The sequence below is a fragment of the Takifugu flavidus genome, chromosome 11 (genome assembly GCF_003711565.1).
Source record: "Takifugu flavidus isolate HTHZ2018 chromosome 11, ASM371156v2, whole genome shotgun sequence".
Lineage (NCBI taxonomy): Eukaryota > Metazoa > Chordata > Actinopteri > Tetraodontiformes > Tetraodontidae > Takifugu > Takifugu flavidus.
This window is the reverse complement of record NC_079530.1, coordinates 7238430-7382608: the sequence shown is the minus strand read 5'-3', so window position 1 is coordinate 7382608 and position 144179 is coordinate 7238430. Positions and strand designations below refer to the sequence as shown.

The 144179-nt window shown below is 43.3% G+C and overlaps 1 protein-coding gene and 2 long non-coding RNA genes across 4 annotated transcripts; 1 reads left to right on the top strand and 2 right to left on the bottom strand.

Annotated features, from left to right (window-relative positions):
- Positions 1–48660: 48660 nt before the first annotated feature.
- On the bottom strand, positions 48661–50600 carry LOC130533831 (uncharacterized). Of its 2 annotated transcripts, none has more exons than XR_008952677.1 (2): positions 49675–50600; positions 48661–49600 (listed from the first exon to the last, which is right to left on the bottom strand). It is a non-coding gene; the product is annotated as an uncharacterized LOC130533831 (long non-coding RNA). The 2 variants fall into 2 exon arrangements; XR_008952676.1 differs by having other exon boundaries at positions 48661–49537.
- A 32560-nt stretch (positions 50601–83160) lies between these two features.
- On the top strand, positions 83161–143828 carry cdh11 (cadherin 11, type 2, OB-cadherin (osteoblast)). The gene is made up of 16 exons (XM_057048383.1): positions 83161–83593; positions 112035–112097; positions 124508–124899; positions 125263–125402; positions 125496–125790; positions 127373–127492; positions 128566–128733; positions 132461–132648; positions 136752–136865; positions 137041–137180; positions 137304–137440; positions 138844–138968; positions 139055–139172; positions 140611–140862; positions 141214–141365; positions 141440–143828. Exons 3-16 carry the CDS (start codon positions 124755–124757, stop codon positions 141803–141805), a joined length of 2460 nt encoding a protein of 819 aa, XP_056904363.1. The 5' UTR covers positions 83161–83593; positions 112035–112097; positions 124508–124754; the 3' UTR covers positions 141806–143828.
- Positions 86037–87161, bottom strand: LOC130534338 (uncharacterized). Its single transcript, XR_008952872.1, has 3 exons — positions 86751–87161; positions 86527–86628; positions 86037–86440 (listed from the first exon to the last, which is right to left on the bottom strand). It is a non-coding gene; the product is annotated as an uncharacterized LOC130534338 (long non-coding RNA).
- Positions 143829–144179: the final 351 nt, after the last annotated feature.

Below are 144179 nucleotides of genomic sequence, written 5' to 3'. Positions count from 1 at the left end.
CTCTTTCTCTCTCTTGCCAACTGACAGATTTATTATCATTGATTTTCTTTGTCTTTGATAACCAACGTTACTCTGGGTATATCCTTCTCTCAACGCTCTTGTTGTGGCTCCTTTTGTTTGACTCTTTTTGTAGACATTACTGCAACATTTACTTTCTGACTGCTGATGGAGAGATGTTGGAAAAGAGCAAAAACAGACAAATAAGAAGAAAGATTGTCTGCGAGGTGAGGATGATAACAATTCAACTACAAAATGAAATAGCTGGAACCCTTTTTCCTACACATGTCCTTTACAAAGTCCTTTTGTGGGTATTCTCCATAGGTAATGCCGTCTGCCCATCTTATTTATTAAACTAGACTAGAAATTTCTGCAGTAATAATATATTACGCATGCATGCAACTGTTAAGATGTATTTTGTGTCTCTGTCACATAGGAGGTAAGAGGCCCGAGAAGATAACGACTAAAACTACCACAAATATTATTGATTTATATGTATGTGGAATAAAAAGCTTGACAAGCAGCACTGAATCAGTCACCTTCACTGGTTCTGATGACTGAGGTTTATTGATTTTGGTTGCTGAGAGGTTTTAACCTCACTCTGGTCTTTATATTGTTCTTGTACATGTAATAAATAAAGAAAAAAAAGAAAAAAAAACAGCACACACTTGTTTCACATTTCTGTGTGTTGGGTCAATAATGGACAGGCAGTTAAATGTGTCTGTGCAAATGAAATTTGCAAAATAAACCAAAAAAAAATAAAAAAAAAACAGACTAAAACTAGATCTGGGCCCCACACAGTAGTCTTTCGGTTCACATTGATAAATTCAATTTAATTATGTTGCAATTAAGTAGACCATTAAAAGTCTATCCGACAAAATGGTGGAGAACGTGTATTGTATTTTCTCTTCTAATAGGAAATGAGCGAAGGGAGCACACTGTGTGTGTGTGTGTGTGTGTGTGTGTGTCTGTGTATTAGGGGATTTAACAAAGTCTGGGTGGCGCCTTTTATAAAGTACGCAGAAACAATGAGGGCAGAAGGCTGAATTTGTTCAAATCTGTCTACACGAGTGTGTGTGTGAGTATCTGAGTCTTTGTAAGTGTGTGTGAGTGTGTGTATGTCAGCTCAGAGCTGTGATAATACAGAGAGGATGAACAGGGGCATGTCATTATTAAAAGCCAAATTCTCATCATTTTTTCATTTCCACTCATTAAGTATGAATTGTGTTAATATTTCCTTTTGCCTTTGTTAATGTCATCTTCATCTTTTATAGCCTTCATTCTCTCTCCTCAAGAGACATTAGAATGACTACAAAAGCACTTTGCACTCTTTAGTCACTGCACTGCCCTCTTATTTCTATCCAAACCAGTGGGATGAATTAGCTCTGGGGCTGTTGTCAGCGTCTGACATGCACATCCTCTACATCTGAGTTGTCAATCCCTCCAGATCCATCATATTTGCGTGATTCTATTTGAGATGAGACCTTAATGTGACCTTCGTGTCTTCTCCAGACTTCCAAGGGGGCCTCTGGCATCACCAGCTGATGCACTCTGGTGTCAGCTGCACAGAACAAAGATGCCGCTTTAGTGTCTGTCACTCGTGCAGAAGGTCCACCAATCAGCTCGCTCAGTCAGGTGGTCCAACCATTGTTAATGTTGCTGCCCGGCTCGTGCATTAATGTGTAAGTTCTTGAACAAAACAAAGGGAAAACTCTGGTTTACCCTCATAACAGCAGCTGCTGGGTTTGAGGAAAACATCCACACTATTTAAAAGTTTCATTTAAAATATCTTAGTTTAAAATGGGCCGAAGTGAGGAGTCACCCCAGAATATGGCCGTATGGGAAGCTTGAACATAACTAATCATAACTATTATATAACTAATCACAACTATAACTATAACCTTATTGCATAAACATACATGGAGAATTTAGTGCTTTCACAAAGGATTTAACGTGTATCTTGAACAACAAACAATAATTTTATAATTGTGGTTGGTAACAGAAAACTGCAATCAATTGCTTTAAGTATTGTTCATCAATCAACAAACAGTATCAATGGGATCAGGTGGCGTCATGTTAAAACTGATTAAATAAATGAAAATGCACATATAGGAAGGCGTTGATTATATCCTCATCCGGACCAGTTGTCCTCAATCCACCTCTAATAAGAATGACATCATTCGAAAAACATTCCAGCATTTGCCTCAAAAGCAGGCAGAAACTGTGGAAAAGATGCTAAATAAACCCGGCTGAGTGCTTGACCTGTTTCCCTGAGATGCATGCAGGCTGTCACCGACACTTGGCGAAGCCTTTTGCTTTTGTCAGATGCAGGCAGACCAAACTGGAGGCAGTTAAACAGAGCCGACCTCTCTGCCACTCTCAACCGGAGCAGGAGGATCAGTCTCATGTTAACAGCTCTGCTGATTCAAGCTCACGCAGACGCGCACGCAAACACACACACACTCACACACACACACACACACACACACATACACACAATGTGGTGCAAGGGTGAAGTCGAATTCTAACATCTCTTTTTTTCCATTCAGAACTCGGAGGAAAAAAAGAAATTCAAAAAGACTGCAGGCTGGAAAAAAGAGACTTTCACAGAGGAGAGGGAAGGACAAGGAAGACAAATGGACGGAATCAAGCAGAGGCGAGGCGAGAAATTGGAAAGATTCGAAACTTTATACATCTTTATCTGGCAATTACACGCACACTCCACGAACACGACAAACCGCTTCCTCATTTCACGTCTGTATCGAACGCTCGCCATAAAAAATACATCCGGCCCTAAATGTGCATTCTTGCATATTGCAACAAGAAGCTATCTCACTTCAGTGCTCCCCAGCCTCAGCAAGAAGGTGTCAGAACCTCAGAGATGTTGTCACCCTCTGTAGAATGTGTAACATAAGACAGGTGATTGCAGCTCAGGTGCCAAAGCTGCTGGACGACATCATACCTGAACAGTTGAACTTAAGATTGGAATATACTTTGGAAGACATTCTTTGGTCCAATCAGGAACACAGGAGTCATCTGTGGACAGCCTGGTCAATAATAACAGAATACGTAGAATATCACGTAATAGTAAAGTCGTCGTAATTCTGCCGGAGATTGAAATCCTGTCACATTAAGGCTAAAACCTCTCAGCGAAACAATGCAACACTTTGTCCCATAGCAATAATCTTGTCAAAGCAGCGGAGCCGAGACAGGCAGATCACACCGGGACCACCTGAGGTCGGAACACGGTGTTACTGCCACACGAGGCCGCATCACAGCTGGTATTACGCTAAACCGCCTGACCTAACTCTGCCATGTTTACGGCGACCAGTCGAAGTCAATTTCAGAGTCCTTCAGCTTTTATTTTAAAGAAGACTTAATCAGTATTTTAACATCCGACTATCACCTGAAAAATGAAAAACGGGAATAAAAGATTCGCAAAAAATGGACCCCAAGTCTGGAGACAGTGAGCGTTGATCTCACCTGACAGCCTTTCCTTCAATGGCATTGCCAGTATCTTATTTCTTTCTTTAGAATGTGATTATCTCTGCCCTTCTCTGGGGCTGTGCACATGGTCAGTCCTATCCAAACCCACATTACAGGCGAGCCAGTTCAGATTCAACCTGCCATCTATTCATTAGACTCTCTTTTCATTGCATGAACACAAACATCTGACATTTTTCATAGTTCCTAAAATCTGCAACACCATCCTGGAAGGACAATGCAAGTAAGATCCTCTAAAATCTAGCAAAAAAAACCAGAATGAAACTAGTGTGGAATGACTGAAGCTACAACAGGACACAACGGTTCAGTTGTAGGGAATTCCAGAGGAACGTCAGAGGATGAACGAGTGAGGAAGAGACAGCGCTTTAATGTGGAGAACAATTTTAATGCAGAGCAGCTCTTTATGTTCAGGCTGCAGAAGGAAATGTCAGCGTGCCTCTGTGTGCACGTTGTCAGTGAGAGACAGCAGGTGTGTTCCAGAGATGAAATTGTTATATTACTGTATGATAGACTGTGGAGGAAGAGATTGAAAAAGGAGGCAAAAAGGAAGGAAGAAATCCTACTGGAGGGACAAAAGGACGGGAAAAAGCCAAAAGGTGGCAGCAGGTGTAATTTTAGCTGCAGAGTGATGTATCTTGAATCAGAACACCTGATTTTAAAGGTAAAAACCCCAAATGTGTGTAAATGTGAAGCTTTAATACGTATATGCCTTAAATCCCTGATCCAGTTGAGGAGGAGGAGAAAATAGATTAAATCAGCTGAGTTCCTCTGTTGTCTCCCTCTCTCTCTCGCCGCCACTCTACCTGGAGTGGCTCCATCTAATCTTTGCCAGGTCAGACAGATGTACGCGGAGCTACAAGAGGCAGGGGAGCTCCATGTGGGAGCGCCACTCTGGATCTGTGTAAGTGTCTTGTAGGTGGGGATTCCTTCTGCGTTAACCACCGCCGGATGACGGATGGCGGGGCACAGACACGGTCATATACACCCATTTCATAAAACCAATAACCCGCTCTGGGCTGTGCTGCATTGCAAATCTACCAGGACTGAGGCGAAGGAGTTATAATCGCCGCGTCGAGCACACGGCAGAGGGATACTATGTGTTTGGGAGATATGATCGGAATAAATGATAATATGCTAAAACTTCCTCTCTCTCTGTCCCTCAGTAGGGTTTTACCAAAACATACAGAAGTCTTTTGAGTGTTATTATTTCGGCTATTATCGAGGTAATAATACCTGAGAGGGCATTTTTGACTCGGATTAGTGGCGTGGCAGTGATTTAGAGATGTATGCGCGGTAGCAGAGCATCAGCTTTGCCCTCCTGGGTATCGGAGCTTTTATGCAACAGTTACTGGCACATCTGCTTTAGTGAAAAGCTTCCTCGGGAGGAAGATTATGAGTACATGACTATAAAAAGCAGGATAAAGCGAAGAACCTCATAAACCGACTCCCTGGTTGCCTGAAACCAATAAAACGCGAGCGGCTCTATTTCACGAGACTAATTGTGGTTTTGAATACCTACTTGACCAGCCAGGGGAGCAGGTGTGTGTGTTTTAATCACCGCTGTCAGTGGCGCTTTAAAGACTAAAGATGCCGAGGCTTTGATGTGGGAGTTCAGGGATTTACATTCGCAGAACTGTCCACTTAAAAGACGGGCATCTTAGCATGTTGTGATCATTGGAAAGGGACTCTAGAGGGTGTCATGTTCTGAAAAAGCATCCTGCTGATCATGTTTACTCCATTACACATGCATGCTTTGGGGCACTTTGTCACCCTTTGTCCAATGGAAGGGCGCCTGAGAGTGACCTTTAGCACACATGGTCTGCCTTTCTCCCAATTTTTTCTCCAGAAAGTCATCCTGGAGGACATTTTGTCACACATGAAAAGGGCCCTTTGAGCAAACGCACAATTTAAGGGCACTGCAGTGAAACTATGGAAGATGCTTTTGGTTACAACCACAGTCCAGGGAGTCTTAATACCTAACCCGACCCAAAATAAAAAGATCTTCGTGCTCTCATTTTGAACCAATATGTAACAACATCAACATTAACGAGGACACCTGATGGAAACCAGTATGTCAGGAAAACCAGCACAAGCGTTCTTTTGTCCGGAGGCCTGAGTCAGTAACTGGACCCTGAAACAGGGTCTCTTGTTTGGGAAACCGGGGGAAACATCTTCTGACTGGAGTTGAACCTGAGGTCATGAGCAACGTTAACCGCGGACATACCTGTCATACCAGTGAGCCCAGAAGGACGCGCTGCACTCTTAAACAAATGTAACCTTTAGCACTCGTTGCCAACAGAAGATCAGATTACCGACGGACGCAGTCAAAAGCTTTGGTAGTCTTAAATTCTTAAACTCTGCGCTCTCGCATCACATTTCCAATCGTAGAAATGAGCCTGTTTGCCTGTCTGATGATGTCAACATGCTAGTAGCAGCTTCGGGAAATCTGTTTGTCCACCTGCCGATCAGTCCGTCTGTTTAGTCACAAGCATGCGCTGAGCTGGAGACGCTGTGTAATGCTGCACTGCATTATACAAACTATGGGTCTGTGCGAAGGAGACAGATTTGTCATGGTTGCATTAACAAGATTCAGTTTTTACTCTGCAATCATTTCATACCTTAATTCATGAAGCACAGCATCATAATCAGTTAAGTTTCTGACAACTGTCTTTGTACAGTATGTGCCTTCCCTTCTATTGGACCAATATATGCAAAAGAACATGACTTGTCTGCACTGTGCTTTATTAGCTTGACATTATTTATTTATAGAATTTTAAAAAATGAAAAATATTGGGAACCTAAGAAGCACTTTTGTACGTCTTCCTATTCAGATACTTTTATTCATCAAGATGTATTAGCTTCCGGAGATTTAGGGGTGATTCCATTTAAATGATTAAAAGCATCCCAGGGCAATATGTTAGCGCAGCAGCTCAAATATTTCATTGTATGAAAGCCAAATAAAGCCCCAAACCCTTTTAAATAATTTAAATAAATCACTGGAAATGGACCTTGATGTGTAAGAAGTATCAAAACCTGGAAGTTCGGTCTCTGTTAACACTGACTGACCCCCCATCCTACTCCCTGCTGAGAATTTGTTAGAATCTATATTTTACTGAAGCAGCTACAAGTGTGCACACATTAAACATAGAGAAGAAATCTCCAACACTCTTTTATGTTTTACTTTAGTCATTTGTTTACTAAATGTTAATCAGCTTATTTAAAACCCAAATGATGGGGCTGCATACATGCATACGCATTAGCTTAATCTCCGCATTCTAGGATTTCTGAATCGGCACCCACACACTTCCAGACTTTCCGCTAAAGGTCACATCACACACACTGGAGCACATGTTCTGACCTGGAATTCAACACAGTCTTTATATTAATTCCACACGTATTACCAGAGGGCTTCATTAAACATCATGACATGCCTCCGTGCCTTCCAACTTGAGGCAGAAGGAGCTGTGCAGATGGAGGGAGGCTCTTCAAATGGGATTCATTTCACTATTATAATATCTTTAAAAAAAATAAAAAACTCTGGGGAAAACAGAGGTTCTTCTTTGCAGATTTCTGTTTTCTGAGGACACCTACGAGAAGCATCAAAGATGTATCTGCATATGCTTCTGAGCTCCGATAGCACGGACGGCCACTCGAGCACAAACGTAGATGAAAGGAGAGAGAGGCTTACACGGAGAATCAAACAGCTTCATTTGGCCTTAGTGAGAAACAGTCTTCTTATCTTAAAACAGCCATTTAGTGGTAATTAATCCTTTCTACTGAAACCTCCTCCTACAACATATTCTCTTTGGTTGTTAGACTCCCGTGCTCAAGGCACTCACGCTACCTCAGATGGTGGAGTTAATGAAAAATCCCAGAATCTGATTAGACCAGCTCCGTGTTTCTCTGTAGCTATCTGGCGAGTACGCGGCTGGTTAATATGCTATCTTACATAAATGCTTAAACGGCTCCTTCTACCACTGATGTAGGGATTTCGATCTGTTAACAAGTGGACTAAATGCCCTTTTTTGAAATTCCTGCACCAGTTCTAATCTGTGTGAGGCTTATTGCTATGCATTAGAAAAAAGAAAAAAAAAAAGACTTCATTTTGGCTCCCGCATGGTTTGAAAACACTTTTTTGAGCAGTTTGGGTTCAATGGCATGAAAGAGACGACTCGAAGTGGAAGACCAGAGTCGCGCACGTGTATGTTGTTCCGGATTTCATCATCAACTGAGGCAAAAAGGAAAGTTTCCAGACCGGCTTTGCCTGTCCCAAGCTCATTTTGATGGTTGTGCTGTTTCATACATCAGTCCATCTCCTCTGAACAGAAAAACGTGTTGCTCCCAGAGCTCTGTTTCCCTAACACCCCTCTGCTTTTATGTGTGGCTTTGTGTGATGCGATAGCCAACTGTTCAGCCGTTAGCGGCCTGTTGAACTCACGATAAAGCTCGATGGCGTTGAAAGAAAACAAAACAGAACTATTTTGTTTAGCATTCAGCCTTTGGCGTGGCACAGCTTGCGCTCACCAATCCTCAAAAACAAAGACTATTGCTCTGCTTTGAGCAACAAGGGCAGGCTGTTTGTGGCACGTTAAAAGGCTTTTGGAGGTTAAAGCGAAAATCAGGAGGCACGTCGTTTTAATAACTGCCTTGTAGTAGCATCCCAGTGTCTCATAGAAGCATTTTTTTTTTCTAAAATGGTGTGAGATTATGTCAGGAAACTATGTCCATCTGGGTGATAAAAGCTCCTCCTCACAGTCTTCCTGCCACACAGAAATAGAACCACTCACATTGGTTCAGGCTGCAGTTAATGTGAAGTGACAACGTAATGATTTCTGAGTGTTTCCACTCTTCAGCAGACTTGTACAAGTTCAGGGAGTCAGGCAGAACACAAACACGGACATTATTGGCCCTTTTGTCCCTCCTGTGTGACTCTGGCCAGCTGATGCTTCTGTTGATTAAAATTTAATGGACGATAAGCAGCCGGAAGAAAATCACTGACATTAAAACCAAGAACCTTGGAGGAATTCATCACTTCCAGTCAGATGCAATAACACATGTGAATAATCCAGCATAACTTCATATGGAATGTATATGAATATAGATTTACTTTAAGAAGAGGAAAGTTAGAGTGAGTGGCAGGAATTGTCTTTTTATATTGGAATGAAGCTGGAAACAACAATCCCTCATTTCGTGCTCAGAATTTGTCATCATATCTGTATATATTCTTCTCAGACCATGGATGGCCTTTGTTTCGTGGTAATAACGCACACTGGAACCCTAACCTTAACCCTAACTGGTACCAATTAATACCATCTGTTACGCGTTTACCTTTGACTTCACGGCTGAAACTCAAGTGGGAACCTTCGTGAAGGTGCCACAGTTCAAGTTTGAGTCTGGTTTATGTTTCCACGCTTGAGTTAGCCACCCAGAAACTAAATTAAGTTTGATTTTTAACTTGTTTGCCTGCAGATGCACGTGAGCTACATGGATGTATCAATTATCAATGAGTAGATGTGCACATCCAGTAAAAATGGCAATTTTTTCTTGGTCGGAACTCAAGTCAGAGAGTTTGATGTGCAGATGGAGCAGCAGCAGCAGCACCGTCAGACAGCAACAGGGGATCATACAACTGGGAACGGCCATGATTTATGACGGTCATTTCACCTCAGCGCTCACACCGGCCAACATGTGCAACAGGGAGGAGCACGGCACCGACCGTTTCCCTCTGCCTCCAACTCCAGACTATCACTGTTTTATCTTGAAAAATCACACTCAAACATTTTGAATCAGAGCTCAAAATAAATCTAAGCAAGAAAAGGCAGCTTAAAACCGACAGGGAGCCAATAACAGTTGATGCTACAGACTCTATATGCCCGCTCCATCATGGGGAAGCAGTGAGCTTCAAGCTGACAGATGATGCTGACAGCTTCAGAATGCTAAGAGCTAAGAGCGGTGCGCTCACCAGAACTGTACACAGACACTGTCTTTAGTCAGGTTTCTTAGATTGTTGTATCCGCGTTTGTCTCCTTTTATTGAGGAAATGCCGCTCTTGGCAACTGGGTCGTCGTACATATCAGTCCTGAGCTTCATCGGTGGCAAAGACGTTCAATTTTGTGTCAGTAAAAACAAGCTCGATTACATGGAACCCTCACATGTGCAAAAGCTGGAGGACATTTTTAAAGAATGGGGATCTGGGATCAGTGGAGATTCAGGTATCAGCAAAATGTTTGGACTCTGCAGACGTGCACAGGATCTGAGTTAGCATGTTGGACTCCGCCGGGGCTAATTTGCTTCTCAGATTAAGGCCGACACACATCTGTCTCCACTCCCTCCTGCATTTCTGTCTGTCTTCTGTTTCCCTGCCTCCCCATGGGACAGTCAAGTGTCACGCTAACTAGTGATGTCACAAGGTGAGTTTTATTCTGCTGCTTTTTGAACCTTTTTCAGGCACAACACAAACTGTGGACAATTATTGTGACACGGTGGGAGCCAGTGTAATTGGCCCATGAAGGTCCGTGACCCGTTTCGAGGTCTTGATCTTTAGTTTCACAAATGCTGACACGCATGCTTTCTGCGTCAGACTTTAAATATAGGCTCCTCTCTGGGAGAAACACTAATGAAAACATTCCCTGCCCATGTTGTGACCCCAGAGAAACGGTCACATCTTAAATAAATGTGTGCGCAGTGTTTTCTTTCAGACTAAAAGTGGGTCATGGGAACTTTGATACCGCTCCTAAATTTGAAAACGATGATGACTTATCAGCTCTGCGATGTTGCAACACCCCTGGGTTTGCGCTTTGAATGCACGCTAAACACTTCCATATGAGTCCAGTCTTCCCCGTCAGTATATCACAGTGGCCCCGAGGAGGGAAGAGTTCATCCAAACAGAAGCCAAGAATAAAACCAAGACTACAGACTTCATGAACCTATTTCATTTTCATCTCGATCTTATCTGTTCTATTTTGCGCCGCACAGTCAGACTGTTTGTGTCGCCGCTGGAGAACTTGCAGATGAAATGAGAATTTCAAGCCTCTTAAGGAATCGAGCGGAACCGGTTACACTCCAGATCTGAGCGAGCTCGGTGGCACCATCGCCAGCTACGCCCTCATGAATTCAATGCGTAACAGAAAGGGCAGTAATACATGAAGGCTTGAAGAACGCGGAACAGAAGGCTAATAAGCTGGTCAGTCCCGTCACAGTGAGGAGACGAGATGTGAAAGGCTGAGGTTCAACGCAGCCTCGGAGGAGGAAAAGAAACTGGATATTTATTGCCGTTTTTCACCATTCTTTGAATCGATGCGACAAATGTGTCATAAAAGCAAAGATCTATTTAATCCAGTGAAACACCAAATCCAATCTCATTTGTTCAAAATTCCTTGTTTGTGTTATGCATGGAAGATAACATTCTTCCTGCTTTTTTCTATGTTAGTGTTGCTCTTAGACCTCCAGACCTACCAATACTTGTTAGTAACTGTGATTTTATCACTCATTCTCTAATTCTTTGATGCTGGAGAGAAAAGATAACATTTATCATTTAAATTGCAATGGGAAATGAAGCATCATCAAAGGAAGTTAGCATCAAAGCCATGTGATAAAGGGGCCGTGTGTGTTTATGTGTGTGAAAGGGCCACATAAATAACAGTAATGCATCAGGCTATGAATGAGGAATAACAATGGCGCATTCTTGACTTTAAAGGAGATCAGCCTTCCATCATGGTTGGTCAGTTTCACACAGCTTGATATCAGCGTGTCCGTGTCTGTGTGTCCTCGGTGGAGGGGTGTCGTGAAAAAGGTGCAGAGGAGAGATAGTGGGGTCTAAATGTGGCACCAAAGCAAACATGGAGCCTTTTTAGACCCCCTCTTTCTTTAGCTTCTTTCACTTAGTGCTTGTCTGCATGTGTGTTGCCAGCTTAGGCCTTGATAAACGGGACGGTCCTGACGTTGAAACGCGTGGCCGGACCACCGGGAGCGCAGGTCAGGACTGATAAAAACATATGGCAAAACAACAAAGCCTGAAATAACCTAATCCCTTTAATCATGTCAGTGAGGATTTTCCACCACACCTTTTCTAATGGGCATCTTTTTCCTTTTGGATTATCTGATTTTGAGTATTGTCCTTGACCCCCCTACCCCCCATTTTAGATCATTTTGTTTTTCCCCACCTTTTGCTTCCTGTATCTCTTCCCTCTCTATGACCGACATAAAGCAACAACTCAAAGACCTTCCCTTCCAGCATCCATCCATTTCATCTGTTCCAGGGCCCTCCTTTGCTGCCATTCAGAGGTATTTTTCTTCTCTTTAGAACTTTCCTATCCTTCCCCCCCCCCCCCCCCCCCCCCCCCCCCCCCTTCCGTTCCTTCCCTCCCGAGACCTTGGACAGTACCAAGTGTATTTAAGAGGGAAGCCAAGGATTTTCCACAAAGCTTCAATCTCGGTCTTTCACAAAGCGGCATCACATGAACACACAGCAGGCTGCCAAAGCAGGCCTCATAATAGCTCAAAACGTCCAGAGGAGGCGGGAACAGAGGGGTCTGTATGATGAGGGGGTAAAATAAGTGGGTGCGAGTGAGCAAAGAAAGGACAGAAGAGAGAGAAAATGACATCTTTGCCCTTTTCTGAAGTCAAAGCGGGGACAAATTACCGCGAAATTATCAAGCAATTTAATACTCATGGAGCAATTTCATGCATGCTTGTTGCATTGGTAAGTTTAATATTCCTGTCTTTACACGTAAAATTCATTTCCCTTTCAATTCAAAGGAAAAAGTGAGGGGAAAAAACTCCTCACAATGGAGCAGCTCAGCTTAAAAGCACGCCGCCTTGTGGAAAAATCCTTCCCCTGCGTGGACTAAGATATTAATGGGGTGTGTGGACCATTTTGCCTTTTGTGTGTGTGTTTGTGTGTGTTGGTTTTACATCCCTGTGTGAGTCCGTATGTGTTGCTGCACAGCTTTAATGCTGTCAGGGGTGTGTTGCTGTGTATGTGAGGAGATTCGTTGATCTTTTTATGCTGCCTGATGACCTCTGTGCCTGGTTTTAGGTGTATTCCGCTGCAGCAACTCCCCTCACTTTAGTTTCTGCCGTAATTCCTCACATCAACACTTGTGTGACCTTTCCTCTGCTCCGCGCCTCCTACCAGTGTGATTTTGTTCCATTCTGAACAAGGTGGACAGCCAGTCAGTCACCTTGCCATTTGAATGTTTACAGGGTAAAAGGTCAGGGCAAAGTGAACGAGAGCCAAGGCCATGAAGAACGAGGGGTTGCCGGCAAGACTGTTAAAAAGTGTAGGGAAAATAAAGTCAATCTCAAAGAAAAATGTGAGCAGAGCAGATTTCTCTTTCGATTTTGGCCTCATTACGCAACGATATAACTGTATTCAGGTAACTTAATACAGGTGAAAGCAGCCTTTTATGCTACTTTTCCCCAAATATAATAAAGATGCCAATGGATGCTGAAAATGTTGTTGTTGAGTCAAAGTCAGTTTCCATCCATCCATCCATTCATCTGTCTGTCCATCCATCCATCCACCCCCACCTATCCATCCATTCATCCACCCTCTCCCATCCATCCATCCACCCATCCATCCATCCATCCATCCATCCATCCATCCATCCATCCATCCACCCCCCTCCCATCCATCTATCTACCCTCAGACCCCCCCTAGGAAAGACAACAGTGCTAACCATTGTGCTGTCCTTTCTGACACTTCTGGGATAGGAATGATGCAAAACAAGCAGCACAGATTATATAGTTGCACAAAATGGGAGAGAAAAACATCAGAATCTGTGTTCAGGAAATACGTGTCTCAATAACAACAGCAGCAGCAGCTCTGAGAGCGTCTGATATTCTAACCTGGAAAGACTGCTGTTTTGTCACATGTTTACACGACGGTTTCAGAAATATGGTGAGTGCACATACATTTGTGTGTGTGTGTGTGAGTGTGTGTACATGCACTCTTCTTGCAGCAGAAGGCTGAGGAAGAAAGAAAAATGTTTTTTTTCCATCAGCCTCTGCAAGCAGTAGTAAAGAGCCCTGATGTGTTCAAGGTCCGCATGTTTATTTGGGTGTGCGTCAGTACCAGTGTGTGATATGGAACCATTAGTCTGACACGCTGGACTGCAGGCTGAGAAAGAATAGATGTTCAAGTCCTGCCTGAGAGTGGAATGCCCACAGTGGTGACAAATAAAGACGCTTCGTTGAACCTAAGTTTTAAGTGAATTTGTCAGTGCCATTAAAGTTTAAAAATAAGAAAAAAAACACCTAGATTCTTCACAATGCTGAAAGTGTCAATGTTGTTACCTTTTGTGTAAATGTATTCCCCTTTATATCACCTGATCCCAGCTCACAGGTTTCCTTTAAGCATTTCCTTTTTATCACAGTTTCTGTGTTACTGTGGAGGAAAACGCATGAAGATGGCCGACAGGCAGAGAGAGAAACCAGATCCAGACACACATTTTAGGATTCGAGAGCATCTAATTGGCATTTTTGCCAATAAAGGTTTACATTTACTGTTATCTGCTGGCAGGTCAGACATTCTGATCGATAGCTGGAAAATCTAGTTTCTGAAACCTGAATGGTTCTGCTGAGCTGCCAGTCAGCAACACTGAGAACAAAATGAAACAACAGTGAAAATAAATAAAAAAACTGTCTTCTATACACACTCCATAACATGGATGGATGGATGGATGGATGGATGGATGGATGGATGGATGGATGGATACATGGATGGATGGATGGATGGATGGATGGATGGATGGATGGAAAGACAAATAGATATTCATCAGATATCTATTTATTCACATTTCCTAAACTGGTGAGTCTGAAATATGATCAAGTCATTAAACATTTGGCAGCAGCTTCAAGTTGTGCAGATATTTTTACTAATTATGAAGACAAAAGCTTTTAATATCCTTTTTTTACTCCGCTTATTGGTCCAAAAAAATAATGTTGTTATGACCCACCCTTTTCAAGTCCTTGTTTATTACATGGCCCAAAGCTCGTGTTTTATCTCCGGTTAATGCTAACGATGATCGCTGCTGCCATTTTATCATAAACACACATATGGTGATTTTATTATAGACTCAGCTATAGTCAAGCTGCTCTGTCAGTATTTCAAAATTAATAGAGGTGGAGTATTTTTATTTTTACATTTATTGGCTCCGGAAATAAAAATGTAATTCAATCTTTTGTTTGGTGCTGCCTGGTCCAGAAATGAAAACCCGGCAGTTTTCTTATCCGGGAAGTCCTTTATTCCACATTTGCTTTGTCACCTTTTGGAGGCTCTGCAGTAAATAACAAAGATGTCTGACAGCTGTTGTCAGAGTAAGCTGACAGGGACGCCACGACTTAACCAACAGGCCATGAAATAACCTACTTTATCATTTCCTGCGGGATAATTGTTTTTTGCAGTGGGATTCTGTGCGTTAGCGGAGAAGGTCACAGTGTTGGGAACCTGATGTGTGCAGCAGAAACAGCCCGGCGCTCTGCTTTTTTAAAAATGTATTTACAGCTGGTTTATCCTCCCCGCCATGTTATCTTAATCTGAGGCTCAAAACACTGCTTAGGTTTGTGATTAGTTGTCCGCTGAACGTGTGCGCGCGCGTGTGTGTAACTGAGAAATGTGCAGGAGTGTGTATGAGGTGTGAGGTGTGTCGGGCATTTGTGTGTGCCAGTTGTTATGCGGGTTTCACACATAGCAGAAGTTATTGTTTAAACGGCACTCGAGGTAGCGACACCTATGCAGGACGGATCCCAAGGACACACGCGGGACCAGAAACTCCGTCCGAGCCTGTTCCTGCGGCAGGATTTGCACCAGATGTGGCACCTCCTGTCACACGTTAGCCTGTTTAGCGTTAGCCTCGGAGTAAAGCTGTAAACAATACTGGTTCTTCTCACGCTCGCGGGCGTCAATCCTCAATAGTTTTATTTTACAAAGGTTATATTCGTATTTGTTGCCGGGCTTAGAGTGAATTCAACTGAGGACTTTTGAGAATGCCAATTAATCAGTTGTGAGGGGTTCGTTTGGATGAGGGTTGTTTTTACATTGTTAAAATAAGAGAAAAGAACAGACACATTTTACAAAGATAACAGCTTGTAAAAGGAAAAACGCCTTCTGCCAATTAAGATTCTGAATTAATCCTAATCTTGTTTTCTGTGTCTGTGGGGGTTGTGGGAGGTTGATGGGTGCACCACTCTGTGCAGATACAAGCACGGGATTTATTATAATAATTCTTTTTCCATTATTCTGTATTCCATCATATCAAACAACGTTCTAAAACAACGAGCGGTTGCTGTGATAAAAGAACGGGGGATTTAACCAGAACCGGCACCAATGTGCTGCTTTTTTTTGTGACACACATTTTATCACACTTTCCTCTTCAAATGCCAGATTAGAGCCACTCATTTGTCCCTGCCGGCAACGACAGCTGTTATTTCCACGAGCCTTTTTATGATAATAGGCTTCAGAAGACAGAAAAGACAAAGGTCATTTTAGGAGGCGACCTTATCAACCTCATCCAAATTCAGCAATTAGGGGTAATTGAGGCAGCCAGCATTCATCATGTCAGTCAATAGTGGAATCGATAGCGCGGTAGTTCAGAAGCATGTATTGTGTTGATTCAGATTAGGAGTCATCAAGGATGACAGAAAGTGGCTGTCAGGGAGAATATCCCTGCAGACGGCTGGTAAAGAGCAAAACATGGGTTCACGACCTCAGTGAAACTACACCAGGAGATGACGCAGGAGCTGTTAGTGTCACCACCGCCCCGATTCTTCATCCTTACCAGCTGCGCCCACACAGGAAAGCGGGGAAAACTGTGGCTGAAAATGCTGCAACCTGCACAGGCGCGTTGCATAAATCACCTAAATTGTTCTTTAATTGGAGCTGCGCGCGGTTGGACCTGGGCGTGTTGCAAGTTATCTGGAAATGCTGCAGAACGTACTTTAACCTGCTCTCTGCCAGCAGCAGAGCAGAAGACTGGAGAGTTTACTCGCTGTGGTGTAGCAGATATAAAATAAAAACGCAATAATACAATGCAGCAGAGCACTGCGGTATAATAAAAGGCGGATCTGATGGTGTTATCACTCAGTCAGATACGCTGGAGTCCATCTTTTTCTCTTGTTTTGTCCGTTCCCCTACAGCAAACACTATATTGCAGCTTTGTGGATCTGCAATAAATATAAAAAATGAAGACTGTGTAACGTGCCGATACGCTCTCACACAGACCTGTTAATAAATATAACCTGTCTTTTGATTTTTGCCCACAGCTTGATTTTTGTATGAAGTTACAAGAAGCTGGTAATAAAAAGACTTTGGAGATAAAGTAACTCTGAATTCTTCTCATCTTTCCCTCGTCTGATGGAGATGGAGCGAGAAGCAGAGTAAAGCGATTAGGTTTTATTATTTTCTCAAGGCTCCGGGCTTCGGGATGATTGAATTAAAGCATGTAGCAGCTCGTGTGAACACACGAGGGTCAAACCGAAGAGAGGAGCTCCGGGGGAAAGGTTGCGTGTTCGACGCACGAGGCTAGATAACATCGTAAATATGATTACCCTAATAAGATTTTCTGATGAGTGAGTGAGTGAAGCTAGTAACAAGTGTTTGTCTCTCGGAATTCGGGACAAAAACTTGGAATTTTGCCACGTAAACATTTGACTGAAACAAAGTTTCACGATTAAGAGAGGCCGCTCTGACATTGTGGAGCTGAGGTGATGTTGTTTTTTACACCAACAATTTCTGGGTCCATTTAATAGCATTATATGCTGCAAAACAGCAATTTGAGTAAATGGGCCCGTTTATGTGACCATAAAAACCCAACTTAGACTTATCAGACTATTTCAATGACCAAGAACCCAACGTTAAGCATTCAGCTTTATCAGAGAATGGAGGTTATTCGATTAACACCCTTAACATTACCCTCAGTGCTCTAATGTTTTTACAAATAATCTTATTTATCTTGTTATTTTCCATCTGTGCAAGCCTGCAAGGAACCTCCAATCAAATGGAGATCCTCAACATCACCACACTAACACCACGTTCAACAAAACAAGCTGACAGGCCCAGCAAGTTTGAGTCATCATATCCACGTACTCCGAAAGAAATCCAGTAAATGGACTGAAGCATGTAAACCAGGACTTGTAGGTTAGCGAGCTCCTGAAGTCCAGCTTTTACAATTATCTAAAGAAACTGAATATTAAAATCGAACATTTGTGGTCATGGGAACAGACTCACTGTCACCCCTCATCCTCAAAAGCTAACAACTCAAACGTCTGTGCCAGCAACATGCCTGTGGCAGATTTAATTTCTCCGATTAAAACGTCAATAGAAGCGATTTCACATGAGCTGAGGTTTTTATTTTACAGGCTTTAGCCTTTATTCTGGAATGGAAAAAGAACAAAAGTACCTCAGTGAGCTCAGACACATCACAGTATGGTTGATGTTTTATAACAACAACATCATAGTACCACAGTGAACCAGAACAGCGTTAATAACACGTTAACTTGGTGTTTTTCAATACAAACATGGGACATTTTTCCATATGTGTGGGTCGTGTTAGACAGTCTGACAGTGAGTGTGAGGTGACTAAACGCCTGCTCCTATAATGGAAGCAGCAGCCTCGGGCCACCTCAACAAACACTTGTTGGGCACGATTCTTTTGTTCTGGAAGTTCATCTCGGGTGCAGGAGCGAAACATTTGAAATGTGTTGATCACGATGAAAACTGCTAAACGAAGCCCAACATAATTATTATACATTAACCCTTTCCTGCTGTTTCTAAAACGGAAGATTGTCGTGTGTCACGGGGTTTTAATTACATCGGGAAATTAGCCGTTAAGCTAATTATAAACCCTGTTGGCAAGACCTGTTTTTGAAACGTGTGTGACTCTGCTGCTGTTTTAGCTGCAGAATAATAAAAGATGTGTGACAGGACACAAGCCGAGGCCTGCGAAGCCTTTGTGGACAGGTCTAAAGCGGGACATCACATGTGCAACGTGACAGTCACATGCAACAGACCCGAAGATGGTGCGCTTCCAGCAGATGATCCAATATCGGCGCTCCAGAAATAAAAATGGCTCGTCTGCGCCTCTCCCTTCAGTGTGGAGGGAGGAACGTGGCCTCGCTGCTTCCATCCAGCTCGGCTTCACCCTCTGACTCATGGCGATAGCCAGAGGTTCCTTCTTGCATAAAGACGAGATACTGTCGACAGCAAACAGGCGATCAGAGATGGAAATGGTGGCGGCGTCTCAATCAGTGTGTAAACACCAGCATTTCACGTCACACTTGAATTAAAATGCAATCGAAAGGAGATATGAGGGAAAAGGCTCGACAAATGAGAAACAGAGAATAACACAACATGGGGAAAGCAAGCTAGCGTGGTTTAATAAAGGGCAATTCCCATGTTTTCTGTTTTTCAGAGCAGATATGAGTCATTCTCTGCGGAAGCGTCTTGCTGTCTTATCTGCTGTTGGTTTATTTTCAGCGACCTCAGCCAAAAGTCGCTCACACACCATTCACACGACAATTTACACTCCACGTGCACATGCATTTGCACACATGTGCACATTTTCAGTAATGTTGGGAGGTTTGGCCCGGACCTAATAATAATTAAAAAGTCTATTCATCTTATTTATTATTCATTGCTTTTCACTCCTTTTACTCTATCGCCGCAGGACAGAGATACATGCATCTGTTTGTGTGTGTGTGTGTCTGTGCTTGCGACCAAAAGTAGTACTAAGATTGGTCCGCAAAGCATCTAAATAAGAGAACTTGTTTGTTTTTTTTAAAAAAAAAAGAAGCCGGTTTTTAATTAAATTCTCCTCTGTCTGCCAAACACAACAAAACTTTATTAAAAGTCCAAATAAATAAAAGCATTTTTTCCTGATGTTATTTCCTGAAATGGGACAAATATTAAATGTAATTACGACACCCCTCATGGTCCTCCACGTTAAATCAAAATGTAAACCATAATCTGGTCTAGTTTTTCACGGATCTTTTGGATCTCCAGTAAACCACTCTGTCACAGTCGCTCTTGGTCTCACTTCCTCTGCCTCTTTTCATTCTTTTCCTCTGCTCTTTCATCCTAAGCTTGTTTTATTTCTCCCTTTCATCGTTTGCCTGTTCCAAGAGGCTTTTACCAGTCTAATTAATTCCACATGCTATTGCTGGTTTGGCTTACAGTCTCTCCTCCACACAGATATGTGCTAAGATGCAGGCTAAGCACCACAGAGAGAGAGAGAGAGACCCTTCTGACCCGTTCTTTGACAAACAGGACATTATATATCAATCAACTGTTGCACATGCACGTCGTATTTGAAACAATGATTTGAAGGACAAAAGAGAATGTTCATGATGTATTTACATCTCCCAGGGATGAAAGCCTGTGGCTAAAACCAGGGTAAATACTTGTGTTTATGGGCATTTTTGGCTGCTATTTTGTGTGTTTAATCTGGGTTTGTGTGCGCACTCGGATTATATAACAGCTCTGCAGCTACGGCGCCGAAGGAGCCTCCATCCATCCAGCTTCCTGTGACAATGGCACGAGTGGGTGGAAGACTCTGGTTCTGTAGCTGTTGGCAACCCCCCCAGCACCTGTTCCCCAGCTGTGTTTGTTCTCCTTGCCACCCAGTTTCCTCTGGAGGTGCTTCTACTCTTGCCTTTTCTTCTCATTTATCAACTTAGTTAGTTGAGCCAGAGACTCTGGAAAGGCCCTAGGAAAGATTTTTGCTGCCGTTGCCTCTGAAATCCCTGTTTTAAAATCATATTATCTTTACAAGTTCTTCGGCAGATGAGCTCAAGTTTTTCCAACAATGTGTACGTGATCAGAGAAGTGATGATAAGAAAATGATCTCATTTGCACCACAGGAATCTTCCAGTACCTGAGACATTATTAAATCTGCCTTCCTTTTAAACAGTTTTTACGTACTTGGTCGACTGCACTTCACCTTATATTACGATCTTAATGAGTTAAGTTAGCTCAACTTGGACATAAAAAGAAATGTGACATCTCTGCTTTCACACCAAAACACACTTTTCTTGCAGTTTGAAGCACTTTGCCTGTAATGACACTGGAGGAAAAGCTATAAAGAAAAAGAAATAGATATATATATTTAGGAGTTAAACCCTGTGAGAACAATCCTGTAAAATGACCCTGCCCTCCCTTTTGATAGCTCCACAAATAGATTTACAGGCTTTCATTAAGTTAGGCAGGGCAGAGGCCTTTGGGTGGCCGGTGGTGCATATATGTGAGCGTGGCTGTTTAAACTGTGCATGTGTGTCTGAGGCAAGGCCCTCGATGGCTTCCAGAAGTCGAGTTCCACAGTATGCTGTTTCATTACAGCTACAAAGCAACCGCACGGCTACAAAGTGCAGCGTTGCAAAAACGGATTTTCCCCTCAAACTTTCCTTCCTTCAGCCTCACTCCCTCTTCTTTCTCCCCTTCCTCTGTATTCAACGCAGACACTTGTAGTCGGAATAAAAGCAGAATAAACTTTATTTCTCTCCCACTATACCAATTGGACTGTGTTTGCGCAGCCCCACAACATTACACAAAGTTCATACATTTTGGCTTTTTAAATCATTCCTATGCAATAATCAAAAGCTTTGTACTCAAGGAAACACAAAAGGAGACACCTAATTTTGCACGTTTTGCCATTATTGGCATTGGTGGAAAAAGCCCTCAGAGTGCTCAGACTAAGCGGCTCATTTCCCCACATTAGCCATCATCAACATTTCATTAAAATCCGTTCACAACGTTTTGAGTTATTTTGCTCAAAGAAAGACAGACACAAGCCGGCTGTCACTGAACCTCCTCGGTGGAGGTAATTTGGCAAAAGAGGTGGTTTTGTATGAAAGCATTAACTGATGAGATGAAGGCTGAAACTGAAAGAGCAGAAAAGAAAATGTTGAGATGTTGTGGGATGACACAAACTGGGTGAGGGGGACACCTTGAAATGTCAACTTTTGGTCTGTTGAGGATCCGGTAATGGACAACCCTGGAAATACATGACTGAGCATGCTTGTTTTTAAAAGGACCAGACCTTTTTTTTTATCAAATAAATTACAACCTTGTGGTAATTACACGAGAAAGTAACGTGCAAGTAATTAATCTTAATTACACTACCTTTTACAAGCAGAAAATGGCCTTCACATCACACATAATTGAATAATTCTAAGTGTGTGTGTGTGTGTGTGTTCGTGTGTGTTTGTGAGAGTGAGCCAGGACAAGAGAACGAGACATTCTGAAGCCTGACATTAATTCTCCACACTTCAAACTTCCAGATGTTGCTGATTCAAACCAGCACCTGCCAGGTTTTTTCAATAAACACACACACACACACACACACACACACACACACTAGGAGGAGTGCAGCTGGAATTTATTACATCCTTTTTGAGTGCTGTTTATTAAAGCTGTGTGTGTCTGGGTGAATTAATCTACTGCTTGACTCTCTTCACTTGATCCCACTCATGCGTCGCTAAAAGGAGGTATTAGGCGTTCAGGTAATTTGAATTGCCGATTAGATGAGAAAAGAGGGAAACGTGGAAATCGACAGGAGGGGAAAAGCGGAGAGAGACTTGTAATGACATGCAGGTAGTGAGGGAATGAGACAGGAAGCCGAACCTGGAAATGAAAACCTGGACAAATCACAGAGGTCCAACATTTACATTTTCAGAATTAAGCTGGATAAATGTTCCTACATTACCTTATTCAAACAACATAACATAATGTAGAACTCTTGTATCCATGAATAAGTTCTGCTAACAGCAACAGCGCTAACGCCTGCCTAGATAATGCACCAGGAAAAAGGTGAACATGCTAATATTAGATCCATAATTTCATTTAGACTGAACCAGACACACAAGTGCTGGTTAGAAATTCCGGTAAAACTTGCTGCACAGCTCTCAGCAACACACACCACAGACACACACTTGGACGAACAATCCATCAATGTGATCAAGCAGGGAGCAAATGGGAGCCGGCCGACCATACATCAACCTCTCTGAGCTGGTTAAAGACCAAAACATACACATGCACAGATTCACATATAGGTGTGGACATTTTGAAATGGCAAGCAGGGCACCAGAAGCATCTGTTTAGTTTGGGTTGGAAATCAAATCAGAGATTTAGTAGATACAAAGACAGATGATCCATCTTTCAGGACATCTGGACCTGTGGGTTAAGTGAATAATGCTTCTTAGAACCCATTTAAAAGCTCATTTCTTTTTATAATCTATCCCAGTCCTGCAGTCCCACCCCAACTTCCATTCATTTGTTCCTCTAGCTTAGCACAAATGTCCAAAATTGGAGTTGAGTAGCCACCCATGTTAGAAGACCTCCCAGAAGCTGACCTGCATGTTTCCAGTGGTAACTTTTATGCATGTCCACCATTACTCCTCACTCCTGTGAGCTGCCTGTAGGAATATACCCTACTTGTGAGGCTGGACATCGGGGGTCTTGTAAAGTCTTGGGGGCAGGACAAAGGTGAAGCTTAAAGAGGATGGCCTGAGGTAAGAAAGAACACTGATGGAGAAGACTGCCCTCGGTTAGCCTGAATGACAACCAGGAGGCTCAAAGAGAGGAGCTTTCTGACGGGTGGAGGCAGACCAGTTCTGAATGTAGTTCATCAAAAACTAAAGGCAGGAATCACTGACAGCAAGTGCAGAGCAAGGAGCTCAGGAATGCAAGAAAACAAGCACAAACTTCAAGTCTGAAGGCTGCAACAAACTGTATATAAATGTAGACAGAAGTCAGTCAAAATGGATGACTCTACCTTGGACACAGTCTATAAAGCGGAAGGTGACCCTGTGAGCTCCATGGTAATGCTCTGTGGCGTTGAGAGAAGTAATCAAGGAAAGATTACTTATATCTTTGCTGCTTCCACAAATGGGCATACTCCTTCTAGCTGTCATCTCAAGGCTCGGCTCATCTCTGCAGCTGTGGATGCAGGCTCACACCCATGCTCACGCCTTCTGCAGTAAGATCTGGAAGGCTTCTCTCTGTGTATACGTCACATCCTCCCCTTTTATCCTGAGACTGGAGATATTGGGAGTGCAACCCTTGTGTAAATATGTTAATGATCTACTGGTTCCCTGGTTAAATGATAAATGTATCTACTGATTACATTTAGAAGGTTGAACTGAGCCATTGATCACTTTCTAGATCCCTCAGAAAGACCTTACGGTGAAGCACAAACAGCATTTTCTAATTTTATGTTGCTGTGGGGTTTTGTTGTTGTTGTTTTTTTTATCTTTTCCCCAAACAGATTATTGACTCATTTTCATCTGCACTTGGGCTGAATCCTGCACGGTCGGCTGGAAGCACTGTGACAAAATTCCCTTAAATCGCACTGAAAACAAGAGCAGCTACCGACCCATCAATGGCACTACAAGCCAAATCATTCAGCTCCATAATTACAGCTGAGCCGCTGCCGCTCCACCGTGGCCCAACAGAGGAGGATAAGCAAGGAAAAAGGGTGAAGCAGGGGAGAGAGAGGCAAAAACGAGAGATGGATTTCCAGAGCGAGAGGCTTCCACGGTGCTCGGGGGGATTGTGGTTACAGTGCTGTACTCTTCATCTGTTTACAGCAGAGAGACAGACGAGCATGTGAGGCAAGAGGAGGGTTGGTGTCTGATGCGCGTCATCGTTTCTAGAAATACGACTGCGCCTCATTATTTTCTATTTCAGTCACCATCCGCGTACTGAAACACACTATCTGCGTGCCTGCAAACCTGTTTATTTTATTTCTACATGCTTCATTTCATTTGGGTATTGATTATTTGGATAATAGAACAAAAGAAGAGAAGCTACAAAAAGTCGGCGCGCGATGAGATCAAGACTCATTTGAGCGTGTTTGCCGAAGACGAACTTTCCTCAGCCGCCACTCGAAACAACTGAGCTGATGGCAGAACGGCCGACAAGCTGGCAGAGCCAAACGCATCTGTGGAAATGAAATTCGGTTCAAGTTCCAGAAGTTTGACCTGCAGTGGAAATGGAAATCCCTGGTATTAAAAGTTGGTGGATAAAAGGAGGGCGTCCCAAAGGTTGACAGCAGGAAAAGAAGCCTCGGCTGGATTAGGAGGGACCTGGAAGTTTTAAGTTCCGATTTCTTAAAGTTTAATAAGCGCAATTTGTTTCTGCTCCCACTAAATGCTAGATTCTGACGATAGGGTCGGAGATAAAGGATTTAAGAGTTATCAGCAAAACTACATAAGCCTCGGAATGATGTCATCCACATTAAATCTCCAGCTCTGACTTGCCGGATCTCGGGGGAATTCAGAGAAAAATTTGAATTTGTGATATTAAAAACCGATTTGCCTGAGGAGTTGAGGGCGGCTGAGTCAATTATCGCCTTTAAATAGACTTTTACCAAGACTTTGTTTTCAAACGGCCTCCACATCAAAACAGCAGGATGGTGGTCGCAGCACCGCGGTACAGCGGAGAAACAATGGTGCGTTCAGTGACGGTGCTGCTTTGTTGAGAAAAGGTCTTCATCATACAATTGGTGGGAAATCAGCCCCCTTCCTGATTTATTTTCTTTTATTATTTGGATTCAACCCAAAAAAATATGCCGCTGTGTTCTTAAAGCTTCAAATAACCTCAGAGCAACACCTGCTTAATAACAACTCTGGCTGGCTCATTATCATTCATATCATGGCATAAACAACCCGCTCATTGCTATTTCCTGTCGTTCTCTCAAAATCTCTGCAATTTTCCTGATTTTTTTATAATCCAACACCTTTATTCTCATCTCTGCTCTGACCTACCTTGTTCTCCTTGCTGTCAGTCACCTGGCTGATCCATGTAATTATTCAGTTTCTGAATTTGTTTAACACTGAAGCCCAACAGTTAGCAGTTCCGTTTAGCAGCTAATTTTTGTGAAAATGCAGCGAGTACTAGCGTGGGTGAAGCAGGATCACATCCTGAAACACATAAAGTACCCATGCATGTGTGTGCACACAAAGGAGAAGAGAGAGAGTGTTCTTGTACTTGCTCTATGGCACTTACAAGCAAAGTCAGGACATTCTGGTCCTTGCAACTCCAAAAACAGCATGTCAGTAGAAAACTACATTTTATTTCCCTTCTTGTTGTCTATGTTCAATTTTTTCACCGTAATTCTTAATCTTGAGTGGTTAACTTTGCCACAGAAGGGTCATTTACAAACATCAACAAAGCCCACGGACAATATTTCAGGATGCAAAGGGAACAGAGATGTTCAGTCTCCATTTGAAACGATGTGGCCATCGCGCTGTGATTTATATTCATGTAGATACAGAGACAGCTGAGCGAGACTGAGCAGAATGAACAAGGAGCCTGTGCTTACAGAGAATCTCGGAGAAAGACAGCGCAATCTAAAAATGGCTCAACCTGCTGACACTTGGCGGTTCCTAGTGTTTGTATGGTCTCCATTACTTTTGATTATAGCTTCTGATAAATGTGATTTTCCTCCGCGGTGCCTATCCAGGCGCTGTCACTGTTGGTGACTGAGTGCCAGGACTTTGAATTTAAACTAGCCCATTAAATCAACCTGTGCTCCCTTACACGCTGACTTATGGCGCTATAGCGACATACCCATAACAGCACTGCTATGATGGGGTTGTTACGCACCACTCTGCATGAATTTGTGGCTTAAATTTGCTAATCTCCTAAATAATGGCAGCTCATTAAAATATTCAGTAGTCCTGTCCATATTCACGAGGAAAAAACAAGGAAAAATCTCCTGGATTTATAGGAGGATTCATGCAGAAAGACAATACAAAACAAGAAAAGGAATAAACAATCAGCTCAAATGACTTGAGGGGGATTAAAATGTCATGAACGACATGGTGAAGGAGGCCTTGAGACCAGTGGAATGATAAATATATTATAGCTTTCAGACACCGACCCTGTTAAATTCCAACATTGTGGGAGATAAAATGTGTCCATTTGCACAGGCCTATAAATTCCATTAAGATAACAGAGTAATTTATACTAAACAGGATAGTTCAGAGCAAGAGAGGGTAAAGAAAGTGACGTTGTTAAATAGGAGAAGAAAAAAATGGCTGCAGAGACGTCAAAAACAAGGAAAATTAATGTGGAAAAACAGATGGAGGAGGAAGAAGAACTAGAACAGTCATATTAAACAGAAGGAAATCCGTTTCGTACAGGCACAAGTTTTATATGTGCAGTGCAATCTCTGAATAATAGGAGGGGGAAAAAAGGTTTGGACATCGTGGATGAGCATCAGTGCGTCATATTTGTTAATTAGATGGCATCGCTATGGTATGAAGACTAATTGTTCTCATCAGATTAAGGGACTAATTGTGTGTTGATACATCATCAAAACATGGCAGAGGCAAATGTGATCAGCGCAGATGTTGAATTAATTGGTTTCGAGGCTGACTGCATTAATGCTCCGAGTCTATTAGTACGACGGCCTCCTAATTAACACTGCCTGTAACTCTCATCAGCGCAAAACAAGTTTTGATATGCAGCAACAGATGCGTGAGCCCGACATTAACGCCTGCCCACACACAAAGGCTTCATGTAGTGGATTGGTTGTGTGTTTGTGTGTATTTCAGCAGGATTTCCTCACAGCAGAACACCACACACCATCTCATCCCGCTAACTTCAGGGTGCAGACACCAAACCTTAAAGTTTGGGAAGAAGCTGATCCCAGCACACAGCAGCAGACCCCACTCACATCACTGCTGTGGTCCCCACTGACCGGTGTCAATGACTATTATGTGACGTGGACTTGTAAGCACATGTAAGCACACGAGCTTGAGTGAAAGCAAAGTTTAAAAAGCTGAGCTAACACACCCTGATCCTGCATGCATACGGGCCTGTCGGACTGGAGCGGGTCAACGTGAGCTGGAGCTTTGCCCCAGTTGACCAGTGTTGTGGTCTGTGACATCACAGGCCGTCCACAAATGGCGCAACGTGCTGAAAGAGGGACAGGATTTTTTTAAAAATGCGATTGGAAGCCTGAGCAAGAGTACCAGGGCAAAGACAATTGTCCAATTATACCACTGTGCATTTCACGCACTGGTAAACGAGAAGACACTCTTGAAGAAAGCGGTTGGGAGTGATGGCATCACACCAGTAAACACAGATGATGTTGACTGAATGGAAGATGCACTTGAGAAAATGGCCATGCAGATGATTCCGACGGCTGATTTAACGCACATTTCATGCCGTGGAACGGTCCAGCTATGTCATAAACCAATGGCAATAACTATACTCGAATTATATCAGGACACCTTAACGAGGATTAAGTGGTCTCCCCGTCAAAGCGATTACAGACTCCAGTTTAACGTTCAGGCCAAACAACTGTTCTCACTAAGACTATTACACATTCTATGAAGCAACTCAAGCCTCTAATAAATACCTTGTTCACAATACATTTGCAATTAATGTTTAATTGGTTTTAAGAATCTCTTTTTTTTTCCCTTGGTTACACAAATTGGTGCAATTACATCAATATTGTGTCTTTGAAGTTACACATTGAAAGTGCTGCAACCATATTTCTCTATAATTGTCCTGGAGCCCCAGAGAGACAGAGTGTGTAGTGAATCTACACTAATTTAATGCTGAAAATAACCGCCCTACTTTGCAACTCTGATACTCATATTAATGTCTAGATCCAGAAGAACACTTTGTAAATGATACTCAGTTGTACATTATTAACATTATGCGAGAATGTTCAAAGCCCTACTTCATAAAGCAATTAGTTCTAGCTTTAGGTTGATATGCTTCACTGTTAAAGTTGCTAGTAATTCATGCTATTTTAGAGTTTAGAGATGCGTACATTTTTATATATTGATTCAAAATTGACCGGTAAACAGCTGCTCAACATTTCTTCTCACACGGGAAAATAACATGGAAGTTATTGTGTTCAAAAAAGTGGTTTTACAGCTTTAGCCACAGGATTGTCCATTTTTCTGGTAACTAAGAACAAAAGTTCAAATGAACCTTTGAGCAGCTTTGCGTTTCGGCGTAATTCTACGGCTTTGATGTTGACTTTCAATGGACATTTTATATATTAACCATAAACACACTGAGCAAAACAGCAAAAAATAAAAATCTTTAGATTACTTTATGTCAAATTTGGGTGGATGGATGGATGGATGGATGGATGGATGGATGGATGGATGGATGGATGGATGGATGGATGGATGGATGGATGGATGAGACAGACAGACAGACAGACAGACAGACAGACAGACAGACAGACAGACAGACAGACAGACAGACAGGGAGGCAGGCAGGCAGGCAGGCAGGCAGACAGACAGACATGTTCCCATCAGTCCTTGTTGTCGTTTTCTTGTTTACTTTAAAAATATTATATATTACATCCTACCGCTGCAGTTAAAGACACACATACACACTCCTGCACACAGAAGAACACAGAAATACACATCAATCACACATCTAGATGATCACCCTGTAATAGCATGGCCATTACCTGCAAACACATACATGCATGAATAATGGATAAGTGTGTGTGTGTGTGAGTGGGTGTGCCTGTGTGTGTGTTTGCATATGAACCAGTGTCCTTGTACATAAAACAAATCATGTAGATGGAAAAGATGTCTGAACGGGAAGAAAATAAATGATATTGTCATGCAAGATACTTCCACACATGCACACACACACACACACACACACCGAGACAAACACACATGCTGCATTTCTGTAGAAACTCCTGTGACACTATCACAGTTTATCACATGTGAGAAGCATGTCAACCTCCCTGTAGCGCCTGTATGTAGGGGATTAGGCTGGGAGATGGAGTGGCCCCGGACAGTTTTGGAGCACTGCTGAGGTATCCTGGAGCAATGTACCGGACCCCCAAACAATCAGAAAGCCTGTCGAGGGCACCTTACTCACTCCCACATGCCTCCTTGATTGCATGTGCGTGTGTTCATTGTGTGTTCATGCAGCATGTATCTTGTGTAACACAGTGTATTACACACAAGAGAGCTACTACACACCTTGACTGCTCAATACAAGATGTGGTTCTGTAAAGCTTAGAAGGCTAAATAGGAACATTTCTGTGTGTTTTTGGTTGACGAGCATGAGATTAAACACGGAACATTAACATGATGTCGCAGAATACCAATAAAGTTAAAAACATCTTTCTAACATGGACGACTCTCCTCTTGCCTCTTCCGCTCTGAACTTCAGCACCTGGCTCGCTGTGTAAAGCTGTTTGAAAAATGTTAGAATCCCGTTTAAATTAAATTCCAAAAGCATCAAGGCCCATATATAGCCGCCATGGTCATAGCAACACAAGCAAAAACCCAACCACATTCAGTCGTTTCCTTAGTTACTCACGCAGGCTGTGTCTTTAAACAGATTTTAAAATGAAGAAAACCAAACTTATCATCTGGAACAAACTATATATTTAGGTAAAAGTTCATATATGTCAATGCTTCCACTCTTCCCGGGGCACGCTCCGAGGAGCTCTGCTGCCATTTGCCTGAACTTCCATTTTTGCAGCTCAAAATGTCAGCTTTGACGTCTTCTCCGTGTATTTGTTTCAGAAGGTGACTCAAAGTTTGTTTTCCGTGTGCGCTCCAGCGGCGAAACTTGACTTTTTGGGGGATTCTGACACAGCGGTGATGTATTGGGCCGCACCCCCGCAGACCGCCAAAGTAAAACAGCCGTGTTTTTGTAAACACGACGTTAAAAGTGATGCAACTGTTACAGAAGCAGGTTGCCGCTGTTTGCCACTTCAAAGTAAATGCAAAACAGCCGAGCGCAGATCGAATCCATCTGAAATCGGGAAGAACAGAATTATAGATTCCTATTTTTTTTCCACTATGTTGCATTCAGGTTGCACTCCCAGGTGACAAGTATCCTATAAATATTTTTATTTTTTTTTTTTAACATTCGTTTATCATTTTCAGCACGCAGATCTCATTTGTCTAAAATGTGTTTGATATTTTAATATGATGAGACTTTTCTAAAATATCCTGGGAGATTAGGCTTATAGCTCGGAGATTTAGGGCACAGACTAAAGAAAGTGCAGCAGCTGCCATTTTCTGCAGGGATTCTGTTGTATTTGGAGATAAACTAGCAAGAAAACATGAAACGGACATCTTTAAATGTTTTTGCTCATCTTCTTGAATAAACAGCATTTTTAAGTTTATTTGACATGTTCCGGGCCTCACATTACAAACTCCCCAAAAAAGCAAGGAAAACGAAAAAGATTAATCTTTTTTTTCCTTCACTGGTTATGAAAGCAAAGTATTACTGGTGTCCAATCTTTACAGCAGCATCTTTTGGCTTTTTTCTGGGGATGAGGGCAGATAGTGCGTAATCCCTTTAACAATATGTAATCCCTCCAGCAACTTCTGGATCTACTGTTCCAGGGTGCCAGTTGGTGGCCCTCAAAAGGGGGATGACCAGGAATCCCTCTAATCTGATCAGTAAGCAGATGATTTTTTTTACAAGATTGTAACATCAAATGATTCCCATGGACACTATCCTCTGCCGGATGATCATATTGTGTCTGACTAACGTCGAGCTCTGTGTGTTCACCCTCTAAACTTGCTTTTTAGAAACATAACTGTGCATCTGCGCATTAGTTTTAACTGAAAATCTGTCAATAAGAGGCCCAGCAGTGCAAAAAGCCTCGTGGACGCTCACCAGTAGCTCAGAATTGACTACCAATGTTGAGTGAGGTCCTCAGGCTTGTGATTATAGAGGAGGGCTGGAACATGGATCGCCACTAAATCAAAAGCTCTGCCTTCTGCCTCGACTGCCGTTTCTCCGCAGCACTCCAGGACTGGTTTCCTGCTGACACTGCACCAAGACGCCTCCCCATCTCACGCTCCATTTCCACTCATGGACTGGGACTCACTCAACCTCTTTGGGTTGGAAGCGGTAAATATAAACTCAGAAAGAACAAAGTGAAGTGAAGGATTGGTTTTTGTTTCGGTAACACAGTCAGGTAACACTAAGCCAGTTTAAGCAAACTAGCCAAACTCAGAGGTCTCAGAGGACATTTACAAATTTCATATCACAGGACACTGGAAAGACTGGAACAGACCGTCGAGACTGTCAGGGGAAGCTTTTAGCATAAATAGGAGCAATCATGGCCATGCTTCTTGTCTCACTCCTGTGGAAAATTGTTAAAATAACACCCTCCAAAATACAGTAGTTTGTATCCATTATCACATCAAAAGGTGAATTTTAGAATTTAAAAAAATATATATAAAAAAAACACTTCAAGTTTGGCAGAAAAAGACACCAAGAATTCAAAAACATCCACCCAAACGCATGAATTTGTGTACATCCAAAAGAAAATCACTGGCTCCTTCAAATTGTGACGTGTGTCAGTCACAAATACACAGGACGAAGAAAAGTCGGTCCATCTCTGCAAAGTATCGGTCAGATGATATGTTTGACTGCAACATGAATTGGAAACATGATCAATGCAACTTAATAGTTTGAGCCAGACTAGTTTCACCTGTTGCAGCATGATCCAGAAAGGTTATAGGTGTCGCACGAGAGCATCCATGAAGCTATCCCTGGATAATCAAATGTTTATTGCGCTTGTAAAGATCTATTTTTATTCTTTCGAGGCTTTTTCAGCTTTTTTTCCCCCAATGTTTCAAATCTCAAATCCTTCTTTTTATATGTTTATCATGACCTAAATGTGATTCATTATAGATTAAGTAGATTAGGTCTGGTGTAACTATCTACAATGGATTTTGTCAGGGTTATAATTCGAGGATCTGATTGAGAATCTGGTTTTTGCCAAGGGTTGCTTAGATTTGAATGGTCAGGTGCAGTTGCAGGTTACCAGTGTGTGTAACTCATACACTTGTGTGGTGCAGCTAGTTGGTCAAACCCTCACAGCTCGCAGTAATAAATGCAACATAATCCATCTATGAAATAAGTCATAAGTCAGTCCGGGCTTGCGAGGTGATGGTATCAGCATCAATTTGCAATTCAGTTGTAATGATTTGCCCAGTGGTTGAATTACTCTTAAATTAGAGTGGAAATAAAGTTTTTGGATGTGAGGCCAGGGGTATTTCATCACTGAAGATCTTTTTACTGCCTGTGTACACTGACTGGATCACTGAAAGCCTGCCAGGATGAATCGTTGCCTCATTGGAATTAAGAGGATATTAGTGTGGAAATGGGACTTTAAGTCAAACATAATTCATGATTTCTACTTGGCTGGTGTGTCGTGATTTCCCATAATTGGGTAAAGGGTAAGATATATAGATGAGATATATACTGGACGAGGCTATAAAAACATCCAGGGGGAGTTCATGGTGGAACTTCTTAGTCTTATCAGGAATCAAGTGTTGGTTTTGTAATGTGAACTTCTGAGTCTGTGGAGCCAGTCTGGAGATGCTGCAAGAGAAGCTGGGAAGTTGCCTCAGACATTTGCTAAAATGTCTGGTAAAAAGGCCTCGAGTGGGCCCACCAAGTGCTGGGGAATCATGCGGATCTGGTACTTGTACTGGGCAGCAGAAGAGACTAACAGTCCAACTCTCAATTGCAAACACTGGCAGACATGAAACCTTTATCTGATATCAAATATGATACACAAGTAGGGTGAACTTCCTTTTTGGGCACATCGAGGGTCAGCTAATTGGGTGATGCGAATGACTTATTATTCGCTTTCTGCCGTCTTAAAAGTCTAATTGGTCTCCTGTGGTACCACGGGCTCTTCACTCATGCTGATTGCTTGTTATAGAGTAAATTGACTGAACATTTGTATGGATTAAAAAGGAAAACTGTTGAGGGAAGATAAAAAGTAATGTGAGTGAGTGTAGAGTGTAACATTGAGTGTAACTATCAATTATTATCATTGTAGGACTCTACTCAAATTGAAACCTGTAACAACAGCACAAATTATAGTGTAACAGAAATCCTTTGTCAAACTTGATATGGATTATTATCTCTCCAACAAGCCTTACATACAAAAAAATATGAAGAGTATGAACTCTGTTTTTAAATAGACCAGAGGACAGACATAAAGATGGAGCCTCTTTCCATCTGTCTAGAAGGAAAAAATCACCTCATCAAATAGAATAAGCGATGAAGTGTTGAATATTAAATGTTTTTCTTCATTTAGCCTATCTAAAGTCTTTTTCTGTACCCATCTCTATACCGCTGTTTTTTTTGTTTTGCAAAGCTTATCTTCTCTAATCATCCCTCCATCCTCCACCTCCACGAGATGAAGGCAGGAGGTAAATGTCCATCTGGAGTGCCTTGTTTGGCTGATACACCCAGATAATAAATGAAAAGAGCAGCGACATTGGGTTCCTGATGGACCAAGATGGCATCTGAGGAGAGAGTCGGGGAGGGTGGAAAAGAGGACTGTAACAACCAGGTCAGAAGGAACAAAAGCAGGTAAAGTGGAGGTGTAGGTGAAAGTTTGCATATGCACTGATGACTCAGAACATAACCTTAGCAAAATGCATCTGACATTTACCGAGAGCTCCGATGACACCGAAGGGTGCCTGTGAGATGCCCAAGGTGGCACCCAAGTGATGGGTTTTCTAATTCCAGTTATATTTGTACATTCTTTACACTTCTCAGAAATGTGCACATCTCCACCCCTCGTGTGTTTCAGTGTTTAGGTTTCTGTTGTGTTTTTTAATAGGGTAATCGCGCTGCCACAGCCCGATACAGCCTTGAGCGGAATCGGAGCCACTGTTTGAAATGCTGTGACCATATAGGCTGAGGGATGTTAGTAGAACGAGGATGTCTGTATCTCCGCAGGCAGTTTGCCTCTTTGAGTTCGTGACCTCGCTCTGTAATCAGCGGTGGACAGCTTTGGAATCAGCTTTTCTTGTCACACTTTGCTGTGCTGCACGACCATGTGCACATTTTGAGAGACAGCATATTAAACACCCTCATGCAATCACAGCCTCTTGACATTTATCATAGATGATTCGACAGATAGGAAGCATATTCTTGTTGGCCCAATTCTGCAATAATAAATCCAATATGTCCAAAACCTTATCACACGAGTGCAACACCTTGGGGTGCAACAGGCGGCCGTATTAATGTTTTAAAGCCATGCACGTGGTTTAGCTTAGCATTAAGACCTTAATGTTGCATACAAATCTTAAAGATATCCTATAGTCGTAACATTCCGCCTAAACGCTCCACCAGCACTTCCTCAAATATATTCTGCAGTGTTGCAGAGACGGCGACACCAGAAATCCATCTACAGCGAAATGGCCGAGACTCGAACTCGAAGAATTTAATCATGCATAGCTAAGGCCTCATCAGCAGCTGGTGATATTTAGCGAAAGTTTTACTGATCCATGTGTCAGTGTTTCATTAACTGAACTGATGGGATGGAGTTTCCCATCACCTATAAGCAGAATACTCATCTTAACATTTAATTACTGTGAATTAATGCCACAAACTGACGTCGCACATTATCCTGACACTTTGCGCTCATCAGCATTGACGTTGAAATTGCTGCCTGGTGAAGTAAGGAGCAATAATGTTTTTCCCTATAAACAAGTGTGTATTTGCACTCTCTTGTCCAGTATATGTGTGCACAGTAGCCACATGCATCGCGCAGTTCAGAGTTACAGAGTGTGAAATCAACTTTGACATTCATGGCTCTAACCTCCCAAGGCCATCTTCGAGCGGAACACTTAGAGTGGAGTGTCACTCTTCAGACAGAGAGTAATAACCGAGTCTTCTCTGGGCTTTGAAGATGACTTTTCATTCTTTCACTGACGCTTATGCCTTTTGACCAAGCCCATGAAAGTAATGGGCTAAATAGTCTTATCAGCTCTTTCTTTCTTTCCCGTCTTCACACTGTGTCTTGGCACCAGTTGTCATTTTCATTCTCTCTCCCGCTATTCATGTCACTTTTCTTCAAGAATGTTCAGGTCTGTACAATGACAGGGAGTTTATACAAGGAAACAATGCAACGAGAGGGAAAGAAATGCATGTACAGTAGAACTCGCATGGCTAACCTTCTTCCTTATTTCTTAAAAACAGCACCTCTGGTAATTTCTTTGTTGTGCTGTTTGGAGGATTTTGGAGTTACAAAGAAAACCCCCCAAAAGAACACCTGCCTTTCTGTCCTAACCAGCTTTGGCACTTGAATTTCCCCAGACTCACTGAACTTGACGGGACAGATGTCTGGCTACGCAAGATTAGGTTTCTCGCTCATTCAAGCATTTGATTGTGTGCAAGACTGTCATAGGCAGTGTTGAGAAGCACCGCATGCACTGTTTAAGCAACAAACAGCCCCAAAAGTCTTGCCAAAGAACAATAGCTTGCATAAGAAAACTGCAGCCTTTGCACAATTGATCAATGGTAACAACGCCAAATTCCACGTCAACATCTGCCATATTTAACTGAATTAATGACCCTTTCCAATGTGACCAGATTTCCCATGGTGACAGAGGATTAAAAAAAAGATTGAGCTCCCACAATTGGGATGTTTTTCCTTTGGATGGTAGCTAGTGGGAGTGGGAACGAATAAAAAGGTAACTTTAATCATGCAGTAATTTTTATCAACTGTGACTGTCAAGCTCAGGGGGGGAAAAGCCAAGGAAGATGATGTGTGTTCGCGTTAGGTCACTCAATAATAAAAAAATTTGATGCTTCGATTCCACAGTTTCATATTTTTCTTAGATGTGGTTGTTTAGAAGCAGCAGAGAAGATTCAGCTCAGCCATTTGAGATTTGAATAAATTAAGTTGTTCTGACATTCTCATCCCCCTTTAACAACCATTCTTCTGCCTAATATGATTTTGGTACTAGTGATATTCCCTTTCCCGTATTCCTTTGTGGTTGACATTTTAATGAAGCATTCTATTGTGGGAGCACTCTCCCACTCCTCCCTCTACTCTCCCCTCTTTTCAGGTGCTCTCTTTCATATCCTTTTTTTTTCATGTTCTTTTGACGTGTATCCTGCTACATTGGCTCTTACCGGCATGTAAAATAGCAGAGAGGAAATCATGCAGGCAACTCACTCTAGACAGAAATGGAAGTTTGCATCTGGTCTCCCTGTTGTTCACAGCATGGTGGATGTTCAGAAGTCAGATTTACTGTAACACGTGAAGAATAATAGATTTATTTATTTATTTTTACATTTATAAGTACAATTGGGTTCTAAAACTGAACCTTGTGGAACACCACAGAAGAGAAACACTTTGTAGATTAGACTTCTGGTAAGCTAAAGTGGATGAAATGAAAAATATAATGCTTTAATATTAAATGAAAGAGATAAACATATAAATTGACTGTTTTAAGTGAGTCTTTTTGACCAATAGCTGTCAAATTCTTTTGGTTATTTCATGGATTTTACTTAAACTCCACTCACAACTCTGATTGTAATCTTGGATTTGTCATGTTTGCTTCTGAACATTGGACTTATAATGTCATTTGTAGAAGTTCAAGGTTATAGAGGCCAACTGAGATAATACGGCTCAATCTTGTGAATTCAATATCTTGAGCGCTTTGGGGGATTTAACAATGGCCGGAATAGATTTGGAGATCAAAGACCACCGCAACCTTTTCCAGCATCAGGTCAGACTCCACTTTCTTTCTTTGACAGTCTCGTGCTGCACAAAAAAGTTCAACCACTAATTCTTGTTTTCATCTTTCTCTTTTCCCTCTTTTCAATTTCAGGCTCATTTTGTGTTTCACCATGTTAAAGAGAGACTGCAGGCAGTCAAATGGAAACGAGAGTTTCTGCCGTTGAAGGAGTAAAATGAAAGTAATTAACCCAGATACAGTTCATTTTCTAGGTACCCCACCAGTCTGCTTCTCTCACCATTATGGTAACTGAGGAAGTAATTAACAGACATACAGGGAAAACAGCTATATTAGATTCTGGATGAGTGCTTCTTTGGGACAGTTTGTTCTCATTCTTTCACACTCTCCATTCGCCTCCTTTTACTCCTTCATTCTGTTTCTCTTCTTCAGTCTCTCTCATCCTCAGCCTCAGGCCATGTTCTACTGTGATGACTTCATTTCCTTTGCCGAGGGAAGGTTTCTTTATTAGCCAGTCTAAATGGTTTTTATGATGGCCTAGATATGATAGTCAGCCTCTACATCTCACTGTCTGTGAAGGTGTATTTAACACGATTATTAGTCTGACAAGCTCTTTGTTTCTGGATGTCTTCAGCAGCAGCCTGGTACCTTGAAGAGTCTGGAAAGTGCTTCTTCTTGCTCTGTTGTTTGTGGGATGTATTGAAATTATTCACTGTTAAAGCACAATAGGAGAGTGACAGAATCAACCACAGCATGTCAAAGATGGGGCTGACTTCTTTAAACTGAACTTTGCTGTCTTGGCACATTGAACTGCCCAAAGTTTTCAGGGTTTTCCTTCCGTGACAGGTTGGTGAAATAGCAAGCATGCTCAATGGGAAATTTGCTTTTGATACTGGATTCCTCTTATGCAGCAAAAAAGTCTCACAAAGACCCACACAATGCCTTTGAAATTACTCTCATGGCAGCATTTTTCAGATGTCCATCTTTTGTTGGAACATGACATTCAGAGCAAGATTTCCTCTTTGCTCTGTCCCTCTCCGTTCGATACAGTGAACAAGCAAGTCCTGCTTTTAGCCACCTGCTTTTAGCCACCTCCTGATAAGGATGCTAATACTAAATACTGATAAACAGTGTTCATTTCTTTACAAAAAAAGGCACTGTTTCATTGTGGTATGCATTAGGCGTATCCTCCGTATGCAACCTTCTGGCTACCTCGACCCATCTCTCAATATTTCCCGATGTATCCCTGTATCACTATATCCCACACAAGCCAAAAACACATTTCTGCTCTTGTGTATAAACCGAGCGCACTTATCAGTTTTTTTACAAATCAGACAATCATTCTCCGCCACCTGGAAAAGCCTGGAAACATTCTTCACTTATCATTTTTCATTCTTCACCTCAGATCAACGGTTAAAAACAATACAATAATATCGAAAACAGACCAGCAACAAGCAGTAAATGCCTACCAGCCCTGAGCTGGGTGAGACTCTAACTGGACACTTAATCACGCTTCGATGACCTACTGAAACTTCGCTAAATAAATCACTCATCAGTGATTATTTTCTTCACTGGCTTCATAATTTTGCCTGTATGCCGTAAAGTCTGATAAAATAACCTTCAGTATTATATAATTACATATATTAATGTGAAAAAGGCTCTGGCGATGGGATAAAACGCAGCAGTCACCCGTGTGTGTCTCCGCGGGACCAAGCTCAGAGCTAATGAGCTATGAGTTCAGCAAAGTCCCCGGGAAATGGACAATTAGGCAAGAGAGTCATCTCACACTCTTTTTTTTCCATTTTGAAATTCCCTGTCCCTCCCGCTGTTCTGGGAGAATGGTCAGAAGTGGGGTGTGTGCTGTGAGAAGTCATGTGTTGAGATGAGCTGTGGTAAAACTCATTAGACTGAAGACCTCTGTCTCTCAGGGGAGACGGAACAGAAGCGCATTCATGTCGGGTGGTCAAACCCTATGAGAGAGATAAAGTGGAGATGTAGTAGAGGGCAGTAATACACCCAGAATGAAAATTTAAGCTTTGTGTCTTTCATCAGTGATGTTTAAACTTCATAACCAGGGAATATTTTCGAGGTCTGGACTGCATTTGTGTAACAAAGTGTCTCCATAGGGTCGATAAGGTTTTATCCATATAGTTCTGATACATTTTCTTTTCACCCACACCCTATTTCTGGTCTGAAAATGCTCCCGCTCAAGGTTTCTTCCTGATCAGAAGAGACTTTTTCTGCCACTGTTGATTGTTTGATGAGGGCCAGCTCAGACATTTAAGGAAAAAAATGTGTGTATTGCACCTTTGGCCACTCCACTGACCTCTCTTACATCCACACTGCTCAGTGAATGTTATATGTGCATTAAATATTGTAACGTGACATTTGCTCCGACATTTTCTGTTGAATAATTAAGTGCCACGAGTCCATAAATCTTAACCGTGCTTGCCCCACATTGCAGTATTAGTCCCTGGCAACTTTACGGCCCCACTGTCCAAAGGTTCCTCCAGCAGGATAATTCATCAAAAATTCTTAGGAAAAATGAAAGCAAATATTGTAGCACAAAGTGGGAGCGACATAATCTAGCAGAGGGTGAGGTTTTTCCCGCCCACCTTTTTGTTTTTGGAGTCATTGAAAATATGAAAATACAAAAAAGGGATTTGCATGGAAAGTAAATGAGTTTGACAGGTTAAACAGTGGAGATAAAAGGGGGAAAAGGCAACAAAAAAGGAATAATAGATTTTTGAAATAAGTAATTTTTTGAAGAAAAGCTGACCGGATTGACATGGAAGGAAAAAATGTGTGCTTGTCATGAGGTAGCCTGAAGTTTGGAGAGGAGAGCACCTGTGGCAAAAGATGAATGAACAAATGTCTGTTCTTGCAGAGAATCTAACAACCTTGAACTCAACAGCTGGAGAGACAGCAACAGTCATTAAAAATAGGGGCATCAGTAATTTAAAATACATTTGCTTTTTCCTCATAAGTGTCAAATAACAAATAATGAATGTGATCCACCATGAACAACACAACCACCAAAAGGCCAAATGTCTGCAAACACACACAAAGAATAGGGGCAGGCCATTGTTTTGTGCTTTTCTCTCTGATAACCCCACAAAAATGTGTGTATATATACATAGATAGATAGATCTGTTTTAGCAAAAGGACCTCACAGCAGTGGCTTAACTGTCATTGTCAAAGTAGAAAATACCAAAAAAAATTATAAAATCAGAAATTCAACAGGAAACAAACTCAGCACTTAACAGCAAATCTAGAATCTTAGAGTTCAACAAAGAAAAAATAATTACATTACTTTTTTTTTCTGTTTTACTCCATTTCCAACACATGACAGATATTTATTGGATCATTGATAGAATTCCTTTTCCATTCCTTCTACAATCTCAGTGCTATATTACCAAAAACATTATCATTTTAAGGAGGGACCATCAGTTTTCCAGTATTTTATTAATGATAAATTACCTTGTTGGGGGGGGATCTAATGATCCCTTTAAAAACAATTACAACATTTAAAGAACTGTAGTTCCTTACAGCTATAGAGAGCTAAAAGCTGGCCTGTCACTGTGGCCCATGATACAACCCAACTAATGCTGTTTCCCCACTTCTTTGTCCGGCCTTACTGGTAGCAGAATGCTAATCACCAACTCTGTTTTCGGCACGTACCTCATACATCATGTTAAGAGGCCATTTCTATAGATCCGGGCTTGCTGCGGCACCATGTCTAACCCTAATCACCCTCTCTCTGGCTGGCTGTCTCTGGATGTCCCTCTCTCTGTCTCTTCCTCACAAGTAATGGCCCCAGTGTGGAGCATGTGAGTATGGTGAAATTGCCTCACCACCCATTACCTTTCAGAGCCCTCCTAACCACCTTATTTGAGAGAGACTAAACCAAACAGTGCTGTTATGAAAAGCAAGGACCAAAGTCATTGCTGTTATTTTAGTCCACACCCTCATTAGGCCAGAGCAACTTGTCATTAAGCACGCTGCTCAATTACACGAATCTCAGAAGGGCTCTTTAAAAGGCTTTTACCTCCAACAAAAGCCTGTTAGCTGCACAGTCTGAATGGCCATGACCAGTAAGGTAGCAAATTAAACCAGATGACAAATGTGAACGATGTCGGCCTGCAAACAGAAAAAAAACTCCCCTCTCCAAGTCTCACAGAAAAACACCAACGCAGGATGATTCTTGCAGTGGTTTAGGAGAGAGCCAGAACCTAACGGATGGTGCAACACTTAATCCAACTACAAATTACAACACCATATATTGTAATGCCGCTATAACCATTACAAAACATTCACATCTGGCACACAAATCAATTGGCCCTGTTTACAGTGTAACCTGTCTGTAGTAGATGTGGAGCCTGATGTGTCCTCCTCCTTTAATCCCAGCTCTGCCCACCTTGCCATCACTCTTCAGATGTGGTCGTGGGTCACGCTCAAGGTTCCCGACCTCCAAGTGTGCATGTGATGAGGTGGATGTGACAGCCGTTTCGGTGGGTCAAGGCCCGGCTGGTTGCGTCTGCTGATGACAACGGCCTGTGTTCAACATTTACCTCAACAGGAACGCTATCAGCTCGCTAATGTGATTAGATCCAATTTGACAATGGTCCTTGTCCCCTGTTTTTCTCCCATCTGTCACATTGATCCCCCCCCCCCCCCCCCCCCCCAGAGACTTGAAAGGTCTTAAAATAACAGCTCCGAGATTTATCTATATAATGTTTTATATTAAAAAACTGGTTCAGGTTGACCTCGAATTTGAGATATGAGATATTAATGAAGCAAATGTAAAAGAAGTAAAAGTGCACTTTGATGTGTTACACAGGCTTTGATCTATGACCACATTGTATCAGAGCAGGACTGCTAGTTTCAGGAGAACCTGGGAAAATCCTGGGAAAAGATGGTTGTGTGTTTCTGCTAGCTAGAACTTATGGAGAATTTTCTTGCTGCACTGATGACATTAAGATGTTTAGATGTTGCAGAACAGAGGCTCCGGTCAGGTTTTTTAATCACTCTCCCACTTCACCACAAGGACGTCCAGATGGGCTGTGAAACTCAAAGGCTCACTGGGAAAAGGAACTATTGTCCTGCTTTCTTTTCTTCTTTTTCCACTCCTCTCACGTTTGCGTTTGTATTGGTCGTGTTTTCTGTGATTCACACAAACATCAGCTAGAGATGGACTGAAGAGATGAAACATCCAACCACACCAGCAGTCTGCTCTCACCACCTTTTACTTGAAGGAAGACATATTTTTTATAAAGTTAAAGGGCATAATCTGCAGTTTCCATAAGGGAACGTTGCAAAATTAAGGGACCAAACTATATAATTAAAGAGCTTTATCACCTGTATAAAAAAGATTTTAAAGAAAATACAGTTATAGAAGAGAAACAGAAAGACATTGGTCAATTATTAATCCGACTGTTTTTCTTCTGTGTTCCTTTACACCCCTTCAGCTCGTGTCTTTCTTTGATCATTTATGCAGCTCTTCATTCTCCCCATCCTCATTTAGGCTCCATCTTCTGACTTCAAACCTCTTTTTCTCAAAGTTGGTATCGGTGCCACTTTTAGTGAAGCATGAATTTCCATTGATAAGATCAAATGTGCAACAGAACAAGGAAGGTGAATCTCAGAACACGCAACCAGATACACAGTGAGATCATACGTAAAAGCTGGCACATGACTAGCCATGCTACGTATGTTTAGCACTTAAACCCCTGGTTAATTTGGTTTTGGTGCGTGCGAGCCCATAGTCAAAAAGTGGGCTGTGGTAAAGAAACGTTTGGGTTGAAATCCGTTTCATTTTGTTTTTCCCACCCTCTTTGACACACAAAGATCTTATTGAATAACCCGTTTGGAGCCGCATCAGAGCAGCAATTTGTAAGCAAATAAACATCAAAATTAACATTAGCAATTCAGATTAGAAAATCGCTGCTGAATGGGTTCTACTTCTTCCTCCCCAACAGTTTGGAATCACAATAATCATTAATTTAAAGGATAAGCACTGTTATTTTATCTGCCTTTTGTCCTTCCACATCTCGCGAGGTGTCATAAAAAGCATGGAAAGGCTGTAAAATGTTGTACGCACATAAATACCATCTTCTCTCTGTGCGTCCCATGAAAGTGTGGAAGTCATACACTTCACAGCAAAAGCAAACATCTTATTTACCCAAACACTCGCGGACTCAAAAGCATTTTGAAACAAGTTTATGCTCATTTTATTCTGTACCAGGGATGCTGATATTTGCTCTTTTTGGAACATTTCCTGCAATAACAGTTTCTTTTATAAGCTGCTTCCCGTCTCAGAAAATATAGCCTTTGTTTTCATCTCAGCAAAATGAGCAAAGAAGGAGCCTGCAGTGTGTGTTACTGTGTCATAAAAGAAACGACACAGTCCCATTAAACTTGATAGAGCCATTTGGTGGCTGAACCTGCATTCTGGGAGAAGTCTCCCAGTAGCTGCTACTTTCAGAGAAATTTAACTTTAAAACAGATTTCACACATAAAGCTGGCGCAGCACACCCGCCATGCCTGCACCTGCACTTACCCTCCATTACTGCTGCCACTGCTATCGGGCTGTAGTATTTCTTGAGCCTTAAACTCGGGGATAAAATGGCTCCAGATTCCTGTTAACACCCTCTAAAAGCTTCATGGGAAACAAAGAACTCTAAACGTACGCGTTTTCGAACATACCAGGATACATTTATATCGCAGTTCACATCATAGCAGGTGAATTCTCTGTGGTTTATGAGGGCCGTCGGTCAAGGAAGACACTTTTCATGACTTTTACTCACCCAATGAAGCAGTCCTGGAAACATATGGGACCTTGTAGGACTTGGTTTAGTGCTCTTAAAGGAAGGTGTGAATTCCTCTCTATGCGACCGTCGACTTGCTGTTTGTGCTCTTTGTCTGTTTCGTGCATCGGTTGAATTGATACGTGACTTGAAAGGTGGGACGCCCCATTCACGCCCAAACTATGACAGAACACCATACGGCTGCAAAAACTCAACAACAACTCTGAACTCAGTCTGCATATTTTAGGATTGGGGGAAAATCAAAAAAACAAAAAACAAAGATGCAACAAAGATGCAACTTATGCTCTCCGAATTTTGGAGAAGTGATTTCATTGTTTACATCGTGGTATTTGTGGGTATGCAGCTAAGGATATTAAAAAAGGTGAGGCTGATGGCAGGAACAGAATGGTAGCTGGGAGATTTTGTTTGAAAAAATAAATAAAAAAGACAGGCGTCTATCGCCCTCTCTGCAGAGACATTGAAATTCTGAACAGACCCCTAAACACAAACCTAAAGGGAAGGCAGGAGACACTCTTGTGTCTATTTATTTGTTGTGTTTTTGCATCTTATGGAATTTATTAAGTTACCCTATACATACAGTATATAAACAATGAGGATCTCAGCATTTGATTGAAACAAGACTGTGTTCTTTAGGAGCATTTGTGTTACTCTCATATCTCAGTGTGTGTTGGCTGCTGCATTGGTGTGTGTATCCACACGCAGGGGCTCCAGCGCATACATAGATTCAGCAACACAGTCGTCCCCAGTCGGATCCAAATGTCAATATTCACTATTCACACAAACAGAATACCTCAGTGGGGACTAGAGGTCGGGCTCACTTTTAAAAAGGTTATTTTATATGGCATTTCCTTTATAAGAGACCAGGTCAGGTGGGAAGAGGGAGAAAAGCATGGCAGACTGTGGAATCAGATGGAGAGTGTTTGTCAAGCTCATCTTAAAATGTCTTGAATATGTTTTTTTTTTCCTGGTCACTATTCAAAAGCATAGTTGATTCAAACTGTTATATCAACATATTTGTTGTAACCCACTCGGGTTTTGGATTTGACTTGTTGCCTCGCTTGCACAGTTTCTTTGTCTGGCGTGTTTAAATATTCTGCCCAGCTTTTCCTCTCCCTTTTCCTCTGCATCCTCCCGGCATATAAAGCTCGGTGGTTTCAATTGGAGCATAATGCACGACTGCTGAGTGGAAAATGATGGTTCATTTTCCAAAGTCTATCACAGCGGCAGCAACAGTGGTTTCAGTCAGCGGGTCTCTGAAACACGGGGGTGGGGTGGGGGGGGTGGGGGGGTTCGGGAGAATTAGCTGGGCTTTTCTATTCTTGTTTTTTTTCCCAACACTGCTCATGTCCGTTTGGTTCTCCCTCACGTCTCCATGTATTTCCTCCATTATAGTTAAGTTAGCATACCACAGCAGCAGCCCATCAAAATGAGCCCTCGCTTTGCTGGCCTACTATTCCAAATCATCTTAAGGAGATAAGGAGGAGATAAATGAAAGGAGATAAATGCTCATCAATTAGCAGGGTGGGCTGTCTTTCACCTTTAACCTGCATTGAACTCGTTGCTTGTTTGCCCATCATCCAGATTCTAGAGCTCGGATTGGCTCTGGTTTTCATTTTGCCTGGTGAGATCGAGCTGCAAGCAATGTCATGCAAACTCCTTTAAAAAGGTGATACTGCTCACATTTGGTGCTTGTATCTTAATGAGCCGAGGACTCAGAGGATTGGGTTTGACAACACGGTCTGGGAAAGCAAGGAATACTCCATCTCACATGCATTTATTCCACTAGCCTGCAGGTGCCAACGAAACCAGGACCCAAGCGTGCAGACCAAACATCTGCCTAGAATCACGGCCAAGCTCAGCCTTCAATTACAGTCCCAAATAAATTGATTTTTTTCGGCAAAGACAATGGAGATTTGTTTTTCTGAGGTACAAGGCCATACCTGCCAAAAAAAAAATAAAACTCTGAGGAAAATATGCTCTCTGCCAGGTTAATTATGCACCATGATGGTGTGAATTTCAATTCAACCTTTCCAATTTTCCAGAATAAATCTAATAGTTTTACATTGCTTATAGACACGGGTGTCTCAGGTCAATGCCAGACCATCGTGTCTGATTTAGGTAAGAGTTATTTTATTCCTATAAATAATATGGCTGTGCACGTATGAGCAAGAGACAGAGACTGAATGAGAAAAAGAGAGAGAGAGGATGCACATTCATGTTTCTGTCACGGGACAATAATTTGGTTGCTTGCTGCTTAATGATCTGCCAGTTACCATGATATCGATGCACACTACAGCAGACATGAAAAAAGAGTTATTCTGGTCTACGGGTGCATGTGTGTGGCTGTGTGTTTATGAAGGGGGGGGGGGGGTGCATGACGGTGCCACAGTCTGACCGTTATTGGAACACAGGTGCATGTAAACACATTGGTCTGACTGATATCGGTGCTCTCCATGACACGCGGACAATGTATTCACCTTAATCAGAGTTCACTGGACACGTGCGCATGCTCCACAACCCTCATGCTGGGGTATGACCCTGGAACACATCCAAGAAAGCTGCTGCGACCTTTCGCCATTCTTGTCTGCCTCTCATCAACACGACCACAAGAGATAGAATGCGTCTTATCTGTACAATATGTAAAGCATACTTTCTGTAGGAGATGAACAAAGCTTAGGATTATCGCCACCTAGTGTTGAGGAGGACATCTTCCCGTCAGTTATCCGACTTACCTGTTTGATGTAAACAGGGAAAAGGCCTGAATTCCAACGAGATGCCAGTTTTGAACAAAGCTCCTTGAAGCTGGGTCTGTCAACATGCTGTGTGTCTCTCTTCTTCATTGGTAATGATGTCACAGCAACCTTAAGCTTCTTGTTTACATGTGTTTTCCTTTCTTCAGAAGTAAATGGTGGTGCAGTAATTTGCTGGTGCAAATGACCCATGTGTTTGTTGTCATGGAGGTCTCGTAGAGAATTATTGATTAACTGGATGAGCTTAACCCTAGTCAGATTTTAGTTTGACGCATTTGCACACACACACACGCACAGACAAATCACAGTGTAATTGGAATGGGCAACCTGTTAACCTCTGTACATTCTCGCAATCATCTATACCAAGGAAACATATGGAGAAACGAGCCAGTCATGAGCAGACATATGTGTTCTGGTGACCATGTTCTCCATCTAAATGCTGATCCTTTTTAGCAGTGAAAATTAGTCTTTTTATCACCGTTGAAGACCTCAGCCTTGACAACTCTGCATCTAAAGTCGAGTGAATTTCAGTGGTCTCATTATGGTTTATATCCATCGACTTCCTGAGATACATCACCAAACTGCTCGGACCATCAAATAGAGATATTTTTTATATTTCTGATCGCTGAGTAAATCCCCCAATAAATGTAAATGTAAAGCATGCATGAAAACAGCTACAATATCTGAAACCGCTTTTCCATTTTATCAGCTATGAAAAGTCACTGTAGGTGGTGTCACTCTGTTGCACATCTTAGTTTTGGTTGTAGCGAGGCAAATATTCTAGATGCACCTCTCCACCTCTGGAGACTCCACATGTGTCCCTGACCAGAAGAACTATTTGTCTCACCTTCTCTTTGGGCTTTGACTAGGAGAAGGACCATGTCACGGCTCCAAACGTACTTAATTTAGTATGCCTAAACCATCAGGAGACACAAGGCAAATTCAGGGAGCTCCACAAACTACAACAAAGCACTACGGTTCTCCACTGGGATTGTCAGTAGGTTTGTTTTTTTTAACGTCTGTGGATGTGTTCCAGCTTTAGGTGGACCTTTCTTTACCAAGACGTATCAAAGCCGCTTTGATTGATAATGACCAGCAAGTTCAGCTCGACTTTGGGTTCAAGCTTTTTGACCTTGATGAAGATGTGGTTTCTGGATCATGCATGGCTGATCTTTCCCCACATGCCTATAAAAACCACAGTTGACAGCAGGATGATGTTTGTTTTAATCACTCTAAACAATGCTGGCGAGGAAAGAGACAAACCTGCTGTTTTTACCAGCCTCACAGAGGAAACGGCTGAAGGGGGACGTACAGTGGCTGGTTTAACAACTTAAAAATACAATCACCAAAAAGCCAATAAAGCAGGGTCAACTGTGGACCGGACAAGTTAAAGAGCCTCTGCTTGATTTTTTATGGGCAATAAGATAAGGTCAGTCAGCAATAAATAGGTCATATAAAAGCATGAGGGATTGTTAAGGTAAGAAGAGCTGAAGAACCTTCCCCCTCATCTGATGATGTCATAGTAATGTTTTAGAAGGATGAGGCAGAATGGTTATAATGTGTGTTTAAAATGAACCCTTTACCTTATTTAAATCAAAGAACAGAATGGTTTAATGGCAATGGCATTCATGAATAATTAAGACCATCATCACAAACTAGCAGAGCATGGAGGTAAGATTAGAAGAAAAGAAGAGCTAAGCAAAGTTTGATCAGACCAGAATGAAAACGCTCCAAACTCAAGTGATGTTTTTCTGGCCAAAACACATTCTGCTGATATAGAGTTGAAAAAATAATAGTGCCTTTTTAGGGCTTGTGTTTTTTATTTATTTCATTTTCTATCAAACTTTTAGTCTAATCTAAGGGAGCAGTTTTATATCCAGCTATTTCTGTCCTAAAAGAGGTCAAAGGCCATTTGAAAAAGGGGGAGACAGGCATAAACATTGTTTCCCTGATTTATTGATAGTGCTAATGTAGCTTCCAGGTCCCGTGTTTAAAGCGCAGCTTCTGTTCCTCCACTCTCGCCTCTCTCAAGACTACCACCTCCTCTTTCCACCACCCATTTCTTCTCTTCTCCAAATGAATAATTAATACAGAGAATAGAGGCCCCGTTCATGATGTGTCAGCTTTTAATAATGGAGAGTTTCACAATATACATTTAATTGCAGCACACTCACATTTTATAGTCCCCTAGACGGTGTCGACATGATAAATAAATATAAATGGCCACTGAACACACAGGTGTGAAGTTTCACTCTTTACAGGGTGATTTCGTGAATGCTTTGGTCCAGGACTGTGGAGAATGTGGAGGAAACAGTGATGGAGCACAGTGAAAAGTGTCAGCAAATATGAAGGAAAAGGTGGCGAAGATGGTCAGCGGCACTGTGGAAGAGCTGGAGGTGGCAGAGATGACGGTGCTGAGGTTCTCTTTGTGAGGAACGAAGATCAACGGGATCAGGAATGAGTCGGTCAGAGGGCGAGCACGTGTGTGACGCTTGGAGGAGAAGTCAGACTGAGATGTTATGCGTGATTTACATCTAATGGGCAATTTATCTGCCATTTTTGTCAAATGTTGAAATAAAAGATATCCCTTGGGCTGATTTGCTCTGCTGTGACTGATGCAAAAAGTCCTTCACACCTTTAGAAGTAGGTTCTCTAAGGCCTGACATGAACATTTGTCCTTTGGCCTTCAAATGAAGGCCCCAATGGAGAGCTGGAGCTGTCTTTCAGAGAGAGTTAGGATGTTTTGTAGACCTGTGGCACGGCTTTTGGAACTCCATCTTTATGAGAGAGAATGAAAACAAGCAGAGAGATCCTTCGTATCTCCATGGAGAAGACCTGCAGACCGACGACTGACCTTCCTGGATTTCCCCTCCAACAACCGCCTCCTCGGCCTTCATGAAGCAGAGCACAGGGCCACCGGGACGATGACTCGCACTCTGTTTCATATTCCGTCTCATCTCATTCCATAGAAAACAAACTGCTTTGCTGAAATGTTTCAGCAGTCGATGAATTCAGGCTACAGCACTTTCTGTTTCAGGTTAAATCATCCTTTCCTCCCCCCCAAAACACACATTTTTTTATGTTTTGAAATAACCAGCACAGAAATCTGAGCTGCTTCTTACCTTCCTCTAAGAGTCAGATGATTCACGCGGTGGATGCGTTTTATGAGGAAGCATTGTTCCCAACGCTTGGTGACTGGAAAAGCTGCTGTGGGGTCCGCTCCAGTACTGGTTTGACTTTAATGGCCACCGAACAGGCAGGTGTGAAGTTTCACTCCTCTCCCTCTCTCCCTCCGACTCCTCCAGTAGAGGAGCAACATGAGTGATGCCCCCTCCCAAACCCCCTCCCCCCCGCTTCACTCCTCTGTTCCACCCTCTGCGTTTGCTGCTCCTGTGACTCTGCAGAATCTCCCCGCTGCAACTTTCTCTTTGCTCTCAGCTGGACGGAGACACATCAACGCTCTGCTGAGCATGGAGAAAGTGCCCTCCTGACCGGCTCCCTCCCCCACCTCTCTCAGTTCCCCCTTCACCTCCGCGTTCTTCTTTTATTGGTCGTCTTGGCGAGAAGTGGCAGAGAAGTGGTCCTGCTGTGGCTCTAGTTTGGTCACACAATTTTAACAAGGTGGACTCCAAGTTTGACGCAGGGGGGTTGTTTTTTTATACTGAGATGTGTTGAAGGTTAAAATAAAGCGAATAACATTGAGGAAGCGGATAAAAATGACACATTTTAAAGGTATGTGTGAGGAAACTAATTTAATAACTAAATTAACTAAAAAATCCAAGATGGCACATCTGGAAATGCCACTCGTGTCGTCACATCCTGCAACCATGTCAGCCTGGGCCCCAAGAAAAGGCAAGAAAGTAGATGAAAGAGTGAAAGTGGATGCCCCTCTGTGGCAGTTAATATATGCGGCAGTATTCATTACAATGCCCCCCTCCCTTGTTAAATTCAACTGGAGTTTAAATTAAATGGCGTGAGAGATGAAGACAGAAACTGAGAGATGTGGGGGAATGAGTGGGGGGGGACAGGAGAGGAATAGAATCAAATCTCCACCTTGTAAAGCCCTTAATAAAGTTTCTGCTTCGTTACACTGGGGCATTTTCATCTGCAGAGGAACACTGAGAGATGGAGCGCACCTTCACACATGCACACACAGCAGCCTTCTGTCCTTATTTCTATATGTATGTATATATATATTTAAATTACAGACATGGTTGAATCACACTGGACTGAGGTCACAGATAATGTCTGCAATTATTACCAATGACTGCAGCTCCATGTAAGACTATCTCACATGATTATGTCACTGCAAAGTTTTAAACACATAAATCAGTTATAGTCTGATTGCTGCATTTAAATTTATGCAGGTATATATGTGTAATTATAGCAAGCAATTATAGTTTTAAATAACTCACTTATCTAGTATGACAGGCAGTGATTCACTGGCCTGATATATCATGTTTCCTGAGGCTGATCATGTAGATTTTAACTATACATTTGCCTTAGTGAATGCAGATTGAGCAAATTTAACCACGCAGTTTGCCAATTGTATCGTACATTTGGCCACTTCAAGGGCAACAGTTCTCATTTTTGCTGATTTCCTTCATTGTGCAGAGCTGCAATTCACCTTCGGAACCAATCATGTTCTGTTTGTTCATCACACACAGATATTTTGGTGCATAATCCCATCAGACCAAAGTACGAAAACAGGTGAAAACATAAATGAGTGGTTTCCATTCCCCGCAGTATCTGTAAATCTTTCCTTTCTCTTCTCTGCCACCTCGTCCATGTTGTTAAATCATTCAGTTGCTGATTTACCGCCTTTAACATCAGATTTAAGAGTTGTATTTTGTTTGGGGGACCAAGACACAGCTCCGACACCCCCTCTGTCAGTGTCAAAGTTCAACTTCAACAAAGTATCACCGAAATATGACAGACAACATGCATCTCTCATTTGGGTTTCAGACTTAGTGAACGAGCGCTCGTCTGCACCAGCTAAATTTGTGCCCTTATTTAAGCAGAAAGTGAACACACGGTGTCATGTTTCCTGGCATGGCTGCAGCTCAGGGATGGAAAAGGCTTTTGATTAGTGGTTTGTGCTGCAAGCTTTTAAAAGAGTCCTGCTATTTAAAATCACTGTGTTGCCCTGATAGCCAAACATGAGAACATAATGGCCCAAATAACAAAGATAAAATGTCAGCATGTAACACAACACGTGAGCAAAATGGCTTATCAGTGGATTATACTATCAGGAAGTTAAACAGAAAGGTACTTTGGATTGAAACCATTGGATATCTGTTCCACTGGATCGATTGCTTAACAGACATATCCTTATCACTAATATATTTAAACAAGTAATGGCTTTATCCGTGTTTTACCTTTAACTCAAATGTGAAGTGATTTTGATCCCTCCTGTAATTATAGGAGCTTTAAATCCAAAATGTTTGCAGAGCTTCCTGCACTTGGTTCAGACTGAGGGTGAATAAAGCAAACGTGCTGACTGACAGCTGATTATTGACATTCATGATTTAAACGATGACAGTCTGCACGTTTTTTTTTTACATGAATGCTGGGAACATTCTGTCTTTTTGATCCTATGCTAGCTTGCTTGTGCAACATCGTGATTTACTTTTACTTCCACATTTATATGTCAACTCAGGCATAAAATTGTTCCCTCTCTGAGGTTTTTTTTATATCTTGGAAATCATATGGTGATAAAAGTGTTGCACAAGGTTGCGTTGCCTTCACACAGATGAACCACAGACTAACAACTCTTGAACATGTTTTTGCAAATCTTTCTACGGTACACTCTAAAAGTAGATTTCAGGAACTGTTCTCTCTATGTGACACATTTGTTCACCCTTTATATAAAACTCTACTTTATAGTGACTGTTCTTTCTAGATTTGCAGACCTTTATTCTGACCACAGCCTCTAAGGAGGTCGCATCTAGTGTTAACTTTAAATACCGAATGTGACAATCGAATAAATGTAGAGCTGCAGGGCTGAAGGAGTCAGGACTTCTTGCTATCTCAAACCATTCTGCTCCCACAGTATCCTGTTTGATGGTTGGGACATATTTTGGTCAAGTGGGTGGACAGTAACACCAGTGGGGGGGGCAGCCATTTTAACAAGAGGATTAGCCGTGAACTGGAGCCAACTTTTAAGCCTCTTTCCTTTCCCTATCTGTGTTGTGTTGGAAAAAGATAATCACTTAATTAAATATTGATGATATTTCAAACCAGAAGCTAGCTGGCAATCGGACTTCTGGAAGGGCACAATGATTAGACCAGTGTTTACTGAGTCAAAGCTATCTCGACTGGAGAAAGTAAGCTAGGCTGGAAGGGCAAACATGATGAGAAATGGGTGTGAAATTGGGAAAATTAGAAAAGAAAGGACAAACAAAGAGAGAAAAAGAGGGATAAAGGAAGCTTTTTTATTAGAGTTTTGTGAAAGGTGCTGACAAATAAATATATTGCTATTATTATTCCATCATAGTCAAGGGAGAGAGATGAAGATTTTAAAATTGTAAAGACAAATTATTAATTCACAACTGTGTTGAAATGAGTTTTGCTTTGTATCATATCTTTTCATACATTTTTCATAAAGCAGCAATGCCTCCATTGGCTTTTCCCCGTGGGCACATGGGAGCCCTTTGGTGCATTAAAGTACTGTGAGCATGTGTGCGTGCACGTGTGTGTGTGTGTGTGTGTGTGTGTGTGTGTGTGTGTGTGTGTGTGTGTGTGTGTGTGTGTGCTTTTAAAGAAGAGTTCCAAGAAGTGACCGAGGTTCATAGTGGAGTGTTCTGAAAAAATGAAAAGAAAGAACCCCACACATACACACACACACACACACACACACACACACACACACACACACACACACACAAAAGCACACACAGGAAGTCCATTTCCAGAGAGTAATGTTTTCCTTGGAAGGTGAAAGCAGCGTCTGTTCCTGCAGGAGCGGAAGACAAAAGGAGGAATGAATAAACAGTGGAGGGATTATAGTAATGAGAGTGAGGTGGATATTCTGCCGTATGGATTTGCCACATGCCCCTTCGTTATCAGCATCATATTCAGTGTCATCGTATGCAGATTGTTGTCATCTTGCCTGTTCTTGACACATTTTTGTGGGATTTGAATATTTAGCACAAACAAAACCAATTGCAGGAAGTGATTTAGACTTCTTCAAGTGTTTCAAGTGTGTGTGGCTTTGCAGCAGGAAGCTTTACTTTGCACCCCTTCAAACACCCGACTACACCCGCAAACAGGCACCACCTGGTTTGAAAAGCACCTAAAATGGAACGCATAACTCATAAATACAGCTCAGGCACAAATGTATATAACAGCTGACTGTAACCGTCTGTATTAAACTGACAAAGTCCGATTAATTATTCATGGTTTTTATTTTTTATTTTTTAAATTAAGTTATTCGGGTTTGGAGGTCATGTATTATACTACGCGTTACTCAGTTATACAGTATTTTTGGTTGATTTATTGAATACTTTTATTTGGTGGTAAAGAGTCACGTATCATATTTGAACACAACAATAACTGCAGTTTGAGCTGTAAAATTTGTATGTGACCTAAATCTCTGGTAAAACATCCAGAGTGAAATCAGGTTCCATTTACAAACAAACTGAAATCAACAAGATGACGTGTAGACTTTATTGTTACTTGATTTTCAATAAAAAATAGATAGAAAGCATTCTAAAAGATCAAAAGTTCTAAAAACAGAAATGTGATCATAAAGCAAGACTTCTCCTACGTATGCTGATATCTACACATAATAAAATACATAAAAATCACTTTGTACTTAGACAAAAGTGTTATTACAAAGTGTATAATGTAAATTTCTCGACAGTGGAGTTGAAAATGGAAACACAAACTAAGCTTAATAGCCTGAGACAGGCACGATTAAAAGCATTAGCAGCAGACTAAAAGCATTTTATGAGGATCTGCATGCACTCTCACACAGTGGCAGAGCAATAAAAATAAACTTTAAAAGGTGTTGACAGCCTCTGTGATAGTGCTAGTTATCATGCAAGTGGTCCACGACGAGAATCATCCTGCCGGGCGCATTTATCTGCCTCCAAACAAATCGAAAGACAAACCAATAACACGAGTGCGGCAGCAGGCAGCAAACATGCCTCAAAAATAATGAGCAGATGAGGGGGAGCGAAGGGGGGAGAAAAAGAGGGAATGATAATATTGGTGCTGCAGTATTGGACTTCATTTAATCCCCATCATGTGTTAATGTCACTCCGATGGCGCCGCGCGCCGCAATTACCACCCACTCATACATTGTGGAGACAGACGGGGACGAGAGCAGATGCTGCTCCGATGAAGACGGATCTCTGTGGGCTCGACGCGCCCTGCCAGGGCCGCGGACGCTGGTTTGCAGCCTACGGTCTGGCCATTACCGAGGGTCGACACGTCTTTCCACACCTGCGTTATTTTCAAGTGTTTCCGTTCCCTCTGCTGGATTCTGCGAGCCAACAAATGTGACCTTGCATTAATAATTTGTGTCTGAATTGACTGCGATTTTTGCGCACGCCTTATCGATCAAGCGCCCAAGCAGCTGCACAGATCGCCCTCTATTAGGCTGGCGCTCTCCCAGGAACACCACTGCCTGAGGTGGATATGATGCTCTGCCTCTGAGGTGCTGGAAGGCCTGGAGGTCAGCGTTTTCCCCCAGTGCTCTAATCCCAGTCTCCATATTCCAGCAGCATTATTAAATTATACCTGGAGTGGCTCGGAAAAGCCCTGAAAATCGAAATAACTCAGAAATATTGATGGGGGGTAAAAAAAGACACAACCCATCTGGCTGGAACTTTTCATTCCGGCCCATTAATTATTGCATTTTTCACAACTGCCAAGTAAACAACAAACCCAAACTTTACTTCTCTAGTCGCAGTCCTGTGATGCCGTTCACTCCAGGAAATCCCTGTGAGATTTACTCAGCGCTTTAATCTGACGCTGCTACACTGAATGCAAAAAGAATGTAAATCTTCTGTGTAATTGACTCTCCGGGCCGGGATACAACATCAGTATATTACCGAGAGACCAAGTGCATGCGGTTGTACGCAGGCAGTGTTTGTCAACTACACACCTAAGGTCAACTTAGAATACACACACACACACAGACACACACAAACATACACCCCAGGTGCACATCGACGAAGGCCTTCATGTCATGCACCGGCCACCCGCCCAGTCTCATATGTATCTCATCACCATTGATGATCATTTTAAAAAAAAACTCTGCTGATGTCGGCACAATCCCCCGCCATGTCGGTACTTCCCGCTCTGACACATCTGTTTAGTATCGGTCTCTTCATTAACAACTCGCGGCTTATTATTTTTGAAATATTTAAGTCAATATTTCTCTCTTTTCAGACAATAAATACAGCAGTGCTGAGTCGATTAATTGACACACACGGCATAAACAAAGCTGTCAGAGGATGTCTTACGTGACTGACCTTTCTCATTAAAATGGCTTTCTCATTTGGCTGCTTTATTGTTAGTGTTGGCATAGCAAAGGAGACGTCTCACACATTTTAATCAGCTCTAAAAGAAGGTTAAATTGCCAAAGGCAGTGGAGTGTTTGTTCTTTGATATGCAACATTATTTCTGGCAGTTGAGCTACGGGAGTATTGGCAGCCGTTTTGAAGCTCTCTCCTTTCACAGCGGCAGAAAAGGCTGAACTTGGAAGCTGTAAAGACAGTTAATTATAGGGCGACTCAAGTAAGCCTGCATGAAACGACCTGGACGTCCGAACGGCATGCTGTAGGCTGAGCGCACAGCCAAAAATAACCAGCTGTATAGCTTAGCGGCGAAGCTTAGCACAAGTAACAAAAGCGCACAGAAAATCAATAGGGTGATCTTTTGTAAACCTGATACAGTCACAGCCAAATGAAAAAGGTCCTGAATGAAGTGAGCGATATTGTCTGGACTGCGCTGACCCCCCACGTTAGATCAAATCAGCACTGGCGTGATGTTAATAAGCACACGCCGAGAGAAATATTATTTCTCACTCTAATGGAAGTCAACGGGGCTCATTGGCGTCATGCTGCCACTCTCCTTTCGCTCCGCTGCCATTATTTATACCTCACTGCAAGAGCGGAGTTAGCGGAAGAGGAAGAGGAGAGAGCTGTTTTCAGCCCCGCGTGCTTCTCAAGACACAAACGACTCATGAATCATACATACGGCACATTACAGGTCAAGTGTGTGTCAGAGTGTACTATAAGCAGAGCCCGAACGGCGAGTGAAGACAAACACGTGGAGGTAACGACAAGGAGTGAACCTTGATAAAAGTCAGGAAAATGACGGGAGGATGAATGGCAAAAGGTGTGCAGGAGGGAGGCCTTCGGGAAGCGGGGGGTGGTGGGGTGGGGGTGTAAGAAATCAAGCAACGCTTCACTTGACCCTCGGTGTTTCTGCATTCGTGGCGCTGCAGATTGTCAGCCTGATCTCTTCGCCCCCTCTCTCTGCAAAACGCTGGATTCACGCAGCCGTTCCAGGTGTGACGGGAAAGAAAGCAGCGCGTTGTGAATCACAGCAAACTAAGAAATCCTCTTTTTTCCACCCCGGAAACCTTGGCTGCTGGTAGCATCTCTTTAATTTCCTCTTTCTTGCTGATACCTGGGGAAATGTCAGAACCTTGACACAAATTAGGTTTCAGCGGTGGCTAAAGCAGAGCGCGTTCGCTCCATACTTGTTTTGATCATCTCAGAAGTTGGTAGACGATATAACCCAGAAGGTGTTGGAGAAAAGCAAAGGCGCTGAAGTCCTCCCTCAATTAATTTCTTCCCTTTTCACTGTATCCCAGGAATACCAGGCCTGCTAGGAACCTTGTTTTTGTCTCTTACAGCACATCTCATCCTCTTCTTTTTAACCATCGGAACAGAAGTGTCACTCCCTGTTCTGATAGTCCATAATAGCAATGTCACGCTAGCTTTTTCCTTGTTTATTTTTTGTTGCTGTTTAAAAATAAACCTTTTTTTTCCCCTGTTATTTTATTTATGCTGAGTTTTCCCCTCTTTATTGCATGTTTGGGAATCCATTATTAACAGTAAAGGAATTCTTTGAGCATTCACAGCCTGTCAGAGATACACAAGCATAAAAGGTGGAGAAATGGACCTGATGGCAGTGGTACACAACAGACAGGGTGGTATTTTAGGAGAAGACAGAATCACAAGACTGAAGTCTCCCCTCCACTCACTGAATCGGGCCCCAAGAGGAGGAACACGTCAAGGTTTTGTTGGGTCTGGACACACAAACACATGAAGCTAAAGAGCGAAACCTGTCGGAGCTGAAAAACTGTGATGTCTCTGGCGACAAGTTGCAAAAAGCTTTCTCCTCGCCTTTGTCTCACCCTCTCCTCACTTCCCTCGTGCGCCACGCGCTCCGATGGCTCCGTGCACACGTTCATCTTTCGCCTCTAATTCGCTCAAATTCGTTTAGACTCCTTCGGCAGCGACGTCCTGGCGCTGATGGGGAGGATTAAATCCAATATTGAAATTCAGAGAGTGTTCTGAAAGCTGGGTGGGGGGTGGGAGTAGAGAGATGATGAGAAGGCGAAAGAAGTGAAGACTGATGTGGGAAAATATCTTAACAATTTACCGCTGCTTCCATACAAACAGGAAGTCCCACTCATGCTTCACCTCCAGGCACCAATTCTCCTCCAGAAATTAAGAGGATTCCGTTTTGGTGTTATTGCTCTTTAAATAGGTCCTAATTCTCTGATTGTTGGGAATTATTATTTCCCAAATTTACACTGTTAAACTCATCCTTCCTCCTGCCTCGACCTCGCCGCCTCCCTACCTTGTCGCCTCCCTCCATCCTGAGTAAACAAGTCTGAACAAACACGTGGCAAAAATGACAAATCTCCAAACAGCAGGAGCCCAAACTGCCAGAACTTGCAGCAACGTAAGACTCATCTGCTCAGAATGCCAGTCCAGTCTCGGCTTTATCTGTGTTTAGTTGCCATGCCTCCATCTTTGGGAGGGTTGAAAAGTGACTAAATGACCACAAATATTGGGTTTTAAACCCTTGTTTAGTGTGTAGAGTGGGGTGCATTTGCTTTTAGGGGATGCGTGCTGTGAAAAGGTAGATTTCTAAATTTCTCTTATAAGAGCATTTCAAGGTTTGCGTGCCTCAATCCTGCCTGCAGAGCCTTTAAATGCATCAGCTTGGTCAACTGCAGTGCTCTTGTTTATCTAAAGCAATGGCAAAGGCCTTTTTGAACTCACAGCATGATTAAAACACCAGAAATATCCTATAAAAACGGCACAACACACTCCAGGCATTGAGACTGTTGGTTTGGTCTTTCAGTACCAGGTTCTGAAGACCAGGGACGCATTTCAGCTGATTAGTTGGTGCGCATCTAAAGCAGAGCCGGAGAGTTCAGAGCTCGGTAGAGATTTTAAGGTTTTTAGCAAAAATATTCAAAACATGCACAGGTGTCCTTTTCATTCCAAGCAGCATCTGTTTAAGCTTAAAGACTTTGAATTTATGCTAATTAGAAGACATGTTCAGAGTCATAACAAACAGGGAAGCTTCTTCTCAAGCGTGATTGAGTCCACCTTCATCCTTGGCTGGATGCCTTGTTTCCATGGTTAATATACTCACCAGAGCACATAGAGGATAATCTCTGGAGACATTAGAGAAAAACAAGGACTTTGCACCGGAGAAGTCATTAAAACACCAACTTAAAAGTCCTTAATGCTAAAGTTTTCGCTTCTGTGTGGATAACGTAATGGTTTTATGTTCTTTTCCAACATCACTCGTGCACCTGAACCTGGCCAACGATGTATTTCTTGTCTTGTTTCCTTCTCACCACTGGCTACACACACACACACACAAACCCCTACTCAATTAATCATGGTGTCCTTTGGCCTTTTCTACTCAACGCTAACATAATGGACCAGAGTAATAAACCACTTCCATTTTCATTCTAAGCCTGTTTAGAAAACTCTGGGACAAAAGAGAGAATGACAGAACTGAGAGGGTGTGAAAGAACCAGACTGAGGGCAGAAGGGGGGGGGGGGGGACAAAGTCAGAGGGGATCCGGAGAGGTGAGACACTGAGGGAAAGCGTGTTTATATTGCTGAAAGGCGAAAAGATATTAGATACAAATTATTCATGTGCTTACGCCACTCATGAGAGGGCTCCATTTGTACCTGAAAGACTGAAATAGAGAAGATGAACACTGAGCCAGAATGAAGTGAACAGGAAGTTTACGAACATGAGAGAACGTGTGTGATGGCTTGATTTTTTTAATGGGGTCCTGAATCCACCCAAAAAAAATCTAAATTTGAAGTTGGAAAAAGTGGCTCCGTTAAGTTTCCCTCGTGCAAACAGTGCTGGATGCTAACACTGGGGTCGGCACAGTAAAAAGGTTTTCTGACTTTCACGCCAGCAAATCTGATATTAAATCTCTTATCTCCCCTTTTTTCATCGTGCAGAACATTACAATCCATCCACCTAGCACCTTCTTATTATTAGCCAGAGCTGACCATTGCTTTCTCCAACAAACACTGACCCGCTGTGGCTGATCAACCACTCAGTTCCCCGGTTAATGCCTCAGGGAACAAAATTACACTGGCTTATCTGCTGTTATTGTCAAAGAAGTGATCTAAGGTCATCAGCTCCAGAGTCCAATAAATGATTTAGCATTTAATGCAACAAATTACAGGTGATGGAGTCTCTCACACCAACTGGAGTGGAAATACTTCACTAGAATCAACAGCCCCCACACTTAACACAGGCACGGACCATCATCCTGGAAGTCACACTCTCATCACGGGCATTCAGTCTGGGATTGACACTTGCCAACTCATCCCAGTCACAGTATTTTGGGAGAACATCACAGAATTTTGAGGTTTTGGGAAGCTAATGGTGGAGTTTTGTGAAGATTGGTCTTGGGAGCTTGATCATTCTCCACTAAATTTAAACAAGAGCTCTTTAAAGTCTGTGCGATCTGACAAACCACAATTTTCCAAACAGGGAGGAGAAGCACATGCCTTGTTAACATCCAGGGAGCAGAGACGGACAGACAGAGACGGATGGGAAATTTAAGTAAAGTCGGCACTGAAGGGCAAATGCAGGAGGAAGCCAATCAATGGGAAAAGACTAATAAAGACTCGTGCGCGTGCGTGATTTGGCCCGTTTATGTTTCGGAGCACAGCGCTCAGCAGACAGCCGATGAGAGCACAGCCCCGCGCTTGAGCTCCAGCGCTGTGAGCAAGCATGTGAGCATGCATGTGAGCAAGCATGTGAGCATGCATGTGAGCAAGCATGTGAGCATGCATGTGAGCAAGCATGTGAGCAAGCATGTGAGCATGCATGTGAGCATGCATGTTTATAATATTACCTGACACATCAGCTGCATCTCGCATTAATGAAGAGTGAGCGGCTGCTCCTGGAGGACTCTGGCCACAAAGCAGCGACACACATACACACACGCACACGCCAGTTCTCTGCTCTCATGCACATCCATGAAATATGCACGTACTAGCAGCGCACAAGCTGCACCCACAAAGAATAAAGAAGCGCTCCAGCGGTCTTTACAGCTTTTGAGTAAGTTGAATTATTCAACACAATTAATGCTGGCTAAGCCCCCCTCTTTCATTTTTGCATGTATCCTCCCCTCTCTCTCTCTCTCTCTCTCTCTCTCTCTCTCATTTTCAATCATTATTATTTTCTCCTTGAATCCTCCTCCTAACTATCTCCATCAAGGGTAATGATCTCCTGTCAGTAAGAATCAAGCAGCTATCTAGAAGCTAGTTAGCTAGCTTCTAGACAGACAGACAGACAGACAGACAGACAGACAGACAGACAGACAGACAGATAGACTTTCTTCATCTCTGAGTCCTGTGATTGATACCAGGGTCATTCTTCAACAGGCTAACCTGGTTCAGGGGTCATGAATTCCATTTTGTACAGGTGAGAGTAAAGGTCAGCTGTCAGGGTAAAATTCCAAATTGGAGCTACGAGCAAACTGCGGAATACTGACATGGGATCTGTGTTTTTTGTTTTTTTTTTCCTCTTTTCGCTCAGCTTTTCTCTTCCTCTTCTTCCCTCTTTCACTGTATCTGTGGCAGTGGGAAAGGTCAAACTGGCTGAAATGTAATCAGGCATTCCAACCTATTTCTCACACACAGACACACACACACACACACACACAAATGATGAATCAACTTTTTTCCAAGGGAAATTTTAGTGACGTGAATGTTAAAAACATTGACATTGGTTCTGGTCAGGCTCTGGGATTAGAAGGGGACACATTTTAAGCCATTGCAGTTTTTTAATAAATAAGGTAAATTATTTGATTGAATCAGGACAAAACGATATCCAATACATCAAATATAAAGGCCAGTGTTTCCTGTGAAGCACCATGAAAATGGTGTTCTTTGGCTTATGAGTGTCAATGGTGACCAAATTATACGATTTTGTCATCGTCAGCATATGTAAATATACCCTGATGCTGGGTCGAAGGTGCATTTTTTGAGGTAATTAAAATTCTGGAGCAGCACACGGTGCAGCGATAGCACAGACGCCAAGGTAGCGCGAAGGTTCTGAGGTGTTTCAATGCGGAGCTGAAGTGTTCTTCCTATTGTCTGTATGGGTTTTCCCCAGTGTCTTCCCACAGTCCAAGAGCATGCATGTGAGGCGTGCATGTTTGGAACTGGTGACTCCTGAGGTTGGCTGAAGAGATCCCCAATTGACTAAGCATCCGATGGATGGATGGATGGATGGATGGATGGATGGATGGATGGATGGATGGATGGATGGATGGATGGATGGATGGATGGATGCATGGATGGATGGATGGATGGATGCATGGATGCATGGATGGATGGATGGATGGATGGATGGATGGACCATTTCCCGTGACTTGTAGATGACATAATGAGACTTTGTGAGGCCTTGACTGTTGTGAAAACACGGTGAATAACCCTGTTTGATTGATAACAGAATAACTTGACATGCTGCGCCTTGATTACCACCACGATTGTTATTTGGAGGAGAGAAAAACTAAAGTGAGGCGAGACAGCGGGATTTGAGAGAGAAAAGCAAAGAACGAGAGATGAGTGGGAAAGTAATGCATGGATGGAGGGGGGAAAGGCAAGGGTGAGGGTGAGAAAAAGAGGGATGGATGACATGAGGGCCAGATGAAGTAAGTGAGGGACAGATAGGATGGAGCTCTGTAGAGCAGGGAAACATAGTCCATCATGCACCCGGCCTCTCTGTGAAAAGAGGAAGGACAAAGTTTAACCAGGATTTATCACCTGTGTCTCGCCACTGGAATAAGGCTGTGGAGATAGATCATTATGGAGGACACAAATAGTGCCTCATGCACCGCATCTGGGGTCGCTTCAGTTTCTTTTCAGAATATCCGACTGCTGGAGACGATCTTCATAACAGCTGAGGGAGACGTTTCACTTCGAGAGGCAAAAACGCGCCTAAAGGATGAACACTGGGACGATTTCCTCCAGTTTACGGACAAAACAATCCCGATAATCTGGGTGAGAATAAGCGAAACTCCATCTGATGCCATTTGGAGGTGGACTCATTTACAATGAGCTGCCCGATCAAAGGATTTCCCACAAATCTTAGGGGTTCAAAGTTTGAGAGTGACAAGAAGCTCCATTCAAAGTTGTCATGCAGCAATAAATTTGACATCCTGTTCAAAGATCCTTAAGAATTTGTGGCCTGATTGTTAACATTTGTGATGCAAAAGAATAAAGGGAAGTCACAGCGCTCCCTGTCTGACTCTTGGAACGGGACGTGAAGCCTGTCCACATTTTTGTTGCACATCTGCATGACTGTAAATCTGATGGAGCAGAGGAAAGTAAAGCCTACAAGTATTTGCATGGAAAGTTTTGTCAGTGGTGGAGACAATGGAAACGCCGGCTGTTGCCAGAGCAGAAGGTGGACCCCATTCTGAGGCCAAATTACCACACATTAAGGAGCAAAATCCTAAAAATACGCAGGATTTCATCTTGATGTCAACTCAAAGCAGAGTGAGAGGGAGAAAAGAGGTGAAGAGATACACAATAAACATGGAGGAATGGAATTTAAACAGATTCAAGCAGATGGAGTATGTTTGAGGGGATGTCTAGACTACAGTGTGTGTGTATGTGTGTGTGTGTGGTGGGGGGGCTCTGTGGGAGGGCTCCTGATTGTGATGGCTGCAGTGAGGTTGCAGGTCTAATTAGACGAAGTGCTGAACAATCAGACACTGTCACAGTGTGAACGGAATAAGTCAGCAAGGTCAGGAAGTTTCCTGTCCGTCTCGTCAGCGAGGTGAGATTTGAATTTCCTCATCATTTTATTCTACGTGTGCAGGTGAAGCGGGGAGCTTTTTCCCAGCTGCAGTTCCGCCTGACAATGGTCAGACTTCAGCTGCTTCACAGGGCGCCTCTGCGGGGAAAATGTTTCCGGTAAATCTGTGAAATTTAGGAACATTTACAGCCACTTGAATAGATTTGTGCTTTTTTTTCAGCCTTGTAGAGGCAACGATAAAAGATTTGGCTCTGAAATTTAACATAACAGAAACCAGAAAATTGAATAATATGAAAAGAAACGGCTCTGGGGACTCTTGTTTCCAGGACTTGGAAAAGAAGAAGGAAAGTCTTTCTGCGGCTGCAGGGCCAGCTGGGTAAAATCTCATTAGATGCCCTGAGGACTGTCACTTGAGATCTGGACCCAATTTCTTAGCTGCCGACTCGGCCGCACCGCAAAGATAATATTCCTGGATGTCCACCTGAGCTGCCGGCAGCTGGGATGCATTCTGGGAAACACACTCGCACCTTTAAAAACTGTGTCAGGCTGCCATGACATCCGGTGTAGCTGCACCGCCTGCAGCAGAAATCTAAGTCGGATCGCGGCACGCTCCTCCGAATCAGAGCACAGGAAAGTGGAAACGTGACTGAAAAACCCCAAAAATCTGCATTCGGTGAAGCGTCTGTGTATTCAAGGAAAAAAAGGAAAGCAGAGGAAAGTTTTGAGACTGTTAAGAGTCGACAGAATCAGTCACCCTCTCTGCTTTCGGGGGCCGCATCATATGCTGGTGTTTGGTTCCAGGGTTTGAAACCATGGTTGAAAAATAAATTCAATTTGTAGGTGGATAAAAATAAGAAATAGCTTCAGAAAAGAAATTATTACGAGCATGCAGTGAGATGCTTTGTTAATAATCATTTGCGGAGCAGAGGGGCTACAAAGAAAATTAAGCTATTTGTGGAAAAATGCCTGTTTAATTCTCTGACTCCACAAAGGATTTAAAAAAAAAAAACACACAACACATTTTTATAAATTGCATTTGTGTTTAGACATTGAATCTAAATAGGAAACTGAAATTATGGCTTTTCTGGTCTGACATGCGAAATGAAACGACAACAGGCAATTAGCGGCGCGTTCCGAATCCACCACATCTCCCTTTTGTGATATGAATTTATGATGTTTGAAAGTGTTTGACCCCGAGGCAACTTGATCCAGCACGGGCAGTTGCAGCTGATGCAATTGGACGTCTGTTGGGTGAAACGTTGCTCCGGCTAGCTCAGCATATTTCATTACTCACTTCTGATTTCATCAATTGGCTTCTGCAGACTTCAGCAGCAGAAGAACCAGCGCATCAACATGGAAATCTAAACTGGTTCCTTTGTTTCTCCTTTTTGGAGTCTGACTAAAGGGCCTTAAAAGTCTGAATGCGATGGGAATGAAAAACACAGTTTTTCACTACTAAAAAAAACACCATCAGCAGCCATAAAAACCTGTTTTTGTCATGATTTTTACAATTCTAAAGTTGCATATCAGGCAACAGGCTGAAACATTTGAGGTTTTGTGTTTGTAAGGTCGACTGAAGACGAGACGTTTGGCCCAAGGTTTCAGGAAAACCACATTTTCATCAGCTGCAGTTGGTGTGCAGCGTTAAAAAGCCCTCAGGGTAAATCAGGTAACGCGGAGAAGAGTTCGAACGGCGTGAACAGGTGTTGGCGGGAACAGCGCAGATGTAAGCAGTTAATGTATTCAGAGAAGTGATGCGACCCTACGGTGGCGTTCCCTCTGCTCCTCTTTCATGTATCTGCGTAACTTTGTGTGAACAAGAACAAGTGTGACTAGACATGGAGCAAGGAGGTGGCGGGGGTGGGGGCGCTATGGTGCTGGTGCTGCTTAAAAAAAAGCTGTTAGCTATGCGAATAATATTAGCATTATTGATTCTATTCCGTTGTTAAATGTTTCTGATGATGACGAACAGCTTGGCCGTCAGTTGAGATGTATAGAAGGTAACGTGCACTTGAGCTGGGGGCCACAGTTTAAATGGAGCCAACTCTTCTGTACTTAATAAAATAATATTGAGAGAATGCACGGAGTGCTGCAGATATCGGGAATGCGAGCTGAACGTGGATGGTCCTCGTGCACACGCCCTCTTTGCTGTGTTTGTCGTGGGTTTTTAGTCGCTCTGACTTTTGCCAGGAAACATTTTGCACATCCCAAATGATTGCAAGGTGTGAAAAATCTGGATCTAATGAGACCAAAGTAGAGCTTCTCTGATGGAAACTACAGTCAAATATGAACAATGATCTAGCCTGAAGTGAATTAACGTCTAAAAGGTACCTGTTATATCAGGCTCAGCCGTTTTTTTACTTAACTTTTATAAATTTAGCTCAGATCGTGACAGTTGCTAAAGTGTCTCTCCATTTTTATTTAATGGCTTTGACCTGGCGAACAGCTGAAAACTGTGGAAAGTGGGTGGGTTGATGGTTCATGGAAATCGAAGTAATTTGTTAAAAGCATTTTTCAGGAACAGAAATGAGCATTTATTCCTGCAATCACTCCTGAAGTATCATAGGCTCGCGGCCGCTGTCTGCCATCTGTACGTATCTCTGCTCTGGTTTGCCACTTGATTAGTCAGCAAAAACACAACTCACACACACAGGATGCACAACAGCACACACGGAGCCACAACTATGACACAGAGAGTCAGGGCGGCAGTGTGGGGGGACTGAAACAGTCAGCCATGATGGCTGACAGTCCCCCCACACTGCCGCCCTGACTCTCTGTGTCATAGTTGTGGCTCCTTACAAACAGAGATGAAGCAAACAGGAGGTTTATCCAAAGGTGACAGTGGGCTGCAGGAATGAGAAGCTTCTGTGTGTGTGCGCGCGTGTGTGTGTTGAAGAGGTCTTCTAAGCAGCTTGATTCCCCAGTTAATGCCTGTGCAGTTCTCCCACACAGACATTCACGTCCCATCTGTGTCACATTTTGTGTGCTCCTAAAATCTACCATCACTGGTGATGTCTCCAAGTGTGTCTACCCATGTGTGTGTGTGTGAGTGTGTGTGTGTGTGTGTGTGTGTGTGTGTGAGAGAGAGACATAACTCTGAGTGTGTTCAACGCGAGCAGCTGCAGATGGTGCAGGACTGCTGAATCCACAACAAGTGCAATAATTACTCATTTGAAGAAACAAAACAGATGCATATATGGCTTGTGTGCATCTGGTGTTTGTGTTTGGGAAATTCCTGTAACCCTCTGTCTAAACCCTGGACTTGTAAGGAAATTCTGCAAAATATCGGGTAATGATTTAGTCCGGCCGGCGGTAATGTGACACTTGATTTTAGCTGACTGTGAGTTATAGCGACTCCGTCCATGTGTTAGAAATGTGCGGCGGAAGTAGATCTGACACAGTTACTGACCGCAAAAAACATCAGGTTACATTTAGTTTCCCAGATTCTATAAGTAGACGTCTTCGTCTGCGAGGCTGTATGTGCATCCTCAGATCGTGGTCACATGAGGAGCCCGTGCACGGACATTAGCTGGAGCTAACGTAGCATGTCTGCTGAGCTGTGGTTGGTCTGTTGGATCTGTTTAGGTTTTCAGTTCACTTTTCCAGAGCATCACTCTGGATCAGATTCAGCTTGGCTCTGCTGGAATCTCCTCAATGTTGATATTCAATGCCCGCAATTTCAATGCAATGCATCCCTTTGATGGAGCCATTATTTATACATGATGATAAAAAAATAACTATTATTCATTGTATTCAAAGAGAACAAAACATTTCTCCTGACCAGTGAATACAGGAAGATACTGTAAAGAAACAAATGCATCCAAGTAAAAAGTAATGTTATGGTATCTCTCAACATCCAATGCACATGGTTATAATCACTACATCACCATGGTTACGTAGCAAAAGCATCCGTCGCTTATTCTCAAAGCAGCAGTGAAGTAAAATTACTTTAGTGTTGATGGTCACATGTCTGTGTTCTCTGGAATGGAGTGAAGGCTAAAGAACTTAGCCTAATGCTAAAGAACTTAGCTTAATGCTAAAGAACTTAGTTTACTTCTCAAGATCTTGCTTGCTGCCTTCGACATATTACAGGGTAATATGACTCACTTTATATTTATATTACTTAGTAGCTGGTTCTTGCCTTCAATGTAGTATTTATAACCATAAATGGAGGCTCATCATGCATAAAAAAGTTGACCATGTGGCTTTCTGTGTCCTGAAGACAAAGGGAAGTGCCTAAACCCCGAATATCCCACAATCCTCCAGGTATGAAAACCTGTTGATACAGTGGCTAATGGTTGCCAGTGGCATGTGACTCTGAGGTCATCGGGTCATAGAAACGCTCTGCTGGGCCTTCTTTTGCATTCTGAGAAGGTGATCTAATTTAGTTACATATAATTATTCAATCATCAATAATTATCTTTGATATTATTAATTATATATGATAGTCAAATCCAAGTTGAATAGCCTTAGCAAGCAAACACCAAAAGGAACAAGCCAGGAACAAATGCATTCATTTAATTAAACCAATTATCCTTATAACTGTTATTGGTATTGTGTTGGGCTTATTGTCTGAATAACTGGGGTGCTTCAAAGCATTCTCTTAATATGTGGCGAGTTTAGGGCCTTTGTTGCTTCCAGATGTGGTTTTAAAAAAAAAAAAACGACGCTGAAGAAAGAAGAAAATCAAGATAAGTCATTGTGAACAGCCATGTTCTCATGGTGGAGGAATTTATGTGTTCCGGTGAACTCAAAGCCATGATGTCAGTGACCACTTTGCCCCTCCCCCTGAGGTGAGCTGGTCCCGTGGGCCAGGTAAAGTGAGATTCAACAAGACCCTCGTCAGAAGATCAATGTACGCTGCCTTTGGCGCTGTCAAGCCTTTGGAACCGGCCCGCTGTTGAGATCACAACATCTGAGGAAAACGGGGACATGTGTGTGTTCTCCAGCGGGCCCACCACTAGGAGGCGGAGTCAAAAGGGCCATTGCTTTCTCAAGAGCCGTCCTTCTCAACCAGAGCAGAATAATCCAATAGGGACTAAAGAAATGATCAAATTCTGTCCCCCCGTGACCTTCGACTGAAACTCTTCCACTAGCATCGTCTGTATAGCAAGTTTCCTAATATTTCCGACAGGATTATCATTAGAAATAATCTGTAATTACTTCTCTGACCCGATGGAATATTAGTTAAGTGCAATGGAAACTTCTGCCCGCTCTATTAAAATGCCTGATTGTTTATTTAAGCACCAACCGCGGCGCTAACATGCTGCATCATAAACAGCTTTTAAATCAAATCATGAACGTGCAGCATTTTCTTTCACCCCCGCAAGGACGTTCCTTCTCCCACGTTTTTCTTGTTGTTTTCTATTCTAAGTGCATCTCTTGGATTCGTCTGGACAACGTCTGTCCAGTCCTTGTCTCCCGTAGCTGCAGGGTCCACGTCAGCATTAGTTCAACAAGGTGTGCCCTCTGCGAGCAGACCCGCGGAGAAAAGACCATTTAAATTCCATCCCTCCGTCCAACGTCTGTGTGAGTCTTAACTCCTGTTAAGTTCCTGGCAAGCACAGAGGACAAATACATGAAGATGGATGAGGAGGAAGACGGTGTCCTCTTCATCCTAAATAATCATCTTTGGCTGCTAGTTTTAGGTTTCAAGCGTCTGTTTTTACCTCTTCCTGGCTTCCTGGATTTTCCAGTGGCAGAAAGAACTTTAAGTAAACAGTCTGCCAAAGGGCCCCGATGCTGTCAGGCTTTAAATCTGACACGCTCTGGCCAGACTGGAGGCTTTTGTGGCTGAGCTTTGCATGTGTTTCTCCTTTGCTAGCCTTATAGCCGGCCTACGTCATGCTTCCTGGCTCCCGTTCTATCTGTAAAACCAATTTAATGCTAAATGTTTTGGATTGCAGCCTCAAGCTGGAGGAAACCCTGAGACTACTGAAACCATCCGTAAGGCTTAAACACATTTTCCACATGCGCAGAGTTTAGGTCAAAATTACAAGCCCCAGAAAGGTTATGAAACATTCCACACATCTGTCCAATGATGACATCATTCTTGAAAGGCTCACGCAGCAATGCATACTTGAGTTCGATTGAAAATCATCTCCTCGAAAAGACCAGATGACCAGCATTCATCTCAAATTCTCAATGGCAGGCAGCGATATCAAGAAAATAACTCAGAAATAAGATGGTGGACTCGCATGACGTTGCCTGGAGCAGCCATACGCTGCCTCACCGCAAAGTAGGAGATATATTGTGTCATAAATAAAGCAGCAAGCGGGAACACGTGCATAACATCAAAAACCTCAGAGGGGAAAACCATCAGGATAAAAAAAAGGCTAAACCTTGGCCAAAGCCACTGCTGCTGAACTGGCCTCATCAGCGCTATTATGTTTCAAGGAAGACTTTCTGAGGGCTCTTCATCACTGCGAGATTCGAGGGCATCACCCGAGGAAATCGCCATTACTCACGCGGCGACGCGTCAATGCCAGTCTTGAGTTTGCCCGCGGCTATGGGGAGCGGAAGGATGCGCATTCATGAGGTAAAAAGGTGGCGTGGCCCCGGTTTTCAATCACCGTGCCAGCATGAAAATCAAGTAAAAGAAAAACGTAATCGATAAAACATGAAGTGAAATCTGCGCAGCCTAAAATTTGCAGGCTCCAGTGCGGCAGCAGGCCTGGCGGGGAGGCTACGATGGCCGGCCGCTCTCTTTTCAAGTTTTCAAGTCGTTCTCGGACTCACGGGACAAGACGTTAACGCCAGCGGACGAGGGTGAGAAGATGCTGTATGAAGTAAATCCAAGTCCTGATGAGTTGCTTCCTCTGTTACTTCAGGTCTTCAAACCTGCTCTTTTCTCCACGAATCTCTGCATCAGGAGCGCGTTCTGGGTTGTGATGACCCAGCTTTGAGTTGCTCTGTCTTGTCAGAGCGAAAGATTCTGGTGAGACGAAGATTTGGAGCAGGAACAGGAAGCCCCCACCTGTCTGCTGAGCTGTCTGCTGGAGGACAGAGCATGTCGTACTCATGGATGCAGAGGAACCAGGATGCAGTCTTCCCAGCTCCGTCCTCCACTGCTAACAGTAAATCTCACTGGAGTTGACATTTGAAAACCTGCTCTCCTCCCCCTCCGCGCCCACCCCTGCCCCCCCACCCCCTCGCTCCCAGCGCAGCGGTGTGTGAAACCCGGGTCTACCTCTGAACACACTCAAACTCCTCCTCGCCTCCAAATCCCTTTTGAAACCTAGTAGGACAATTATTCCTCGGCATTAAAATTCACCTTGAACAAACGACTCGGGCTTCACATTAAAACCATATTATTTTCAGCTAATTCCTGCATGAGCCCTTAGGTCCAACGTCCCCAGAAATTAGATTCTCGTTGCACATTCTGCAGTTGCATCCAATTTATAAAGACTGGAGTGTTTTCCAGGGGACAAAGAAAAAAAAATGATGGTCCAAATGAAGATAGAGAAGAACAACAACCTTGAATAACCCAAACATAGAAAGATCAAAGATTAAGGCTAAAAAGAGGTTTCACTTAATTATATTTAGACAAATGTGGGCAGTGACATTCAAAGATGTTGAGAGGAACACCACCTCTGGGTGCATAAATGTCAAAACTGATGTTGTATTAAAGCCTTCAGATTTTAAATTTTGACATCAGTTAAAAACAGAAATGTGACTTCAAGGCTTGGATTTAGAATTAGGATCCAGGGAAATGCTAAAAAAAATAAAAGCTCCTTTTTATTGATATATGTCACATTGAGCCAAAGAGGAAAATGACAGTTAGCAGCAGGAGGAAAAGGAATGTTTATGGTTCTATATAGGAAATCTTTAAAGAAGGAGTTCAGTGGTGTTTGTTTAATGACACCTCATTGCCAGTGGATCTGGTGTCGCCTTCATATAAATGACATAAATATAGACTGTGTGAACTCAAATCTCGACAGTATCTCCCAGACACGATGCAATCCGTGTTATCCACACAGGGAAAAGCATGAAGGCTGCGTGTGTGAATGGAATTTTAAAGATGGCTGCTCACAATTCTGCTGCTCCAATCAGGTCAAACTGTGATGTGCTAATAAGAAGTGGCAAAGTAATCTGATCTGTGTGTGTGTGTGTGTGTGTGTGTGTGTGTGTGTGTGTGTGTGTGTGTGTGTGTGTGTGTGTGTGTGTGTTTGTGTTTGTGTGTTCAAATTTAACTTTTGGTACAGAAAAAAAGAAACAAGATCAAACATGTAGTCATGTGACCTGCAGGGAAGGATGGGGGGTGCATGCTAATGACCAGATCTACCTGACAGAAACCACTAACCCTCAAATAAACAGCAGTTTAATACAATAAACACGAAGGACAATAATTCCAGCCACATTCACGGGCTGCGTGTATTCCTTCTGTACTTTGTTAGCGCAATTGTTCAGATTAGTGCTATTAAATTTGATTGTAAATAAATGAAAACTCTGTTTTTATTGAATTCATTTAATTCAGCTAAAATAACAAAAATGTTCCCATTAACGGCCTGAATTTATCAGACAGACAAAGATCGTGCATCCCTTTAACAAACAGGGGACTGATTGAATCTAATATCAAATGCAATGGAACCATGCGCCTTGACTGCAGTTGTGCACACACACACACACACAAACACACACCTGCATCACATCACTGTCAGAAACAAGGCCAGGCAGATCAGGTGAAGGACTGTAGATTTAAAACCTATTGATATACGTGTTTTTTCACTTCCAGGCAGGATCAAAATGACAGCGACCACCTGCTCACATCGATCCTCAGGTCTTTAACGTTTTAAAAGCTGCCAGTTTCATATCAATCACTGAAAAGTGATTCACAAATATGTTAATTTGCATCCTGTGCGTGCTGTTGCTTCAGTCTGGGTTTGGTTTAAATCACAGGCAGCTGGGTGCCAGCTGTCAATCACACAGATAAGTGATGACTGAAACACACAGACATGACCACCTAGGGACTGTCTGTGTGTTTATGTGCCTGTCTGTCTGTCTGTCTGTCTGTCTGTATGTGAGTGTGTGTGTGTGAGAGAGAAGGGGGTGGAGAGAGGGCCAGTTGTTCTCTGTCGAGATGAAGTCAGTGGCCCTCACCCTGAGCCATCCATCACAGGACGGAGAAGGATGAAGATAAACCCAAACATAGAAACAGAGTCAAGGGCCACTAAATGGTTGGACAGAGACAGACAGGAAAAGGGGAGGGGAGAGGGGGTGCTCAGAAAGTTTATATATCTGTGTGTGTGTGTGTGTGTGTGTGTGTGTGTGTGTGTGTGTGTGTATTAAGGAAGGAAGGAAGGAAGGAAGGAAGCGAGGAAGGAAGGAAGGAGGTGGTTGGCATCTGTATACTGAGGTTTTTCTTTCCTTTTGTTCTAGGTTTATACTCCGATAATGAAGGTTGTGTGGCCAGAGGTACATTTTTTACCTGGAAAATCTTGTAAAAGTAAAAATTTGCATAAGCTGCCGCGGAATTTCTTTCACATTTATCTTTGTTCCACCTTTAATTCCAGCTGAGGTATTTTAATGTGTGGTGCTGGAATTCTTCTCTGTGATTAATTAAACAAATTGCTTCCTTTCGGCAACGACAGCCAACGTGTCAGAATGAGCGGAAATGCCGCTCCAGACTCGACCGCGTGTCACGATGTTTCATTCTAAACACACTTTTCCCTGAAAACGTCCTCCTGGTGCATCAATCACAGGCACTGCTGCTGTTAGGAACCGGCTGATTTGATTAACATGTGTAAAAGAGAGTCAGGTAGCTTATCAGACCAACATGCATTATGTCCTCGCCATCAGATCTCTGAGAGATGAAAATGACATTAAATGGAGGCATTTTCCACCGTTTTCGATGCTATTGGGTTTGCAACCAGATGAATGAACCTTGAAAACTCATCAAGAAAAAAAAGAACCATCAGGATTTTAAAGTTTTTAGACTCCGAGGTCTTTTGTCGAGCCTCTTCAGATCGGGGCTCCACAGCAGATCCACCTGACCAACGTCCCCGTCATTATTTACGTGCTCATCACACAGCTGTGTGTCAGAGCCAGCGTGAGGGCTTGTTTGTGTGCCTGCTTATGAGGATCTAGATGGCAGCCCCATAACTCAAGTAATTCCACAGCGGATGGTGGCGTTCTGCTACTGTGTTACAAACATGACAAATCGCTAAATCACGTCTCCCTAATTGTCCCCTGGGCCCCGAACACAAGTGCTTGTTGTGAGCTAATTGTCACCCAAAGGGAACGCACAAATTCACCAAGAGTGAGCCGTAACCACATGCACTCGATGGCGCTCATTTATTAAATTCCTACCCATTATAGATTACTGATCACCTCTCGACAAGGTCCGGCCATTAAGGTGCGAAGAACCTCAGACATTACTGAAGAGTTTGAGAGTATTGGCCCTTCAAAATGAATTGTAGTTCAGGTCAGTCAGACAGTTTCATCTCATTTGCGCTCCCATTTGAGTTGTCTAAAGTGGAAATTAACAGCTGCCCAATGGGAGATGTCCTGTTGGAAATGGAAACAGTGAGTTAAATACTCCTGCACGCAATCTGCAGTCAGTCCATTTACAGCTTCATCGAGATTAACGCCACACATCTCCAGCTTCTGGAAAATTACAGTTAGGGTCGTCAAAAATGGCTCTTCCTTTTGTCTCATCTGTTTCCTTCTTTTTTTCCCCGTTCCCCTTCGTTGTCGCATACAAGCAACATTCAACTTCAACAGAAGTACAGGTATTGTGGGAATATCTAAGTGTGTCAGGCAAACACGTGGGCTCAGGTGAGGTATCTTCATATGTGTAATCAGTTTTAGTTTTCTTGCCTACATTCCTCTGTTCTGAATAGCGGGTAAGTTTTCTTTTTTTGTAGCCTCTTGCTGGTTTTTGTTCTAGTTGTGAATCACTGGAGGATTCACCACATTCAGCCCTTCATGTATTATTTCTTACCAGGGCAGAAATGCCTGTTGATAAAGATGCAGTTCTACTATCCAAAAGCTTTAGATCAGGCCCCCAGATCTGTTGTCTAGGTTTCATTCATTTCAGCTCTACATTTTTCAGCCATCCTTCAGAAAGATGCTGTCAAAAAACCAATCCAGCTTCTTGGAAACAGAAAAGAGAATGATCCGGCAGCAGACTGTCTTTTCCATTATTGCTTTTTGAAGGGCAGTTACTGATGACTGCGCTGATTTAACAATAAAGAGAGGAGTCGTGGAGCCTAACCCAGAGGTCACAGAGGTCATCAGATCTTAGGCTAAAATTCACTCTGGACAGGTCAGCAGTCCAGGAGTGACACCTTTCACTCACAAACCCAGAGTCAACCTAATGTGCAGGTTGTGCATTTAGGTAAAATATGGAAATGCTACTTAAGTGGGAATCAAACCCTGAACCTTCGGGCTCTGAGGGGGACCCCTCGATGGTGTTTCACAAAATCCCACTTTCATCGCCCATGTCACATCAGGTGGTGGTGATGGAGGACTTAAAAGGAAAATAAACCAGCATAAAGGAGATTTAAACATGTGTTTCTGCCGTTACCTGCAGGACACTACTTGGTTAGCCAAGACAGAAATCAGTTACGGGGGAGGTGATGATCCCCCGCCACACAGCTCAGCATGACTCTGAGGCTTAAAGTGGCTGAGAACTCGTTTTCTCCGCCGCCTTTTTAAGTGATGAGATCTTACACGAAGAGTGTTTTCCACAAATGTTCTATAGCATTCACACACTTAAAGATCTGCCGTCCCTTTTCTGTTCAATTTGAACCCAGGTTCATCCCATTTGGAGCTGAATCCATTTAACCGCACAGAATAAGGCTAACTAGACTAAATCAGACTAAGGTGATTAGGAAATGCTGGGCAAGGCTGCCCGCGATGGCTTTATTCCTGAGAGAAGTATTGATTTTGAACCAGACTTAAGCAATTTATACAGAAAAGTAAAAGTCTTTGAGTTTGCATATTAATGACTACACCGGGAAAAAGTAGGTGGAAATGAAATGATTGTTTACCTGTATGTACAGAACACCATTATAGTGTTGCAGCGCAATGTACCGCTGGAGACGGCGATGTTTGTACTGAACAACGAGAGAGAGAGAAGAACCGTTGAGAAACAGCATCAATGAGCCAGAAACTGAGTGTGACAACAGCAGATGGAGAAAAGCAGGTAAGAAACAGAGCAATGGGGGTGCATTAATATGGAGAAGGCTCCCAGTGACTGTGTTTACTCATTTAAAGTCTTTATCACTCACACACACACACACACACACACACACACACACACACACACACACACACACACACACACACACACACACAGAGCAAGAGAGAGAGCACTCAGTCATCAGTCATGGGATAAGATAATGACAGGCGATGGACGAAGAGAGGAGCCCTGCTGAGAGAAAAGATGCAGGAAAAAAAACAGGATTTGTGTGTGTGTGTGTGTGTGTGTGTGTGTGTGTAGCCACAGGGGTCACAGCTAAAGAAAACATTGCTGGTTTTCACACATTTGCCAGCTCTATACAACACAAACACATCAAGAAAACACCAGACTTTCACACACCAGCGTCCTGGTGGCAAAAATTCGACCCAAAACCCATTTAAAGGCACATTTTAGGACAGGAAAGCTAGCATTTATTTGTCTGACTTTAATCCCACCTTAACACAAGCATTTGAACATTTCAAAACAGTATGGTTTCTGTCTGGGTTCAAAGCTGTAACTAATCTCAATGACAACAACAGCTCAACCCCTGCAACACAAAACACATCTTTCTTCCCTAAACGCTTTAAACAGACTTGATGGAAGTCATCTGTGAGTGTGTGACAGCTGAGAGGCAGCTCGGTTGGATTCCGACCTTGGTTTTGGTGTTAGCCGCCTGTTAGTTATTGATGTCGGCAAACTATCTTCCTCAGGGAAGAAAAAGCACTTTGTTTCCACTCTGTGACGGTTGGATTCATAAATACTGACTCGCACTTACGCAGCATTATTCAGTATCGGCTGAACGCCTGAAAAGCAAATTTGCTGAGGAGCAGCTGAAGAGGAGCATGCTCTCAGGAAGCGTAGCATTGTTTTGGTTTGGGTGTTGCGCCGCACCGGTGCTGTAAAAATCAGTTTAAAACCGCCGGATTGTGACAGCGGGAGAAAATGGGATTCCGAATAAATGCTGCACATTCAAGGTGTGAGTTCAGAAGCTGCAGTGAAATAGAAATCAGACACTTCCGTGTGGTGACATTTGAATGTTGGTCCAGTGAAAAGTGGAATTTAATATGAATGAACCAGTGGAACCACGTTGGTGATCCTTTCGGACATGGAGGATTAAATCTTAAACAGCTCGCTCCGCCATCGCCCATGTTGATAATCCACAATTAAATGTAGGTTCCTGTATAAATCAAACTGAATGAACAATGCATTTACGATACATTTAAGAAAATAATCTGTAAATTTAAGTACTCTTCTTCATTCTAGGCAAGCGACAACGACAGGGAGGCATCTGCAGGAGGTAGGAGTCTATAATCCGCATTATCATTGCATTAAATTCTTCTTTTTTTGCATTTCTCTTGCATCGTGCTTGGAAAATACCAGTATAACTAAAAAAATAGGAAAGCATCATTTGCATTTTCAACATTTTTGAAAGAGCAACAGAACCCTTTGAAGCAGGAGAGGGCAAATCCAGCCCTCGAGGATCCGATTCAAGTCAGGTTTTATGTCCTACCAGGTAGACAAGCCTCACCTTCCCTTGGTGAAAGTGTTTCTGCCTGGTCAGACACAAAACCCGGCATGAATCTGAGCCTCGAGGACTGGATTTGCCCACCCCCGCTTTGAAGTTTGGAGGCTTGGGAAACCGAAAATATCTTTTTTTGGGTCAAAAAGAATCCAAGTGTATTGCAACCAGCTCCTGTCAATAATTTACCGAAATGAACTGGACTATGAAATGGTTCGGAGCATGAGGTCTGTATTTGTCAGCCAGATTTAAAGATGGAGGATCACATGACAAGCAAGTTGATGTGCACATAATGATCAGTGTGTGCACTGTGAAACTCGGCTGTCAATATGTCGTCCATAGCCTAATCTCGGTGGGGATGGCGATTTCTCTGCCTGTCACATTTTCTCTGTGTGGTGGGAGGATGTCAATTTTGTGTATTTCTTATCTCAAACAACAGCACACACGGGTCAGGACATATTTACACCCCTACCTACCTTTGATAGTGGACACGGCAGCTGTTTGGAGCACGTGTGGGCTTTTTCACATTTTGCTATTGGACTGAAACCAGACCGAACATCACCATATACATCTGTTAACATCTGTTTAATGACACTGATAGCTGAGACAGCTCTTGAACCTGATGTTGCTGGTCTGTAGTTAGCATCAGACAGTTAGTGCTCTTGCCCAGTTATTGGAATCTTGTTTTATATTCCCTCCCTAGCCACCTTCAGAAGGTTTGACAGATTAAATCTGTGATCTCCACCTTCTTTTTTTTTCATGTGTTGTGTTACCTTGGATGACAATCAAAAGCGTAAAAAAGATGAAGAAACAAACATTTTGCTTCTACTTGGAGCAGATGTGCCACAAGGACAGACTTCCTTTGTTAAAGTGAGATGTGGTAAGATGAAAATCAATATGTGTTGGCTGCATATTGAGCTCAAAAGCACTTCTGGTGGTAGAAAAGTCTGGTGGTTTCGAACCCTTTTCAAACCCTGGAGGTACAAACTCAGGGTTCAGTCATGGTTTAAATGGACGGGGGGCAACAGAGCGGCTCACTCGGGAGTTTAACAGTAAAGAGTGCTCCGCTTTCTGTCTCTTTCAAACCATGATTATTTACATGTTGTCCGTGTTGAGAAACGTACAGGAAGAATTCCACCAGCCCGGCTTCTCAGTCAGAGCCAGCACCACCTGCATGACAACTATCGGACATTTGAATCAGGGAAAAGAGATGGAATATGTTCGCAACTACAACAGCATCTAGCACCATTTTGCTACATAGATGTGAGAGTCACATGAAAATTCATCCCAATAAACTTCAACCTCATTCCCACTGTGCCAGCAGAGGACCATTTAGCAGCTGGATGATAATTACGTCAATGAATATTGCATCCACATTGCTATGAATAATAAAAATAACACCTTTGTGGACTCCTTGAATCACTGTTAAAAGTACACGCGCGTAAGTTATGAGGTGGCTTCTCGATGTTTAAAAGTATTTGTCTGGTTCCCATCACGTCTAACCTGACCTGACAAGTTTATCAGAGATGGTACGAGGAGGAGGGCGGATCCAAACGTGAGGGCTACAGTGAGGAGGATCCGGAGTAGCCCAGCATTCGTTGTGTTTCCCCGTCACATTCCCGTGAGGTCAAAAATCATCTGATGCAAAGGCACACTGCTCTTCAGCGTCTGCTCACTGAGGCGTACGTCTGTGACGCTTATATCCTCGTCAAGTCCAAGAGGCTGTAAGACGAGCGAGGCTGAAGGAATTCTGATGAGCTCAGCTGCTGACAGCTCCACGTGTTTGTATATGAAGATGTAGCTGAAAGTTCACTCCTGTGATCTGCATCTGATCCGAGGGTTTAAACTGACCCGCCAGTCGCTGGTTTTAGGTTCGAGATACCCACCATTGTTGCATTGAGCCTCTAATAACAGATGTTTTATCAGTTCCTTTTGCCATTTTTCTTTGATCCAGCGTCAATGGCTTCCACAGCCATGCAAATTCTACTAAATCAAGGCGCATGATTTATATAATTTGGGACTGCAGAGGAACGCATCTGAGATCAGTTTAGAGAATTGGGATTTATTCATTTTTACATGCCTAAAGTTAGATCTGCATTGCTCTAATCTGGCTGACCTGCTGTTTAGGTATCCTCATCATGTCCAATGCAAAAAAACAGCTCTTTCCTCCCATCTGTATGTCGATAGGGAGAATGCCAAAAGTCTATTTTTTGGTCTCTCTCTGTCTGCGAGGCCCATGCTGAGGCATGAAGACGCTAACACATAGAGTCCAGACTCTGATTAAATGAGTCTGGAGTGTAGGCCGAGCTAATGTTTAGCATTTTCTGTCTGATTAAAGCGTGGCAATGGAGTGATTGCTATGCAGCGCCGCTCCCCACTGCTAATTCATACACAAGGCTGCTCTCTGTTCTCCTTCTTCATCCCGAGGTCTCTCTCTTGGTTCCCTCATTGATTCCCTTAAATCACTCTGTCTGCCTCTGTCACTCTGATTTGTTTTCCGTCTGACTGTAGATGTATTCGTCTTCATCCCGCCGTCTTTGATTGTGTTTGCTCGGAGCGTTTCATGTGTGGACAGAGTCCGTCCTCATCCACAGTGCGACCAATCTTGGAATCAGCGGCATGGGTGGAGCTCTTCTCCTCTCCCCATCTCTTCTACCTGGCTTCACGTCTCAGCTTCCGCTGGATTCCCTATTCTTTATTTACTTTCCTCCTTCGCTCTTCGAGCAACACCAACTCCATCTCGCTCTCTTCAGTTCCACGCAACAGTCCCAGCGATCTCAATTTAATCCGCTAACTTACTGTGTCGATAGCCCAGATTCAATTATTGCAGACCTGTGTGATCATTTCAGGCCTGCTATAGGTCACTGTAGGCCTTCCTCAATAGGAAGAAAGAAAAGGAAGGAAGAAAAGTGGGAAAAAACTACAGCTTACTCCTGAAAGCTCCTGGAATCCTGCAGGTCGAGGCTAAAACAAACAACAATGGCCTTAAAAGCCCGCTCTTTATACCCTGCGTAATCACTGCGACAGCCTTGCTGCACATAACCAAAACACGAGAATGAAGAGGGAGATCGATGCGTGCCTTCTAGTTTGATATGAATTGGTTGAATTCCACATCAAAGACAGAAAAGCTGACCCTGCGCATTTTCTTGTTTTGCTCGACATTGATTTGAGGAGAAGTTTCTGGTGGCGTAAAATCAAAAGGAGCCCTGGACAAGATTTTTTGGACCACGGCAAGATAGGATGGATTTAAAAAGAAATCATTAATAAATCTGCTGTTTGGACTTTTGTGAGAAAAGAGATGATTCGGTTACTTGAGGTCAGTTTGTGAACTGTCTGCGGTTGTCACACAAGGAATTAATGAACTTTTCAAAAGTTTGAGACTCAACTGAACACATCTGCATTCTTTTGAGCTTTACAACACAGCAGCATCAGATGACTCCTGTAATGTGATGTTTGTTCTGTTTTGCACATGAGCCACTGTAATTTAGTTTAGGCAAAGCACATGTTTCTGTTTCGGGAAGCGAAGCTCGTAATTACATTGGATTGGTGAGTTTATTTAGTTGTTTGGGCACTTTCACAAAACATTACAATTGTAATTAAAGGAAAAGCCAAGGGCTCAATATCGAGGATAGGAATCACAATAACATCAACACAAAATAGCCCCTGAAGGCATCTTGTTGGGAAAGAAGATACTGCTGAACCTCTCGTTTTCTCCAGCACAAATTCTGGGCTCATACTGAACAAGCAACCAATCAAAATGGAACTCTTTTTCGTGTTTGAATAGCCATAAATATAGACATTTAGGTACAAACTCTTTATAAAAGGAAAAGGATTTTATTTACTGACACTATTATTCTAAAGTACAGCATCAAAATGAAGACGTGGGGATGGTGTGAGCCCTCAGTTCAGAGGGTTTACTGTCCCCTGTTCAGTCACCAGGGAGGTATCAAGAAAATTAGATCTTGATTATAATTTTATTAGGGACAAAAGCGGCTTTTGTACACAAATTAAGCGTTTCTAAAACCAGAGCGCCATCCTGAGTGGCCGCCGTGTATCCCCGGCCCGCTCAGAGCGAACATGCTTTATTAGCTTTTGCAGTTTGTGGGTCAGTGTACTCAACGGTAGAATCAACTTCTGACCTCTCAGAGCTGCTGCCTCAGCTGAACGAGCCTCTCGCGGCGGACAGTCGCGCTGCGCATCGGTGTGATGAGGCATTTTGTAATTCTTCTAACAACACTGAAACAATCCACACAACAATGGTGTGAAGGCTGAAGGAGCAATCTTGAGTTCTGCTTTAACGACACAATCATGAATGAATAAAACGAATAAACACAAAGTCGTTTCATTTCTGTATTTCTTGTCACATCACGAGTTGAATATTGTAGTTGTTGGCAGACAAAGATGGTGCAACTTCGAGGTTGGATGAGGAGGAATCTGAAAGGTACCTGATAAAATGTTTAATGTGTGTGGGGATGTGCAAACAGCATGAAAAAAAAGTGAAAAGTGAACCTGAACCCATATTTATACAAATATAAGTGAAAGTGATGGCTCTAGAATGAGGCAACATTGCCCTTTACTTTTGAGGTCGGTTGTATTTATTATGCTGGGATGGTAAAAAGAAGCCATTTAAATTAGGTAAAATGATCCACAGTCAAGAAGTGTCTTCATCTTCAGCCCATCCTGCAATCTAATTCGGATTTGACATGATTTATTTCAACAAAAAAAGTCAAAACTGGCCTCAGTTTGAATAATACATGTGCTGAGATACAATGTTTCCTTTTTTAATTTCAAATTGCAAAAGCCAACCAAGACTGGGAATTCAAAGTCCCACTGATGTAATTTGCTCAAAATCTGCATTTCTTAAATGTTTCAAAAATATTACAGATCTTTCAGGAATCAAGACCAAATGTTAAACCAGTTCCTCGCTGGGTTAAACTGTTAACATATCTAGATGTGTCTGAAAAAATGGAATCACTCTTTGGCAACAGCAGCCATGAGTGCACAGAGGCAACACATGAGGGTTGTGCTGAAAGCATGTGTGAATGCATTTATTTATTCACGCACTCCTTATCTTCTATTAGGAGATGTTAGTAACGGATCTGCTGCTCCACTCCCCGCTGCTGCCCTCCTATTGGCTGCTGGAGAGGTTCTAAACCCTGCACTGAGTGTGATTGGACGCCTCTCTGGGCCAATAAGGAAGGAGCAACTGTTGCATGCGTTTAACCCCGCTGCTCCATCTGCCGCAGCAGGATTTTTCTGTCCGGGATTGGAACTCAAAGGAGGCGCCGTTTAGGGTCCTGGACCCCTCAGAACTATAAATGTATGCACTTAAAACATCCCAAACAATAATAAATAAACGAATGTGACGTTGTCAAATACTCATGTCAAAGGTTTCACTGCCGTCTTGTAAAATCTGATTACTTTTTTTTTTTTGTTGAGGTGATGCTGAAACGTTTCCATATCATCACTACAGATTAGTTCTAGGCTATAAGAGGAGAACTTAGTGTAGTTTCCAACGCCCTCCATCGGCAGTGACATCGCTCTCGCTCTCTCTCTCGCTCTCTCTCTCTGCCACCTCCCTCCCTCTCTCTCCCCCCCGCTGTTGCTCATTCTCTCACTCCGGTTGCGAGGCTCGGGGAGGCAAGACGGAGACGCGCCGCTGACGGTGGGGAGGGATGCTACGGTGATTTCCCTTCTTTCTCTCTGCCGACGCCGCACCTCCTCGGCTCCTCCTCTTCATCACTTGTTTCGGGACACACTTACTGGTCCGTCCAACTGTTTTCTACCTAGACCTGAAGACCCGCCGGTTCCAGCGCTTTAGCCCGTGCGCTCCGGCGGACATCTGGGGTTTGTGGACTTCTTTTTGTGCGCTAAAACCCCAAAAAACTGGGCTTTAAATGTGTGGATGTTAAAAAAACAAAAACACATTTGATAAGAATATAAGAAATCCGGGAGGAGAGTGAGATCATTTGCTGCTGGCTTGAAAATATCGGGGAAATTTCCTTTGAGAGACGACCTGCGCACGGAGGCATCTCCCCCTACCAAGGTAAAGACCGTTCAAGTTAAAGAATGCTATCTTTCCCTCTATTGCTCCATCTGCTTAGTCCCACAAACGCCGTCTCTTGTCCCAGCCAGGTGTTATTTCCCTCCGCGCGTCTCATCCTGCGGACTCTTTCAGCTTTAGCAAGCAACCAACTGAAATATGTCTGTTCGATGACGCTTCTGTTCCGCCCGGGATGACATTAAAATTGGACCATACAAGGTGGCCCGTTTCACTAAATGGGAAACCCCAGAGCAGCTCCCGTCGTTGCGCATTCGCTAAATGAAATATGTGGAAGTGTGTTTGCTCTGTGTGTTGGAACAGTGGACACTTTCTTCGCCACCCTGCGTGCCTGGATGACGGTTGGATCTGTGCGGTTTTCACGCCAATTTCTCACAGTGTGTCAGTGGGTACCTGTTTTTGCGCACGTTGTGAGCGGGTTTAAGACAGAGTGAGTGCGTGTCTGCTTGCGCGCGCGCGTCTGCCTGCGCACAGTGGGTATAATCTCGGCGAAGGGTCCGTTTCCCCGTCACGGCGCGTCTCTGCGCCCCCGCGCACACGGTAACTTTTTTCTATGGCTGCCTCTTAAATCAAGCTTCATGTGTGTGTGTCTGTCGAATCCGATTATTGGATAACTTGTTTGCCGACCCATCTCCTCTCATCTCCATCATCTCCAAAAGTGCAATTTGCAGTTTAGCGTGTTCATCTTTCTCCTCTTTTTCACCTGAAATGTTGCGTTGTAGCTTAAGAATTTAGAACCTAAACGGCGATTCCCCAAAGACGCTCTACGCTTTATTATGGAGTCAATTAGAAGACTTGACCAAGCAGAGCTGCGTCCGTGGCCTTCCGGTGTGCGCCAGCGCAGCTGAAACTCCATAAAAATTACATGCAGATCACTTTCCCCTAGGCTCGTTCAGGGCTCATCGACTGCAGTCAATTAGGGGCCGTGCGCTCGGCTTATCGCCCCCTCAGGGCCACATTTGATCATTTTTTAACTGTTGCACGGAGCGAAATCAACTGCAAACGTGTCCGCTATGGTCATTTCTTAGAGCGAGCCGGTCTGGTGTGGCTATAATTACGGACTTTTGAGGTGGAAGCGCGAAGGCATCGATGACTTATTGGTGTATAATTTGGTCATCTGAAATTCCAGCTCGTTTTTAACGGGGCTGAGGAGGAAGAGCGAGAGAGAGAGAGGGAGCGAGAGAGGAGGGGGCTGTGGGGCTGCTCAGTCTTTGGTATTCATGACACAGCTTCAGATCGCAGCTCTCAAGCAAGCAATAATCTCCCTCCCTCCCCATTTCTCCCACACTGTTGCGCTATGAATCCCCCCTCCATCTTCTCACCCCACCTTTTCGTTTTTTATGCCTTCCGTCTTTCTCCACCACATCTTCCCCTCAGTCTCTTCTTCTTCGCTCTCTCTGTACTCCCCAGTCTTGTGGGAGCCATTGAGAAAATCATTTAGCGTTGTTGGGCTTTATCCGACAGGAGCTACACCAGCCCGCTGCTGCAGTTTTGCAGCACTTTTTTGCCCCAGTGGCTTGAAAGAAAGTCTCCACTCAGAGAAACCAAGATGTCCAACTCAGGCTCCCTTTGTCATGACCAGAAAACATCAGGCTGAGTTCCCAGTGCGTTCCCAGTGTGCCAGAGTTATTTGTGTTTCTTCTGCTCTTTGTACTTTACAACCTAAATTGCACCCAATGCAGGGAAAAAGTGGAATTTCCCCGTTTCATTTTAGGTTGTCTGCATTTACAATGTGGTTCGGTGGCCACTTAAAAGGCATCAGAAGAAAAGATCGTCCTCGAATTTCCGTTTAGGTTTATTTGCTCTGTGACCAAGAGCAAGTTCAAAGCTCGGCTCCACCAAAGTTTCCTTTTTTTAAGCTAAAACCTCGGGAAGATTTGTACTTTGGGGTGCTTGCTTATTTCACTTTCTTCTGTTACAATCGTATAATCTCGGTTCGGGGAGTTAAGAGAAGGCAGCAGCTGGAGAGGAGGAGAACCTGAGAGGGGAAACGGCACAACTCTGGAAAATAGGGAGTTTGTGGGGAGGAGGGAATGCCGATGCGATCTGCATCGGCATTTTCATCATTCGCTCCCGTCTTATTAAAGCCGAGACCTCCAAACGATGAGCGTGCTCTTCGTCTCTTCATCCTCTCCTGTTTCCAGCTCTCATAACACGGTAGCTTCCTGCCCAGGGACACTGATTGTATACATTTGAAGATGGGGAATCATCTCTTTTACGTCATGCAGCAGCTTGGCTTAAGATGAAAGCAGGGTCATATCAGATGATTCATGTGAATCCAAGAAACACTCACACAGAACTGTCCCATTTGTTTCTGGATATACTCTGCTGGATGAGTCTTCCTTATAGTTTCCAGAGATATAATTAAACCTGCAGCCATGTGTTCCTTAAGAATTGTTTGGAGAGACAGAACTGGGTCACCGAACGCTGCTTTAGAAGATCTTTAATCACGGTAGACTCCCAGCCTGCAAGTTTAAGCAGATTCTCTTACACCTTTACAATGTTGGCCTCACCTGCTGGCTGTTTTCTGACCCGCTGCCACAAACACCTCCCTGTCCATCCGAATATCAGGTGAATAAGCCAATATTGATCGGCAGCGCAGCCATTGTTCCGGTTTCCTATCCGCACCCCCTTTTCATCCATTTTTCTGTATTGTCTTTTAGTAAAAGGAACATAATGCTTTGCATTGATTAAAAAACAAACAGCACTGCGCAGATGTGGGTTATTCTCCGCATAAATCATTCATACGATGTGCTGATTTTCCCAGACTCAGCTGGCTCGCCGCCCTGCTGCAAGATTTTACAGGCGAAGTTGTGTTGATTTTTCCACATTCTTGAAAAAAAAGGGAAAGGGTGGAATTTTAGAGTGGGAAGAGTCTTTGTGTGGAATAACTTTAAAATTGAGTTGACAGAGCTCACCAGGGAGGAGGGGAGGGAGGATAATCATCATATTTATATCTCATTAGGCACCAGCTGCTGATTCCCCTGAGCTGTGGCATTGGACGTTATCCTGCTGTAAAACTGCAAAAGACGGTGAAAGTTGTTGGCAGGGAAAGAGAGGAGGGGGCCAAAGCCCCAGAATTCAAACGTAACGCAGGAAGGGGCAGAAAGAGGGAGGGATGCGTGACGGAGGTGTGCCAGACCTTTGCTCGGTGACGACAGAGGGAGCTGTTGGGCTTTGCTGCAGCCATGGTGGCTCGGTTCTCCCCGTTTCCTTCTCTTTCTTTCTAATTCTTTCTGAATGTCTCTCTCTCTCCTCGTCTGTCTGCGTCTGTCCCCCTTCTCCCTCTCTGCTTAGAGACGCCGGGTTGGGGACACAGAAAGGGTAGTTGGGCTCTCCAAGAACCTGGGATTTAATCTCTCTCTCTCTCTCACACACACACACACACACAGACACACAGTAGGGTCTGTCTGGATAAGTATGTCCACTGAGACTGGCTTCTGTTTCCTCCAGATTCACGTTCCCTCCTGGAGAAACGGACTGAAGGGCTGGACAGCAGTTAAAAAAGGGAGGCACACTTGAGAGTTATTGGGTGGGCAGAAGCCTCTAAAAGGCAATTTCTCCTTTGCTTTTGTCCAACCCTCCTCCCCAAAAACATTTCGGTAGATTTCGCATCGATTTAAATTTCTCCGCAGCAGCGTGATGGGATTATCGCTCTAATCTCCTGCCGCGGCCCGATTAAATGACGGAGTCGGTAATTAGTGTCTTTGACCTCTAATCTCTCCACTTGCCCTTAGGAGAGAAAAAGACAGTGGCTGATTTCCATGTGCTTAACGAGGGTCGAGGTGGGCGGGGAATCGGCACAGGTGGTTGACTGTTTCCTCACAGTTTAACGTCCGCAGTCTGAGTTCCTCAATGTTTAAGCACGCAGCCTTTTTTGTGTGTGATCATGTGGTTTCACTTAGTTCTCCAATATCTTAGTGGAACAGGCTGCAGACTGGAGGAGCTAAATCATCCAGACGTCGGATCCATGGCGCATTTGAATCATTCAACATACTTAACAAAATAAAACACTGTTTTGGAACCCACGTTTTCATTCAACATGATTAAAATAAAGATATTTAACTCATTTGCTTACAAAATGAATGTTGGCACACGGTGACCTGCATCATGGGGTTTTATTCTACCCTTTTAAGAATAAAACAGAAAGAAGATTAACCATCGAACTAAAGTCTATAAGCTGGAAAATGTTTTTTGTTTTTTTTTTCGCGATTATGTGTTTCCATGAGCTGCAGCCCTGAATCTCCCCACTTCCACCCATACTAACATTAAGCACCATGGCATCGCGGCGGGATAAATCCGTGTCTGCGGCGATGCGGCAGACATTCTGACTAGCTTGCGTCTCATCCCACATCCTGGAGTCATGAGACCAGGAGGTCCAGCTAAAATAAAGGCTGTCTTTTCACTATTAAAGCACCGACGTTGTTCTCCAGCAGGAGAGGCTGCTCCTCAGGTCTGCTGTGACCTTTTCCCTCCAGATGTGAGGAAGCGAGGGGGGTTATTGTCTTATGACCGGGCAGGACCACAGCTGTGATAACATTGGGAGCCTGATCAATGGTAATTCAGGATTAATGACCGATGTCATTGATTCAGCTATTGATGATGAGAATGCAGTGTTGAGAGGGTTATTGATCGAACCCAATGAGAATTGATTACTCCAGATAGGGAGGACTGTTCTGTGCATGTGTGTGTGTGTGTGTGTGTGTGTGTGTGTGTGTGTATGTTCCCACATCAGAGACGCTACATCTGTGTGTCCCAGAGTAATTTGTCTCCTGTGACAGTTGTCAGGAGCAGTCAGGTAGGCCTGGTCTCATAAATGTGGTCACACGTGGAAAATAGGTTTACTTTCATTTTGTCTGCTTTTTTTTCTGGAATTCTTATCCGAGCTGGAAACGGGGAACGCGGAGAGCAGGTTTTTTTCTGCCCTCTTCCTCGGGTTTGCTGTAAAAGTGCGCCACCCTGGGGTCAGCGTTTTCTGCTGATTAATAATTCCCAGCTGAAAGGCTTTGATAGATGCTGCATGAAGGACAGAAAAAGTTGGTGAGGAATGAAGAAAAGAGGAAAGGAATGGGCGGGGCTGCTTTTCAGATTAAGGGTCAAGGAGAGATTTAATGAGTCATTTGCCTCTCATTACTCTGACTAATAATTATCAGTGTGTGTGCTTGTGTTTTCCACTTAAGTGACTTTTGTGTCATTCAATAACTCCTTTTCCTGCTGTGTCGCCTCCATCAGTGTTTCAGAAAATTCAACAATATTAAATATTTAGTACATCTCTTTTCGTTCATTTATCCATCCAGTCGCTGTTCCACCTTTTCTCATCCGCACCAATCTCACTTTGTGTGCGTGTGTGTGTGTGTGTGTGTGTGTGTGTGTGTGTCCCCCCTCAGACAGCGTTTTCCCATAATTAACGTGGTTATGCTAATTGCGACGGGTTAATTATGCTGATGGAACACATTTTCACAGATAAACTGAGTGGACATACAGCTTCGCCTCAGGGCACAGATCAGGCATGTCGTGTGTTTGTTTGTGCAGTGTGAATACACGTATGAATTCACACGTCTTTGTGACATTTATGCTAGCAGCTAACAGTTTGGCTCCAAACAGGCATGTGAAATTAGCCTGGCTGTGCATTTTCCACATTATTTTGCTATAGTTTAACCTAGCAAGAATGTGGGAAATTAAATTAGATGACACAGAAAACAGAAATAGCCGCATAATGAGCATCCCTAAGTGTAGCTTAAGGGAAGAATGCATGACAAATTGATATGATTTGTGGCGCCTGATGCCATGGTGAGCAGAGGGTGAGTCGTTATTTATACAAAAAGTTCGCCCAAACTACATTATTGGTGGCACATTCCGCTTATTTAGTCTATTTTTAAAGAAATTATTTTATCCTGTCAGGATCTGCCTCCATTAGCAACCAAACAGTTGCTCACCAGCTCTTCCATTTAAAGACACACATTCCTTTGTGATTGAACTGGATTTTTACACCTCTTGGTTAATTATTTTGAGAATCACATAATCAGACAGCTGTGATATATTGAGAGTTGGAGAAGTGAAGGTGTCATCCTCAGAACTGCTTCACTGTGCGTTCCCTAATTTCAATTTTATATGTATTTGAATGTTTCAAAGTGCATTTGCCACATTTACCAACCAGCACGTTGGCCAGACTTGCTCTTGATGTCACACTAATGCTTTGATCAAACTGGGACTTATCTCGCAGTTCTCATCCGCTTCAGCCTCCTCCTCACTGCCCCCCCCCCAATTTCCCTGCCTGTCCTCTCCATTACAGCCATCTTCAGTCCTCCTCTTGATCCTAACTGTGTGGCACGTGAACGAACTGCTCAAAAGCACCCAAAAAACAAATTTCTTCACTGCAGTGTCACACATTCAAATAATCACCTGTAAATATCTGTCATTTTTACCACACCATCTGCTTATGAAAAGCCAAGGAAGCTGTGCACTTTCACAGTCTCTGAGGAGGCCTTGAGACTGGAAGACGTCGCTTCATTCAAAGCGTGAACCCACTTGACACGCTCCGACACAACGGCTCTATCAAATGCAAACACACACGGATGTGCACACATACAAAAAGCCTGTTTTCTTTTCTACGAGACAGAGCATTAGCGCAAGGTTGACCTCTTTACCATAATAAGCTCATCCACTGTGCTTCTCTCTGGCTCTCTCTGTACTTGTTGGCGCACTTGTCCACTGTCCTCTTGTGGCTCCCCTGAACTCACGTTCCCAAACTTTTGTCTCGTTTCCCCCCCCCCCCAGTTCCTCAGGTTCTTTTTTGCCTCCTCTGCATTCCTCTGTGTGGGCCACGCTTCATTTACTGCTGCACTCATGTGATTGAATGTGACTCCTGCATCTTCGTTTGACAGTATTTATTTCATTCTTTCCATGCGGACGACTGATCCCAGCATATTCCATAGTTGTTCCACTGAAAAATCCCCCAGCTGTGACTCAGGGCCTCATGCAGCACCTTTGCTTCCTCCTCCCTTTTCCTTCTTTGTCATGTCTCCAAGGTTTATTGTCTTACATGTTCTCCTTTTTATCTTCTATCTGCATCATTTCCCCTCCATTGGCTCCATTACTTGTCCTCTTTATCTCAGTTACAGTTGCAGCCGTGACTGCAGTGACCTTTCCGTTGGGTGTTGGGTGTAGATGCAGCACATAACTCCTCTCTGCTCATTGTTATTTTGCTATAAAAAGCTCTGTTTAAGAAGAATAGGTGGATTATCTTGACTTCCGCGCTGCCTTTAATTCATGCATGAGGTGGGGATTATAGCTGCAGCTTCACCAGTGATGAGTCAATTCGACATATCTGAACATTTATTCCGATCACGCTTCACATCAGCACGAGTTAAATATCACGCGTGTCAGAGTGTTCTATTTTTAGCACGGTAAAGAAGATGTTGATGTTTGCATTGAGTGTTTTAAAATGCGCAGCAAAGGGAGAGGGTTATTTTTAACCCAGCTAAAGCAGCGGTTGCTTTGAGCCGTTTTCATATATTGTGTGTGTTTTCAGTTTTTATGTGATGTGACATGAAATTCGTCACTGCTGTGTTTATTTTTATCGTGACGGCATGAAAGCAAGCGCCATCAACCCTGCTCTTGTTCCAGTGGCAGTGGTTGGGCACGCAAGGTCAGGGAGGGTCCGATCATGTGGGGTGTTTTCATAATAAAAGAGTTCAAACTGACCCAAAAGGTCAGGTTGAATGTGCCCGACGGCAGGATGTGAAAAGATTACGCCCACGTGTTTTTCTGTCCGTCTGTGACAGATTCAACATGCGATATGGGTTTGGACCTGCAGCCTGTTCCAGTGTCAGCTGGTGTTTTAGCTCGATAATGAAAAAAAAAACAGAGCTGGGGTCAGGTATACTTGACTGTCGGTCCATCAGGTTTGTCTAGATGGTTTCAGTCTGCTAAGGGTCTCATTTACATTGATTTTGCACTCGAGATAAAGAGGGAAAAAATGTGTTTCTGTAGTTTTAGTGCATAAAAATGTCCACTTTACCATTTAGATGAAGCAAATGGCAGGTTTATTCTAAATAACCTTAATTGAGTGGATCGGGATGGGGCCCCGCACTGCTGCGGCTGCTGTAGGTGCAGAAATATGACTCATATTTACAGGGTTTCGGCCCCACTTTCCTTGATAAGTATCTAAACTGCAGGTGCAGGGAGGTTAGACGGCCCTCGACATGACCAAAGAGCTCAAATACCAGGATAATGAATAGCTTTTTCTGCATTTCTCCTATAAAATGGTTATCTTGTGAGTTAATATAGGTTTGATTGCAATCTTTAAAAACTGCATAGAAAACGAAGGGTAAATTGTCGGTACTGTGATAAAACAGGCCTCATCGGCAGCCTAGTTGGAATGTGTAATTTGGTTAGTGTGGAACCGACCGTGCAGGCTCACAGAGGTATCTGAGAGCAGCACAGGACAACAAGGGACTCTCTGTGTCAACCTGAAGAAAGAAGGGAGGGGATTTATTCTCAACAACCATGTGGGGATAGATGAGGGGGGCTATTATGAAGGATTCAGCACCCCCAGGCATTGGCCTGAAGCAGGAGAGGAGGGAAGCAGAGAACAGGGAGGAGATTAAGAATTTGGTGGGGAGCAGGCTGGATCATTTTGCAGGGCAGCATGCTTTAGCACAAGGACCCTTATGTCCTCAGTTTGTCATTGAGTGGAGAGTTTGTCTGTTGTTTGTGGGTGATGGGTGAGAGAGGGGGTAATTAGGGCTATTACACACGCATGGTGCGGGTAATGGTCCACGACGTCGCTGATCAATTCCTCCCTTTTACCTCCACGCCCCTTTCTCCTGCAAACTGACCAGATCTCATTCACCTCCCATTCCCAATAATTTCTCTAAGACAGGACTTTTGTGGAAAAAGTCGGGCTGCGTTGGCGTTTAAAGCCGTGTGGGCTACATTGTCAAGTCAAACTCTGAAGCACTAATGTCACACGGCGATCAATAGCCAGCCCTTCAAGCATTTATTCCATGAAGTGTTGCATTTGGTTTATTAGTGACAGAATGAAAGACCGTATCGATCCAGAGGCCGGTCCACTCTGCACAATGGATTACAGCATTTGTTTTACCGCACAAGCCAAAAGATATTTCCTCGATAACGTGGTTCTTAATTTTATATCTGCTCCCCGTTAAGGTGTCTGATGTTGTCATGAGAGAACTATTCAATAGAAATGAAGTTATGAACAACCCCCGGGCCTTTACTAACAGTGAAATAAAGCATTTCATAATACACTCAGTGCTTTGGAATCAATCTCACAATTGCCATTATCATTTGTAATAAAAATGTTATAAAAACTATTACTGTCTTCTCGGACCGGATCATGACCTGACTATGAGCATTAATGTTGAGCCATGGAGGTCTCCATGGGATAATATCTATGTAAACGCTGTGTGTCAGGGGTAGGATAAATAGGATGGAAGGAGGGAGGGAGGGAGGTTGGTCTTTAAAGGCTTAGTGGCATCCACTAAGACCCCATGTTCTGCCCCTTGCCTCCTCAATAGAGCACAGCTAATCTGCGTCTGCTTAGGCTGCCTCTTTCGTCTCTCGGGCGACAGACTGCCTCCCTCCACCTTGCTCTTTTTCAACCTTACCGGCTCAGTGTCTTGCTCAAGGACACTTCGACTGGACACATGGTTGTTGACTCGTATATACTGCAGTGAAAGACGTGTTGACCTTTGAGTCAGGGGCCCCTGAATACACACTGGCACAGACTCCACGAAGCTGTCTGATTCCTCTATCAGGTATAACTTTTTCATTAAAAGCTTTTCCATCCAGCTCTTATTTACATATAAATCAATGCTGCATTTATTTTTTTCTTTCATTTGGGTGCAAAGTTTTCTAATTTATGAATAATAAACAAATAAAGGCAATACAACAACTCTTTCCAAAGCTTTTACAGATATATCAGCCTGAAAACAGCACAGTTTCCAATAGCTCGTTTCATTTTCATTAGATTGGTCGAGGTTATCAATATTAATAACAGATCTAGTTACCTTAATGTATGCATATCGCTCTCATCTCACTACTCCCCCGGCTGACTCCCAGGGGTCACGGTGTCGGCAGTTGGACAATAAGACAGCTGTATCCAGGCCAGCCAAGGAGCTAAAAGGCCCCAGGGGTTGGATTAAACCAATTAGTAGCTGCCAATCACCCAGCATATCATGACCATGTGGCGGTTTGGTTACATTGGGCTCTGTTTGTTCTTTTTGGTTTTCCACTGGTGAAATTTGATATATGCCTCTCATGGGGGGGTTTCTGTGGTACCAGCCCGGCCGAGGTTTCACAAAGAGTTCATTCTGAAGACCACTGTTTTGCCAGAGACAATTTTCACTTGTTCAACAAGGACAACTCACACTCCGAACATAAATTGAAGTCCAATTAAGCAGCAAAAGTGCATTAAGTTGATCTTGGCCGGGCAGAAACATTCAGCCATGGACAGCTGGATCAATACCTGCAGGATGGATGAACAGACTGGAGAGTACGGACGGAGTGAGGTGCAGGTGCAGATGGATGGAGGGGGCGAAAAGGACAAAAAATGGAAATGAAGGAAGTCTGGGCTGCAAAGCTCAGAGTTTGGGGAGAGGGGCTGGTGGTGGAACTATAACAGAAGAAAAACATGAAAAACATGTTACAAAATCCAAATGACTGAAACGCCTTTTCCAAGATATAAGACTAGTGGCAACTGCACAGTGCTCTTCCTTCCCCAGTCAGTCCTCTGTCTCACGTCTGTCCTCTGTCTGAAAAGGGGTGGTGGGGTATTAATAGGCCTTAGGAGAATAGCAGAGAGCAAAGAAGAGGAGGAGGTGGTGATGGTGATGGTGATGATGAAGAAAATGTGGGACCTTGGATGCAGTATAAGATAGAAAAGATTAAAAAAGAGAGGAAATTGGAAATGAGGGACTTTGCAGATGGCTGTTATTGAAACATGCTGGTTAATTCAAGAAGGGGGCAAAGACATGGAGGCTCCATCAATGCAGACTAAAGTGTGAGAAATTAAGATAGACCCAAAGAACGAGAGAAAGAAATTCCAGAAGAAAAGGGAGACATGGAACAGATTCGAAAAGGAAGGATGAAGATCTCAGAAAACGCTGGCACATCCAGTCTATTAGGAAATAATTAAGAATGATTTTCCCACAACAGCAAAAGCCGCTGTTCCTTTGCATGTTCTGAACTGATTGAGCGGAACATGAATGGTGTAGCAGTGCAGCATATAGAGCTGAATTTCCTGTACAAAGAAGGGTAGGAAGGAAAAGAGAGGAAAGAGAAGGAGAAAAGGAAGAAAAGCAAGAGAGGAGGGTACATGAATGCCCAAGGAAGGATGAAAAGCAACAAAAGAGGGCAATTATGCCAAAAAAAGTAGAGAATGGGATGTTTTAAAGCAATGAAAGAAATACTGAATGTATATTTTAAAAAGAGAATGTAATGAAATGAGCTAAACTGATGGAAGCAGGAAGAAGATGATGATGATGAAGCTGAACATCTGGCAGGAAACTCACAAAAGTTCAGTTTAGTCTTTGAAAATTGCCGTGTGTGTGTGTATGTGTGTGTGTGTGTGTGTGTGTGTGTGTGTGTGTGTGTGTGTAAGAAGGGTATTAGGTGGGGGTTCGGGATGATGCACAAAGACCCACATTCAAGCCTGCCACACTTACTTAAGTACGCCCGGGTGGATCCGGGAGGATCGAAGATTTGAGGACGAGAGGGATGGAGTGACGACAAAGATGGATGAGGATGGGGGTGGGGGGGGGGGGGGTGTCACAGGAGCGAATCGGGAACGAAGAGATTTGTTTTTGATTGATTTACCTCAGGCCGCAAAGCCACTGAATCATGTAATCACAGGGAGGACTCCTGGCCGGCACCATGGAGTGCATGTGTCATTGTTTCTTTTACTGACACGTGTATGATTAGAGCAAATCAAGCCCCGGAGGCACATCACACAATCCCGGGGAAAAGTTTGGGAGCACTATTATAACTTGGTTTAAACTTCCACTTGGGCTTTAGGCCTTTAAACAGTGGTGGTTGACATCTAAGGGTATTTATGATGGGGTTTTTTTTAGATATTATGAGACGGTTTATTGTTTGGAAAAAGTCTGCACAACTTTATTGCCTGCCTGTTTTCAGGAGTACGAAGGGTTTGAATAATTCATGGCATCAGTAAATTTGTTCTGGCTGGTGTTTGTGTGCACCTGTACATATTAACATGTATAATTCAGCTCTGACTGAGAGAACAGAGCGTTTGTATTTAAGATTTCTGAACCTTCTGGCAAGCTTTTTTTTTTTTTTGCTTTCTAGTTGTCCTTTCTCTCTTCTAAGTATATTCTGTCTGGTCTTTGAAATCTTAACAAGCATATTTTCCGCCTGTTTTAACCCTTAAGGAACTATTGAATAATTCATCAGCCCTGTGCTCCCACTAGTTTTGCTAATGGTTCAGTCACAAAGCCATACATTTGTAAATGAGGGTAATTCACCTTTATGAGTCCCCGTCTGTGAATGTGTGTTCAACAGTGTGTGTGTGTGTATGTTTGTGTATGTGTGTGTGTGTGCAGAGATGGGTCAGGGTGTCGGCGTTTTAAGACAACAAGCATTTTGTCCAACGAGGATCATCTTTCTTTGTGCGTCTGCTTACATCTGTGTCCAGTGCTGCCAGGATTTTGTAGCCGCTTCACCCCAGTGACCTTTTTAACCTAGGAACCATGCGATTGTGTGGACAAAGTCCGATGGTTCGTGTGCGTTGGTGATTTTTTTTAGGCCTCCTTTGTGTACGCGACCCCAGCTCTTTATCTGTCCTAACAATAAAAAAAGAGGCCTGAAGGCAGAACTGCAAACAGGCAGATGTCAGACAGCACCAAGACGAAGCAGACAGACAAACAGAGAAACAGAGCTTTAGAATTCAGGTCAAAATGGCAGTCAATATGTGCAGGCTACAATAAAAGTAGGTTTAAATTGGTTGAGCTAGCCAGAGATTATTTGATAACCTAATCGCTTTTCAAAAAAAGATCTGATCCAGCAACACTTCCAAAAGATATCATCACAAACTGAAATGAAAGCAAAAAATTCAGATTAAAAACTCACTTTTGGGTTAAAACGTCTCCTGTACAACAGCAATAGCCTTTCAACGTCCTTCTTTTCAAGTTCAAATATGTTTAAAGAAAAACACCTGGAATGAAAGTCCTAAAGTGCCTCCAAAATATTTGTTGAATTTTAAATACAGCTACTTCCTTGACTCTGAAAATGTCACTAAAGTGAGTGAATGTTGTAGTTCCATTCCATTGTTCCATTCCAGCTCGGGAAATTTCAATTGCAGTAACAGATGAACAGTAAAATTCCTCAACGACAAACATCAGCGTCAGGAAGGAAATGAGAGCGGAGCGATGAAGTGGAAAAGCTTTTCAACTGCGAGATAAGAAGGTATTAAAGTGAGCACAGGTGGGAGCAGACGGAGAAGCTGCTCGGAACGCTTGATTACTTCTTGATTAGATGCATTTAAAAGCTACTAGAATAAGTGAGAGCTGATGACTGAGTGGAGTTATGTGATTTACAACTGTTTCCAGCAGTGAGACACCACATTAGGTGCACACGTAGGAGAAAGTTGGCATTTTATTAGTGTTTTTTTCCCCCCATTTTATTTGGAAAAATAAAAGCTGTCGAGGCAGGAAAGGGAGGGAAGAAACTCAGGCTGACAGCAATCACACACAGGCTAAATCTACCTGATATGAGGACCCTGCTTAAACTCCAATCTTCCTCCACAGATGTATTTTTTGGCTTTCTCAGACTCCTCATTTGATGATTTTTCCATTGTGGCCCCCAGTTCCTCGTCGTGCATGAGCTCGCGGTTTTCGGGGAGGGGGCAGAAAACGAGCGTAGCTATTTTTGGTGTTCTTGATTGGTCAGGGATGCAAAGGAAAGTCTGGGTTCTTTTCCTGCCACTGTTTCTCAAATTACACAGATTTTATAAGCATTTAGCCTCTTGGTGACTACACTAATACTAACGGCAATCATCTCTCACAGTTATGCGTTTCTTATTTTTTTATTTTACATCAGATAAAGGATTTTGCTTCCAATAAACAGACCTCAAGAGTCTACTCAGCCTCCACGGTGACTGAAAAGGGCCCCATATTCATTAGCATTGCACGTCACTCAGAGTTGTTTTCTGAAAGCAGGGTCATATGCATAAGTCTGGGCTTCATCTCACCAGTTAAAAAACCAACCAGCAATGCAACGATGTGAAGTATGTGTTCAGGAGACAAATTTCACACATTTTGGCCTTGCTAACCAATGTTTATATCCTGTATGCTAAAAATCATTACAAACTAATGCAAGTAGCGACATACACACACTCAAACCTATTTCCCCACATATCCACACATGTATTTATTTAAAACTACAGTCATACAGTCTCATAATGTCCCCATAATTTGAATCAGACCAGCCCCATTCCTGTATATTAAACAAACAACTTTAACAGTGTGTAGAACGCATCCTCATTTATCTGAAATGTGTTGTTTTCTTAGCGGGAAGCAAAATAGTCATCAGGTTCTGGAAGTTTCAAAGGTCGTTTGGCTCTGGCTGTAGAGGCTGGGTGGTCCAAGAGGAGGCGTGACTCTCATTACGGAGACAGCAGAGACAGCAGCCGGTACATCGCGGAGGGTGGATGCCAGAGACGATGTAGTAAAGTAGTCCAAAAGGTTGTTTTAGTGCGAGGCGGAGAGGGGCCGTAACATAGCTCATTTGCATTTTACTACAGTCGGCTGCAGTAAAAGAGACACATATTTTAATGGTGTGTGTTGGACACACAGGGAGACACTGCAGGAAGTCAGAGGATACCCCCTACACACACACACACACACACACACACACAGTGAACAACAAATGAGCTGAGTGTGATGTAAATGGTTTGGTCTTTTCAGTGTTTGCGCCTGTGACCGGTGGCTAACGCCGCTTCCTTTGCCATTCAGCCTTTTCACCTCCATCTTCAGGGCCCATCACCACCCAGTCACACCACTTTCCCTTTGCAAAGGACAGGAATGTGAGTCCAAACGGGAACGGTCTTCTCCGCCCGTTAGAATTCTCCGTTTGTTTGCCTAGAGTGTTGTGACAAGTCAGGGAAAGGTCACTTCCCGGTGTATCACACCACAGAGACGCTGATTCGAGTGGAGGGTGACTGTTTGTTCCACTCAGCTTCTCTTTTTATTCGACACATGCAGAAAAGGACAAACCCAGCTGCCCTGCAGGCTAAAGCCACATTCGGACATTGCATTTTGGCAGCTGCATCGATTTTCAAAAACGTTAAAATCAGAGTATTTTGACTCACTAGATCCAAACTTCACAGTCTCCTCGCACCTGTCTGAGGTTTCAGCCTGAAATGAAGCTTCCCTTTAGTAGTATTATGAGAGCATTTCACATAATCAGCATTACAAGTAGATCCATAGCCAGACGGGCTGAGATCTGAATTTATATGGCCTGGTATTGCACATAGATGTCATCATACTTGTAGGTAATGATGCTTCTCCCTTTATCTATGTGTGCAAAGAAGTGCGATGCAGGAAGACAAAGCTGCCTTGTTCTACACACATAAAACATTTCAAAAAGCCTCACACATCAGACGGAGACAGAGAATGTAGGCAGGTTTGTGTCTGTGTGTCAGCTGGGCGTACTGGTGAGGGGGAGATCTGAGTCACAATGAACACGCCAGTCTGTCCTCACCTCGTCTTAGGAGAACTTCCGCCATCTTCCTCTAATTTCCTTATTTTGGTCACAAATCCTACGGATATTGCACGAGTGAGGAGATGCACTAACTTTTTTCCAGTTGAGATACACACAGACACACACACACACACCACACACACACACACACACACACAGTGAACAACAAATGAGCTGAGTGTGATGTAAATGGTTTGGTCTTTTCAGTGTTTGCGCCTGTGACCGGTGGCTAACGCCGCTTCCTTTGCCATTCAGCCTTTTCACCTCCATCTTCAGGGCCCATCACCACCCAGTCACACCACTTTCCCTTTGCAAAGGACAGGAATGTGAGTCCAAACGGGAACGGTCTTCTCCGCCCGTTAGAATTCTCCGTTTGTTTGCCTAGAGTGTTGTGACAAGTCAGGGAAAGGTCACTTCCCGGTGTATCACACCACAGAGACGCTGATTCGAGTGGAGGGTGACTGTTTGTTCCACTCAGCTTCTCTTTTTATTCGACACATGCAGAAAAGGACAAACCCAGCTGCCCTGCAGGCTAAAGCCACATTCGGACATTGCATTTTGGCAGCTGCATCGATTTTCAAAAACGTTAAAATCAGAGTATTTTGACTCACTAGATCCAAACTTCACAGTCTCCTCGCACCTGTCTGAGGTTTCAGCCTGAAATGAAGCTTCCCTTTAGTAGTATTATGAGAGCATTTCACATAATCAGCATTACAAGTAGATCCATAGCCAGACGGGCTGAGATCTGAATTTATATGGCCTGGTATTGCACATAGATGTCATCATACTTGTAGGTAATGATGCTTCTCCCTTTATCTATGTGTGCAAAGAAGTGCGATGCAGGAAGACAAAGCTGCCTTGTTCTACACACATAAAACATTTCAAAAAGCCTCACACATCAGACGGAGACAGAGAATGTAGGCAGGTTTGTGTCTGTGTGTCAGCTGGGCGTACTGGTGAGGGGGAGATCTGAGTCACAATGAAACACGCCAGTCTGTCCTCACCTCGTCTTAGGAGAACTTCCGCCATCTTCCTCTAATTTCCTTATTTTGGTCACAAATCCTACGGATATTGCACGAGTGAGGAGATGCACTAACTTTTTTCCAGTTGAGATACACACAGACACACACACACACACACATGTGTGTGTCTGGGCTTTCATCAGCCGCATCACAAACTACTGTTTAATTAATGAGCTGTGTCTCATGCTGAGCAGAAGAGCAAACGTTCTTTTATGTGTGGGGAACCGTCAAGATCAACGTGGTCATGAAAGTGAATGTCAGAGCGGTGCAGCGGTTCCCACTGTCACCTCACAGGAGGTCCTTGCTACTATGGCTGACAGCAACTTTTCATGTTCTTTAGTTTGGTTGCATAGTTGCGCCTGTGCAAGCTCCCAACGGTCCAGGATGCTCTCCTCTCTTTTTTTCCAATGTCAATTCAAGCTCCAGTGCAAGTGGTTAAGGGAAGATTGTTGCTCCGGAATTAAAATTCCATCAGAATCCAATTAATTCAATCCAATAAAATCCAATTAGGATGAAACACAAGAGCATTGTTTGGAGCATTTTAACGTCTTTCACTATGACTCTGTCCCCATCTGTTGTAGGGCATTTTATTGCTGGAGGGTTTTGGCTCATTAAACTCTGAAGAAGAACCCAGAACAGCCAGCAGGAATGTTGGCAAAGAAGTTATAACGATGTACGTTTTAATTGTTGACTTCCGTCAAACATTGTAAAGCCTGAGTCGTTTTGTCACATCCGGTAGCTTGTTTCTGCTGGAGTACGCCTGGATCATGGCTGAATTCATAATTAACTTATTTGTTTTGACCTCTGGTCCCGTCTCTGATCAACCTTGTCTCTTTACTGTGCTCACTTCCTGGAAGGGCTCCATCTCAAATGTCAGCATTTCCACCAAAGCCATCAAAGATCCGGGAGGCCGGCCTTAATTAGCACACAAACTGGCATTAAAAATGAGGAAAAACACTCCTTCAGATTCATCTCAGTGACACCAAAAATAGATGTGTGCCATCTGAGGGATGGGGGATAGGTGTTTATTCTCCTGGTGCGTCTTGTCCTGCTTTCTGTTCCCACAGCGCCACTGCACCGGCACGTCCACAGGCCAGTGCGGAGACGGCATCTCCGCTCCCATTCTCTCCCCTTTCTGTCTTTCTCTGGATCCCTGGAGGCTGTTTAGAGGGGATCTGTGACAGATTCTGCAGTGTGAGCTTGTAGCACTAGTGGTTTGAGTAGTAATGACACACAGATGGGGTTATTCATCACCAGCCAAGCCTCTGCCAGCAAAGCCGCCTTTCGTTTTCATTCTTCTTGCACTCATCTGTTTATCTATTCATCAAAAAAGAGAGAAATTCCTCTCAGTGTTTTATGTCATTTGTAACACATCTTACATTTTAATTTCTCCAACATTAATGATCAACAAATGGAAGCTTTTTCAGCATTTGCTCTCATTATAAGTCATTTCGGCTCAGATATGATTCAGATGTAAAAAGGTGAATTAATTAGCCCATATGCAGAATCCATATGGGAAGATATTAAAACAAATTACATCCTCACTTGAGCATTTGAAATTCCTGCACGCGCAGATGCAAATCAAAGCGCATCCCCTCCATGTGTCTCGCTCTCCCTCTTTCACTCCCACCATCATACTTACAAATGCATGGACGTTCATAAAAGCAGCTGCCTTTGCAAATAGGTCAACCCCCCCTGAGCACAATCATTCAGAGATCCATTTGCACATCCCGCCTTTAAGACTACAGCGACGCACACGCGAAAACACCCACATGTTGAAACACATGTGCTGCAGGGATGCTGCAGCTCCATTATTTTTCTGAAGTGGCTTTTCAATTCCATGGCTCATACTCGAGGAAGTGCGTGTTTGTGTGTGAGGGAGAGAGAGGGCTACATTATGACAAAAGCCATTTATATTCGGGTCAAAGTATCAAATTTGTGATGGGGAAACATTTTGTAGTCACACCACCACCTAAAAACAACTCTGATGGTGCGAAAACTAAAAACATGGATATTCATTTCCACAAACGCTCTGATGCCGCAGATCGTTACGGCAACGAGCGGGAGAATGCAGAAAAGTGAGAAATAAAGCCATTTAGTGGGTGGTTATGTGACATTTGTGGCACAAGCCTCGCAGGAGAAAATGAAAGGATTCTTCCTGGAAGCAGCAACAACTCCCTGCTTTTTATAGCACTGGGTAATTGGGAGACATATCAGGTAGACTGAAAATTACAAAGGGATAAAAGCAGGAATAAAGGGGTCACTGTCACTGTGTCTCTGATGGCCCAAAAAGAGCGTGAAACCAGTTGATGTGGCAGAAGAAACCCTCCTCAACTTGTTGTTACAGCATTTTAGTGGCAGTTAGGAGTTTAATTGATTAAGGCAACCCTATTTTCTATCTGGTGCCTGCTCATTGATCCGAATGCTCCTGTCACTGCTCTGCTCTCTCCGAGTGACTCTTCTCATTGCTGCCAAGCAGAGGAGCTCATCTATCAGTGGCCTCTAGAACCACCTCATTCCAAACCCTCCGTCACCTCCTAAGTGAGTGTAAACTGCCTCACTGTCCCCTGGTTTGATTACAAGCAGCCAAAGTTAGAAATTAGCATACAAACTCAATTAATTGGACAATATGTTTGGGAGAAAGCAGCCAAAGTAACCCTCTTATGAACTAACATTATGCTGATGGGAAGATTTAGCATCGCAATTGCTGCAAAATTGAATTTTTCCCTAATTAAACCAAGCAACGCAGCACAGAAGCAGAAACAACTCCGCTACCTAATCTTAAAATCAATGTCATGTTTAGGAATAGCACATGCCTGTCCTTTATGCTCATGTCCTATAGAAAAGGTCATCACCTCTATCTGCTGACTGTGTGTCCTTCCCTAAAGTAAAAGACTGCATCACATTACACTTCCAGGACAAAATACCCACTCCAACACACTGCACAGCCCAATACCAGAGCAGTGAAACTCTGCATCTTGCAGAGAAACCTTATAGGCTTTTAACATTCAGTTAGCCAGAGCGAAAGAGAGTGTGTGTCAGAGAGAGAGAGAGAGAGACAGAGATGGATCAAGGTTGTCTGTACATTCACAACTTTTGAAAGTGTATTGCTGAGTGGGAATGTGAGAGAAGTTCTGGTGGGCAGAGAGAGACAAAGAGACAAAACAGGATGACTGGGGAAGGAGAGATGGCTAAATATATATAGCAAGTAGGTTCAAAGAGAGAGACCTGCAGAGGATAGTGATCGTGGGGGTGTAGCTCAATTCAACAGATCCTGTAAAAGTACCAGGAAATGGGCCAATGTTGCCGATATTTTAACAGTTGTTCCCTACAAAAGCACAGTTGACACACTGGCTTTACGGCTCCAGTGCGTCGGCGTGGGCAGGTTGGTTAACAGCTCTAAACAACCGCTGTGTGCCTCTACACAAGGTCTGCAGAATGTATGGGAAAGTAGTTATTTTACATTTAAACAGACTCCAGGATGTATATAGATTATTTGTCCTGGAGGAACAGGTATGTCAGGTTACATCCAGCAATGGGCTGGTTCTGCTGGCAAAAGCATCGTTATATGAGATCGTCTGCAGTAGCCATGGAAATGCTTGCATTTGCTTTAGCTCCATATTATGCTGCGCCTTGTGAACATGCCAGATTCAATTTGGCTTTTCGTTAACAGCTCGCCTCAGGTGAGGAAAGTAGGTGACGATGAGGAAGGAAAGGGGGAAATAGGTGAAGCTACAGCCGAAATAGCAAGAAACTGAGTGACTTAAGTAAGCCGTTACTGTATAAATGCAACTCAGCTGGAGTGGAGGGACAGGCTGAAGGATAAAACAAGCACATCTTTGTGTAGGAGACCCAGGAAGTCAGCCAAACTATGCTTTCGAAATCTGAACTTAGAGGACAAAGCTAATTGATGATCACTATAACTATGGCAACAGCCAGTTTCCTGCATGTATGGGAATGAACCAGAGGAGGGAGAGCTGGACGAAAAGAAGTAAATGATATGTGGCTCCCTGCCCAGAAACTTTAAAGCAGCTCATTGGAGAACTTTTTTTTTGGACAACGAGAATTAAAATTAATTTAACAATGTGAAATAAACCCTTGTATCCATTTGAGGCCAGATCAACTTCAATACTGGTAGATTATTGCTTTCCACTCCTTTTTAAAAGGAGCCGAGACCACCTACACAAAACTGCCAGACACAAGGAAGGATTATTGTTGTGGCTTCAAAAGGAGTATGAAATATAACTTTTTGAGAGAGAGTTTCTACCACTCAGTGTTGCTCCTCATTACTGAGACATATGCTGGATGTTTTTGCTGATTTATCATCGCCACCATTCAACAGATCTTAAAATAAATAGGGAAGATGCTGGAAGCCTCCAAAATCCACCGCTGGACAGTAACGTCCGAACCAAGCTACTCATTAAGTGTGCAAGCTTTTCGTGGCCCAGCTTTCACCAGAAACCCATCCAGCTTTTTATTGCAGACTCACCCTCTCTTTTCTCTCGACTCCCTGGTTGCCTTTTAGAGTTGTCATTGGAGAGTGACCTGTATTATCAATCTGACTCCCTCTCCTCTGCTCTGTCTCTTTCTCTGTCTGAATGGAGATTTAGATAAGAGAGTCTGAGCTGCAGGGAGCAGCTGCTGAATACCAAGAGACAGACCAAAAGTGGAGAAAGATGAAAGCAGAGAGTCAAGGCCAGATTTACAGAGCCACTTACACCTTGTTGTTAACTACTACTGAACATCCAGTTGTTTCTTTATCAAATAAGCATTCCGGGGGGGGAAATCTGTCCACATTCTTTGGCAACTGAAGAAAGAGTAATCCAGAGGAGGATGTATGAGACACGACATTAGAAAGATTAAAATGAATACAGTGAGGCTTGTGACGCTGAAAAGAACCTGGATATCCCTGGAGGTCACGCCAGACTCTCAGCCAGCTCCTCCATCCCTGATGCATATTCGCATGACAAGTGGTGCATGCCCCCATCTCAAATATGAACAATGCAGCCCCACGTCCTGGGAATCCCCAGATATGAGCCTCTTGGCCAGGTACAGCGGAGCTCACCGCTGTAGTTTTGGATTTACTGAGCTCTTATTTTGATCATTTACAGTGTAACTGCTGACAGTAGTCAGCTATATCTATATATGTGACTCAAAGATCCTCTCCACGAACAAATGCAAAGACAGATGCTCTTCGCAACCATCATGTCAAAGGTTTTGAAATGTGTGTGCAATCTGCTGAGCTCAGATTGAGGTTAAAGTTTGCCGCAGCAGCCATCGTTCTGTGGATGTGGGTGGAAGTGAATCAGCTACTGGAGCGAAAGACCAAGTATCGTCCAAAAAAGTTTGTTTTAAATAAACCTAAAAGACAATAGGTCAGTAGACAGAGTTACAAGAAAGTGCAAGAGAAGCAAAAACATCCTCCAATACTTCAATATGTGAATGTGTTCATGTGTGCTTTCTGCGAAACACACACGCGCGCATAGACGCACACACATCCACACACGTCTCCGCATTTAAAATGTCCCAAAGGTGATCGATGAGGTGGTGATGGAAATGTCAACTGGTGCTAATACATTTATCACCACTCATCCAGCCTCATGAATTTCTCCCTTTGGTTTTCAATCATTTTTGCTCTTTTGCCACGAGACCATTTGAATGCGGTGATTCATCGGGCTGCCAGAGCTTTGCTCCGAGGAGACGGACCGAGTGTGCAGCCATCCAGCACTCTGACTGGACTCATTAATTAGCAGGCAGGACAAAGCTGGTCTGTCTTTAAATGAACCCATGTGATGGAGTGAGCGGTCTTCAAATCAGCGATGGTTATGAAGAAACTAATCAATACATCTACCTTCATCTGAATATGATGATTAGGTTGAGATGGATATCTTTTGTAACTCCAAGTCAAAAGAAACGGTGTTAAAACAATATTAACTGTGTTTTACTTCACCAGGCAGCTTCTCTTGTGGCTCCTACATTGTGTCACCATAACAAACTGTCCGAATGAAAATCGTCAACCAGTGGAACCAGTGACAACTGAGCATGACTGCACCCACAGGAACAAGTCATCTATTCACAATTGCAAATGTGAAACCACACGTCTACCTGCCTCCTCCCCTCTATCCTTCTCTCTAACCACCATTTATCTCCTTCCTCGCTCCTTTGCTCTCCTCATCGGTTAAACGGCTTCTGCTCGTTTCGCCCATCCCTCCGAGTCAACGTGCCAACGATAAAATGTTGTTCAGGACCTGCAGCCAGTGAAAATAAGGCTCGCCGAGCTCCAAAACAAGTCTGTCCAATATTTTAATGTTGTTTTTATCCCCAAAATTTGAAAGTGAAAAAAACAAGACGAGCAGAAGATGCAAATGGCAACTCTGCTCTGATGACAGCCTCCAGGGGCCAATAAAAGCGCTATTAAATCAATAATGCCATGCGTGGCTTTGGCAATGCTGAGGGTAAAGTCTTTAGTGTTTTTTTTTTTTTTTAATTACCACACTGATATTAAACTATGTGCGATGCTTTGTAAACGAGTAGGATTCTCAAGGGAGGGAGCAGAATTAGGGGAGAAAATCAATACAGGAAATATAATCCACTATAATTAACATTACATCTTTAGGATTCTGCCTTTGAAGCAATTCCCCGTCTGGCTCTAACTTAAGCGCTGATCGCAGCCGCCTCATTCTGTAACTGCTGCCTTTCTTGCAGTAATGGTGGAGTTTTTTTCAAATGCTTTGTTGAATAAATCAATTAGCTTCCACAGATCTGGTGAGGAATTGGTAATAATGATAGAAGAGAGGAGCGGAACTCTTGGACAACTGAAGGGTTCTACATCACGGCGCAGCTGCTCACGTCAAACTCTGCTTTCCAAAGGCAAACAGCATCACACTTGTCTGCTGTTGACCTCACACCCACGCCTGCTGCTCACACATCCTGCAGTTTTAGCATTAATGGGATGAGCGTTCGAGTGCAACCTGCTGCAAAATGCATTCAGGAGGTTTGCACGAAATGTATTGTGACTTTTCAAACCCACGAGGACCCTCTTGTCTCACTGTGTGTGACATGTATCTTTGTCAAAATAATGATTTTAAAAAGTTGGTTTAAAGCCAATACAAAGGTTAAAACATTTACAGCACTTTTACACAATAGACAAAGTTACAGCTTATAGCTATCGTGTTATTTTAGAGCGTCTGAAAAAGAAGTCCGTCTTTTAAATGAGAAAGTGGAAAAAAAATGTACAAGCTGTTGTCTGGAGGCAGTGCTGTCGGTGCAGCACTACTGTGGGGGCAGCATGTCTGAGCACCATGATTTAAAAGAAGTCTATAGTCACCAGTTATTTAAAATAAGCAACTGGCTTCCACTCACACCTTCCTCTCCTGTGGAGCATTTTATTTTAGACCGAGCAGTGAGTCAGACAGGAGATGAGGAGGAGGTGGAGGAGGAGTACAGGGGTGGGGGTAGTTTAAGGGGACATGGTTGTCTAAAGGGATGATAAAGAAAAAGGAAGTTAAGCACCAAAAACGAGTCTACAGAATGCATTTAAAGATGATTATTCAAGACGAGACAGATTCTGTCAGTTATGGTTTTTAAAATTCAGTTTATTCTTTCTATGACACCTTGAATGAGACGTTTAAATTGAGGAATCTTCCTCCTCTTTCATGTGTTTTGGCAGTTGTGCAACGAAGGTGGACGTTTCCAATATGGCCCGGTCTGCTTTAGTTTGCTCTGAACTGTGTGAGTCAGTATTTGAAGGCACAGAAATTAGACTTAGTGTTCCTTCAACAAATGATAAAGGTGTGTGTCTGTGTGTCAGTTCCACATGTGCAACTTTTACATGTAACATATGTGTGGTTCTGTGTGCACTCGCACCTGTAAGTTCATGCTAGCACGCATATAGTAGTGACACAGCCGGGGTCCAGCGATCACTGCCAGCCAGTGTGTGTGTGTGTGTGTGCGTGTGTGTGCGTGTGTGTGTGTGTGTGTGTGGGGGGGGGGGGGGTCAGGCTACCAGCTGTGCCTACTGTGCTGATCCTCAAAGCTGCTATCACATTCAGCTTGCATCATTTCCCCACAGAGAACATCAAACACATGTTCGCAGTTAACAATCCCACATTCACACACACTCCCGCCCTAAAATCACACTCATAAAACCCCCATTTAGAAACACGAGATATTAGGACTGAATATTATTGGTGCTTGACGCACGTCAGACAGGATTCTGTGACTCTATAGTCGGGTCCATTCAGGATGAAACACTCTCTAATAAGAAATTAGCACAATGAAATGGCTTAATTATATATTTTTAGTTGTGCCGGGCAGAAAAGCTTTCCGCCTCCGCCCCATCGTCACCATTAAAACGCACAAACTCACTCCAGCGCCTCTGCATCAGGACTTCCTTGGCTGTAAGACACTAAAGGGTTAGTGGTCCTTTACATTTTATGTATGTTATGCTCTTGAATTGTTACCTTCCTGTTTTTAAATCATTTCATCAGACATGAGAAAAAGCCGACGAGGCCGAGAGCAAAAGTGGTAACTTCATCTCACATCCCCAAAGAATTATCGCGTGCTGTCTACTCCATAAGCCCTGGATATTTTTTTTATTAATTGGTGATATTCAGATTCCAGTTGGCAGAGATCATGGGATAAATCTTTGCACTCTGCTGTAGGAACCCAAAAGACCACATTTTAATCCAAAAGAATGAAATGCATTTGGATGAAGCTCAGCAGGAGGGACTATAATCAGAATAATTATTCTGGGATGGCTCCAGCTCCAGCTCCAGGCCTTTTAGCTAATGACAGCCACAACACTGATGGCAGTTTACTCCTATGTGTGCATATCACGGGGCATCTGTGTTTCCGTGTTCCAGCAGGTCTGCCAACATTTGCACGCTGGTCCAAAACTCCCAACCAAATTGTTGTCTTCTGCAAGGATGAGCAGCTAAGCTCAGAATCCTGTAACGACCTCCCCGACTACAGCTAAATGCAGCCCGCGCTATATCACACCGGCTTTCTATTAAAAAGTAGTGCCCATGAAGTGGCAGCGTGTCATAATATAACAGAAATATTTAAACTCTTATGTTACTCATACTCTCTGTGTTTCAGCTTTCTGAAACCAAATAATAACATAACCTGAACAGACATGTAGGGTAGTGCATAAGCCAGAGTGAACCTGTCATGGAACGCAACAGAAAAAGGAACTTTAAGGGAACGCCCTTGAGGGATTTTCGCAGGTTCCACCATACAACTGTTCACCTGGGACCGTCACGCACCGCGGCACCTTTTATTAAAAACCTTGATTAGCTCTTATTGCTGAGGCAGGAGATTTAATTCACAGGTTCTCGACATGTTTTATCATGGAGAAAATCACCCTCGAGATATGAACGCAATTCGTCAAAACCGATCGATACCAGAATATAAGCGCCTTCTTCAGTCCAGCGTGGAGACAATGAAACCAGTGCCCAACAGAGACATTGGCTCTGGAGCGCCAATCGATAGCCTATTATTCATGCATGACACATTTTACACAAGAACCAATTCAGAAAACACTTTACTGTATTGACAGTATTGTCTCAAGGTCCCTCGCAGTCGCTGTTGGTGAAATCCATTTTCCTCCCTCATAACGAGCTGTCATTTTCCGTTGTGGCGCGTCTCTGCATACTGTCAACACCACAGGTATCAGCAGGATTACGTCCCACGCCATGATCGCGTTACATAATCGCAATTAACCCACGGAACCGTCTCTGAAAGATTGGTGGCATCTTTTTCCTTCCAGGATCGTCGCTCTTAACGACAGGTGCGGCGTTGTAGCCAAGGTTGCTCTAGAGACCCAGAGGCTGATCCGCTACGTGACACCAACCTTTGTGCAACGATGATTGATTTTTCCAACATGGCATATTAATGATTTGATGTAATTCTCTGTTGTTGGGGTATGCTGAACCCCCAGACAGAGTTGGCGTTGCTCTAAATCCATCTTGTACACAGTTCAATCTATTCACATCGATTAGCTGTTTTAGGTGGTGGGGGTGGGGGTGGGGGTGGGGGGGTTGATGGCAGCAGAGCAGTTCCACACATGATTTTGTGAGAAAATTTCACCTTAATTAAAGCTCGCTCAACATGTCAGCGATTCAATATGTGCTTTTCCAAAGCTTTCTTTTACATTTCAGCTTCTGCTTTTTCCTTTCTGCCGCCAAAAGCAGCCGAGGTTAATGACTGTAGCGCATCTGTCCTCGGAGCCGTGTGATCTCCTGCTGCACATTTGTAAAGATATGGATAATTCAGGGTTTGCTTTTATATACAGTATATTTTGCCTCCACACTTTTCTGAGAGTATTTTTCCTCTCAGAATTTTCCCTCGCTGGTGTCCCATCACACCCACATCATGACACGATTTAAAAGGAACCCTTTCTATTTCAAAAAAAAAAAAGCACATTACTGGACTGCTTTCTTCTGCTATTTTAGCAATATCTGCCCTCTGAAGCATTGAACACAAATATTCATTTTTGAGTCAACCTGGAGTTCACATCGAACACAGGGGAGCTGCCCTGCAGCCACTCAGCACCACCACAGACCCTGAACTGCTCCAGTGGGCTCCAGTGGGACAGGGCTAGGTTAAGTAGGTTGCTCAAGGGCTTCTCACTGGTAGTTAATGTTGGCACGGCGAGCGTGTCCTTCAAACTCCCCTGACAGCCAACGCATACACAGACCGTGATGGGAGGTTCAGATGGCTTCCATCTAAATTTGAAGTGAAAATCACCTGAAATCTCAGAAAAGGAGAAAACAAGTCAGACAAATTACCCCTTTTAGTTAAAACGGTTGAGTGGAGCATGCTCAAATCAAGGTTGCAATCAGGAAGGAAAGAGGAAATGTGCCCTCTTTAATTTCTTTGATCCCGGTGTGTTTGTCTGGGACATTATGAGGCACAGAAGATGGAACACCTCAGATTTTCTCATCAGTAGCAAGAAAAAGACGACACACAACACAAATCTTCTTAATTCAATTTTCTCTGTTAGGGTTCCAGTAGCAGCCTCCTAAACTGCAAAGCAGAAACAAGATCGAGAAAACAATAATTTTGCTATTACAGTTCTACGACAACATCCTACTATCTCACTAACACAGAAATACGTAAGAGAACAATTTTCGACGTGATGAGTTTTATTCCTGGGTGGTCAAACATGCCAGCAGAATCAGTTAGAGTAACAATACGATATTTCATGAAAAAGAATGTTTCCTTCTGTGAAACGGGCCATCATCAAGCTGTGATTTAAAATGACAATAAAAGCTTTTTGGCCAAACTATTGGACTGACTGTTGGTGGATTTGATGTGGAACAGCGCTGGTCAACAGACACATGAAATGCCCTTTATTTGTCTGTAGTCATGCATTAATGTGAAGCCTAAGAAAAGTGTGTGAAGGCTCCTTGTGAGGTTCTCTATTTACACTAGATGCAGCTTTTCTTCAACATGTATTATTTTACCTGGTTTGCTTGGATCTTTTTTCAACAACGTTCACATAAAACAGAGCTCCCATCTTCTGGAAATATTATATGCATAGGACCTGTAATGGTGTTACATTGTGTCATAAATATATATTGTTTGTGTACTTTGAAGCCTTTACTCTTCCATAAACATCACTTCACACTTAATAATCGAAATTCTCTCTTCTGTTTCTCCAGGCATACCAGCATCATCACCCAGAGCATAAAGCCAACATCTCTCACACCAGTAATGAGCTAAAGGTGCGTTTACTTTCTCTCTCCCCAACATGGGCACTGAATAAAAAAGTGTGTGAATTAGTCCCGACACATCAGGTCCCAGCAGACTGTTTTCCATCCTGTTAAACTGCCTTTTCCTGTTTCTGCCTCAGTGCCACAAGCAATAATGATTTCTGCCTTTCATAGCTTAAAAAAAACAGTGATAACTGTTCAGCCTCTATTTGCCTTCGGGAGGATGTGAAAGAGGGCTTGTAAAAATTGATATGTAATATGATGTAATTCTTGAGAATGTGGCTATCAAAGCATTTGCCCTCCAGCCACATGTACCCAAAGTTACCGTAACACTGGTCTTACATCTCGCATGCTTCGCAGTTTTTTTCTCCTTGGAAAAAAAACATTGAATACATTAAAGGCAGATCTAATCAATCCCAAGTGTGCTTATCATGGGCTGGCAGGCTGATGAGCCGATTTCAGAGCAGCACATTCTAATCCTTCAACTGCTGCCTGAAAACTCACGATTGAGTCGATAACGGACAAAACAAGGTCTGAATATGTCGGAAATAGGCCAGAAAAACTGCGCCAATCGATTCAGGTGCCATACAATGAAAAAACCCAATGACAAATAACATCAACGGGGACTAATTCACGTGCAGTTACACCATTTGCGAGCTCGTGATTTGAGCGTGCCACCCAATCAATCACTCAATCCAATTATCTATGGGCCCAGGACGAATCCTGGGAATGAATCTCTGTCCAAGTTTTAGCAATGATCTCCACTCTGCCGTTAATATCAGCTTTTTGGAAAACACTGACGAGAATGACAAATTCAGAGGCAGTGAGTGAGCGTAAATAATCAGTTATCTGAGGCTTAATGTCACCCTCCAAACATATGTCACTCTAGCATAAATAAAGACGTTTAAAGTCTTCCTCCATGTCTGTTTCTACCTGGATTAAACATCAAGACTGCCTATAAACGTGTCCTCTATTGACATCTATTGATTCAGCTGGTGACTTATTTAATTCTGGGTTTCAAAGGGGTTTAGCAACGCTGCGTGCTGATTGGGTGTTTAACCTTTTGGCCTCCAAACTGAGATCTGAGCACATATCCCATAATGGGACACATTCATCCAGATGACCTCTCCTGTCACCATGACAGCTCAGCAGCAGGCAAGCCGACAAAGAGATCCGATGTGTGCATCTCGCCTTTGTAGAAAAAAGAGAGACGAAACAAAAGTGCTTATCTGAACTTGTCTCAGGTCACATCACTCCTCCTCCTCTCCCCTTTGCCTTTCAATGCTTTTTTTCCTGCCAAATGAAAGCAGCATATTTATGGCCTTGTCTATGGCGACGGGGGAGCCTATGAATGCTTTCCTGTTATTTTAGTCTTTAGCGGGTTTCACACAGAGATAGCGGGAGAACATTGGGGCCAGCGTCCATTCTTCTTCTTTGTTTATTGTGCTTTCATGATTTAAGGAGATATTACCCTCCATTTCAGTGTACAGGCAGCACGGCCACAAAGCTTCACCGATCCAGAGACTTGTGGCATGGTCAAATTAATCTTGTCTGGCGGCAGAGCCCCAAGCTGCATCTGCACAATCCTCAGCTCCCTCTCTCACACACACACACACACACACACACACACACACACACACACACACGTCATCAGACTCAGTTTTGGCAAAAGTGTTGGGAAACATCTCACATCTCAGTCAAATGGTGGAAGCCCCGCTGGTTCCAACTGCATACTCCGACATCGTTTTCCAGACTCGCTTGGTGGCTTATGTATACAGTAACTACAGGAAGTCTCACGCCTACAGCAGCATCGCGGCACATCAAGCGGAGCTGCGGTGAAACGATTCAAAAGGTTAAAATTCTCCTGAAATGACAAATAGTTTTTCTATTTATATAACGAACCATCACAGTCTGGGTCTCAGACCAGGCCTTGTTGCGTAGTATTGTTTTAGCTATAATGTTAAATTATAGCTATGTTATAGCTATAACTTAAAAGAGCTGTGTATTATCAGGTACAGTATAGAAATTTTTACTTTAAGTAACATGATCTCAAAGTTGGCTGAGGAGCAAAGTGGCAAATCGTAAAACTCGTTAACTATCAGTCATGAATGTCTTCAAAATGTCACACTGAGGGGTATCTGGAGGGAGAGATAAGGATTAGGAATTAGAGACGAGAAGATTCCCTTTCCAGGGATTTACGCTAACACGCACTGAGGGATTTTTAATGCCCTCCACCACTATTGATTACCCAGCCGTCTGACTGATTGAGAGCGAGATATAGAAAGGAACACATCAATAAAATCTTCTAAAAAGCCCAGAAAGTTGTTTTTTTTTAAATAGCTGAGATTTCTAACCAACAGAAATACAAATAGATGCTATGAGATTAAATAATTCCAGAAGTCCATGAGAGCAGTGGCAAGTAATAGGTCAGTCACATCCAAAAAAAAAGCTCTTCTATGATTCTGGGAGGTAAATGATTAAAGCTTGCTTCAAATAACTGGCAACACTGACGTAAAAACCAATTTCTTTCCAACAGCGTGGTTCAATCGAGAGGATGCCGAGTTATAAAATTTGTGATCTAGCAATCCCCATTAAATTAAATTAACCAAGCCCGCTGTTAGAAAACCAGCTGCTTTTCTTCTGTCTAATTAAAAAGATAAAGTTATGCTGTCTCACTGTGATAATTTCTGCAGTGTTAAAAAATGACATTAAAACACGCCCTTCAACATCATTCCCTCTTACTTGGATGCGTGTGCATCTCACTTTCTGGTGCCTCGAAATACCCAGAGACGAGAGCACTTGCAGGTACTGTCTATTGACTTTAGATGGCGGGGTTTGTGCGTTTAACATTAAAATGTAGCCTTAAATAAATGAGAATAAAGCTTTCTTACTGGCTGAGGGTTGTAGAGTTCCCAGAAACAGAGGCTTTACATTCACACTCCTCAAAGCAGAAGGGACCAAAGGTGTCAAACATCCAATAGCTATTTCTACTACAGTCTGAGCCTGTGATCAGATGCTTAAGATGATTATTTGTACATGAGAAAACATGAAGAGCTACTGAAATTGTTTTCTATTTTAGTCTGAAACACAAATTCCAGGGTAATATGCATGTCAGACGCTCTCTGGACACTAGATTAATGCTTTGGCCTCAGCCTTCCGCCTTTTGTAACATTTGCAATGTGCTGCTTTATGCCACTGTTGCTCTCAGTCTTTCAAAATTCTGAATAAGAGTATCAGCGTAATGCCTCTAAATGAGTGTGAAGGACAGTTTTAATCAGTCTCTTTCAGCTCAAAATGGTTTAGCGCTGCACAGAAAGGCAGAGAGTTATAGTACCAACTAAATGTCATGATTGCATTTTCATTCCATAAAGTATCTAATGTCAAATCCTCACTCCCACAGCCAAGACTGGAATTGGGATAAAACTTTCAATGTCCCTGACATTTAATGCCCGAGGCACCAACAGGGATTGGAAAATTCAAACAGCATTGAAATTTCCTGACTTTCAGCACCCAACAATCCTGAAATGTCATGATGGAAAAGTCTTCACCATATAAGACGCTTCAGCTTCGTCTGGATCAACATTTTTGCAATTACTCTTTCCTCTTTGTTCGTGGTTCTGCTTCGCTTTCAACTGATGGGACCAACTGTTGCACAATCAGTCTCATTTATTGGCTCTAGAAACTCTTCCGGTCTAACGTTCAGGCTAGACTCAGAAGCTCACACTCGTGATCATCATCAGATCTTTGGCAACAGGGTGATGAAATCAAGCCAGAGAGGTTGTGTGAAAGCCTAATAGATCAATCTCTGGGGAGAAAATGGCTTCTTTAAAATGGGAGGAAATTGCTTTTGGCTTTGGGCTCAAATGATTTAAGGTATGTGGAGTTATCCTTCAATATGAGATTACAGGGCTTGGTTTGATCAACCAAGCTTAGCACCTTAAAGCAACCTGTAGTGGATTTCTATGAGGACAATGCACTGTGACCCAAATACCTAGGAAAGCCAGACAAATCAGGTGGCTCAGGGCAGACGGAGGGATGAGAAGTTTTTCAGCTTTTAATTACAGATATCAGACAGAATTTTGACTTTTATTGTAGTATCTTTTACCCTGTTTTCAACACTTCTGCACAATTGTTTTAGCCTTTGTGTCATGCTTCTCTTCTCACCATACATTCCCTCCATATGTGTAAAATATAAACAACCTATAAGCACCATTACCCAACTCTGGCACCCTGCTGGGCAAGGGGGGGTGGGGGGGGACCATAAGAAGAGGAAAACAAAGAAAGAGCAGATAAATGTGTTTGCAGTGAGATTACCAGGCATCATAAACCCATAAACCCTGCAAGGAGGGATGGGGAAGAATTAGGGACAGTGGAAAATCAAAAAGGAGGAAAGAGAGAGGACTGAAAAATGCTAATGGTGAATGAGAGCATAGAAACACTTCATGAATATGCGATGGAAATATTAAGATCGGGAAGCAGAGACCATGTCAGAAGGCAAAGGTAGTGAAATACAGAGCGAGATGGAGAGGGAGAGAGAAAAAAAAAACAAATGTAAGCCCTTGAGGATTAACTCTCTCATTTCTCTATGGGGAAGAATGAAAAAAAGAGGATTTCCACCTCCGATCCTCTCAGCCTTACTTTGATATCTCTCTTCCCTCCTGTCTCATATTCTAATATCTTTAGCCTCTATCCATCCCGTTGGAACACATTCACCAAGAGTGCGAGTGGAAGGAACATGGGGAAAAACTCCACCGGACACTGAGCTCACTTTGTTGCTTCCTACTTCCTTACTTCATAAATATCACCTGCTCATCCGTCATCATTTCCTCATCCTTTATTTACTCCTTTTGGTCTCAAGGGGATAGTTTACAATATTGTAATTAACACAAATCATCTCAGAACCGCCTGATTCTTTGTTGTCACGGTCGAGTCGGTGGATGGAGATAAACTTTTGTCTAAGTTTGTGGTTTTCAACATGACACAAAAGGAAGCAGCCCCCCGGAGAGATGTTAAACTAGACGTGACGAAGGAGAAGCAGACGGTGACTGAACAGTCGAGCAATGGTCATCGCGTCCCAACCCTCGACTCCAGACACGATCTGGGGGGAAAACCCAAAGACTGAGAATGTAGATATCGGAAATAGGTTTGGACTCAACCTTAGCACTTCATCTGCACATTCCACTGTAAGTTGAGGTGTTCCCAGTATCTTAAGGCTGTGGAAGGATTATTGGGAACCTTAACACGCTGACATCACATCACCAACAGGTTATAAACAGGTTCTTATTTGTAGTTTGAAAAGACATATAAAATAAACTTCAACGTCCTAACATCCCCCCGGGTTTCTTGCCCTTCAGCTCCTCACATTTATTGTCTCCATCTGACTTCAGATTTTGTGGCCTTATTTAATTCCTACCTGAATTGCTCCAGCAAAGTGATTCATTTATATTCTTGCATGTGGCTTCATTTGTTGACTGGCCCTGCTCCCAGAGCTCTCCCAGTTCCGTCATTCTGGACAGTCTCATGCCGTGAATATAAAGTCATGCGGTCGCTCTTGTGCAGCCTTCAAATATTGCTTCTTTTGTCAACAGTCAATTAGAGCACCAGGCGCAGACATACAAATTACCCGTGCAGAAGAATCACAGATGCCGTGCGTCTCGTATGTGGCTCGGGCTATTTTTGAAGAGGCGCAGATGGATTTAGATGCATGTGGACCTCATAGACGTTTCAGTATAAACCCTTCTTCATGTATGCTTTATGTCTCCTCTTTTCTTGTGGCCAAGAGGCCTCGCTCTCCCACCTTTCCTCCGTTCCTTGCGGCTTTTTCCCTGCTCCCTGAGACTTTAAGAATCTAAAGTATTCTATTTTTCTTTAGCCTCAAATCGATTCCAGACGCCACTGTTTCCTGTGCCCCCACATTTCATGTCACTGCCCTCTCTTAGGGGCTGCAGACCAAAACCGCACAGATAAACACAGGCAGACATATACAGAAATAGAGCAGGAGAGACGAGTGAGTAAGAAGCATCAGGTTTTGCCTGATTTTCCATAGAATAATTTCCTCTAACTTTCCACCCTCCCCCATTTCTATTCCAGGAACCGTGCGCAGCCATTCTTATCCCCCCCCCACCCCGCGTTTGTCTTGGCAAGTCCCTTGTCATAATCATCTGTCTTTTTATCTCTCTTTGTCTCCCAGATTAAACGGTGCTCTGACACTGTCATGAATCTTTCACTGAGTAATATCTGCAACTTTGGCCCCTGAACGTTAGCAGATGTCTACAATGCATTCATTTATCTGCACGGATGTGCTCATATCTGCGGAAAAATAAGTAAAGATGATTGATTCTGTGCATTTTTTGACCGATTGTTCACTCCTTCCTTTAACACTTAATTAATAGCATGTCTGTAACATTGTATTTCCAGTCAGCAGTTGCAATAATTGGCTCAGAGGAGGAGTAGAAGGACAGGGGAGCAGACAATGCAGACGGCCAAAGATGGAGAAAGTGAAGGGTGGAGCGGGAAGAAATTAAAAGTGTTGGATAATTAAGGATGCACTGCAAAGCCACATTCATAAGCTTTCTATTTAAGGGGATAACAAGTCAATTGTTGGCGCAAGGTCCTTACACATGCCTCTTTTCAGTTTTAAATCCACTGTTTCTAATTTTGGAGATTAATAGCACAATAAACTGTGAACATCTCCATTTTGAAGTTTGCATTTGCAATTTGTGAAGAATGAAAATCCCAATAGTGACAAAGTTAAATGCAATGAAGAGGACATTCCCAACACAAGCCAGTAGGCCATAAATATCGGTCAGCGAGCTAATTGAAGAGCCATTGTTTCGCCTCGAGCTTAGAGCCTCATCAACTCTCCCGTTGTTTTGCCGTCTATTTTGGCTGTTCATTTGGAGGCAACCGGTCTGGTTATCAACTTGTTTTGAACGCCGGAGGATTTCACGTTGAAAGACCAGAAAAAGAGATGCACCCAACTGACGAGCGCAGCACATTCCCATTATATTTTCATTGTGTTTTCCTGAATTTAAAGACACAATTTCATTTTTTTTCCTCAGTCATGTTAGCTGGAACAAGGAACAACCATTTAATGGCCTTTCACTTACACAATACAAAAACTGAATAATTTCAGTGTTTAAGTACAAGCCTGGGTGTGATTATGTTTGAGATTTGTTCGTTGTGTGCAGAATAATTATAGCAGCAATCAGCGGCAATGAAACTCTTGTCAAGCTGGGACCTAAATATGAATATACAACCCACAGGGGTGTATATGAAAAGAATTTGGTACACACAACAATAACTATAAGAATTACATAGACAAATCTAGGATGATGGAGTAATGTGCACCTTCTGATGTGCAAATATGATTGTTAAAGTGTGTTTATGTCAAAAGAGTCCAACAGTAAAGGAACGGTTGCCGAGTCTGGTAGTGCAGCCCCAATGCTGCGGTAGCATTGTCCAGATGGCAGCAGCTGGAACAGTCTGCTACCAGGGTGCTGAGGGTCTGTTCTAATCCGATTGGCCCTATTCCTGCTGCCCTGGACGTAGAGCTCCTACTTAGGCGGCAGGTCTGTTGTGTTGATGTGCCGGGCGGCTTTTACCTCCCTCTGGCGAGACTTCCAGGTGAGGGCGGAGCAGCTGCCGGCACAGCCGGACAGGATATACTCAGTGATTCACCTGTAGAAGCTGCAGTCTCCATGTTGAGTCTCCACAGTCTGCAGACGAGGAACAGCTACTCTCTTGCTGTTTTTGTGATAATCAACCATGCTAACCATTCATGCCATATAAGAAGTACCGGTTTGTTTTTACTGCGACAGCCCATCATTGAAGAGGCAGCAGCAGATGTCATTCCATCAAACCCCAAAAATATTGGTGATTTAAAAGGAGCCATCTCCAACTCATTACCAGAAATAATTAGTCTGATTGCACATAAATTACCACAAATTGCATAGGATTTCCATATAAATTAGAGTGATGCTCAGTAATTAAGCTAATCAAAATGAGCAAAACAAAAATAAACATGCAAAATGACTTTATTTTACTGAAAGTGTGAATGTTTTTCTGAGCTCTGAGTGTTTGCTGTGAACAGATTGTGTTCATCAGCAGAAACTTCCCTTAGTGTCCCTTCATATGCAAAATGTTGTTCGGCCTGGTTGTATTTGTAGCCTTTGGTTCATAAAGTTGGGATACAAGACTAAAGCAAATGTAGAAAAGAACCGAGGCCAATAAAAAGATCCGAATTTGAAATCACCAGTGGTCCAGCACATTGTCAGGGAGAGACAAACCTTCTCATCCTCTTTGCAAAAACCATCTGTCCTCATGTCAGTAATAAGGAGAGAGTATTTATAAATGTGTACGACTCAGCCTAGGAAACCTGACAAAGAGACGCTAATGGTGGTAAATTGAAGACGATACGAAGAAGTTGTGTGTGAGAGACGCTATTTAGCTGAGGACATTTTGTGCACAAACACACACGGACATGCACACGCCTATTAGTTCTTCTAATTGAAAGGTGATTAAAGATCAGGTTTTGTGGTGTGATCTGAAGTGTGGGTGTCTGTTTCCAGTGTCGCTCTGTTTTGAAGCTTTTAACAGACCACAAAGAGTCGGCTCCTGAAACCAGATCCACAGAGTGAACTCTGATACAGCTCTCAGTCTGTCTCCTTTTTAGTCACATACCCAGGAGCCCCTTGCTGTTCCAAAGGTCATTTAGAGACTTTACATTAACACCCAGATGATAATGAAAGAAAAAAAGAAAAATGTTCAGACATGTGCATAAATGGAGGATTTTTGACAAATTTGCTTTGTTTTAAAGAACTCATGCATCCCTCTTCTTATTAATTCTCTCCTTGCCAGTATGTAATTTGAAAGAAGCAGATATTTAAATAAAAGTTAAGAAAATAAAGTCCACAGGGACCTTGGATTTGTTTTGGCAAGCAGCAGTGGATTCATACACTAAGAAAATCTCATTCTAAACCTCACATGACCTCCTTTCTCCTCCAGCATTAGAATGAAAAATGGTATCCCATCTGGTTTAAATAGCATTCGGGGTTATTGAGGGGTTCGGGGGCTGGGGGAAGGCTTTTGTGCGAGTAAATGGTTGCAGGTTTCCACTCCTGGCAAAAGGCAGAATTTGTATGTTTGTGGTATCCTTGATCTTCAATCCTGGGTAATTTAGCGCAGTTAGCCTGAGCGGAGTTCTGGATCACAACAGAAGTGGTTTTACGCCATGCTAATGTGGTGATGACAGCAGTGCCGAACCCCGAGCAGCCCGCCACTCTGTCCCGTGCCACCATCTTGGTTAGTGTCGGAGCAGAAGTGCCACATGGCGCCAATATGGCAGGAGCCAGCGATGATGTTTCAGCTGTTAGAACCGATAAGCTACAAATGTCGCCTTCAGGCTCCACTGCAAGAACTAATAACACATTTCACAGCCATTTCCTGTACTTTTGGGCAGCTCATTCTTAATCCCAGTGTATTTTTACTTAATCTATGTATTTTTTGTCGGCTCAGTTTGTTTTCACTGGGGTAAGCTAAGAACAGGAAGGCCATCTTCTTGATGCGAGTCAATTCAGAAGCCAGAACGTGTTGAGCTGGATCATGAATTATCTCCGTCAAGAAGCAGCTTTTTCCATCAGCAGCTATTATCATAACACAGATGCTTTTCCATCTTTGTAGATAACGCCCCATCCAAACAACACATGATGAATTATTAAAACCTGCTTCGACTGCATGCTTAAGAAAACTCAAGAGGACCTTCTGGACGAGGCCTCAATCCGTGCTCTAATATGGAAAGGTGTGAACATACAAGCAAACATTCCGACAAATACGTATTTGGGTGTTTCCTCCCTTCTGTTTTAATTCTAACGTTCCATTGGGGCGAGTCTAGAAGGTATATTTGAGCAGAAAACTCTTGACAGCGCGAAGCTCATCCGCGGGGAAATGAGGCTAAAGGGCAAAACACAGGCGGACCACACATACATGCTTGAATCATGCTTAATAGACTGACTCAGAGACGGCAACAGGGGGGGCGAACAATCCTGATTTTCCATCCTGTTGTGGTTTAAGGAAAAAAAGAAGAAATTGATTCAACTGATTAACAGCTGCCTGTTATGGAGGCGTTCCTAGATAGATATTTACAGCTCCACGACGATAACGAGACCCAGCTGGAGAGGAAGGAATAAAATAAGGAAGGTCTACGTACTGATTTCAGTCCCAAAGCATCAGCTAAATTCACCCAATTGGACTTTTCTTTTCTTTTCTTTTTTATAATAACAAAATTGATTTCATTCCCAGTATGTCAGTGCGTATTAGGAGGCACTTCAGCAAGTAAAACCATCTGTTCATCAGTTCTCTTTGTAAAACATTTGAAGTTCATGACGGCCATCCAGAGGACACAATCGGGGGAACCAGACAGTATTTCCGCTCCAAAATCTGATTTATTTTCCCTCAAATGAGTGTATAAAGGGTTATGAAGAGCAGACAGCGAGGCCCAGAGAACGGGTGTTTTTTTTGTTTTTTTAAAACTGTCAATCAAACTTGTGACAAACATTTCCACGCAGTTCAGGATTCGAATCCAAGTCCAGAGTCGAGTACCCAGAGGGAGGAAGTGGCCGTGCCAGAAGACACACTGGCCCCAGAGAGTCATTATCACGGTCTGCTTCTGTGTTGCTTATACCGCCCCGCCCCCTCCTCCCTCTCTGGTATTCCTGTGAAGCTCTTTCTCCCATTAGACATGAATGAGCAGAAAAGCAACCTGCTATGGAATCTATTTTAAAGAACCCGAGTTCAGATGAGGCTGTAAATAACGCCGGCTTCACCGGCTCCTCCGCTTCATCTGGAAAACTTAATTTTAGCCGTTAATTTTCGAGCAGGCAGCATTTGTCAGCTGCGTCGACTCGTTGTCACCCGAGCGAGTCACGCATTAAAAGAGGATTTCGGAGCTGCCATACTTGATGCTCTCATCAATCTATCTCATTCTTTTACTGTTGTTTATGTGTTTTCACTTGACAGGTTTTCAGACAAATAACAAATGAAGGGCAGGGTATCAGGGTGTCCGTGAAAGTGGTTTATTTTGGAAATGCTTTATTTTTGACTTGATAAATGTGGAAGACACTTCATTTGACACTCGGCTGACAGTTTGAGAGCTTGTTAATAGATTCGCTATAGCAGGTGTCAGATCCTTCCCAAACAAGGTCAAGCAGACGAGAGTCACCAGCAAACTTTTCTGATACTTCAATACAAAACAGCATCAGCTATTAGCGTGTTTAAGGATTTTTATTCTGAGTTAATATTTATTTAGAGTTTCCTGTTGCATCCCCTCTCTTTAGCTTTCTTAGCTAAATTGCTAACTCGCTAAATATAGCTATGAGATGAGGAGACATTCAGATATGCCCATCAATCAGCGACTCAAGGGTAATTAGCTAGATGATGAGCCAGTGTGGGATTAATTGTCAACACTTCCTGGTTCGCTGGTCTTTTGGTCAACAGGCGCCAATGAGCCCTAAAGGAATTTTCTCGTTTACTGAGCCATCAAGCAGCAGAAAACATCAGAGCACATAAACAAACAACAGGAACATTTAAGATTGGGGACACATGAGGAACACAGTACAAACAGAAACTGTTGTAAAGGGTTTTGTTTGTGCTTCCTGCTTGTGTTTAATGATTTTGCAGCTCTAACGGCTGTACAATTATTTTGAGGTCTAATTTGGCACTGATCAGATGTCTCGCCCTGCTATGACAAATACTGCAGGTCTAAGTGGGGCAGAAATTGGCCGACCTGCATGCTGTCCTGTCCCAAATCCTCCGTCGACCGTATCAGACGCCATAATGAAGGCGATGGAGGTGCAGCTGTGTGAAAGTGATGCATCAGTCAACATGAACCAGCGGGACGGGAAGGAGGATATTAAAGCATTTCGGTGCAAGTCATCTGAAGCTAAATGCTGGACCAAATGTGGTGTTGGAAATAACTGAAAACCCACTCAGAGGGAAGGTTGAGCGACACCAGCCTTTGACACATAAATTATATTTTGGTTAACAGTTCTTTTACTTAGAAACAAGTTCACAAACACAACAACATGCTGTTCGTAAGCTGCACCTCCCACTCAGAACCACTCGGGGCCTAATTGAATTAAAGCCGATGAGTTAACAGACAGCATTGTCTGACTAATTAGTACAATGTCTTAATCAACACAGCAGCTATTGGGGGAAAAAAAGGCTGACCTCCAGCTGCATTCGGAGATTTACCCCTTTATAACATAAAACGAGTATTTCTGCTGTCAGCTTAAAATGTGTTATTTTATTAAGATAAATGTGTTTGCAGTGCCAAGGTTTTTAAACTGAATGTAAATGTGCTCCGCAGCAACTTCAGCAGATTTTTTTATTATATTCTCCTACCAAGCATCTTTTTTCTCTTTCAGGCTGCCTGCTCAGAGGAGAGAGGGAACGAGCACACAGAGAAGAGGGAAAAACAAGGAGACGGACGGCAGTGTCGAGAAAAGGCCTTGACGAATGTCTGCAACAATCTAAATCAATGAATTAGGAAGAGCATCCTGCAACATTCTGTTCAGAAAACTCAGACATCGACTCAGTGGGAGCAGAGCTCCACTGGGAGAAGGGCAGCAGTAGAGAGCAGATCCTCGGGCACAGCTGCTCACATCCGTCAAGATGGTGATGCTCAAGCGACGAGGCCTCGGCCTGACGAAGGCCTTCCTGGTGTTGGTTGGCATTTCCGCACTCTTTGGTGTTGCAGTAGGAACCCGAAGAGGAAACGGATCATTGGATCAGAGGAGCCACAGACACAGACATTCAGGTATGACTGAAGTCTTCTGTTGCTACAGGCTCATATTATAGTGTGTATGAACATGCTACACCAGCATGACCTCCACACCTGCTTCTTTTAGTTTGGCCCTACAATAAAATAAATTGCTCCGTCTTTCCCATCATTTTCCTTGATGTTCTCATGTTATTGATAAATTTCCCGTCATGGTCCACTTTTTCCCTGCTTGACTTGAACTGGCAACCCCTAATGCAAAAGTGGTCCTCTCCACTGATGAGGTCCCCGACCGACACCCGCTTTTGGATCTGCAAAACAAACTGGGCTGTGATGTTAAACTCATTTTTGCACAGAGTGACCCAGAAGAGCAAATAATAAAAAAGCCAATGCTGCTTGCAGGTCACCTGTCCCTGCACAGACACAGGCAGAGGGGAGGGAAGGAAGGGCAGGTTCTCCACAGGTCCAAACGAGGCTGGGTCTGGAATCAGTTTTTCGTCATTGAGGAGTACACTGGACCCGATCCGGTGCTGGTGGGCCGGGTGAGTATTACACATCCAGTTTTACGAACGGCAAAATGCAACTCGACTAAAAGTAGCGCTCAAAACCTCACTCTTCTTATCTCGCTCTTTCAGCTCCACTCAGACGTAGACACGGGCACTGGCAATATCAAGTACATTCTTTCCGGAGAGGGTGCAGGAACCATCTTCGTTATCGATGACAAGACGGGAAACATCCATGCTACGAAAACCCTGGACCGCGAGGAGCAGGCACAGTACACCTTAACAGCCCAGGCGGTGGACAGACACACCAACAAGCCTTTAGAACCTCCTTCAGAGTTCATCGTGAAGGTCCAGGACATCAACGATAATCCTCCCGAGTTCCTCCACGGGCCGTATTATGCCAGGGTTCCCGAGATGTCCAATGTTTGTGAGTACAAAAATAAAGCATATTCAATCCCACAAAGAATAAAATAAGCAAAACTCCAAACAAGACAGCTACAGGTGATTATTTCCTTTTCAGATGATGTTTGACACTTTCTGTTGAGGCATGTTATTTGCACACGAGCTTGGGATGTGTGTTATGTTGAGAACATGCCAGCTTATGGTAGTTACATAGCAACAGCAGCTCCCAGAGATGCCTTAACTACTATTTCAGGAGCATGAGAGGAGTGAGCGACAGCAAATACTGAATATTTAAGCTTGACAAAATCAAAAAAAGGGCGACCTCAGTTTTAGAGATCATGTTTACACGCATAAACAGAAACATCAACACCCAAGAGTCTCTTGCCCATGTAAAATCACTCATCTATGGACATTTGTTGAAATGAGGGTGAGTTCTTCATCACTATTTGATTAACAGCCCTTTTCAAACATAACTGGTCACTGAAATCTGACCTGTGGACAGACGAATAGCCCTCGGTCACACGTTAAAGGCCTTTTATTACATTGGTGGATTTATATTTGCAAAGAAAAAAACTTGGATTGAGTTGCAGCAGGAGAAAGGAAATGTTTAGCAGCAGATTGGCTCAGGCAAAAGGTCCTCAGAGTCTCATTATTAGAGCTTCTCGTCGTGATAGATTTTCTTTCCAAATATTAAACGTGTTATCGAGACTGACCCGAAATGAACCGTTCACTCAGTGTTCCTGCCTGGACCTCTCAGAGCCGGAGAAATCCCTCCTCTGAAAAGATTGAACCTCTGAAAGGACTCCTGAATGAGTTCCATTCAGCCTTTATTCACCCATCTACTTCTTAAGCTGGAATCCAAATACAGAAGTCTGGCGGCGAGGGGCCTCTGGGTGCCATCACCCTCAATCACAGAGTGGGGACAGAAGGAAAAGGGGCAGCTTTGACTAACTAGCTCCATGTTTCCTCAATGGTAGAATGACAACAGAATGTTCCATACATGCTCGATTTCCTTTGAAACTGAGTCATTGGTACCTTCTGTAATGTAAAACTATATAATCCAAATAGACCTGGGAAGAGGAGATGTAAATATGTGAAAACCATAGCAGGGTAGTTGATCCACACCTGAAAGTCATCTCCTACTTCTGCCAATGGAATTCATTTTGCCTCTTTGCTCAGCTTTGTCGTGTTAAGGTCGGTTAACAGAGATTCAGGGTTGGCAAATTTGTGCCGTCGTAGGTTTTGTGAGTTTGGGAACCGGTCTTATTTTCAGATTATCTGACTTTTTTTTACAAGGTTCAGTAAATGGGAAGGTGATATAACAGAACTGGGGGAAATTGGGACGCAGTCTTCATCGCAATGGGAAAAAAAAATTCAGTGTCTAGTGGATATTTTGGTGAGAATGCAGAGAAATAACAGATTGGTCCTGCTGTAGACAGCTCTCCCAGCTGAGACAGGTGTGAGGGTCCTTCATTCCAGCAGGTTGCAGTCAGGTGACACGAGGAATGTTCTGCGACGACAAGAACATTTTTTGAAACATTTGTGAGGCGCTAGAGTATGAAACCTTCTTCCTGATGTCTGTCCCATCCGTCTGTCTGTGCTTTTAGATACCTCGGTGATACAGGTGACAGCAACAGATGCTGATGACCCCACATACGGCAACAGCGCCCGCCTGGTTTACAGTATCCTCCAAGGACAGCCGTATTTCTCCGTGGAATCTCAAACAGGTGATTTACACAGCCAGCAAAAATGACATTGCACAAAGGAACACATTCATGAATTATTTCCTATACCACTGCCATTTAACAAGAATGTACCCATGTTCGCTGTGGTGGATGGATATTAGGTGCCAATAAAGGAACAATTCTAATACAGCACACTCATTCGTCAACTTTTATAGGAATAACTGTTGGCCAACTGCTGCATCTCAGAGGGACCTTGTGGGGAAAAAAAGCCTGTTTGTCTGCAGCGATTTCACCAACCTCCCCTTGATTTAAAATACTCTGGTTTCGTGCCGGTGCAGGGCTCATGCAACAGCAACTATTTTCCACTGTAATTGTGGAGGAACAGCGCTGTTAAAGAAGCTTCCCAGAGGACATCCAGCCTGGTATCGGCGCAGCCAAAGCCTAATATTTGGGTTAGCATTAATATAAGGAAGTGGATAGAAGGGGAGGTTAAGGGAGGCATGGAGCTATGCTGGGTCACACGGAGTGAAGGCAAAAAGAAGAAAGAGGGAGGCTAGCGGAAAGGAGGAGAGGGAAATTGGTTTAGAGAGGGAGTGAGTCCATGGACAGAGTGGTTAGGGCATGGAGCAGGAGAGAGATTTGGGCATAGTAAATCTAGCTAATCAAACCAGTGTTTGGTATTTGACTGGCTCAAATCCATAGCTCACATTTCTAATTGGTTAGGAGATTATCAGCTTTCCATGGTGTCTCACACACACTCTGTGTACTTACACTTGGGGTAATATGACAGTGGAAAGCTTCGACTCAGAGACACTGCAGTTCGACATGAGGGGAAATAAAAAGAGAGATGGAGGGAGAAGCTGCTGATGAACCAAACAGACAGAAGAGATAAGCTGGGCTTGAAATAGAGGGGAAAAAAGACTTTGGACATGGTCTGCTAGAGTAGTGTGACTGAAGGGAGATTGTGTTTTTCCTTGCAAAGTAAGAAATTTTGGAATAATTTCCATCACATTCATCTTAAGCAACATGGAGGTATAGAACTGTATTCCAGAATAAAATGTATGTTGACATGTATGGTCGAGTTTTATCTACAGTGAAAACGTCTGCCCATTCAGGTATAATCCGTACCGCCTTGCCAAACATGGACCGCGAGGCTCGCCAGGAATACAACGTGGTGATCCAGGCCAAAGACATGGGCGGTCACATGGGAGGACTGTCGGGAACAACAGAGGTCAAGATCACCCTCACCGATGTCAATGACAACCCTCCGAAGTTCCCGCTGAGTGAGTGCAAACACTAAATGTATTTGTGCGTCTTTGTTTCACCCCAAACGTCTGCTGGAAACGGTTTGCCCTCTTCTCCTGGGACGAGAGGTGAAAGTGCGAGGAAGACATTAAAGCATCCGCCACATGCAGTCTCCCATCCCGCAGCATCCCATCACCTACCACACGCGCGCACATCTCTAGATTATGCAAATTTACACACACGTATGTGCATGGTTTTGCATGCGCTGTATGTGTTTGTGCAGCCCATAGCAAGCAATATGCTCTGGATATGAGATTCACTGTAGGAGGCAGAAAAAATAACTTGGGAAATCAATTATTAAAGGTTCTTCGCTGCCCCCCTGCAAAGTCCTCGGGCAAGGTGCGCCTTCACAACGTGTGTGTCTGTGTGTAGGTGTGAGTTTAAGCGTCTCTTTAAGAAATCTGGGCAATAACTCATTTGCTGAAAACCCTGTCATAAACAGGAAGAGAAATATGTATTTGGGTGTGAAACACAATAAAATACAAAGAGCCACAATATTGATAATAACGAGCATGGTTTGGAGAACGTGCAGGCCAAGTTGGTTTTCATTCTCCTTTATAAAGCGTAGTATCAGGAAAGAATGATGGGGATCCAGCAAAAGATAAAAATATCTTTTCATTCCTCCACCAATGTGAAAAAAAAGAACTTGAATCAGAGATGGATGTATGTCTGTAAAATGAGTTCCATGGGAGCTTCATGCTGCTATATTTGAATCATAAACTCATTCTGTTCTCTTCCTCTCTGACTTCCTCTGTCTTGACACGTTTGTGCGTTTCTGGTCTTTCTTGCCTCTTGTAGCTGTGAGCGTAGTAACTGCTGGCAGAGATTCAGCGGAGTCTAGCCTAGCTGGAGGAATGGATGGGCAGAAAAAAGGACGAGGAAGCAGGATTAAGCCTGTGGAGGGGATGAGTAGCTGAATAAAGAAGAGTGAGGAAGAGGAAGTCAAGGAGGGAATGAAGGACAGTCAGTCCAAAAACTCACTGCAGCTTAGGGTTTCAGTGTGTTAGTTTGTAGCTCAGCTGGTCACTTGGCTTCATTTGAGGTAATATCAGAGGTTCAACATAATCTCACACCTGGAAAAGGGTGACAGCCTATTCGGTGTTAGTTTCGACGGCTTTGAGCCCTCAGCCTCTAAATGTTGCTGAAGCAGCCACATAAAATGTTCTGCAAGACGTCCAGAGCAGGAAGATGGCGCCCAGTGTCACCCACCAAGCCTTTGAATGAAGGGTGGTTATCGCAAACCCCTTTCCGACCCTTTGAGAGCAGTGACCTTGCCAGCAGCAATGTTTGCAGCAACATTATCAACCATTTTCGATATCAGGTCTGACATCTACCCGATCAGCAGAAATGCTAGATGCCAGAAAAATATTGCACAAGCTGGAAAAATCGGATGTGATGATATTTAAATGTTTCCTCTGTTGTCAGATTTTGGTTTAACTGCGCAATAAAGTGCAAAGTCAGTGAGTTTGTATGCTTTAACTGCAAGGAGCATTTTTTAAAATCAAATACCACGGATGGGTGAACGTTTGATCGCCAAATATCGCTAATTCTAAGTGTTCTCCAAGCCCGGGCTGGCAGCACAGACAGGACAGGTTACATCTCTGATACAAGACAACGCATCTAACAACAATATGGTTCTTTGCTGGTAACCCTCGTCTTAAAACGCAGGAGCGATGCAAACACCTGCAGGAAATGCCTCCCAGATGGCGTGAATGAGGACAGTGATTACATATTTAGAGGTGGACAAGAGTGAGAGAGCAAGCAGAGAGAGACGGGGAAAAAAATGGAAAATCAGTTCAGCAAAGAGGAAAACAAAACAAAACCCAGACAGTGTGTAAAAAGGGTTCCCAATTGAGTTAAAAACCAGACAGAACATATCACAGCATGACTTCCTGCGTGTGTCTCGACAGCTTTTCAGCTCTGGTCGCATGCGAGGCTGGATCCCTCCGTCTCTCCCAGACTTTGTGTTCCTGTAGTTTCCTCCTTTTCACCTCATTATCAGGCAACCCTCATTCGCCACCATGAAGCCCATCACAGCACAGACGCTACAGGAGCAGTTGGGTTTTCAAACTTTTCTAAAGTCCACATTTAATAGGCCACATGTGAGGGATGGTCTCGGAATTACAGTGCTGTGCAAACACACACTTCTCTTTGTTTTTTAACAGTTCAAAGGCAGAAAAAAGTCAAAAATATAAAATCATATAAAATAGTAATAATGCATGACTGTATTTAATTCCACCCCATTCATATAATTGCACTGTAGATGTGGAATATTCTGGAATCCGAGGAGAAGCTTTGAATAAAATTAGAATAATGACAGATTCTGTGACTTGAGCTGAACTCTATCTGCTTGAATTACAGTCGCTCCCGTCAACGCTTACATTAATTGCTGCTTAAAATGAATTAAATACATGCAAAAATAGATTTTACCCTTGAGGGACACAGACTGTGTTTTCCTAATAGAGAATATTGTGCTGTGCAATAAAGTGTAAAGATTTCACATCAAACTCAAATGAGAGGTGGATTTCAGGGCACATCCATGACACCCTTGTCTGGTTACTTGATTGGCGGTTCCGTCAATATATTAGAAGCTTCCTACTTCTAAGGGCCAACCTCACATCAGCCCCGATGGTAAAATGTGCCGCAGCTCGTTTGAGCCTGCAGTCAGGTACGCCAGCCCGTCCGCCCGCCCGCCTGTGGGTTCTGTCCTGCAACGTTTAACTCAGCTGCCAGGAGCCATTGAAGTAAAGCTACTTAGGAAAAGCAAGAATAGAACGGCAGCAGAGGAGAGGGAGGGAGAGGGCAAAGGAGGGGGGCAGGAATGAAATGAGCTTTGAGGCAGAACGGGCAGAAAGAAGAGAGCAGGAGGAGGAGGAGGAGATGAGGGAAGCAGGGCAGAGTGAAGAGGAGCGGCGAGATGACGCTTGTGAAGGGAAAGTAAATGAGAGGCAGCGAGGGCTCATCAAAACATCTCATCTCTCAATGATTTTGAAAATCAAGGCTAGAAATTGAGAAGAACGAGGAGGTGGGACGTGTTTGAAGGCAGCGTGGAACGAGTTAGGGGGCCTAGAGGGCTGCTCTCCTCTTTCACTTTCATGGCCAGATTAATTTCAAGATTTAGCAGGGATGCAACACCTGGGCGGGCGTGATAAACATGCTAATAATTTACAAGACAAACTGATCCGCTTATTCTTGTGAATGGAGGGGCAGAGAAGAAATACACATGCAGGAATCACGGGCTGATAAAAGTTATGTCAGGAACCAGCAGAAACCCCGAGTTCGACCACTTTGTGGGTTTTTTTTAATCAGCAGCATGATTGTGTAAAAATCGAATGCTTGTAACAGGTGAGAGCAGAAGGAATGACAAACCAAGAGAGAGAAGAGGAGAAAAGGGAATAGAGTCGACATATGGTCCTCCTGCTCTCTTTCTACCAGCCAGGTGTCGACTCTGTCAGATACACTCATACCTGACACTATAGGAGAGATTAATATGCTTTGGGTCTCATGAAGACCCTCTGGGTCATAAAGACAGATGGTATAATTCATGTTAATCCTCCCTGCCCTCCAAAACTGACCCTGACTCGGGTAGTAAACAGCAAGCAGTCCCAAATTCTCTCAAGACCTGTGTTGAATTTAAAAGCAGTGAAACTAAAGCTTGAAACTTTTTTTGTCCCCCCCCCCCCCCAAACACACACACATACTTAGCTGTGTATCAGATGTCCGTGTCGGAGGACAAAGTGCCGGGTGAGGAGGTGGGCAGACTGATGGCCAAAGACCCCGACCTCGGAGAAAACGGACAAGTGAACTACCGCTTCGTGGATGGAGATGGAATGGGCGTGTTTGAACTGAGCACAGACTCCGAGACCAAAGAGGCCATCATCAAACTGAAGAAGGTGGGGAATGAAAGATTATTTTCAAGCTTTACCAGAAATAACTGTTTCCAGCAAAAAAATAAAGCAAGATGTATCCAGGCTTGCTGTGATTTCAACTGTCCAGATCCCTAAACAGCCTTTTCTCAGCCACTTTTGTCATGTGTTGCCTGTTATGTTTCTTACATTTACCTGTTCTTATTGTGTCGGCCATTTTCTTCCACTTTACCGGCGCAGAAATGTTACGTAGGCTTCACTTTTCCTCCGAACAAAGAGGGTTAATGTCAGAACTGACCGGCCCGCACTTCAGCAGAGCGGGGGCTGACGAACCCGAGGAGTACTGCTGACGTTACCGGGCAGCAAAGGGGAGGTTCTGCCGCGTTGCCTTCGCTGACGACCCTCACAGATCCTTATTATGCCTTATGTGAACACTGACTTCCACGGTTGTCAGTGAGAGTGCATTAACTTTCATGCTTGGCTTGGCCGCTGTGCTCATCTTCTGCACTGTCGCCGCGACACACGTGCACACGCGCACAATAACTGAAGCGTTCAGTGAGCCAGCTCAGCACACACAATTACGTCCCCTCTCACACACATATGGGCTGTTATTGTCTCAAATACAAACACACGAGCAGAATCGCACCTCTCCCACACACACACACACACACACGCACACACACACGCACACACACATGCACACACACACATAGAGTTTTGTGCTGTATATGTAGCTGCAGGTTGAGATTATGAGCTCAAACCACCAGTGAGCTTTAGTGTCCTGCTATGCCCAACAGGACATCCTGCTGTCAGGTGTCTGCAATTAAAAAATAATGATGTTCACACTCAAGTTGGCAATAAGAGCAGGGACATGAAAATAAAACCGAAAAATGACCCTTTTACTTTCCATCTTTTGACATTACAAATCACCGCACTCTCGATTTGGCAGGACTTTGGCCCACAGCTAAAGACGCTTACTGTACATTCTTTTTTTTCCCAAACCATTTGCTTTGTTCGGTAAAAGGCTTTGCGTTCAAATGTACAGTAATTACAGTAAGCGGTTGAAAGTAAGATGAATTCTGTGGCAAGCTGAAGTTGCTTCGCAGAGAGCGATGCCGTTGCTCTGAAGAGCGGCCAGCTTTAACCCGCTGCTGTTTTTACTGATGCTGTGGGAAAATCTTTGTCTGATTCAATCGATACGAGTCTGTTTCATGCTATTTTTCCCACAACCGGCTGCATGAAGGATTCCTTTGGCGCATGGCGCTGCAGCATGGTGTTAAGACTACCAGGTTTAGCGCCTCTCTTCCCACTCAGGGCTGGCCGGTGAAAGGGTGAATGACTTTGCTTTGCTTTCAACAAATGCAATTTGTGGGCCCTGGAGCATAGCAGCTAAACAAACAGATCAGGTAACGTTAAAAGTGGAACCCGGAATGTGGGACAGAACCCGGGTGAGTCCTGGGGTAAACAGACTTATTATTGGCACGATTAAAGTATAAATCCATATAATCAACAACAGCAGAGTTGACGGCCAATAGATAAAGCTCATCGATGCACCAGCGTGTCTGGAAGCTTCAGGGAGCCAACAGTTCACGGTTTTATAGACAAACTTCTCCCCATTCAGCACCAGTTCTGTTGGATTTACACTTGACATTGCCTGATTAGATGTGCGGAAATTAATAGTTTGAGGATATTTTGATTTGATGAAAAGTGGGATACCCTTGATTAAATCCACTAGCTGCCGCTTAACGATCCCTCGGATCCCTGCCTTTAGCAGTCCAACGCTGATTTGAAGTGCTAGCGTTTGGCCGTGTGAACAGTCGAGAGACGCTTGAGTCGCATTTGCGTTTGTCTCAATCTTATAATGCGTGTAAACGTATCGGTATGTGTGAAGTCTGCGTCTTGATGCCTCTCCAGGGAAATCACGACCCCCGGCTCCCAGCAGGCGCACGCTCGTTCGTACACAGAAGAACACGTCGAACCTAACACCTCAGCGCGCTTTCAAATCAGCAGTGGGAGTAGCCTCCACTAATCTCTATTCTCCCACACCCGCACGCACGCATAGGGACTCGCTTTAATCAGCTATTCTCTTTCAACTATGTCCTGACGAAAGCAGTCCGCAGCATATTAAGGAGCTGCGTGAGTGCGTCGGAGGGAAAGGCATTATTGTGAATATCATTATCTCTCGCCGCTCCACAAAAAGGCAGAGAGTGACGAGCATTCGCGGAAGGACGGAGGAGGCAAAGGAGACAGAGAGCATGCAAAGAAGAGGGGAATTAAAGAACTGGGTCACATCTATCCTATTAGCGTTGTGCCTATCATCAATTCATTAGTTGCTGGATGCAAGTGGAAATGAGTAAGCGTGGAGCGATCCGCTTTCACTCGCAAATGAAGCCGTTGCATCAGGGTCCATCCAAAGCAAAGCAGCTCGCTTCATGCTAACGCGATGGCTTCCATTTAGGTCTTCGCCTGTCAGATAATAAAACTCGTTGTATTGCATGAGGTCACACCTCACTTACAGACGATGAATGTGGATACGGCACAGTAACAGTCCCAGCTTCTTCCATGAGGAAGAAACTGGGACTTTTATTTTAGCCCCGACCATAACCACGACTGTGTCCCGCAACATTCAACGCCATAAGGACGTCAGGCGATATGAACTTAGCGAAAAGCGATGCAAGAGAAGATCTGTTGCATCGCTCTTTGGAGCCTCGGGAAACTGACGTTGCGTCATTACTTGGCAAGAGAGTGACAGCGTGTCATCCGATCATAGCTGCAGCTATTTTGGTAACCCGATCGCCATGTCTTATGACTTGACAGCAGTTAACTGATCCATTCCTGAACTTAGGAGTCCAGCCTCCTTCCCACAGAGATTTTACCAAGTGGTCACATCCGGACTGAAAAGATCAGACCTCTCTCCAGACTTTAGTCTAACATATCCCCAACATGGCGGAAGAACAATGGTGGAGTTAGATAACCATTATCTGGTTTAAAAATACATCACTGTTGCCCAAAAGAACAAGACAGGAGTGCAAGCGAAGCAGCCAAGTGCCGCTAGTAACACACGAGTTCCCATAATCACAGAAGAGAACATCTCCTGGGTATTTAACTTTCCTGAAATGAATGCCAACACATTTGTTGACTCAAAAGTCACTCCCACAGGAGCACAGTGTTACTGCATGAGAATGGAAAAAGGGGATGATTTGTCAGATATAACCACCGTTTAGCTGAAGGTCGCTTCTTTGAAAGTGCTGAGCCACAGATTGTGACAGGAGGAGAGGGTGCGATGCTTCCTGGGTCTGAATGTTGCACCTGCGCGCCCACACTGACGTTGATTCAATATCAAGGCCATTAAAAGTCACTGGCTTCTCTCTCAATATATAGTAAGTGAATTTAAGCTGAGCTCAATACAGTGAATTCGATCTCAGCGTTTTTACAGTGGCCTTGCAGTGACATTGATAGCCCTTTTTAGTTTTTTAAATGCGTTCTTATCGTATCTGTCTTCATTATAAAAGCTGTAAAACAAAAGCAGGAAATAAAAGAAAGGCAGCAGTGCTGTTGGGGCATTAATCGTTGCCGCGTGGGACTTCATTTCATCTCTACCTTGTGACCCCCAAACACTTTCCGCTCCTTTTATGGCGCAGTGTCCCAAACTCCCAGACCTCATCCGTGCTCATTAAAACCAGTGCAGAATTGTTTTTCGTGTGTTGATGAAAATGGCCCTGCAGAAAACATCCAAATGTCTCATCCATGATTCATTGTGGTCCCACAATACTCGTGAAATTGTGTAATATCGCGTGGTTTAGAATGTCTTGAGGTAAGACTCAACAGGGCTACTTCCTTGTTTCACTGCATTGTAATCTTCGTGGACTCCACCTTTCAATACAGCGATAATGAGCTTGTTGTCATTCATGTAGCAACAGCTCCCCCTAGCAGTGGATCAGGGAACAGGTCTGACCCCCACAAAGCCATTGGGTATTTTCTTAAGCCTGTCAGTCATTCCACAAAATCAGGATAAAACCTCTTTGAATATGTGTTTACAGTTTACTTTTTTTTTTTTAAAAGAACATGTTTTTTTTCCTTTTCAGTAACGTGATTATGTCTCTCTCCCTCTCTCTTTCTCACACCCTCAGCATGTGGACTATGAGAATAAACGGTTGTACACGTTGAAGGTGGAGGGATCGAACCCCCACATTGACCCACGGTTCCTTGCTTGGGGGCCCTATAAGGATGAAGCTACAATAAAGGTACACACAGTAAAATATGCCTGGAAAACCTACCAAACCCTCTGCGTGCTACAACTTGAAGAGTGTAGATTTATGCATGACAGCACTCGGAACAGATTTTGTTTGTTTGAGTGCGTGCAACAAGATAAATATCCCAGTGGTGTTTGAGGAAATGAAGGTATTTGCGTGTCTGTAGATCTCCGTGGAGGATGCGGACGAGCCTCCGGTGTTCATGGCTCCCAGTTACACGTTTGAGGTAGAGGAAAACGCACCTGCAGGAACTGTTGTGGGAAGAGTCCACGCCAAGGACACAGACGTTGCCGTCAACCCCATAAGGTAACAAGAGCATAGGAAGCGAGAACAATCCACTTGCCTACTTGTGTACATGTTTTTCGGCTCTTTTTGTGACAAATAACTCTTCAGAATTCGAGGTTCAACGCGTGCTTGTTGTCCTGACAGGTACATGATCCCTCAGTACACAGATATAGAGCGGTTCTTTAGCATCAACTCAGAAGATGGATTGATCACCACGGCGAAACCACTGGACAGAGAGACGCAGGCCTGGCATAACATATCTGTGTCAGCCACAGAGATCGGTACGCGCAAACTTTCTTGCAGAGGCGACGGCACACATCAAGCACTTCCAACATTTGAGGGGAATTGGGACTGGATCTGACATGCGTGGGCCCTCACAACATCAAAACAACGTTTGTGACTCATTATGGTCTCGCTTCCACGCTCAGACCTATTACGTAAAGTGAAAAGTGACAAAACAGCCGCCGCACTGTCGCTGCTAATTTATTTTCAGCCACTTCTTGCGAGGAGTTAAACTACAAACTGTCAGCATTTGATCTTGCTGGGTTTTGCCAAAAATGATGAACTGTAAGATGCAGAGACTACATGTAAAGATGGATGAACAGATGGAAGCATCGCAGCCAGAAGGACTGTCTGCAGTGTAAGACGCACAGTTATTTAGCTAGTTATCAGCTAATGTCCTTGGCTGATGTGTGGTCGACTGGTTGATGTAGACATGGGTTTTCAGTGGATAAAGCTTAAAAACATCCTCCTTGCTGTCATTTACTGATTCAAAGAAATAGAAAATAAAATAACTGTAAATCTTTTGAGGTAAATTTCACTACCGATTCTAGCAGTTAATTTAAGCAGGGGGATTTTTTCCCCCTCACTAAATAAATTCAATTCCACCAGCGGCGGTTCTTCAGACACAAAAAAGATAGTCAGATAAGTGAAAAACTAAAGTAAAAGCAATTTAAACACCACTTCCATCTTCCATCTCCATCACAAACACTCTTGGTAATGATACAGGGGTAAAAAATAAATAAATTGAAGCGAGGGGAGAAAAAAATGTTTGCTAGCCCACAGGCTCTCTTGAGCTTTCTCTCTCCTGATTCATCCTGAAAAACACTGCTGCTAGCAAGCCACATTGGCCCCACCCTAGGATTCTGTGGTTGGGGCTCCAACTAAGAGAGCGCAGTGTGGTTTCCCTGTGGTGTCCTAGACGCCAGACGGCCAGATGGAAACCAGCTCGCCGCCCACAAACCTAGGACCACTGTAGGCTACGCTAACCGCTCACAGGCTCTGGGAAGCTAAATGAATGGCTTGTAATAACAGGGTAGAGGGAAAAATCATACTGACTAGAATTACAAATATGCAAGGCATTGTAGAAATAGATTTTCAAAAGTGTGTGCAAACAAAAAAAAACCTTTTATCTTTCAGCACTTCTTTGCTCATGTCGATGTTGTAGGAGCATCTCAGGTTCAGTGTTGCCGTATGTATCACATATATATCTGGCATTAGTCTCGTCGCCTGAGAGGCTCTGATTGACAGGTAACCTTGCTGGGAATTATTCATCGTTAGATGTGGGGGTGAAGATGAAGACAGACAAGCGCAGGCATATTCAAGCACAAACAAAAATCTGCTTTCAGTGTAAGTGAAATGCGCAGCTGAATCTGACGGTTAGCTCCTGTGTGTCTGCGTGTAGGCGGCCATCACCAAGACACCAAAGTTCGGGTCAACATCAGAGTCAAAGACGTGAACGACAACCCCCCAGAGTTGGCGAACAACAACAATGAGGTGTTCATGTGCGAGTCTGCCATTCCGGGAAAGGTAGGGTTTGCACGTCAAAGTGGGAATTTAGAGGAGATTGGATGTTCCTGTTACTGATGGAAGATGTTTTCGCACCTGTGATTTAGAGCATTCAAACGATTTCGGCGGTGGACAAAGATGAGATGGGCCACAGGCAGCACTTCACATTCAGCCTTGCTCCAGAAGTTGCCCACAACCACAACTTCTCCATCAAAGACAATAGAGGTAAACCATTCGATTCGTATTTTGGGCTTTTGACGCATCACTCTTGCAGAATATTCCTCGTTCTGCGGCGCCGCTCTCGGCGTCTTCCTCCTTTTTCCAAGATTAGATCAAAGCGTGACCAGATGGAGACTCGCAACACTCGTGGAGAGCAGCAGGTGCTCTGAATCTCTCACACACAAATGCACACGCGTCCTGCGGGCTGTATTAATTGCAGTGGGGTCTCCGTCCGTCTGTACATATTTCTTTGGGGGCCCGCTGATTGAATTAAGCGTTGAGATTGCTGTGAGGGAAGTGAAAGGAAGGGATTTTAAAGAATGGAGGCGAGAAGCAAAGAGCGAGGATAAGAATTCTGGAACCACAAGCTTTGAAAATAGGAGCTGTAGCAGGCTGAGTCTTATATGGTGAACAGGGGGAGATCTGAGGGACATGCTGGTCCTGATGGAAAACTCACAGAATGGACATTAAATACATAGAAATACAAGAGGAAAAGAAAGGCTGCCCGCGTGCTAGCAGCTCTCTTAGCAGTCAGATTTTTATTCACTGTGCATCATTTCGATATCGGAGTTTTTCTCTTCTGCTCTGACGGAGTTTCAAAAAATGCAACTTTTGCTGGATGATAAAGCCTCGTCCATTCTGGAACAAAGCCTTCGTAACAATAAACCAGCACCGTTTTCTCCCTGGTTGCCGGAACAGAGCGTGTCACAACAGAAGTAACAACAGCTTTTGATTACATTTCCTACTCAACTGATGAAAACACCCTCTATTTAACGGAAATTTAATGTCATCCAGTCACACCTCATTGGCTTATGTCCGTGCACATTGTCGGTCTGTTGATTACATTGTGTGCGTATGTCCGTGCAGGCGACAGGAATGAAGCAGTGATAATGCTGAAAAATAATAAACCCAGCAGTATCTCCGGCAAGCAGGACAAATAAACAATCTCGCTAAACAAGAATGGCGTTTCACCTCCACCTAGCGAGCCCACGTCACAAACAAATGCCTTAACCTTTATCTTTGGACCGTTTTTCATCCTCCATTTTCTTTTTCTTCCATTCTCCCGCATCACTCCGCTAACTTCTTTTTCAATTTCTGTATTTTTGTTTAATATTCTGGGTCACCCGAATGATGGCGGTAGCTGTCAGTCATTCCCATCATGCCTGCGGCCTGCTACGTCGCTCAACGTGCGTCAGTGCGACGAATCTGACCTCATCATGTCACAGAAACAACAGCCACAGCTTATCATTGCTATTTTGAAGCGTATAAAGGATGTAATAAATCCACAAGATAGCAACAATACCGTTGAATTCTCCTCAGATGAGGCTGAGCTTTGGTGGCTCTAAACATTTACCTAGTTCACCTATTGCGAGGAACTTTAAATGTTTATTATAGATCCACTTTTTCCATCTACTGAGCACCATGCTTTGGTCCCCATCTGCAGACAGCACGGCCAGCGTCGTTGTGCTCCGGAAAGGATTCAGCCGCCTGACGCAAGATATTTACCATCTTCCCATTGAAATAAACGACAACGGCTTACCCGCCATGAGCAGCACCAACACCCTGACCATCCGAGTCTGCTCCTGTGACACTAAAAACACCATCCTGTCCTGCAACGTGGAGCCCTACGTCCTGCCGGCCGGACTCAGCACGGGGGCTCTGATAGCCATATTGGCGTGTATCGTTATTCTGTTGGGTAAGGAGCTCATCTTTGGGATGTTCTTGCCGCTTGGGCTGTATTTGTCTCTGTGGTGAGCAGAAAATGCACCAATGAATGAAGAGAAGAGAAGCTAAAGTGTAAAGATTTAGTAGTAGTAGTCGTAGTACACGCTGTGTCTGGCGCTTACAACCTTGTTGAAGAACGACATGTTGATATCCAACTGCAATTAAGTGTCATGTGTGCGCAACGGGCAACACAACAATGAAATTGATTAAACTATCCAAGGCCTAATTACATTAATATCCCACAGTACTAATTATGTCACGCTTGAAATCCCCTTTTTTCAAAGAGACTTCTATAACATAGCGCCGTGCTTCTCTTTGGCAGCCATCGTGGTGTTGTTTGTCGCTCTGCGGCGTCAGAAGAAGGAGCCTTTGATAGTGTTTGAAGAGGAGGACATCCGGGAGAACATTATCACTTACGATGACGAGGGAGGTGGCGAAGAGGACACCGAGGCCTTCGATATTGCTACGCTGCAGGTATGAAAAGAGCCGCCCCTCTCGGCGCCCCGTTGTCGTGTCTGAACTGCTGAACTGAGATTCGGATTTTTCAGAATCCAGACGGCGCCAACGGTTTCCTGCCTAGGAAGGACATGAAACCAGAGTTCCAGTATCCTATGAGGCCCGGCAGCGGCCGCCCCGCGGCCAACAGCGTCGATGTTGATGACTTCATTAAGACTCGAATCGCAGAGGCAGACAGTGACCCCACGGCCCCTCCGTACGACTCCATTCAGATCTATGGATACGAGGGCAGAGGATCGTTGGCCGGATCGTTGAGTTCCCTTGAGTCCGTCACAACAGAGTCTGACTTGGATTATGACTATCTGCAGAGCTGGGGGCCGAGGTTCAAGAAGCTGGCGGATTTGTACGGGGCCAAAGACTGCTACGCTAACGATGGAGATGGTGGTGAAGACTGTTAACAGTGATCTCCATTAGCGGACGCCTCCGATATCCGAAAGATCGATTCCACGAGGATTCGTTACCTGAGGATTAAAACTCCTCAGTAGCCTGATGTTTCCAACCAGAACCCCATCAGTTAAAGCCAGATTATTGGGACATTGATGGCTCCCCCTCTAGCGGCGCCTCCCGGGTCCTCCAAGATGATTTGTTAATGAACATATAATGAACGCTAAGACTCAAATTCACTCCCTGCTTTCCCCCGAAACCTTCTTCTCTCTACAGACTGAGCATTAGAGGGCTAGGAAATTTGTTTTGTCACCAGTTTGTTGGTTTGAACGCACATCACGGGGGAATTGTTGCTATGTGGTCAGAACAAATCGTTTTAGCTAAATGTTTAGATGCGTAGAGGTTCAACACACTTCTCTGGACTGGATTCACATTTTTCTCAAGGAAGAGTCCCGTTTAAAGTTTGTGCGAGGAAAAGGAAGAAATTTTTAAGGAAGAAATGAAATAATGTGAGAAATTAAACAGCAATGTGGGCTCCACCTGAAGGAGAAGGTGGTGTGTGTGTGCTGAGGTGGTTACGATAGCGCGACAGACTCCGAGTTGTTGATACTGTGAAGACGTTGTGAGCGTCTTCACAGTATGGTGGCCTTACAATAAATAAACAGCAACTCCAGGGGTAAATACAGCAACAACAGAGACCACTAGCTTCAGTAGCTACACACTGATGAGGCGTGTCTGTCTAAACGCTACACAAATTACTGTGTTTCCTCCTTTACCCCAAAAAGAAACAAGACTCAAAGTGGATTCAGTTTTTTTTATAAAAAGAAAAACACAAAACAAAACTTTAAATGGTTCTGTGTTCATTTTCTTGTAAAAAAAAAAAGAGAGAAATCAACCCCCAACTACGTTCTGGTTCCCCCGATTCCTCCCATCAAGCGATCGCTTCCCATACCAATGAATGGTCACTCATTCAGAGTCCATCCATGATGATCAATCACAACAAGTAAAAGACCTGTGAGCTCGAAAAATCGCCTTAATCTTTATGGACACTCTTGCAACGCCGTGCATTCTCCTTTTTTGTCTCCTTTTTGTTTCCTCTTTTTATTTGTAATTTGAAAAGTATACTCAGAAAGCAGATTATCACGTATGTAGGTATGTACAGAGCAACGTGCAGACATGTGCTGTGTCACTTTGAGGCGCCAACTTGCACCTTGTGCACTCTTCATCTAGGATGAGCCGTTTCTGCCAACGCTGTAAATGTAGACTAGGAAAGTGTGCGATTTTGGGTTTTTTTTAACGATACCAGCTCTGTTGGCGGCAACATCTGTTGCATCAACACGTGTTGCTCTTCGAGCGTAAACATTGGATCTGAAAAGAGCGTTTTCTACGTCACATCTACGGGAAGGCTGAAGCAGAGCATCCTGTTTGAGTAGTAGACTGAGTAGATTTTTGACCAATCTATTTTTAATGTTATTATATTATTATGACTATTACGGTTGTTTTGTTATTATTATCATTATTATGACAGTATTCTTTTTTTCGCAGCTGCAGTGGAACCGATTCATGATTGAGTCTTTGCGGTAAAGAAATCTCCTTCAGGGCGCCTGATGAGCGATTGTGTGTTTTGGACAGCCAGGCGAGTTGATTACTGCAGAGATTTCTACATGAAATTTGGAATTTGCTTGTATGAACACAATCTTTTCATTTTTTTCTTTCATTATTTGCCATTCCTTTGTTTTTCTCCCCGTTAGAGAGGGAAAAACATCTGTGTTTGTTGCAGTGAGAGAACGCCTCGTTTTTATTCTGTCGAGTTTTATGGTACCGATTTGTACAATTTTAAAAGTTCTTATTTTAGTATACATGCAAAATACTCCAGTATTACAACAAAAAACATGTTACAAAGATAAGAATAAAAAAAATGACAGCATCACACTTATATTTTCTGAACATTGTACTGTTGCTTTATTATGTGCTTCAATCTCCGAAGCGAAAAAAAAAACAAAAAACTTTGAAATAAATTCTCTTTTTATAAAACAATATGACAAATGAGTGGAAATTCAGTGGCTGACTGACTTTATCACTGACTTTGACAGATGACACACGTGTGTGAAATACTGTTTCCCTTTAGAGCTGCTACATCGATTAAAATTCAAATCAACAAATATTTGGAGGGAAAATGTTAGACATATATCATATGTTAGACATATATCATAATATATCATTAGACATTTGATATAGCCAGGCTTTTTTATATATATAGTTTATAACCCTTTAAACCCTAAAGTCTTTGAGGGAAAAAAGCCTCATGACATTTGATTGTACTGTAGTTCAGCTGGGATTTGTAGTCCCTAGAACCACTAGCCTCGGTAGCTCCTCCCCTTGGATCAG

Coding starts and splice junctions, on each gene's coding strand:
- cdh11 (XM_057048383.1), top strand. CDS start 124,755: ATGGTGATGCTCAAGCGACGAGGCCTCGGCCTGACGAAGGCCTTCCTG. Junction 139,173..140,610: donor CTCCATCAAAGACAATAGAG/GTAAACCATTCG, acceptor CCCCATCTGCAG/ACAGCACGGCCAGCGTCGTT. Junction 140,863..141,213: donor GTGTATCGTTATTCTGTTGG/GTAAGGAGCTCA, acceptor TCTCTTTGGCAG/CCATCGTGGTGTTGTTTGTC.